The 144179-nt window shown below is 41.4% G+C and overlaps 4 protein-coding genes across 17 annotated transcripts in view; 2 read left to right on the top strand and 2 right to left on the bottom strand.

Moving 5' to 3' along the window:
* The first annotated feature begins 28046 nt into the window (after positions 1 to 28046).
* Positions 28047 to 47687, top strand: mgmt (O-6-methylguanine-DNA methyltransferase). Of its 3 annotated transcripts, none has more exons than XM_062431114.1 (5): positions 28047 to 28123; positions 30364 to 30512; positions 39238 to 39398; positions 43801 to 43940; positions 46961 to 47687. In XM_062431114.1, exons 2-5 carry the CDS (start codon positions 30376 to 30378, stop codon positions 47087 to 47089), a joined length of 567 nt encoding a protein of 188 aa, XP_062287098.1. In that variant the 5' UTR covers positions 28047 to 28123; positions 30364 to 30375; the 3' UTR covers positions 47090 to 47687. The 3 variants fall into 3 exon arrangements, with proteins under 3 accessions (XP_062287098.1, XP_062287099.1, XP_062287097.1); XM_062431115.1 differs by having other exon boundaries at positions 28059 to 28123; positions 30367 to 30512; XM_062431113.1 differs by having other exon boundaries at positions 28080 to 28112.
* A 9849-nt stretch (positions 47688 to 57536) lies between these two features.
* Positions 57537 to 123044, bottom strand: LOC133991506 (transcription factor COE3). Of its 12 annotated transcripts, XM_062429944.1 has the most exons (17): positions 122914 to 123044; positions 122468 to 122624; positions 122104 to 122167; positions 121778 to 121833; positions 119869 to 119942; positions 118054 to 118122; positions 83602 to 83683; positions 81362 to 81503; positions 79063 to 79068; positions 76610 to 76740; positions 76276 to 76402; positions 65487 to 65575; positions 60444 to 60509; positions 60020 to 60191; positions 59419 to 59608; positions 58904 to 59094; positions 57537 to 57568 (listed from the first exon to the last, which is right to left on the bottom strand). In XM_062429944.1, the coding sequence occupies exons 1-17, from the start codon at positions 123042 to 123044 to the stop codon at positions 57537 to 57539; spliced, it is 1779 nt and encodes a 592-aa protein (XP_062285928.1). The 12 variants fall into 12 exon arrangements, with proteins under 12 accessions (XP_062285928.1, XP_062285925.1, XP_062285926.1 ...); XM_062429941.1 differs by lacking the exon at positions 79063 to 79068 and having other exon boundaries at positions 76610 to 76743; XM_062429942.1 differs by lacking the exon at positions 79063 to 79068.
* A 15266-nt stretch (positions 123045 to 138310) lies between these two features.
* Positions 138311 to 142511, top strand: ppp2r2d (protein phosphatase 2, regulatory subunit B, delta). Its single transcript, XM_062430040.1, has 10 exons — positions 138311 to 138486; positions 138657 to 138731; positions 139216 to 139313; positions 139416 to 139581; positions 139679 to 139791; positions 139892 to 140069; positions 140187 to 140351; positions 140680 to 140849; positions 141371 to 141462; positions 141590 to 142511. The coding sequence occupies exons 1-10, from the start codon at positions 138480 to 138482 to the stop codon at positions 141867 to 141869; spliced, it is 1344 nt and encodes a 447-aa protein (XP_062286024.1). The 5' UTR covers positions 138311 to 138479; the 3' UTR covers positions 141870 to 142511.
* An 852-nt stretch (positions 142512 to 143363) lies between these two features.
* The window catches only part of bnip4 (BCL2 interacting protein 4), a 3063-nt gene continuing 2247 nt past the window's right edge, over positions 143364 to 144179 (bottom strand). Inside the window, exon 6 of the mRNA XM_062430041.1 lies at positions 143364 to 143962. Within this exon, the coding sequence (XP_062286025.1) occupies positions 143920 to 143962 (43 nt within the window). The 3' untranslated portion in view covers positions 143364 to 143919. The remainder of the gene's footprint in view (positions 143963 to 144179) is intronic.

Below are 144179 nucleotides of genomic sequence, written 5' to 3'. Positions count from 1 at the left end.
CTCTTCTCCTCTATGCGAATCAACAGACATGGTACCAGTGAGAGTCTGACTGACTTTATCACATGGTACACAGCTTGTTAATAACTTCCTCTGACAATTCCTCCTCATCTTTGCTGATGACCAGAGGGACAGCCGTGATTGTCATGTTTGTAGGGGAAGAAAGACTCTAAACAATGATGTCACGTCAGCCTCTCTATTAAAAGACTTCATATTTTGAGCGGCATAATTAATACTCTTGGGCACGTCGCTTCCAAGTTGGCACTCCAGGCAAAGGGCTGCCACTCACCTGATAATTATTTTTGGAAATGGAGCCCAAATTATAGTGATTGACAAATGCAACAAAGCAGAGACAGCCTCAAGCATTCATGAAGAAAGAAATGAGAAAATAGTTAAGTGGTTAATGCACTTTCACAGTGGATTTAAAGTTTAAATCGCTTGTCCTTTTATGTCTCAAATGTAACTTTAGCTAGGGTCAAACTATTTAGCCCCTGTATCCTCTTAAAGGAACACGCTAAAAGGCCTCAGCAGAAGTAATTAACACATTTATCATTTATTTTTTGCAAGTAACTGTAGTTTAGATGTAAATGTTTTTTATTGCCTTTTTTATAGTAGCCTTATGCTCAGATATATTTAGAGCAACATAATGCAGTTAGTTAACTGTTAGGTGTCAGAAATCACAGTCAGCATTTCATATGAATCGAGGTCTGTCTTCTCTTCACAGGTCTCTGAAAAAAAAAGGCAAACAGTTGTTAGCCCGTCGGGTTGCATCCATTAGATGGTGAATAGAGAAAAGCAGCATGCCTCTATGCTTTTTACACCTCTTGCCATGCGTAAATCAGCCACTCTGTCATTCTATACTCGGAAGAGAGGGGGAGGAATTATGTCAAGTTATTTGTTTTGTACCAAAATGAAATATTTATCGGGAGTGAACACCTACCAGGAACAGACGATAGGCCAGGGTGCTTCATCTTCTCAGACTCATATTTGGCTTCCACCTCCGCAAAGGCCAAACCATGTCCTGAGGGTTTTCAGTGATTCAGGGAAGTCCGCTAGCTTTGAATCCACATTTCAAAGCCTGTGTTGAACTGGAGGACTGTGCTGGAACTGGAGGGAGACATGTGTACACACTCTCTAACCAATTATATGGTGATCTCCTGGATTTCTCCCTCTGTTTGATGGGCATAAGATACATAACTTCATGCTTCCTTATTTTTCCATGTTTCCATATAGGCTCTGAAATAAGATTTAGCATTTCTATAATGAAACGTACAAGAGTGTGGCTGATTTATGCCTTTGCGGTAGGGAAGTTTTCCACTTAAATGTAAGGCTATGAGAGAGATGTTAAGTTACAGTGTAGTCATCAGGGGTTATTTTGTTTTCCTTCACAACACTCTGAACACACATCATTTACCATAATTTAAGCTTGAAATACTGGTTTTAGGGAGGAAAACAGAAAGATTGATGGGAAGCAGTGAAGAAAAAACACGAAGGTGGAAACCTTAAATCCTCCAAGTAAAATCAAATTTTAGGTCTATATAACAGAAACAAACTCTGACAGGAAAACCATGACACAGTTGTGCGGTTTTCAGAGTGAGCACTCAAAACATATTCCTTCAAATCCGACCTCATTGTAGAAAATAGTTTTCACAGTGAAAGGCAGCAGGGTGGTAAAAAGGGAAGTATTATTTGCCTATACTCCAAGTGGACCACTTAAACAGTTGTATTATTGATAGTGGCAATAATGTGGACCTCTGCTCTATGTCCTTCAGTACGTCATTAAATGTGTTTCAACAACAGCTTCCACTCTCCCTCTTTGCTGGGAAATCCATTACAGACGTAGAATGCTAAATGCATTAACAGAGAAATGTCAGAAAGCAAAAAGACAGAATCACTGTACCTTTGTCCAAACCCATTACAACACTGACCCCTCTGACTTCAAAGTAACAATGATTGAGTTGGTGTCATCACAGGCCCAGACTTCCCTGCCAGTAGGCCTACCTGGAAAACTCCTTTTCTGAGAGGGCTCTCGTTTGATCATGCATGCGGGCGACGCATGTCAAGCCGGGTTATTCCCACAGTTAATATTCTTTCATAACCTGCCATGCAAGCTGAACTTGATTATTTTGGCACCTGGGCAAACAGCTACAGCTTTCAGGTGGTGCATACAGTATCAGAGACCCTGGTCACAAGGGTGATCTATTCGCTGAAAAGGCAGGGTTCTGGCAAAAGACTCAGCACCTTGGAGTAATGAAGCCAGCCCTACTCTGTGAGCATGGGCAGAACAGGTTACATTAGAAATGCATGAAGGCCAATAGGTGGTTACCTTAGGTCTGCTCCAACCCATTTATATTCCATCAACTGATATCAAAGCAGGAAAATGTTTTGGAGAGGAGGAAAAGCAGCGAGCGGAGAGGTATATTGAAATGTCTGTGGATCAACAAAACATGCAAAAATGGCTGTCAAATAGCATTGGGCATGTGAAAACGTGCAGTGGTGTCCAAGTTGATGGCTACCACAGAAGGCAAGAGGCGTTTCTTTGGAAGCCTCAACTATGGCTTGGATTAAGCCTGGCTTGGATAATGACTCTTTCCTTTAACAACACTTTAAAAAAGCACCATGATTTTTTACTTTGCTGTCTCATTACCAGTGTCCACTTGGCAGAAACAGGAGACTGAGCTGCCCAGAATTAAGGCCTGAACCTGGGCAACTTTCCTGCTGTCCACCCACCCTCTTTGCTTTTGCTTTCTCTCTCAGAGACTTGGTGCTTACTTAATCATGATTAATCGCTGCCTGGATAATCAGATACAACATCAAAAGGTTGGAGATGACAGTCCAAGGACGCTTGGGAGGAAACAAGGTATACCAGGTATTCATTAGCTTTGGCATAGCAGTCATACATTAGCCCATAACCCTTTATTGTCCTAATTAGGCTAGAAAGGGGCTGCTAGCATTAACACTACCGATATCTACAAATACATACATAGCAATATAGTTTATCTCAACTTTTGGCAACACAGTGTAACGCTCACATAAAAGGCTCTTTATGTTAGGTCTGTTATTATGATTTTCTTTTCTTTCCTTTTTCTGCCCTCGTAGCAGTTTGTCCATTCAGTATATTATGTTAGCTCACATCCAGCCACTAAGCTGGGCAGTGTTTTTGATTTACAATCACTTGCTTGGGACAAACATAAGACAGGCTTTCCTCTATTATTTTACTCATCTCACTTCACACTGTGAGGTGCAACCCATACTGTATATTTCATTTCTTTTTCCCTCCCTCCCTTCCCTGTTTTAAGTCTCCCTGGATGGAGCCTGGCTTGCGGTGCACCATTTTCCCAGCTACAGTAGCAGTGGTGCTGGGCCCTGTTCAACCCCATTATTTCTGGGAGCCAAATTCCCATGGTCCCAGGAACAGGCGTGCCAGCTCTGCCTTCTTGGCTCTCTTCCCTGGTATTGTTTCCTTTGTTACATCCAGAGCTGCATTTCAGCCCGTTAATGTTTGCGCTGGGAGGTCCAAATTCCCAGTGTTCAGCTTTAGAAAAGGTAACTTGAAGTTCAGAATGCAACCACTTTTTTTTTCTTCAGCAAATTATGTTTTTTTCACTTTTATTTTTTCCATTTTTGTTCTTTGTTGTCATACAGTGTATATAGTGATAACAATACTATAAACTTGTTCAAGATTAAATTCTTGCACGCAGAGCAATCATAAAATCCCTCCTGCAAAAGCCTTAGCCAGCTCCTAACCCAGATGTGCTATATTTTTAACTAAGTGTGTACTTTGTTATTAGTTTAGATTAATTAAAACATCTTTTTTCACCACATATGGAATAAACCTCTAGAAAGTCAAAGTCATTTTGCAGTTCATACATTTATATGTACAATTACATTTTTCACATAATGAACTGTGAAATATCTCCACCCCTAATTCTAACAAACTCAGATTATAAAGATTATACAGGGGTGATCACCAAATAGCGAATCACTATTATTAACATTTTGAGTCTGACTCACTATTCATCGTGATGGCATTTCTCCATCTGTAATCCACTTTACAACCTATCATTCCAGCCTTAGCACCCTAACTCCTTTTCTCTGATGTCAACTCATGTAGCCATCATGGCAGCTCACACATGGGATTAAATGCAGGGTTTGTTGGCTCAGCGCAGCATGGAGGGAGCATTTCCGACTGATGTTGGCTGTTCCACTCCGAGCCACAGCACTTGTCTCCCAGAGCGCAGACACGACGGTGTCAGGTAATTCTCTGAGGAAGAGCCACACGCCCCTGCAGAGAGCAGTGGGGGAGCCTGTATCACATCTCAGGAGTTGTAATAGCAGCTTTGAAGACTCCAGTCCACTAATCCCACATCATGTGATCATGTGTCTAATAGACCGGCTCCTAATTCACAGCATTGTGGGGGATTTTTAGCTTGTCACTTGCACCGGCAGAGGTTTACAGTGGGAGAGTCTTACGTTTTGTGAAAATAAATATAAGAAACTCCTGCGCACGGCTACACATGGACACACTTGCGCTCAAACACAGACACACACACACACACAGTCACAACATAAAAGCGAACACTGACATTTTGTCAAATGTTGAACAGTAAAGAGCAAAAGTAAGTACAAATTTATTTTATGTTTCGGAAGTCATCAGAAGTACGGTCCACAGTGAGATAAAATGATCAACAATGAATAATCTTTGTGCAGGACTAAAGCTCTTGCTTAATAAACAGTTAACAGAATTTATATTAGGTTGGCCTATGATCAATAATAGTATCTCTGGTGACTCTGCAGACAGTCTGATCATACATCATAGAAAATATTCCTTGTAAGAAATTTGAATCAAATACCTTGAAGACTAGTTTCATACAGTAGAAATTGTCTACTCCATAGTCATAAGCTGTCAAATCTTAGAAAAGAGAAAAATGCAACAAGACCCTCTGAGTATAGTATGTGATCATTGCAGAAGCCCAGGTCTGTTGAGGTTTGTGTGACATTTTTAAGTCATTTTTGAGTGATTATCTCTAAGGTACTATGCACATTAAATGGCTGAGTTAACCTTAACACATGTAAAACCATTACGCCTATTGACGACAGCACGGTGTAATCCTGCTTTGCAGTTTGATATTGACACTCATGATCAAATGCTAAGCTCTGCTAGCAGATAGGTTGTCCCTCTCTGGGGGACTGAGAGACAGGCAAATGAAGCAGCACCAGATTGATGAGAAATGAGTGCTCAGTAAATTGTGTGTGTGTGTGTGTGTGTGTGTGTGTGTGTGTGTGTGTGTGTGTGTGTGTGTGTGTGTGTGTGTGTGTGTGTGTGTCTGTGTGTGTGTGTGTGTGTGTACTCTTCTCCTGTAAGGGATACTGCAAAGCCAATCAATTAATACTTAAAGTGGAACCAATTCTTGTTTCACTTGGGAACTTACTGAGGGCTTTGCCCCTTCATTTTAATACCGAGGTCTGCATTCCTAATTATGAACAGTGCAAATGGATGTTAAGCCATGCCAAATTAAATCTTAGTTCATTAGATATAAGCTCTTTAAAGATTGAAAGAAAATATTTGAATTTTTAAAAAGTTTCAATGTGCAGTGTCCCATTTTTAATGAGGACGTTGCAATGTGAGGGAGGAAAAAAGGGAAATGTCTTTGTGTGGATGAATAATCTAACCAATATGAAATATTAAGTCACTGTTTTACCCAGTGTTTCTCCTCAGGCTGCAGTGTTAGGCTGGATAATAGAAGATTTTCCTTTGGTGAGGTTCTGCTTTGAATAAAATACAGAGGTGCATGAAGGGGAAGCTCAACTGTCTAGAGGCAACTGGAGTTCTGACTTACATTGTAAATATATTCATTATTCCGCCAAAAAAAAGGCATTGTTGACAGACGTCAGTTTCATCATTAGAAGTGTTCCGAGTCAAGCAGTAAATAAGTAAACTCCTTTTATTTTTCGGCAGGAAAATGCATGAAACTTCAGAATTTCAATTTCAATATTTAACAATGTTTGCTGCCTAGATGAACCTTGTTATCATAATGTTGGCTTAATCTATATTGTATGTGCAAGCTTACAACAATACTGGCTTTGCTGAGGAGCAGTGTATTAGCGCTTACCTGTAACTTTTAATGTGTTCCCTAGCTCGGCTTGTAATGGAGAAAGCAGATGTTCAACGTGGCAGCACCTACTTGCTGCCGTCCTAAGTCTGTTTTCTCACACCACACAAAGAGACTGTAATGAAAATCTATAGAACATTTCACACCAGTGCTATTAAGGGATCATTTCTTCACAGTCACTGCCTTCTGAATAAAGCATCAAAAGAACACAGTGTAACACACTGTTTGCATTATAGATTGCCACCAATTACATTGTCTTGTTCTTCTCTTTGCACTAATATATTTCTGTTATTTGTCTGTCATTAACTGTCTTACAGAGACAGATCTAGTTCTAAAACGGGAAGCTCCGAGGCCCCGGTGTCGTAAGAGGTTTACACAGTGTCCATTGTGTAACAGCTGTAAAACACAGACCAAATTATTATTAACTCCGCATGCTGCTCTGCCTCTGCCTCTGATAAAGTGGAATCCCAGAACAACCTTTGGATTTTGGCCAATAACCTTGGAGGGCTATGGTGATTGAAAACAGTAGTATGAATCCAGGTCAGTCATTATGTCTACACTGCAGAGACAAAGATACAAGACTAAGCTGAGGGTGTGGTGTGGCCGTTTTATGCATTAAAGGAAAAAGAGGGAAAGTGAAAAATATATTCCATTTTATCAAACACTAAAGGCTGCTTAAAAGGAACCCAAAATCTACTTATCCATAAAATTTCAAAGAAAAGACTTGCCACTTTTTAGCCTGATGGATTGTTAAAAGGAAAACTCCTGCATAGAATTTCCAACCTCCTCTATAATTTCACAATCACTTGCTTTTTTGATTCTCACTTTACCTGTTGGGACAGACGGAAATGTCGAATTTGCTCTAGCATCTTTCAGCATGATATGACACCCTAAACCCAAGAGTGACGGTGTCTCTTTCCCCGCAGGAGAAACAAGGAAGATGATTTGTTGAGGGGCCCCGGGGAGCAACTGCGCCTTGAAAACAGGTGGTGCAACATTGCACTGCAGCATGCCTTCAGGGAATATTTGTAGATATTCAGGAAATGCACAAAAACAAAACATTTCCCTCCGACTGAAGTAAACGCCACCTACAATACAACACAGACTGAGGAGGTGATTAACTCTGCTCCTGACATGTTTCCCCAAATGTCATTTTCTCAGGGTTGAAAGATTTTTTTTTTTTAAGTAAGTTAGAGTTTTTCTTGTTGATGAATGCTTTGTTATGACTTTTGCTCTCATATATTCAGCATGAGCCACTGTAAGCATGAGCAGTATGTCGCTCGTCTCGTCAAGTCTCACCAACTGAGTCACTCACTGCTGAGCGAGATAGGTGAGCAAGAACAATTTCTTCATTTTGACAAATCACTCCAAAATGTATTAGCAGAGAGGCCAACTGTCAATCCAGCTGCCCAAAGGTCCTTACAGTGCCTTTTGGTGGGTCTGAAAAATGATGTAATCAGCCCGTCCTTCCTTCTTGCCAGAGCTCCATCCATCCTCTCTAAAGGCCCGGTCCCTTTGGCCTCGCTCTGGATCAAGTCCCCATAAGGCCCCCTGACCCCGTTAGAGGCGCATGATGGGCGGCCCTGTCACTTCAAATGGCTGCCCAGGTCCGGTCTGAGAGTAACCCCTCACTGTGAGTAAACCTCCACGTTATTTCTGTTTTATAGGCTATGGGTGGATAACTGTGTGGAATGGATGTGGACAACTTAGTTATTGTCACTCAGGGCGAGGAAGTGAATGTCGTTACTGGGTTGCGAATGGGAGTCGATTGAAAGGTATGAAAAGTTATGTGGTGTCGTTTCACAGTGTGAGAAAAGTAAGCTACATTTCTTACACCGCGCTCACGATGACAAGGGGTCCGCAGTCACCGAATTGTCTCTGACGAATGTTATACATTGCAGTGCATGCAGACTTACATATTTGGCCACGACTTACCAAAGACAATGTTCAAAGGAGTTATTTAAATTTCAAGGAAGATGAATGACTCATATATGATGTGTATTTTCACTTCTGGAGAGCTGTGCCTTTGATGGCGAGAGGGGAAGACGTGGGTTTGTTATTGAAGTAAAGAATAATAAGGCCACTGCATGTTGGCCGACTCTCCCTGTACAAAGACCTTGATATGAATCCAATGCACTATGTATGCCCCTTAGAACAAGCAGGGATACAGGAAAGCATGTGGCTTTTGATCCTGCTTTCCTTCTGTTGTCTTTCATCTGACCCATCCTCCAAAATTGTCACTAGAACTCATGCAGAAGACAGAGCAGAGATCTACTAAACTAACCCTCAGGGGCTACACTGTTTTTCTTGCTCACTTCCACTTCTTGAATGCTCGTGGACATTTTTAGTCATTTACTTGCATAGGACAGTGCCTCAAGTCTTAAAACATTCCACTCTGTACATTGTGGACCAAGTGGGTATGAAGTGAAGCACAAAAACACAATTCAGTTTTGATTCTAACATTTTTTTTTTGTTGTTTTTACCTTTAAAAAAATCCTCTCCATGAGTAAACTGTGTTGAATCTTTGAAGGGGTGCCAGGTTAGCTACAGTATCAGCTCTGTATCCTTCGCCTCAGAGGTAGAGAAAGAGCATGTTCTCCTTATTCTGCATGGTGAACATGTCAGCGAATTACACGCTGCGAACAACTGATTGAGGCTATGAAGAGGAGGGCATACCAAAAGATAATATGTTTGGTTTGGAGCCGATCCGCTGAACATACATTTTTCTCCCACATAAATTTCCCTGGTCCGCCCTCCACAGCAATGTTTCCCCCCCTAAGACAGTAACAGCTGACTTTAATTCTCTGGATTCAGCATTTCAACTTTATAAAATTTCATCCCTTTCACCTAAGGGTAGCATATATAATCAGAAATGTGAGGTTATATGTACAGTAAATGATGCATTTGAAAGTTTTAATGTTTCCACACCACAAGCCCGTGGTGGCTCAGTTAGTTAGGGAGTCTCCACCTCCGGATAGTTATGGTCAGGGACACAGGCTTAGATTCCAGGTGGTTGCATGGACGAGCTTGTGAAATAAACCGTGACGTTTGGCAGATTGAAAAGCAATACAATTTAATCGGTTAAATTGAACACAGTAATGCTTACAAGTTTGTATCTGAAGTGAAAACTTTTCAGTTGTTGCATCAAATTCTTTTGTTTGTTTTGTCCATCATGGCAATAGCTGAGGACTGAATTTCCAGTGATTTATTTTATACATATAAAAAGGGGCTTTTATTCTCAGATGCAAGAACCTAGAAAGGCTATTATGCCAGTCTTCCACATCGATTTTAAGGCAACCACGCCACTTCCTAGGTAACAACAAGGTATTCATATGATAATAATCATAATATGTCAAGTATCTCCAGCCATCAGAGATGCTAGTCTCAGTTTAATGATTCTGGGAAATTGAGGATTACCCAGGATATGAGAGCAAGCCTACAGTTTTCATATAGTGTGGGAGGTTGCAGGGCTCTGTATTAGTAATCACAGGGGAGAGCCGAGAGGTGGGAGAGAAAATCTGCTTCTTCTCTTCTCTCATTCATCATAGCAGTCCTCTGGTGAGGAAACATGGCAAATGGCCAAATGAATGCACTTCATAAAGCGCAAATGTCTCCTCTGATGTGCCTCTCACTGAGGATCTGGAGAGAGGGGGAAAGATTTCCACAGATATATTATTGTCAAACTCTGCTGCCCCCGCTTCCAAGTGTTATTATGATATTGTAGGAGATTTTACAATAAGATTTGGTGACTTCACTCAAGCAGTTACCATAACAATGTTACAATGATAGCAGCAGTTTTCAATAGCCGCCTAAACTGAATGAAGCATATTGTCAAGCTGGATGATAAGTTTTCTAAAACAGCACTCTTTTTTAATGTTTTATGATGCTGTAGTTTAACAGGGTAATCTTTAAATGGAAAGGAAATTCTCACTAGGTAGATAAAAGTGACTATAAGTGGAAGAGATGCAAGATAAGATATTGAGAGTGGAACCAATTCACACCACACACAATAAGATGGTCAGCACCACAGGGAGGTGCTATGGATCTGTATCCCCTATTACATGCAGCACATGTACTTTAATACATGAATTACCAAATTTGTAACACTCCTTTCAACATCTGCAATATCAGTTTTACCTCTGACATTTCTTTACGCTTATTTTACCAAAACAATCATGTAATTTAGAGCAAAATAATATATTTAGAGACAGGATAAAAAAGAAAAATCTCTAAACATCTGTTTAAAACATGTCCAATTTCAGAAAAAGGAATTTTGAGTGAGATAAAAGTAACAGTGAATTTGTGAAAAAATTATAATAATCAAACTAATTAAATAATAAATAATTTTATTAATTAAAGCATTACAGTGCAGTGACTTTCTTTCTATTTGATAGTACATTGCTGATTGAGTTTATAAGCCGAACAAAATGCCTTTTTTCCACAATATCAATAAATAATACTTTATTTTCTTGAGACTTTAAAAATTCAGTATTGCTGGGAGAAAATAAATGTTTATAAGAAAATGTGGTGAGACAGTTTTTCATGAATAAAAAAAAAAGGCTCAGCTCTCAGCACTGCCCTCAGTTTAAGAAAAATTGTAAAGGATTAGTTTGTAAGGGCTCTTGAGTAAAACCAGTGAAAATTATTTCCTGTTCAAAAATAGATTTAAAGAGATATTAAATATAAGCAAAAAAATGAACGGTAACAGATTAAATCATAGCACTAAATGACCAGGGTGGTGATGGTCTTCAGGAAGTTACCTGGATAATTCCTTGCCTCTTATGCATGTATTTACTGTCTCTGTGTGATTACAGCAATTATGCCTTTTATGTACAGTCCCTCTTTGTATCACTTTATTAATTACAATATTGATTCAACTCAACACCTAATGCCCAAAAAACATAAATCATATTTTCCTCCTAATTGTCTGTTTGAACTAATTAAGAGCAGAGCTGAAGCTGCTGTCTTTGAAAAATAAATATGTAGGATTTGTTATTTATTATTTATTCCCTGGGCTGTCACAATGTAATTCTAATGTGATTAGATTGTTTGTACATATTTAAGTATATGTTGAGATTTTTTTTCCAATTATGAAGACATCAATTATAGCACTGTGTTGTTTAGATAATTTCTGGCAGCAGTTAGGTGATCATTTGTTTACAAAGTGGACAAAGCCTTTCAGTGAGGAAATGATAAATCTGAATACTCTCTAAAATGGATGCCTCTTCAAATTAGATCTTCATTTTACAATTGCCCATTCCTAGCAATACTGTACACTTGCCAATCATGGCATACGTACAGTATTGTACTGCAGCTTTGCTTCATTTATCATGCCAACTTACAGTTACATTTTGGACTCTAAAGTGAGACTGTAAGGAAACGAGTGGCAAGAGAGGGCAAAGGAGGCGGGAGAAAGAGATCCAAGAAGGCTTGGCTTGTATAATTACACTCTCAAGATGGCATATTTACCGTCTCTGCCAGCGAGGTCATGCCTTCTGTCGTAGTAAACGTAGTGAAGTATGAAAGAGCCAATTACAGCACACTGGGTGACCTTTTAACAACTATTACCACATCCCATCAACACATTATCATGATGGAGATTGTGATTCCACAAGAATTACAACATTATCCTGTCACATCGAGCCCAAGACGGGCTTGTTGTCTGATGGCGGTGACAGCACAGCTTTGAAGAATCAACACAATAAAAGAAGACAAGTGAAATGAAAAAAGAGAGTGAGACGGAGAGAGATACGGAGGAAGGATGAGAGGGGGGTTAGAACAATAGCCCTGTACAGTACATTAGCTGTGGATGTCAAGCACCCCAGTCGTTCCCAATGAAAAGCACAACAAATAAGACGTTGGCCTGTTTGTATTCATTATCAGTCAGCACATGCCCCGGCTCCTGCATTAAACATTAGACTGCCTCTGATGTCTGCTTAACAGTTTAATTCCCTCCCCGCCGCTCAGCCTGTCATAATAAACCCAGCGAAGCACACACAAAGTCAAATAAGAGTGTGAGGGGGCCGCCTTTGTGTGTATGTGTGTGTGTTTGTATGGTTGTCCTCATGTTTGTTACTGTGAGAGCGTGTGTGTTGCTGGTTGAGCGACATACAGATCATTCATAATAGCCCATGCCCTCTATTGCCAGGCTTGCCTTTATTGTAGTTTATCTGATCACAGATTAAGTCAATTTTGGAGTGGCAGTCTCGTCTGCCCATGAGTCCATGTGTGTGTATATTTGTGCATGTATTTATATCTATGCATACATGCATGTTTAAGTGCATGTGTGAGTATATATGTGTATTATTGTTTAGTTATGTATGTGTTTAATGTGTCATTTCTGCCTCTGCCACTGTGTGTTTTTTTCTTTTTTTCTGTCCGCTCCCTATCTCCCCGCCACAGCCAGAGGTTGGCACGAACACCACATGGTCATAACAGTCTCCTTGAGAAGGGGACCAGCCTCTTAGGCTGGCAGCCTGGCAGCCTGGCACGAAGACGCCAATCTCAGTCAAAAAGGAGGAGACCAATGGGCACAGAAATCCCCATTCAAAAGAGATGATTGGATTAATTAGATAAATCCACTGTATCCAATGCAATTGTGTGTTGTACAGAAATATGTTCATGTTATTGGTAAAGGTATGGCCTCTGACATGAGCGTTCACACAGTAACACTGGCATAAGGGTGACCATCTGCTCCCTAATCTGACAGCGCTGGAAATATGAAGTCCTTCACTTCCAATGAACATTTATATTATTAGATTTATTCCACTTTGATAATTTAATCCACTTATGAATTTATTCAGTGTAGCTGGCTGTGCTAATCACTGGCTATGAAAACACTGCAACAAAAGCTGTCTTCTAATATTAATAAATCACAAGCAGTGGTGCACTGTAAATATGTTTCAGCAACATTATGAAAGAAGGGGAGGGTTTCTCTTATTTCTCTCTCTCAGGGAAAATATTGTAATTACCCCTTGGCGTTGTAAGAGAGCAAAACAGTTTCGGGTTTTACTTTTTCATGACATTTGAACAAAGATAAAATTTGAAAAAAAAAAAAAAAAAAAAATCAGTGGTTGTCTATTATTCAAATGCTAATGTGTACACTCTGAAAAGGGTGTGATATTAGTAATTCAACACGTTATTGTTGTATTTGGGATCCTCTTTTTTTCCTGGTGGAAAGCCTTTATTTGTCTAGTAAACGAGAGAAGACTAATACAATGCATGTATGTCTTTTAAAAGGCATGTTTAGCCAGCAGAATGTTAACTAAGGTAAGCAGTGTTGTTTTAGCCCCTCAGTAACCACGCCAATTATCTGTAAACTTATTTTTTTCGACTTCCATGCATACTTAATGCATCCCGTTTCCCTCTCGCCATCTGCCCCCCTTCCAGCCCCCACCCCCCCACGCCCTCCCTCCCTCCCTTACTCCCCCCACCCCCCCTTCCCCTCCACCTTCCCCTCCCTCCCCCCTCTCCAACACTCTGGAATTTTTATGAGATAGGACAAAAATGGGCACTTCCCTTATTAACATCTCACAGTGGAAATCAAATATGCAAGGAAAGTAGTGTATCTACTAATTAGTGCTGAATTCATAATTACTGTGCTCATTGATGGAGATACATTTGAATACGTTCATTTCCTTAGGGAGAGAGGCAGGCTGTCCGGGATAGACTGGGAGAAAAAAAAAATCCCCTTCAGCCCCCCTCCCTTTTCTTTTGGAAATTAGGGATCCGTGGCACATGGCGATACTACCAGACTAAGATCCGAAGTGCCCGCAATTTTCTTCAGATATAATTAATCAAGTGAAGCATGTAACCTAATGAATGTGTTTGATATCCGCTCCTATTCAAATATGGGCTTTATCGCGATGTGTGCCGGAATTGCTTAGAGCTATGCATAGACAGTGACATTGCTTGGAAATGTTCTTCAACAGTTTCTCTTTGCGTGTAAACAATATCCATGCTTGTCAAGGCATGAAAAAAAACAGACAGAGAGACACATTTTAATTGCAGTAAATTAATAACAATTAAGCCGCAGGATGCTTGGTATCTTGACAATGCTTTGTTGTTGCCCTGGAGATAATTTCACTGAGTGCCTTGCAAGTCTGACAAGCAGGTGAAAAGGTAGAAAAGAGAAGAAAATTTGACATTTTAACAGATAAGAATATAATAAGAAAACAAGACCATGCCTAGCTCTTTTTACACAGTAGATTAAAGAAATACAGATTTAATTAACAAAAACATTGACTTTGGAAGTTGCTGAATTATTTTAAGCCTTTGACCATGAAAGTTGATGGATGAGTTCAATGTTCAATCGAAGAACTGTCCAACATACACACCAAAAAAGAAAAATGTTAAAGCGGACACACTCACGGTGTAGTGCAAGTGGACAGATAGACAAACGGACGTTGCGGGAGGAAGATCCATAAGTCCTTACTGTGACCTCAGAGTGTCAGACCAGTGGAGTCACGTGATGGACAAAGGCTCTCTAATTAACAGAGAGGACTCTGGAAAGCCGCTCTGTAATGAGGCACCATGCTGGACGGGCCTCCAGTGAGGCACTCGGCCCATATGCAAGGCCAGCATTGCAAGAATTTACATACTGCAGGTCAATTGAACATATGCACACTCAAAACTGACTAATGACTTCCACTAGCGCTCTGATTCTATTTCACAGCCTGCTCTCAGGATGAGCATAGTATAGAACACTAATGAGGATAACATTGGGAGGCGTATGACTACAAACATTAATATATGTATCGAGACAGGGGTTCAATATTAAACCTAGTTGCTGGGTAAATGGGTACAACCACAACATTTCTACGGGCACAACTTAAAAGTGCATGACTGAGCCTACTGCACCAAAGAAGACCAGCATTTCATAGTGTGGTTGATCAGCAGGGAGCAAAAGCCAATGTCCAGTAAAGTGCCCATCCTTGTCTTTTTGCCGCACATTTACTCTCAGACAGCTGATGCCCAATACCTGTAAGGCCACCCATTCACTATTAAAGTCTTCCCCCAGCACCCCACAGTTTGGACAGTTTGGGGACTCGGCAGGGGTGTGTGTCCATCTGTGTGTGGCTGCATGCTTGTGTGCTTGAGTGCTCATGTGTGCGTGCATGCGTGCAGCCTGCTTGCATGTGTATGTATGTGCATGAGAGAAGGGGTTTATGTTGAGGGGGTGGCGGCGAGGAGTTGGAAGGTGTTAAAAGTAGGAGTGCTGGTGGTGGTGGGGGGTGGCTCTTATTTGGCTGGGTGTAAAAAAATGCCCCCAGGTCTCCTGATGGAAGAGACAGGTATTAGCTCTGAGACCTCCATAGTCCCAGCTTGCCATTAGTTTCCTCTCCAGCTGCACCAGGATCCGGACTATGAATCTGCCATGGCTGGTCATTCATCAGTTTCACAGTCCGCACCAGCACACACACACATTCCAATAACAACACTGTGAAATAGTGAGTGAGTGAGTAAGAGACACAGAGAGGGAGAGAGGGATGGAAGGGATGGAGAGAGTAAAAGTGTGAGAAAAATATCTTGTCACACAGAGACTTTTACTTCAGCAAGTGTATATGGCCACTACATACTGTACCTTTGACTGAAATGGGGGTACATTACCAGTCCAGAGAGAGAGAGGGTGTGTGTGTGTGTGAGTGTGTTACACAAGCATGCATGACCAAAAAGCCCCATGCTCAAATGTTTGTCTCTGCCTGATTGTGTACATGTGTGGGTGCAGTCTTCCACAAAAAGGTGATGAGACATGATATAAATTAACTCTCGGTACTGCGCGCTGCCGTTTCGCACAGTTGAGCACTACCCCATGTCCCACAGAGTGATGTGGAACTTCCTGTCAAACAGGAAGCATTTAAATGTTGGCTGGAGAGTTATGGAATTGCCTGTGGAAACATATTGGGGGAGGTCAAACACAGAGGTCAGCACTCCAAGACTTTCCATGTCAAGGTCCTCTCTTGTCAGACCCTTCAAGTTTTTCTAGTTCTGCTGGCTTGTTTTAACTGTAATGATTTGAAATGAAGCTGTGCAAAAAATTCAGTGACATTGTTGTTGAAATTTAAATAACATCTTGTTGACGTGCTACAGTATTTTTTTTCTATAACAAGAACAGTGAAAATATACAAAACAAATCAAATCAATGAAAGTGTTTTGTGTCATCCAGACTACCTTTCATACCAAAAATAATCTTTTTTTTCCTTTTTTTGCTGCCCTGAGTGAGTGAAGGCCACACGCTCTGTCATGTAGTGTATATGCTAACTCAAAAGGAAGGACAGGTCCTAGCGATGCGGTCGCTTGGGTTGATGTGACCAGGACATGGCCATGGCAGCAGTGAAAGCCCGGTTGAGCCATAGTGACACGTCGTCTCCATCCATCTTCAGTCTGAAACATTTTACGCTAACTGACAGAGCGTGGCGCTTGCTTACCCACCTCCCAGAGGAAATAGTCCAGACTGGTGTCTTCTTGACATGCACTAAAGAGTGAGCAGTCCAGAGGTCCAGAGGGGCATTGTGTATTCAGTCCAAGACGAAAGGTTAGATCCTCTGAAAAGAAAGAGTAGTTCAGTATATATTGTTGAAAGTGACAATGACTTTTTTTGGTGTGTTATTCAAGCAAATAAACAATTCAGGCAGTCCTTTCAGATTTTTTTTTCTTGTTGTTGTTGTTATTGTGCATAGCTGTGGGTGTGCAGGTAATGCTTATGTGTATGTCACATGTTTCATTTACTGTAGAAGGCCATTTACTGAGATAATATCGTCTTTGAATATAGCGTACAATTCATGAAGTATGTGTGTTAAAAATACAAATTTACATTTAGTCTAAAGGAGAAGGGAAAAACTCAGTTGTTTCTCTTTTCATGATTAATTTTTCATACATGTTTATTTAATGCAAAGAGGATATTTAAATTTAAAAAAAAAACTATTCCAATTTTCATCTGACATACTGAATTTTGTCTACACTTCTGTTCATATCCTGAATCTCGGTCAGGTACAAAAAAAAAGGGGGGGAGGTAGAAAAGGAGAATTGAGCAGTGGCTGTAGTAATAAATCACAGGATCGCTGGTGACATTCATACAATACGGATACAGTGTTAACTCAATGAGTCGGACAGCCCTAGCCTGTTCCTCCATCCTGACCTTGCCTCCCTGTCGTAATCAATCATGTTGGCACGGCACACACGCTCCTTATTTATTATTACTCTGGACCCGCATGCACAGTAAACAATGAGTAGAATACATTGGAAAGACTGAGAGAGTGGGGTGCTATTATAAGAGAGGAGGTAAAGGTCCGGTGGAATAACCGGGGGGCATATGTGTCCGGCTGGCTGGTTAAAAGACTACTGAACAGGACGGTGAGCAACCACCGTGGCCAATAGTCAGCTATAACCTGCAGAAATGACCAGTACTAAGTGCTCATTGCAGCAAAAAAGGTCACAGTATTGTCACCAGTTAAAATTTACGAGTGCTACTGTTGATGTTGTGAAACATCATGTACTGCACTATATTTGCCCTTTGTATAGAATGGCTACACACGTGGCTATTTGGACTCTATTTAAGGGAAAGTGGTGTTAAAGCTGTTTTCATGTCTCTCCTTACTCCAAGATCACATTAAGAAACCGTCAGACAGATGTCATCGAACTCTATGTCTTTTGACTGTTTTCCTTTAACAAATATTGTAATTTTACTTCTGTTATTCTCAGGTAGCAGGTGTATGTCCAGAGTGACAAACCATTTTCTTTGAAAACTAATAGCTTACAAAGTCAGTGTAAATTAACAATGACCCAATGTGAAGCCTTCATAACACCGCCATAACAATCCATGAAAGGCGGCCAAGCCAGACGTCACACAGGCCCATATGCAGCCTATGCAGGGGGCCTGTCTTGGCAACAAAACAGGGCCCCCATGTACAGCAGAGGGCCCCTGAACTCTTCATGAAGGATGGCTGGCTACAAGGAGGGCCGAGGGGGAGTCAGTTTAAAACACATACCATATGCAGTTAGGAAGAGCCTCATTTATCAGCCCCTGAAATTCCTGGGTTTTTACACCTCAGACCCCCCAGCACTTTCTCTCCTCCCCTAGGGGTTAGCCACCTCCTAACTGTACACCTCAGATGACAGGTCGCTGAGACCTGGCTTTAACTGCGGACGGCAACTCTGATTTGTTTCTCCATTGAAATAACAAGGGATTGATTATGTGAGTATTCTAGTGACAGGCTGTGCAGCAGCAAGTATGCGATAAATATGCCATGAGATGAATTGCACTCGTCTTACCATGATTCATCTACAGTCTATCCAGCATCTTTTTTTGGATTTCAGACTTTGTATTTTTTATTTTTTATTTTATTTTTTTATAGTTTTCTTGTAAAGTCCATCAACCTCTCCTTTCTCTTTTGTCCTTCTCCTACCCTTCCTGTCCAAGCTCTTCTTCGCAGTTGGACATCATCTGGCCCGTCAATGGCACATTGTTATGCTTGTTCCTCAGTGGCCGTGTGAGCAGATGCCATGAGCAGCCGCAACACTGGTCCCTACACAAGGTTGGTAGCTTGCATTCAACACAAGGCCGTAAATTACATCCCGCGAACACACAAACACTCTGCGCTCAACTGAGTTTCGGCAGTTTAGAGCACCATTGAAGGAGCATAGCATATCCTGATTTTGTTTGAGTGAAGACCAGTTTCAGGCAGTGGGGGAAGTGGCCCCGCGGCGCACGACTGTGGCCTAGACGAAGAGATCACGCACGGACAGCTGGGCTTTGAACTTCTTACCCCTGTGTTCCTGGGGTCAACAGCTTGGTGGCCGCAAGGGTCAAACAGCAGTAAGAGGCCGTCTTCTAGTGAACTACTGGACTTGTTTTGACTGGGTCCCTGTGGCGTGATTACCCAATGGTGACTGGAGGTGATACTCTGCGGAGGTATCAGGTGAAGCAAAGTTTAGAAATAATATGTGGATTTTATGCATGCATATTTCTGTGTGTTTGGGAACAGAAAATGCTACAATTATCTTCTAGAACAAAAAAAAAGGTCTGTTTAATTTAAGACTTAAACAATTATAAAAGAGCTGCCAACAATATGAGCCTTCATCTGAACAAAACTTCAAACAAAATCACTGAGTTAAGCTTGCCAGAACTACAGTAAATAACACTATAGATCTACGATGTGACACAATAAAGTATGATTTGTTATGATCTTGGGAAATGGATGGCTCAAAATCCAATCAAACATATCACCAAAGTGTGTTTGAGGAAGAATCATCCTTGTTGCGAATCACTACAGACAATATTTACACACTCAAATCCCACATCTAGTCAATGGATGCATCGTGGCTCGCTAAGATATATGGGTTACTTTATTCATAGCACTTCAATTACAAAATCATGTATTGGGGGAAGAATAAATTAATAATAAAACCCCCTATCTGAACTTCTAATATTTTGCTTGGCGAAGGGAAACGAATTACCCTTTTCAGAACTGATGATGTATTACTAGCGTTTGATCCTTGGAGGTTTCACCATGCTCACATTCATTACTTTCAAGTGCTGAGGTGTATCTGCAATTAGAAGCACCTTGCAGTGGATTTCTGACACTCCCGCAGACTTGAAACACCAGATCATAGAATCATCACAGCATTATACTGCAGGAGAGGGGACAGTGTCTCCTTCGAATGGAGGCAAAGATGGGGGGTGGGGTGGTGGTGGTGCTTAATTTAACCATGTGCCCGTAAGTGAGGGGAGCCGGTAAGCAAATGAGGACCTTTCATTAAATCAAAGGTGATTTTTGTTCTGCTAATGGGTGCCCCAAAAATCTAGTACAGCAGCGAAACATGTGATCATTCTCGGTGGAGCCTGCTATACTGCTACAGACCGGTCAGGGCTATTCTTATTACAGTATGCATAATGTAATGAGCATGCTTGTTTAATTTAATCACACTGAGTGGACTGTGTTAGTATTTCTTTGAAACGACAAAGCCATACAAGCATGTGGTCTGATAAAAAAAGGGAATAAATAATACAATCACTCATCTGGCTTGTACAGTTAATGCACTTGCTATTTCACAAATGGTAGCTATTTACATGGTATAGTGAGTTCATACTATGGAGTAGTCATGTGGCCCTCTGCAGAGTTTTTTTTTCCCACCATAGAGCTCAATTTTTACATTTGAATGCACAACTCGCAAATGTCTTTAGAATTATTGTCCTCAAGAATCGCTATCATCCTCAAGTCCTCCACTGATTGGTCATGACAGGGCCGAAATGGCCACTGTGGTGAAACACCTCAGAGAAGCAAAGGAAGTTTAGCCAAAAAACACGCTGAGCCATTATGTTAAAGTAAACGACAGCACATCCTAATGTCATTTGGCAGTGCTAGCACTCAGCAATTAGGGCCTCTCTTAATGCGACGCTGGGAGCATTTCTCCTCAAGGTTAGCGCCTCATTTCCCCACGATGGGTCTGCGGGGCCGCACCAGATGCATTGTGGGAGCTGGGGGGCGCGAGTTAGGACAGGTGTCCGCCACCTTGGATATCTCCCCTCGCAGCTGGCACCAGCTGGCACCCCCAGTGCCCCATCCGGACGGTCTGCTCTCCCTTCTCCATGGAGGAGAAGGAGGAGGAGGAGTAGGGGGGGGCATGTCAAGGGCAGACCTGGTACAAGCTCACTCACAGGGCACCCATGCCATGACATGACCTGGCCACTAGGGGACATGCCAGTAGTGAGAGGTAGGAGTAATGTGGTGCAGCCGTGCCCGTTTGGAGACCTGCTCCAGCATCCCTAATGGACCGGCAATGATGAGGCCCAGCAGTGCCAGAGGGTCAGAGGCAGCTTCTGTGGAGGACGCTGCTCTTCCCACTAGAGAGCAGAGGATGTCATGTCTGAAGGTGGTCTCTCCGGATGCACAGCAGCCATTTTGCCAAGAGGTAAATGGGAGAAGAATCTTTAAATTACTAAATTACTGAGGTATGTAATGTATATTTGCACATGCACATATATATCAAGATTCAAATAGAAATCTGCAAGAATCATTTATTGTAAAAAAAAAAAAAAAAGGTGCAATTTATAAAAAATGTTATGTGAACATAACATATTTTGTTTTGCATAATTATGGCTAATCTAATACAGATTGGACATAAAATTAAATTTACACTATTTTCGCTGTGTTAAATCATGCTTGTTTAGCACTACTTATGTTTTGTATATTATGTTTTTGTTATATATAAAACATAATACGGATGCCAAATTAACATGTAAAATACAGAACCATCTGAAATATTTAAACAATCACAAAAACATTTCATGTTTATACAGGTCAAATGTTTCACAAACCAGTACAATTTTAGTCTATTAAAAAGGGTCATTTGTTTCCCATAAGCAGTTCAAATACTGTGGTTTTTCTATAGATGCATATATATGCACATATGATTCCTATATATTTTTGTGGACACAAAGATATGTAATATAGTATAATATTAGTAGCATAATATTTAGTCTGCAGTGAAGGGCAGGATGCTGCTGGGTTTAAGCCCCCTGAGGCAAATTTGTGATTTGTGATATTGGGATATACAAATAAAATTGACTCGACTTGAGTTAGAGCAAATTGTTATGAATGTAAACTGGCTGACTTGTCTCCAGTCAGGAGAAATCACTACACATTAGAAGCACATTATGTTCCAAGTAATACCACACAGTGGTTCCCTATTCCTGATGTGAGCTAATTCACTTAATATGTCTTTAATGGGGAAAGGCTTTTCTTTGTATAAAATGGTTTCCACACTGACCATTATCTGAAATCAAGCCTAATGATGGCTCTGGTTTATTATAATGACCATTATCACACAGACCACCATCATGTCTGCCAAATGATCAAATGATCTTGCATTTCTTACTTGCATTCTGAATTCGTTAGTCATGTAAATTTAAGCCCTTGATGAGGCTTACCCCCCGTTTCTCATCACACCCTCCTGTATAATATTAGACATCTGATGCTTTGCTGCTGTTGTTCAGACCTTATATTGAACTAAGGCTCCTTTTGAAGTTGTTAGCAGCATATAGTACATCATCTTTGCCATCATCAACCCTTAATGGGCCAAAAAAAAAAGTGTAGCAATCTCATTGTCTCCTTAGTTAACACAATCATCAGCTTCAGTACTGTATATATAGGTAACTGTAAGGCAATAATTTGTAATAACACACGCTGCTCTTGGTGTCTGATGCCACATGAATCCTTTGAAGTGCAGACTGTTGATTACTGTAAATGAGAGCTGTTTCAGGGTGGATTGTGGGTAATTATATGCAGTGCACCCCAGGGAGCAGTGCTAGGACCCAGGGGACAGCAGTTCCACAGGAGAGTGAAGCACAGACAGAGCAACACATGCTGGGCCACCGATTCCCAGCATGAAACAAGTCAACAGGCCTGTCTTTTATTTCTAATGTCTGTGATTTACATGAAAGAACCACTGTCACCCAACCGCAACAGAGTGTTGTATACCGCAGTTTGATTGACAGAATTTCATATTTCACATGTCCCTGCACCCCCCACTCCCTCCCTGAACAACTTGATGATGATTGCAGCATTATAACATAGAACATACTGTTCGCCGGTTTAGCTACATGTACAATGCAACTCGTCTGTATTGAGCATATGGTAAGGAAGGGAATTTTAAATGTTGATTTTCTCTGTTAAATATAAATGTGTACTGTAATTAGTAAATGTACATCTAAATTGATTATATACAAAATTTAAGAAAAGAGGATGTTTCAGGTTTCTTTTTTCACACACAAAGAGGAAAAGAAATTTAAAAAAGCAAAAAATAAATTATTAGTACATATTTTCTAATTGTCCTTATCTACCACATATACATTGACAATTGAATTCAAATTAGGATGCAATGTGAGGCAAAGTTTCCAATCATGCTGGGAGCCCCGCAATCTCTTTCTCTTCACTTGAGCTCATTTCTCCACTAATGACTTTGCCCTCTGATGCAAGCCAAGGGATCATCAAAGGTCCTTGAAACAAAAAGGGAAATATAGCAATTACTGGGACTTTCATCGGCAAGAAAGAGATTAAAAACCCCCGTTGTTGTATAAGCACCCCGAGAAGCAAACTAAAATCTGTTTCGCTATTAAATGTATATTCAAGCACTTCACTACGATGTTATTCATCATCATCGAGTTCTTCCTTTCACCACCTTCATTCATTTTTTCCTCAGTGCATGATAATAGAATCAAATGTATTATGTATTACTAATCACATGATAAAAGCCTGTGGTGCTAGTAATGCATGTAGATTCCAAAATGCTGTGCATGTACAAGAAAAGTCATTGCCTTTTTAACAGTGGCCTGAGGGAATGGAATTGTCCCTTAGCCTCCATAACCATTGACACAAAAGGTCCCCAAACAATTTCAAATTACTGCTTTATTTCTCTCTCTTATATAATCCACCCACATTATTAAATCTACCACCTTCTGGGACTTTACTGATACAATAATATTACAGTGCTAAGATGTTTACATTCGAGACCGCCAGCTTTCCTTGTTATAAACATGTATGCCCTTAGGACTTGTACAATACGTATGCATACTACTTGGCCTAAATGAGGCCCAGGTCATTTTGTTTTTAAGAGGGGTCAATATTACCTCAAGCAAGGGGCCAAGGCCAACACCAGAACCTGACTGAGCAGAAAATGGCTCATGATACTCACAGATGAGATCTATTATACATTAAACATGCTTGTAAATATTCACTAGTCAGACCATTCAAATGGAAAATATGGTTTAGGTCAAAGGTCTATGAAAATGTTGTCTCCGGAGGAAGTCCCCCTAGAATAGAAGCAATGATGATAACAGGGAGAAACACCCATAGGGGACTGGGGAGAACATTAAGAGTTGTTTTACATGTTTGACTGTGGGACAGCGATGATACCAGGGAGATAAATGATGGGCACTTATCAGACTGGACTGACCTAGAGTTATGTACCATGGCTAATGGAATGTTACACTCCCATCAATTATATACAGCCAGGCTGGATTACAATGAATTAAGATCTAATAAAGTTCTCTAAATTGTTCTGCTCAAGCATTTTATTAGCATGAAAGATAAAAATTATTAGACCACACACGTATTAGGAATGATGCCAGCAGATGTAGGCTTTTTTGGGTGCAACAATGCTTATTGAAACATATGAATAGCGAAGCACAAAAGGTACAGAATAATATGTGGACATCAGTTTTATTAGCGGTTTGTCTCACTGACAGGATCACATGGCTTGAAAATTATTTCATCATGTTCAAGTCCAACTGTGGGACTACGGTGTTATCTTCTATTTTTGTCTCTCTCGGCCGTATATTTCACAGGCTAGGAACAATGTAGTCTGACAGACATATTCTTTATGAGGGGCTCGTGGTCTCTCTAATTTGACACAGTTGTCAGAGATAAAGCTCCTTAGAGAGTGTGGCCATGCTCTGGGTAAGAATGGGGATTAAATTAACACCCCCACCTTCACATCCTCTGACCCCAATACTGGAGAATAAAACATACATGGTGACTCACTTCAATACCCCACATCTCCCTTCCAACTTCATCTCTGAATGTCTGAATTAGATTTTATGGCTAAATAAATCAATAACATACTGTTCAGCCTCTTATTGCTGAAATCTTTATTTTACAAATAATGTTGAATTTTTGGAAAATTAAATTAAATTTTAAAAATCAGTTTTTAATAATTGATATAAAATACATCTATTATATGAAGAAACAATGTTGTTTATCAACAAGCATCTATACTGTAATTGTGGCCAGTGAGAGTGAAATGACACCCCAAACAGCTAAGACAGTATAACAATACACTCCCTCTCCTTGGTAGTTTCGTATCAAATGACCCGAGCACATAAAATCAAATCAACACTGGAATGGATCATATCAAATTCTAATGAAAACATAATGTGCTCTTAAAATGTGTGTTGGCCCGGCAGCCAGTCATCCAGAGAGTCTCCCCCAGATGACGTGATGAATAGGGAACACCGATGGAATATGCATCAAAGTCGAGCTCATGATTTATGTAATAGCAGTCACTTGGACACTGATTAGCTGCTCTGTCAAGCGTGTAATACGAGAGGCACAACCCCTGGTTTATCAGTCATTTATCTGAAGTGCGTCCTGATATTATCACTGGATCCTAATGTCATCATTATGCCGCACAGCATGTGCGGGCCAGTGTGTCAGGGTGCCGGCGACACTACCTGTCAGGAGTTCAAGCCTCTTCATTTGCAAAGTGCTCAGACATTCATAGCACTATGTCAACACTAAAATAGAGAAGCAACATCATATCAGAGATGGAGGGACAGAGGCACATAGGCACACTAAATAAGTGGGCACTAGAGGGTACAGAGAAATTTAGTCACGTCTTTGTGGTCACGGCATTGCTTATGTGATGATCAGGCTAATTCTTTTGAGAGGAGTGGAATAACAAAGTGTCAAAGTAAAAAGAACAAAATAACAGGTTGCTTTTTTCATGCCTGCTTCATGGTTTCATTTAGAGAAACAGACATAACATCTACTGTACACTGGGTATACACAATGAGAACACCAAGACCTCCTCGATGTGCAATGTGAGGCCCACAGAGCCATTTCAACTGATTAAAATGCACACTCACACACACCACTGTGTGAGAGGATGGTGGTTGTTCAGTCTGTCAGGACTTTCCTGCTCTCCTAGAGAATATCTGATATCATAAATGACTTCAACTCCTCCCACGCCAACATGAGAGTGAGATTGCGAACACAGGAAAAGAGAGCAAGACACAGACAGGCAGTGTATGACTGAGCTATGACAATCATACGTTACCGGATGGACAAAACTGCTAATAAACAATTTCTGTCATTAAGACAAAAAGGTTAGGGTTGTTATTCTCACAAACATCTGGTGCTGTACACTAAAAGGAAGCTGTGCAACATATAAATCTATCAACACCTCACACAAACAAAAATAGTGAGGGAAACTGAACAGGAAAAGGAGCTCTTTGAGTCTCAAACAAAAGATATCAGCCCGGCTGCCAACACAGACAGGGCACCACACCTTGGCAATGATGCCGCTCACAATCAAAGGAACAGTCGTCATCAGTGGAGCCGTGTTTTTAAAGGATATCTTTAAAAGATTGAAAATATGTGTCATTATGGAAAACAATTGAGTCTGGAACCTTTGGTATAGCAGCTTGTTATGTCACTCACACGCACTTCGGGCTGTTTATTTCAACACACCATGGCCAAAGAATTTCCTGTTTTTAAAATAAATTATTTGTACTCATCAGTATAAACACATATGACCGTACAAACAAAATGTATAATGTGCAAAACAGCTTTGATGTGCCAGCAGTAATTACATTAATATAAAAAAAATAAATAAATAGGTAAACAAAAAGCAAAAGTTGTCTTGAAATGATTTTTAAATTGCACATTTGATGCCCCCCCCCTCCCCTAAAATGTAATAAAGCAAACACAAAAACATTCACTGTTACTGCCACATATGATAATTGTCTGGCCACTGAATGCAGCATTAAAATGAATTCAAACAGTATGGCTCAGAAGATCCAGCAGAGGGGGCTGCTTACTGCAATCATATGCTGATTAATTGAGCTTGATTCTCCCCATGCTGCGAACATAAGTTGTCCCACACTGTAGGCTACATGTTGGTATGTGGGTAAAGGTTACAAGGCTTTATCGAAGTCACCTTTTACCACAGGTAGCCCTTCACATCATTTTTGATGAACATTAAGAAAACAGTGATTTCCTGATTATCCCTCATCAAGCCTATATCAAACTAGGTTATGTTCATTTTTATTAATTGTGCATGTTGCTCTCTAATTAGCTAATGAGAGACAAAAAGCAGGTTTAGAGCAGAAAAATGCAAATGACTCTTAGAAAATAGCACAAAAAAGTAAATGGCAAGGCTGAGAATCATCCTTCATTGAAATGTCAGAGATAAATGGCTCAAATGTCACATCAATTAAAACGGGGGACAGTTAGTAGTTCATTAAAGAGAGAGCCATATTGCACCGTCGGGTACCGTTGCCAACCCTTACTATCTGGGGCAGACTGGCAGCGGGTCCAGATGGCACGGAAATCCTCACAGATTTCAAAATGGTCTCTGCAGGGGTGGCGTTTTCTCCCCCGCTCCCACCCTCACCGCTGAGATGGGGTGTGGGCCACAGGCCCACGCCGGCCTACACATTCCAAACGGAGGCATGCAGAGAGCTGAAGGCTCCACAGAAATAAAAATAAAGCTGCAGAGGACATGAGACACTTTTAAACAATACATGATTGATGCCACACACTTGGTCATAATGACTGAAATATATGCTTCAGTTAAATCTATGACTGCTCCAGGCAACATAAGGCAACTCCCTCTCCTTTAAACTGCATAAAACTCTAATAAAGGGATTGTGCACTGCCTTGTGTGTTGTTCATAATAATATGCTGACTTTATTAGTTGGTAGCCTAATACATATGATGTTATTGGCTGTTTGAGTCACATAGGTGTTTTTTTTAAAATCCACAAACATTATGTTTGGGACCTTTAAGACCTCACTGAGAAGCTGTCACAGGAGATACAGAACTGGATAAATGTCTCAGCTATGAGTGGAAAGATAACAGTGTTTGAAATTAATGCTGAAAATATGCATTATCATATTTCTCCTCCCGTAAAAATATCAAGCAAATCAAATATCTAAATCACTACTATTACTAGTCTTCTGTGTACTGGGGACCCCCTGAAGGACCCCAAATCCCAATGTGAGACCTATTAGACATGCATGCTGTGTCTGTCCCTGTCAGGGGGAGGAGCAGAGACCTTATACCAGCCAATTAGAGAGCGAGAGCGGACTTTTTCCTCCTTCGATTGGCCGACTCGGCCACGTTGTCTGAAGAAACAGGAAGGGATTTACTTGCACATTTGTTTTGAAGAGGGAAGAGACGCGGTCGTCGGAGAGACACCGTACGGACGCGAAAAGGCTTCACTGCAAGCTGCAGGTGAAAATAAAAGTGTTAAAATACCTTCAACAAAGCCTGGCACAATCTACAGCTAAGAAATAATCCGTATACCTGTATGCAACGGAGGGTATCTTCTGAATATGTAAAAACCCGGTTTATCTTTTCGACATTTTAAGTACGCACTTATTAAAGGTGTGTTTTAAGTAGTTGTAAAGTACTTACACCCTTCATAACTGCGATAATCTTCATCTCTGCTTCGGCATTCATGTTCTTCCTCTAAAAGAGCACAATATGGACACACGTGTTGCATCTCACACCTGCGCAGTTACGGTGCGCTTTCTACCTAATTAATCACGCAGGTTTGACCATGAACTAGTCTAATGAGAAACAAGTCAGATGATTGACGAGCATGAGGTTGCTGCCAGTGATTTTTGACAACACAAGCTGCTTATTTGTTTGTCGTTCCTCACCGTGAAGAGCCGAATAAACACTCAGACATTCAAGTAGTCACCTAAAAGTCCACTGCACCGTAAACAGCACAAAACAAATACATAGCATTATTTTTAATCAGCGGAGGCTATTAGCTAAGGCCATTATTGCTAACGTCCATTATTCTTTCTATGAGTCTATTACCAGCTCGCTAAATGGCAGGCAGTGTGTTCAGCGCTTATCCAAAGTGCACTGTACCATTGTTTGGCTCAGAAATTTCTCGCCTTTATTGTCAGTTCAGGCAAACCCCCGATGAATACAGTGAGAACTGCAGGAGTAGAAACAAGAAAGTTGAAGCAGACGCATTTGTGATCGCGTACCATGACAGATGTGGTGGTGGTGGTGTGTGTGTCTGTGTGTGTGAGAGTTAAAGGAGGGGAGGGGAGGGGGGCACTGAAAGTCTAAATGAAATACTGTATATGCATTCCTACTTTTTCTTAAAATCTCTGATCTTTGTTTTGTTTAATCTCCTATGTGATCCATCCCACATTGTATAATATCTCTCTATATATCTATATATAAATATATACGTATATATACATATTTAGATATGTGTGTGTGTATGTATGCATGTACGTATTTATGTATTCAGGGCTGCATCATATGATTATTTTCATTATTGAGTAACCTGCCAATTATTTTTAGAAAATCGTGACAATTACCTAAAGCTCAAGGTCTTCTTAACATTTTTGTTTATGGTTAATAGTTCAAAGCCCAAAGAGATTCAGTCTACTGTCACATATGACAAAGAAAAGCAACAATTCTGGATGCTGTAATCAGAAAATGTTTGGCATTTTTTGCTACAATATGTGAATAAAATGATTATCAAAAAGTGGATGGTTAATTTTCTATTTATTGATTAATCAGTTAATTGTCTCAGCTTTAGTTTGGTTATTTTAATTTCTTTCTGGAATGTTTTTGTTAACATAGAAGCTATACTGATTAAAAAATAGCTTTATTTTTAGATTTGAAATTTCAAACTGCAGAAGTAATCTCTGTCAGAAACTGCCCTATCTATTACAATTAATATACAAACATATGAGTAGAAATGTATGAATATGGATTGCAAACACTATTAAAAAATAAAATAAAACAAAGGGATGTTGCATTTGAAACCTTTAGACAATTTTCAGATCAAGGCTCAAGGAAGGAAAGGTTTCCTTGGTTGAAACTCTTGCAATCAATGTGACCTTTATTTATTATAACCCCCATCTCTCAAAAACTCACATATAACATAGTCAATCATCTCTCCTTCCCTCAAAGTAAAAATAAAAAAGGAACTGCTGTCTGGTTATTGCCAGTATCCATCTCAGTCGTCAGAAAAGCTGCACGTTTTTGCTGTTGTTAAGGGCTGGAAACCAGAATCCCATCGGAGTTGCACCCTAAGGAACAAATTTAATGCTAGAAAAACATCCCGGCCATCAACCAAAAATGACGGATTGAAAATAATGTCGAGCTATCTTGGGAATCCCCCACCAGACAAGGGAACAGACTGCATTGTTTTTCTCATTTATGTGATATATAGAACAGAAAGAGGGGAAAAAAATGGGCGATTTATTGGTTAGATAGGCGTATTCTTTTCCATGCACAAAAGAAATATTGGATAGTAATGTAGGGATCAAGTCACATCATGACATTGTTTGGAGGCTAGGTGTTCAAATATGTAAGTCATCATCCGTTGGTGGCCTGCTAGGTTTTCAATAGATCATTCAATGCAAATATGTGTGGGAAATTGTTGAAGTTGCCACATGAATATGTCAATGAACGCAGTGTAATTTGTGCTTCCTTAGCAGGGCAGCAAGATGAAGAAGCAGAGGGAGAGCCAGTGCACTCAGAAGACCATCTCATTGCTGAGCCCCCTGGGGAAGATCCAAGTCAGTGGATGTGAGAATGGTGTGCACACCATCCAGATCCTAATGGATGTCGCACCTGCTGAAAGGTACTGTACAACAGCCGGGCTGGTGACGTGATAAACAAAGGTGTGAAATTTACAGGCAGACAGAATCCACTCCTGTGATGGAGTGCCACCATTCCTCATTGGAAGCAGGGCATTTTTGTAGATCCCACAAGAAATATCCGGGAGAAAGTTGGGCAAATATGAGCAGGCACTAGAAATATGAGGGGCACTAGAATACAGTTGGGCTTGAAATTAGATTTCTGATGGCATGTGGTTGTGATTCTTCCTGCAGTATATTTGAAATTTCAGAAAAATAACTTGTTTATTACCCACGAGGGAGTTGATTAGAGCTGATGTTGTAGGGTCACCAAAGGCCATGGGGAGCATGGACTGTTCTTTCCTGTTTATTTATGTTTCCTCCAAGTTGTATGCAGTAGTTTTGAGTGTCAACCAACACTCAGATATGTATTATGTGACTGCATTTCCTGCCCTACCCATCCATCAAAATTGTTAGAAGGTTGACAGTCTTACTGAAGCGATTGAAACTGATTAAACTCAGCGTTAATAAGTACTTATTCCTTATTTTTACAGGTCCACATCCTACATCTCAGATTAGTTTTGATTAGATTGAAATTAAATATCCATGTATCGCAGATTCGCATTTGATAAACTTGAATGGTTTGGGAAATTAAACCATTTTCAAATGCACCCGGATAGGAAGTTATCCTTTTGAAAATGTATGTTCAAATTCTAATTTATGGAAACCCATTAATGACCTTGTATATTATACCTCAACATGTGTTTCCTTCTCGACTGTCTGCTATTTCCTAAAATTCATCAAGCAGTAAAAACATTCCACTTGTTGTTAATGAGTTGAAGTGAGAAAATTAATAATATGGAATTTTGATTATGGAAGATGTCCTGTAACCATGCGCAAGCACCTTTCTCCGTCTCCTTGTGAACAGGGTTTAATTTGTGTGTTCAGGTTCAGTAGGAATATGCAAATGAATTTAATGATTCGCATCACTAGATCATTTCTCAGTTTAATATCATTTGCTATGTCGGTCATAAGTGAAGCTTCTATCATATCGCTGTCTGTATGTTCTCAAAGGTGTGAGCTAGAAATCATTAAACAAAATGTTTAGATTTTATCACGACCAGTTGAATAAGGTGTTATTGTCATAGGACAGGGGAACTAGAGCCACCCCAGATATATGGAGTAACGCAATGTAAACAGGCATTAAGGGAGGCGAGATAAAGTGACAAAATATAGGCTTATCTTGCAACAGGCTTTACATGTAGATCTCACAAAAGCCTGCCTGTAGCAGTAATAGTTCAGATCAGCCATTTCCATTGATTTATTTATGACATACTAAACAAGGCTCTTTCCAGCTTTGGATTTGGTGTGGTACAGGCTTAGGAAGTCAGGGTGATAAATGATCTCTAAGAGCATATTTTGGATAAGGGAAATAGATAATGTCTATGCATAACATAAAGGGAGACCTACAGTAGATATGTCAGCAAGTCAAAGCTTTGAAGGCTTATATGACTGTGTTTGCTCGCTTTTTTTTTTCTCCTTCTCAGATTTCACTATTGGTTGGCAGCCAGAGCAATAACAAAAACATTCATGGCAGTGATAGATAGTTATTGATAAATGCCATTATAGCTACATAAATGCCCTTGAAGTATGGCTTACACACCATGACCGTCAGCTCTTTCTAATAGAAACGTCTCAAGCCCCTTTTGCTTCCTAACTGATCTTAGGAACATTTCCTGAAATCAACCTCCTCTGCCAGTCTAACGACAGCCCTGAAGGCACCATCAGATGAACAAATTCATTACATCTCAACAACCCCTGTTGGGGCCCTATGCACCAGCCTCCCTGTTAACCAGCTTTCCCCCCTTTAGTTTTTAGCATGACTACAACGTTCACAGAAAAATGATACACATTTTGTTTACAGGAGATTACTATTATCTGAAATATGATGCTTCTCGCCTCTTTCACACAGAGCACAGACACAATACAGAGGAAATCATACAGCACTTTTTTATTAGGGTGAAAAATGAAAAAAGGGCTGGACTCCTGCCCCGAGACATTTTGTGAGCATATTATTTTACAATGCTTTGATCAATTTGTCTGTCAAGCTGGCTGAGATGTGGGGGAGCAGGAAAAAAGCAATTTAGCTTGTGAGGTCCTCAATAGAAATGTACTACAGGAGCCTATGTATGACATGTTGCATTAGAACCCGAGTAGCCTTTATTGCCTGATAATGTCGCAAGCAATGCTGATATCAATCACCCTTTAACAGCCAGTATGATGTGTTTTTATGAAAAGAAAAAATAATGCATGAAGCATTTCTCAGAAAATAATTGATTTAATTCTGAGCTGAGGGATTTCTTCTTTTAACAACATAAAAATATTGTGTTGGAAAAAACAGGCACAAAATGTGCTAGAAGCTAAAAATTGTTAAGAACAAGCTCTTTGCATATGCTCCTATAGAAAAATTGTAATTAATTTTACAAGGATAAACATTCTGTCTCATTTGCATATAGATATAAACAATATATTTGTGCATCTGAATTCCCAGCACACTTGGGCCACGTGATCTGCCTAAAATCCTAAGTGGCTAAAACCAAAAATTATCATTATATTTCCCAGTCCATAAATCCGGCTTTTTTCTTTGACACAAAGCCGTATAAATCTGTGTCTGATTTTTCACATTGCACATTGTTTTTAGTTAATGATTTTCATCTGTTTGTTGTTGCTGTGATAGCGGGGAAATGTACCATATGCTCCGGCAAAAGACAAATGATTAGCAAATGAAATTCTGGACAGCTGTCTGACTGAAAGCGTTTGGTTGATAGCATTCTGCTACCATAATTAGCTTAAGCTTTGGGTTAATTAACTTTCTACCTGGATATGCATAATAATAGCATTCTGCAGAAAGCCAAGGAGCTTCCAGTATATCAGCAGCAAAGGCTGGCTTTTTATTTTGTATTTCGGCAGCATATTTCAATTTCAAGAGGCGATTTAGCTCGGGAGCATCGTCAAATATTGTAGATTTTACTCCCCAAGCCAGATAATTCTGAAACAATAGGGGTGTATTATGTGGCAGAAATGCCATTTCTGAATGTAATTAAAGCGGATGAAAGCAATCACCAATTTTTAAACGCTTTTGTCTAGCATGAGGCCTACTTGTAAAAAAAATACCCATCAAGAGGAGAAAAGAGGCAAGAGAACCCCCAAGTCCTTATATAAGAGGCCTTTGAGACTGAAGTGAAGTACAACAGTAATTAGTCTTTTGTATGAATTTGCCGGCCATGGTCATGATTAGTTAAGCATATGAGAGGACTGCAGGACTGCATTGCTCTTAAGGAGGAGGGTGTTAAAGTCTATTTATCACCAGTTATCCTTACAGCTTTCCATTATCACTGACAACACTGGATGGGGCCTGAGAACAGCCTAATTGTTCTGAGGTGGAGTGTTTTTGTGTCAAACCCGTCACCCCAGTCACATTGGCATTCATAAGCAGCCAGACATTTTCCATCTATCTAGCCCTAATACCCAAGCTGTCACAACAGCTTTTACACACTACCAACGCTAGTGTGAAATATCTGAGGTGATGCATTTATCGTTTTTCTCACACTCATGTAGTGTTGTGAATCAATGTCCTGGTTCACACTGAATAGCAGTATGGTAAATGTGTTCCCTGTCTGGGTCCTGTTTACATGATGTGCTCACACACCAGGAACCATATCAACAACCTGTGTTATTTTTCCACTATAATTTCTCTCTCTTTCCTTCTCTTTCTCTCTTTATGGGTCTGTAAAACACAATTCATCAAAACTCAATCATCAGTTTAAATTATTATGTTTCTAGACATATAGACATAACTGTGTGCAAAATAAACTGCTTACATTTGTAACTAAAATGCTTTGTCATACGAACAGTGATCTGCTGAGATATCGAATGAAATCATCAATAAAGCAGGGGGAGACTTCTTGACGTGGTCCCTTTAGAAATTATATGAATTATTCATTGTGTAATGATATTCAGATGATTTTTGTTCTATTTTTTACCGCAGCCTTAGAATATTGTTTTGCATGTTGTGAAGTGTAGTACTCAGCTGCGTATTCATTAAGGTGCTGCTCCCACTGGCCCTTGGACCCATCTGTGCTCTATGTTTATGCCTCCGTCTCTCGGGACAGTCCCAATCAGGCTGCATGTGCCATTTCCTGTGTAAACCAACACCTGTGTAACACACTACCTGTAAACCGCTCCACACAGACGAGACACTGACATTCACTCAGACGAAAATCTGCAAATGTTGTGGTTTCTAAAACAGAACCTCCAGGGTGAGGACGGGACGGGAGCCGAGCGAGTTACCGCTCACTGAAGAGATGCAGTTAAAAGCAGCTCCTGCAGTATTTTTTTCTTTTTCCTTTTTTTTTTTTCCTGTTGTTGGCTGGCAAGTTTTTCCCGACGCAAGGGTTGTGCTAGTTTGTTTTAGAACTTGATTGGATTCTATATCTGCAACATGCAGAAGTGTACAGTGTGTGACATACTAAGGCAATATGCAGAGAGATGATTTCGCTCTGACATCTTGGAGAGGAGTACGAGTCAATTATGCCCAAGTGTTGTTCTTGCTTATCTTCCTGCGGCACCAAACAAGGATTTAGTCAAGGATTTAGGGGTGAGGGGGCGGTGGTGGGGATCATGGTAAGCGGTTCACAACAAAACACTCAAAACTCCTGGGAGCGGGCACTGATTTAAAAATAAATTACAGAAGACGAAGCGCTAACACTCAAGGGCCCTCAGCAGTGCTGGCGTACACAGGTGAAGATTAGCCTCCTCGCTAATCAGAGGAACAAGGCAGTAATTTGCTCTGAACACAGACAGTAATTAGGACTTGGTGACACTGGATTCCCATAATGCCTTTGTGCTTGACGTGGTCAAATTTTGACAGAGGCTATCCATGCAGGGTCACTGTCCCCTCAGTCTCTCGGCCCTCTTCAGTGGAGGCTCTAAAAGGTCCCTGCAGTTACAGGGGATCCCTAATGTACTTTATGCCTCCCTCACTGGCTCCTTAGCATTCGGGTAATTGGAATCTCTTACTGTGGCACTTGAGAATAGAGGCTAAAAACGCTATTTGAAACTGCTCAGTAGTCTGTTGTAGATAAACATTGCTGCGTTGGGGTGTGGATAAACTACATAATGGAGTAAGAGTTAAGGCTCTGGTAATACATGCCTTCACTGACTCCTGTGGCTAGCCAGTTGGGAGAAGACCTAATTGTTGTGTGCTTTGTTGCCTACTCTGCAGTATTTTACCACCACCTTTATGTGTTGGATTGAGTGTTGCAGCCTCTTTGGTGGACATTCGCTAATAAGAGTTGTTGGATATCTAGAGAGCAGTTTATCCGGCCCAGTTGTTTTTATTTTGAAATAGCGGAGCACAAAACGTGCGGCGCAGAACAGAAAAGGAAGCATTCCTTACAGCTTACCACTTGAAAAGCTCCCGACTTTAGTGCTGCAGTCGCTAGATAGGCATCTGAATGATCTTCAAATGGTTGAACGAGCTGCATTGAGCAAGTGGCTTACAATTGTATCACAGCCTTTGGTTCAGAGACCATCAGGATCTTGACATTCATAGAGACATGCTGTATTTTTTTCCCTTTTTAGACAGTCATTTTAGGCTTTTTTCATGCTCTCTTGAGTCTTTGACGTCTCTGAGTTAAGTATCTGCAGCTATAAGGCTGAGGAAAATATTGGACTGCTCTTGGCCTTTTCTATTTCATCCTCTGACCCGCCATGTTACCCATGATCGGTGAAGGAGAACTCTGGCAGGCTGTGTCAAAAGTGACAGCCGATCGAGTCAGGATGAGCGCCATCACGCTTCACAGGATGGAGGCATGAGTTCTGAGTTTTTCCCCTTTTTGTGCAATATACCATTACACCCTTCGCCAGATTCCTTTCAATTAGATCTTGTGGTTAACCTGTTTCATTCTTACGTCTGCAGTTGATAGAAAAAGTCTTACTGAAGACTTGTACAAGTAGAGATACAGAATATGCCAAAGGAAATTGACAAATTTAATGCCAGATATTCTTTTTTTTCTTTTGTCTCCTTTGATTGTTTCTTCCAGGATGAATGAAATAACCTCCAGCATTATATAAATGCTCAATTCATTCTTTATATTAGAGTTAGAAAATAGGTAGAACTCCAAATGACTCCCACTTTACGCAGCAATGATTTATGGTAATTGGAAATTGATTGTGACAGGAGCACAATATTAGAAATGTTCTCAAATCACAATCTTCTATCAAGGGAAATATTCTTTTTAGTGCAGCAGATCCTGGCTAGTTTGGAATTAGTTTCTTATTTCCTTACCTGTGATGAAATACTGAATGCCTGAAGGACATTGAAAAAATTATTATTCCACCTAGTCAAAAGATAATAGATCATATTTTTCTTTATCTAAATATAAATGATGTGGTCAAATTTAAACACACTTGTTCAAGGCAATTATTAAAATTCAGTTCATACTGATGATGTAATTAGTTTTGTTGGTTTTTATCCAGGTGTGGCATTTTAAGACAATATAAAGATCCTATTTCTATTTCTTTGTAATTAGACACATCTCTGATCTCTTATTTGAAGGGCACAGTTTCTAATGTGACAGCCTGGACTCTGTAAAGTTCATATGATGCTGGTTGAATTGTGATTCACTGAAGTGACTGGAAATGTTGCCAGCACAGAGGCTACATCTCCACTGCCCACATGCTCTTTAAAAACAATCCCCCATCGCACCTAGAGGTGACAGACTTCAGCTCGACTGATGTTGTTCCACTTTTATTTATTTATTTTGGTGTTGTTTACCGGCCATAACATGTGCTGCATTGCATTAACTTTTACTACTGTCAATGTTGTATCACTCAAAACACCTTTAAAGCGAGCGCATCCATAACAGGAGGGGGCTGAGGGGAGAGGAAAATTAGCCACGGTGACAAGTCTGAAGTGTGAGCTGGAGGTCAAAGGTGCCAAGCCTTAAGCAAAGGTGCTCTAGCCTTTGTCCGGTAGATTGTAAGGGCCTGCGGGTCCAACAGGAACATTTCCACACACAATATCCCCGAGCTGTCAGTGTGCAGCGGCTGGAACATCCTCTCAGAGAGAAAGAGGGGGTGTGGAGGGGTAGAGGTGGTGGTGGTGGTGGTGGTGGTGGTGGGAGGAGGTGTGTTGGGGGTGTAGGGGAAGTGGGGGTGCAGAGAGGGAACAGTGGCCTGAACATCCTTGCTGAGAGAAGGAGGAGGTGGGGGGATGGTGGGTGGGTGTCGGGGTGTAGGTGGTGGGGAGCCAAAAGAGCTGGAGTGGGAGGATAGAGAAATAGAGAGGGGGAAATGAGGAGAAAGGGGGGAGGAGGGGGGGGATAGAAAGGAGAGACAATGACAAGTAGGGGCTGGCTGGGCACTCACCCATGCCGACAGAGATTGCCATGAGCCATGGCCATTGTTTGAGCGGGTCTCAGCACAGGACCCGCTGGTGGGTTTCTGAGTTTTCACCACTCAACTATAAACTGCTGTATGGTTTATTTAGAAATGAGAGTATTTACACCTTTTACTGTATTTACACCCACTGTTAAACGGCCCCAAGAGATTTTCATCACACAGCCACAAACTAGCACACAGAGTGGTTCTCTGAAAACTGACCTGCTCAGTCATAACACTCCAGTAAACCTCAGCTTCACATGTCCAATATAAAACGTTGCTCAAACTGTGACCTGCAGAAGTGTAAAAACACTTTAGGGCTGTGTTGTTACGGCAGGGAAGAGAGAGATGGTCTGTGTGTTTAACAAAGTAAATGTCTATTATTAATACCATACAGGATAAGCCAATTTTGAAAAGGGGGCACTTAAATGGTGATATTATTTATTTATAAGTCCTGTACACCAGTTAATGGAATTGGCGGCCTGCTTTAGATCCACAACACAGCTTGAAGTCCACTTTGCAGTAATGCACATGCTAAGAGAAGACCTTCCCAGTAGGGTCTTTAAGTGTCAAATATGGGTCAGTCTGCTTGCATTGACCTGGGGGGTGGTCAGCAGCGGAGAGAAATTCAGCTGTTAAGTGATGCCAACTCAACCATCGGCAAATTCCTCCAAGCATCTACTCATGCTAAGATGCACGTCCAAGTGCAGTGCTTTGCTGGCCAGCATCGCTCTGGCCAAAAAATCCATTTATTCTTGTCATGAACTATAAACTAGACCAAAGCAGAGTTGAAACTGTTGTTAACGCTACGCTCTTAACTTTTTTTCTATAACAACTCGAAGACTTTTGAAAACTCTTTTTTTCTTCTTCTCAGAAACTGGTTCTGCTTCCTTAAAATTGTTTGAAATAGACTGTTAGCGCTGCTCCTTATGACCCGACAATGTTTTCTTTCATACTCTATCATGCTGCACCTCATATAAATACATTTGTACTGTAACACATGTCTGGATTACTGTCTCTATATTTTCTTGAACTTCTTTCTTTCACACGTCTGATATTTGTCACAGCCATGTGACAGGAGCTATGCTCAACTTTGGATTTTAAACACGTCTTGATTAACAACTTTAGTTTCACTCAGCAAATTATGTCATCTTGCATCTGTGTCACTCGTGGCATGTTATTACACTCTTGTGACATATTTTAGCACTGCTCAACCAAGAATTCAGTATTATGATTGCTCCTCTGATCCCCACCTCACCTCCCCATCCTGCCTTATATCCCTCACAGGAGCAGCGAGGCCCCCCTGAGCTGTGTGGTCAACGATAGCCCGGCAGAAACGAGCCCCGAGTTGCTGCGCTGCGTTGAATGGCTCCAGGCGTACTTCAGTGAGCCGCAGACCACTGGGAGTCTCCCGCTCCCTGCCTTTCACCACCCCGCCCTGCAAGGAGGTCTGTCATGGATAAATATTTGCAGAGCCATGACTGGGATCAGGCTTTCACTCTTAATTGTCAGTTACATCACTTACACTCACTGGCTCACTGTGTTATAATGAAGTATTTTATGGCTGAGAGAGAGAGAGAGAGCGAGGCCGGGAGAGCGAGTGCAGGGGAGAAGCGAGCGAGTGGGTGAGCGAAGGAGAGAGAACAGAACACAGAGCTGTAACTTGGTTCAGTAATCTGTGGCAGCTCTTACCACGCGTGTTAGTCTTGGCAAGCTTTTCCATGATTCTTGGCACATTCTTTGAAACTGATCGAATTCCACTCTTGACATTTTCAGACAGGAAGCTTTTTTTTAATGAGAACATGTGAATGGTGGTAAAGTTTGAATGAGCTTATTGTTGGCTTGACCAGTCACCTAGGGCGAGTAAAATGAAAGCACCCCAAAAATGGACAATTAGTGTCCTTTCAACTGGTAGTTGAGAGTGACTCCGCAGTGAATGATGGAGAGCACTGAGGAAAAAAATGAGGAATTAATTATCCCTGGCGTTTTTGTTTCGAAGAAACAAACAATACAGGCGCCTGACAACTCACTTTTGAAATCGTGAACTTATTGCGCCGGTGCCGTTTTCAAAACAATTACAGACTATTTCTTTGTCACACTGAGACGCTTATTGCATTTTAACTTAAAGATTTTCAGAAGTGCTCATTTAGACGCAGAAGCACACCTACACAGAAAAAAACCCCAACTCTAATATATGCATTTAACAATTGTGCTTTTCTTCCCCTGCAATCAGGCCTTAGTTGCTCTCTAATTTCATGCAGATCTGCAGTGCTTGAGTGATGGCATTTTCAATGAGCAGGTACTCCATTGAGACCCTGTATACAGCTATGAGTCCCACGCTCCCGCAAAGGCAATGCAGAAATACATCAGGACCGATTACGAAATCAACTTTCAGTGTGATTCCCTTCGCCACCAAGTGCTTGTGTACCAGCCCCAGGCTCTTTCAAATCGCATCTCATCTGAAGTCTTTGGGGTTTTAATTAAATTTCAGGATAGATGGAATTCTTCATTAGTACCTGATCTGAATAGGTGATTGTGCTGTGTAGCACCTCTTTCCCTTGCCTGTTGTTTTGGGGCTCAGTAAATACAGGGTTTAGGGTTGGATTGCTCTCAGTAATCAGAACCATAGGCCATGCCTGTATAAAAATGTTAAATGTTAGCATCAAGAGTATTTGTCTTTTGAGGGAGCAGAATAGGATTTTTTTTGTGGTTTATTCACAAATGTTAAGCATCAGATTTTGCTTTACTGCTGTACACATTCCTACTCAATCTAGTCATGCGGTGGCTGCCTTCCTGGGAAAAAAAAAATACTAGTTTAATCAGGTCATTACAATCTGTGACAACCAACTTTTGTTTGCTCAGTTATCTTGTGGGAGAACCTGAATGCGACAGCGCTCTCGCAGCACTTGTCATGTAATATTGAGTTGTGACCTTCACTTGAAGTGTTGCCATGTTTATTTACACATTTCTGACAAAACAAGCCACTTTTCATATTAGCTGTCACGATATACCTGAGCAACAGAGGTGACATGAAAGGAGATCTGTGGTGCAGTTTTCTATACTGTCTGACTGATTGTCACGCGCAACATCACACACACGTTTGGTCGTCAGAGGTAGAGGAATGGCGAATGCGTGCATGTGTCGTGCTTAGCGAGCATGTGTGTTTGTGTGCGTGTGCACTCATATTCGCCCCCTCAGAAAAACACAGACACCATCGTGGGTTCTTAAAACGATGCATATTCTTATCTCATTAATTATACATCCATATGTAACAGACGAGAGGATCTTAGTCTCGGTAAGCGGCACAGGGAATGTGCAGGGAGGGGGCCAGGCTAAGGGGGGGAAGGGCGCTCTTCAAAGCCCAAATGACTGTGTTCCTGCAGGAGCCTGAACCTCCCCCTGTGCACAGCGCAGGGCGAGATGAGACACTCACCAGGACTCGCCCCTGTGATGTGGAGAGGAATTAGGGAAATGAACGTTTTCAGAATATCGAATAATCAGAGAATCATCAGCACCCCGTCAGCCTTCAAAAGTATGGATCCCTCAAGACTCAAGAGACACTTTGACTGGGAGTCAAAGTCTTCCCTCCCATTAGACACAAAGGATAATGAGGTAGCTGCATTTCCACTATTGTCTTTTTATTCTCACAACCATGTATAAGGTGACTGTCAGCTGGAAGTCATCTCTCTAAATCTATCAGTAGCAGGGCTGATGGAATTCCCTTTTATTGTTTTCTCCTTTTTCCCCCAAATTGCTTTCATATACAAAATAATGAGCAAATCAATCATATATGTCAATATCTTCATAATCACTAGATCTGTTCGATTTTACTCTGGGTCAATTTTTCTCTGCCTCTGCAGTGGCCCTATCACCTGGCCTCATGGTAGGTAATGACCTGTGACATAATTATGGGATGTCTGTAAACATGTAAGTGGTTCCTCTCAACTTTTATTTAAACAATTGACATCACTGCACCCCGATCTAAAGAGGGTCCTGACCTCAGACACACCGTATTAGGCTCTTTATGAAGTATGGGGCTAGGGGACTGCTCTCCAAATCATTGCTGGTCACCTCGACTGACCCGCATGAAGTCTCTGTCACTAACACTGATGAGGGCAAAGTTCTTTAACCTCTGTACCGGCAGATAAAAGCACAGCACTTGTTTTTGTCCTGAACTGTTGGAGATGTGCAGTCCTCCAGGAGAAACAGTTGCTCAGGATTTGTAAAAGGTGTAAACACAGCACCGAAGCTTGTTGCTCAGCCTGTTTGTAGGCAAAAGTGCTCAGCATGTGCTGGCGTGACACTGATTTTGGTTGTTTGTCAATAATATTTGCATCAACAGAGATTTGTCATAGCCATAGTCTGGGCGAGTTGTCATCTACACACCAGTGACAAAAATGATATCAATATGTACCACACACATCATGTGGCCAAATCCGAGCATTATGAGGGAGAATAATGCATAAAAGAAATTTCAGGGGTGTATCTTATCTCCTCATAACATTAAGTCTGTCTGCGTAAGAGCCCGTCATCTCGTTGACAGCGTGATTATTACCTGAAAAATTATTAAACAGTACCTACGGGCCTTGTTCAAGACAAAGAACTCACATGGGTATGCATCAATCAAATGTATCCCCTTTAGGTTTTACACTTATTCCCCCCAGTTTAGGCAAATTGCCTTGTTCGCGTGGCTTTGTGTAGCGGAGAGTGACTATAAGGTAGTGAGGGAGCCTGGGGAGTAAAGGATGTTCACTCTGTAGAAGAGAGACAGGGGTGTGACATGTTTTCACACAATGCCAATTTAGAGGGATTTCACATAGATCACTTGTCATGTGCTCTCTTAGACCATATAAATGAGAGAGAATGGGAGATCACTAATTGAATTTTCATGACTGAGTACATGTATATACTAGAAGAATTTCACCCCCTCTTGATAACGAGACTATTGTTCCCCATCTTGTTCTTTGTGCAGAGTGTTGTTCACTTGCGACACAAGCTCAGTACATCAATGTCTTAAGGTTTCAAGATGCTTCAAATACTTTTTTTCCTCTTTTTTCCTTCCCAATCAGAGCTAGACAAACATGCCTCTCAGTCACTGCCTGGTAATCCAGAAAAAAGATAATGCTACTGCTAAAGTGTTAATGAAATCAAAGCTGTTAATGTGGTCGGTTAAGCTGCGGATGATTTGAAGAATTCCGCCATTTAAGTGAAGATGATATAATGAATCTACTCTGAATAGAAAGCAATTAAAAGGACAAATTGGTCTGATTAACCTCAAAGTCATCCCACTGCCACAAATGGTGTGCAACATTCAAATTATTATTATTAAAAATCTGGAGCAGATTTGCAGTCTTTTTGGCCTCTCTTAATCCTTTTAAATGAAGGAGCGAACTTTTTTAATTTTAGCTGTGACCTTTCAAAGCATAACCTAGATTTTTCTGCTCATAGAAATAATTTTCTCACATCAGCTACTGTAGCATGTTAATACTAGTTCTAAGGTCAAATTGAGGGACTTCTATGTATTTAGTTGTTTAATGAGTATTGTGAAGAAAAAAGGAGTCATACAGAGCACCTCTGATGGAAAATCTGACCTCAAACACCTGATTGGACAATATTAAAAACACTTGATTATGTGGATAAATTGTAGCTGAGTGTTAAACTGTTGATTTTAATTCAAAACACTTTTTTATTTCAAAGTAGTTTAATACATGTTGTACTAAATAATTAATAATACATTTTTCATCAGCTTTTAAGTCAGCTGTCTGAGTTTCATTGATTAAATGAAGAGCTCTCCCTTCCTCTGTTGTCTCCTTCTGTCTCTATCTCTCTGTCCTCTGCTTTGTGGCATAGATGCGTTCACCAGCCACGTGCTGCAGGTACTTCTGAGAGAAGTGAAGTTTGGACAGACGGTCTCTTACAAACGCCTTGCTGAGATGGCGGGAAACCCCAAAGCGGTGCGAGCGGTGGGAGGGGCGATGAGGAGGAACCCGGTGAGTGTGGCTGACACTGATTGACAGGCTTCTCTCTTGCTGACGTTATTTAATCAGATAAAGAACGTGACCTTTTTTTAATTTAATTATTTTGCTTTAATAACTGCATGTTGTGTGTGGATAAACAGTAAAGTCACCTTCAGTTAAAAGTTAAGAAATAATGAATTTGACAATTAGTGCTGGAGACATCGTGACGTTACTTATACTACTAAATATAGACCTGTAATGATTAATTGATTAGTAGTTCAACAGAAGATTTAAAAAAAAAAAAAAAAATGTTATAAATGATCTATCTTTTAAATCGTTTTTAAGCTTGTCAAATGCGAGTATTTTCAGCTTTTCTCTGTTTGATATCTTTGTAAACTGAATATTTTTTGGTTTTGAACTTTTGGTTAAACAACACAAAACATTTGGAAACGTCACCTTGGAATCAGGCAAACTGATGACATTTGTCACGATTTACACACTATTTCATTGATGAATCGAGAAAATATTCAGCAGATTTATTGATAATGAAAATAATTATTTGTTTTGGCTATAATTAAATGTAATTAGGATTATGTGGAACAACCATACAAGTTGCAATAGGTTTTACATCGATAGTTTATACTCCAATTGCAGTTTGCTGTTAAAAAAGTTCAGAAAAAAGTTAAATGATGAATGAATAAATAAAAAAGCCCAGAAGAAAATGAATAAATATATATGATTTGTAATCTATACTATGGGTACATTTATACCTATATGATGAAATAACCACTTAAATATGTAAAATGCATAAAAAAGTGATTATAAAATTATTCTCAGCTTTCATCTCCTTTTTTTCAATCCCTTGAAAATGGACTACCTACAGAAAAGTAGTTTTGGAGTCGAGTTTTCCAATAAAACATTTTTTATAAAGACTTCCCTGATAGAGGATATGTAATCTTAAGCGTAGGTGTATTCGTATCGGCGCAATGGCAAAATAAACGCCTCCCTCGGATAACGGCTGAGAAGTAAAAGTCTACCTACAGCACGATTTTAAGCCCACACCTTTTGTTCCTGTTTTCTCAAGTCTTTACTGTAGATGTTCGCTGCAAATCTCCCATTCTTGTAGGAAACCTGGTCTGCATCATTTTGCCCATGAATTCACTGTGTACAAAATGAAGGGCTAGAGGGCAAGTGGTGTGTCTTCTTTTGATCAAACCCTTTGATCAAAGCCCGTTTAGCTCTGCCCATGTAGTGCTGTGGGCACCACCGGTGTGCTCTGTGAGGCAAAGAACACTTCTACTGAAATGCAGCCAGTGAGATGGTTTCCTTCATACAGTATGTGATGTGAAATAGCTTGTGTACATCCTTATCTCAGCAGTGTGTTTTCCCTCCAATAGTTTTTTTTTTTTTTATAAGTAAGAAAGACAAATAATTTGTAATAAAATAGCTGCAAATAAATGATTTTTTAAAAAGCATTTTAGTATTTTTAGTGCTATGGAGCGGTTTCTCTATACACTTTAAATATTGCATTAGCCAATGGCATTGCTTCTGGATGGCTGCATAATAGTTCTCAGACTCATGTTTTACAGACATTTCCCTCCTTTCGTCAGGGAGGCTGGGAGCCTGAGCCCTCAGCTCCTGATACAGATCCAGAGTCAGATTGTCAGTGTCAATTACTTGTCAGTAGCGCTGCTCCACTCGGGCTTCAGCTGTGAAAAGCTCAGTGTGCTCAATCGATCCTCGCCTCTCTGTGGCACTTCTTCTTCACCAGGATTTGAGTATTGATAAGCCTGGTGTAGTGCTCTTTTCCCCCCTCCCCAAGTGAAGAGGCAGATCCGAAGGCCTTGAGGGTACCCTGCTCTCCCTCCAAACCCGGGGAACAGTATTGATCCGAATACTCGAGCAGTATTTCTCTGTCTGCAAGGTTAATCTGGGGCTCGGAAAGTTTTATTGCTGTTGATATGGGAGCGGGTTTAATGATGGATTTGAACTGAAACACAATGCATGTCCAACTTTCATATGAAAAGCTGGCGGAGCAGCCATCAAGTCAGGATAGCTTGGTTAAACTGGAAAAATAGAGTCACAATGCAGCAGGCGTTGTGATGTTTTTGGTGTAACAAGAACAAAATGAGGGCAACATTAAGAATATTGTAAAAGAAATAATTGCTTTGATTCACTCCAACCATTGCCATTCTCCTTGTTCTGAATTCACAATGATCGAAGTGTTTTAGGCTTGCTTGTTTAATCTTTCTCCAGCCATTTAGTTTACAAAGAACTCGGGACCCCCCTGGCAGTCGTCTGCAACAAGAGTAAACGCTCCACCGACTTCCTCTTTTTAATGATCACAGGGTTATCAGATCTTAATGTTGACACCCTCTCGATTGAATATTCATCCTGCTGGTGTTTTTGCCCATTAATTTTTGATTGCTTCTTTGCTTTACACTATTAAAGAGTAAAAAACATTTATACCCAAAGACTGAGAAATCACCCTGAATGTGGATTTGTGCAGGATCAAACCAGACACTTCTGGTGTGGCACTTTGTTTTCATGCAGTGCATGAACATAAAAAAGCAGCAAGGAGAAAAAAAAGTGCAGATTCATATTTTGTGCACGTTGGTTACTTTTAAGTCACACCGTTTATGTGGTAAATCAGAGATTCTTTCATACATAATACATATCTACTATCAAGACTTCGAACTGTTGTGTTGCTATGACAATAAATGTCAACCTGAGAATAAGAAGGCAGTCGATTTTTAAAGCCTCTATCTGTATTTCTGTTTTATTCAATTATTCGTTTTTTTTAACACATTATAGTTTTGTGGCAACCGTATTGATCCTTTCTGGAGTTATTATTCTTCAAGTTTAAAACTTGTACTCTCCGTACTGAATTTATAAAATGGAAAATGATGGATTAGTTAAGTAAAAGGTAAATATTTTAAAGTGTCCTATGTGTGTAGAAACATGTTTGCATAATATTTTGCAAAAATTGCTTATGTTTTTTTGTGTTTTTTCTCCCTCAAAGTTGAATTCCTCTCTCTCTGTCTGTGTGCCAGGTTCCTCTCCTCATCCCCTGTCACAGAGTCATTTCTAGCAGTGGACAGAGTGGGCCGTACATGAGCGGCAAGGGCGAGCATCTCAAACAATGGCTGCTCACCCATGAGAGGACAAGAGGGGAAGACTAAAGCATGACAGAGCCCAACTGTCCTTCATTCAGTACACAAAACACACACACACACACACAAAGGTTTTTTTTTTTTTTTTAACAAAAAACAGGGCCATAAAGTTTAGCGTGTTTGGCACACACTGTGAAACAACTGCAGCTACTTGTAAATATTCAGTTTATACTCAGTTTTTTAAATCTAAGAATAGAGATGCTGCATAGTTAATGTGATACAGAGTTGTTGCAGAATTAGAATGTACAAAAATAACTTAAACAGAGAACAGTAGGAATTACAAACATATGCTCCCGTGGGTCTCCGTTGCGTTTGCCAGATAGTGCTGGAATGGTTTTTCTAAAGAATTATTATTCCCTTAAAAATATGTCTCTTGCATTGTTGTTGTTGTTGTTGTTTTTTTCCTAAGCAGAATTAGTCTTTGTACCTCTCGTTGGTTTTTTAATTTCCTGCCAAGTGAATGCTTTGTTCAACATCCAGTGATAAAGGCTCTGAATTTTACTGCTACAAAGCTTTGTAGTGAAGCATTTGTTTTGTCTTCATTTAGATCTCATTGTTTGCTCTCGCCTTACAATCCACCTACAGTGGAGGTGTCTTATGCATTATATACTGCACTTTTGTTACATTAGACATGTTTAAATAAATACATCTTAAAATGTCAAACACTACCTTTTCATCATTTTAATTGTATGTAATTTAAAAATTGATTTCATGTAGCGTTCACTCAGTTCAGCTCATAATTAATTATGCTGTGTGTCTTCTCTCTTCGCTGCAGCACTGTATGTCAGAGCTCCTTCTTTTATTTCTGAGTAGTGTTTTCCATTAGAGGGCAGTACAGAACGGGAAACTGAAATCAACATTTCAACCTTGAATTCATCCTGCACATTTAATCTGTAACTTAAATGTTTATATTTTAATTTATTTTCATCGCAACCACATTGAATCCTGTTGGGATGAATTATTCTGTTTTAGAAAGACCATATGGAAGGGCAGCAGAGACGGCGTGAGTTTATAAAACATCCGTTGCTTTAATTGAATATGTCCTGTATTTTCATTTTCTACATTCCCTCACAATGATCTGTTGTAATATTGACAGTTTAGGTTTTTATTTCACAAAATTCTTGATTCCCTTCACTGTCTAGTGCAGTTCCAGAGTGACCCTTACTTTTACCATTGTTATTCCTCTTCTGTTCAGCCCAGGTAGCCTAATAATCCACCCTGCAAAAATAACCTCGGCTCTAACCTTTACAGAGCCAATTCAAGTGGCCCACTCACTGCATACATTTGAACTTTGCTGTATTTTTGAATTTCTTATCCGATCAGCTCCTTGCGGCTGTCTTGCCGTGCTGCTGGACTCACCTACTCTGCCATTGGAGCGCCATCGCAGCATAGATGTTGAGGCAGCAGACAGGCAGATGAAGAATGAGACTCAGTCTGTGGTTTCACAGAAGGCTAATGATGCCTGTGGTGACTACAGGCTACAGTCAGCCCCCTAACGAAGGGAGCTGTGACACAGCCACAAGGGGTCCCATTTAAGCCAGGCGCGCTCTGAAGTGCACTGTAAGCACCCTCCTTTTTGCTTGTGGCTAAGTAAATTCTATGGAATGCTATGAATTTAGCACCCAGAGATACTGATGTATGTAGAGTTGTTCAGTTGATGTTGAAAAGCGAGTCCAGCATCAAAGATTCAGACATGCTGCCAGTAATTGGTCGTGTAATTGCTTAAATATCCAATGAATCCCTTTAAAATAATTCACACCTTTTTTTTCTCTAGTTTTTTGCAATTTCAAGATGTGTTATTATTATTTAGCTCTTTTAGTAGCAGCAATTTTATTATGTCTGTATTATTTTGTGGTTGTATGTTCACCATGTGTACCATTTCCGTATCATGCTGGCTCCGAGATAAAAAGGAATTAGATTAAAAGGGGCTGAGACGATCTCATCATCCGCACTGTTAATCTCTGTGAAACCTTTAATTTTGGCCTCATATCTGCCTCCATTTCAGAGAGAGGGAGAGTACACGAGTGCATGTTCTTGCGTGCGTGCGTGCGTGAGTGTGTGTGAGCATGTGGCCAATGCGTGTTCGTGTGTGCACATGTGTATGTCCATATGTGTGTGGGTGAAGTGGATGATATTGAGTCTGACTTCATAAATCACCCAGACACTGATAAACTCCCCATGCACCCACACACCGCTAATGGGCAACCCTTAAGGAGTGTGAGTGTCTCGTGCGGCGTTTGATTCAACATTTATTAACCCCCTCACACACACACTTGCTCTCACATACGACACACACTCATTTGAGCCATAGAAAGAATATAGTTGGTGGCACTCGTAGCATCAGTGCAAGGTACTGACCTGGCCAGGTTGTATTAATCATGGCCAATAGTAGTAAGATACATTTTAGCTTAAACAGGCACAACAACAACAACAACCTCTGCATTTGCTAATACTAGTTTCCTTCTCATAACTTATATCCTGTCTCCAACTCCCCACTTCCCATCTCATATCCTGGCACCCCTCATTATAGAACAATTTTCTGCCCCCACATCAAATACAAACACACTCTGTGTTTCCATCTCTTGCTCCTCATACATGTCAGCTCATAACTCTAATGTTATCACAACTTTTCACCCCTTGGTAGAAGTCGCAAGTTTAGTGGGGACCCTGCAGAAGTTAATCCTGCAGCTACAGTGATTCATAAATAGCTGCTTTTATTCTTCCTAAGAAGTTTGTGCACTTAAAAAAAAAAATAAAAGAGTGAAACTTTTTTGGAACATATTAACTCAGCTGTAAGCAGTGCACCGCTGCTGGGAAGCCAGAGGAGTATCCGCCATGCAGATAGGCAGTGTCCAACAGTCAGTCAGACAGATAGACACAAGGATAGATAGCTGGATAGACAGACATTAGACTGGGGCTTGGCTGCACTATCAGGTTTCCTCCCCCTCTGTCTGTCTGCCGGGACCGCCTGGCCTCGGAGGCCCTGACACCGAGGCACCACGCAGCCAGCCACGACAGCTGCCACAGCAGCATCTAATACCAACACACTCCACGCTACGCCACAACTACAAAGAGAAATATCATTTGAAACATGGCATACTTTGATGCTCGTGTAATGATCTTTGTGTTTTGAGAGGGGAAAGCGGGAGAATGGAGGATTCGTATGGAGCCTTTTTTTTGTTTTTTTTTGTTGTGTCTTTAGAACAAAGAGAACCCCGCTCCACACAAGCAAGTTTAGGACAGTGGTGGTGAGATAGAGCAGGATTAAATGAGAAAGTAAAATAAATCCTGAGAGGTATCAGCATGCCTGTGTGTGTGTTAGTAACCCTGCCTCAGTGTGTCATTGTAACCTTATGAACTTGAGTGTAGGACTGGGGGTCTCTAATTAGGAACGGCTGATGAGCGGCCATACATTACGTGCCTGTGTGTGTGTATCCCTGCATGTATCAATCTGTGACTATACAGCGCGGTTGTCAGTGTGGTAAGGAGAGTGTCTCAGCCTGGAGAAAGTGCAGGTCTAGCCTTGGTCATGTTGACGGAGGGGCGGCACTTCACAGGCTCCAGGACCCCATGGCACCAGTCTCCCCAGTCCCCCAGACAGACTGGGAGCATCTGGGCTCTGTCAGCGCCTCTGGCCCCCGCAGACTCCGATCTATATGACGGGGGAGAGGAGTGGATTGGATCAGGGAGAGGGAAAATATGAGCCAGATTCCTCAGCCTTGTGCAAAATGCATGCTTTGCCAGTTAGCATGTTAGGTGTGTGTGTGTGTGTGTGTGTGTGTGTGTGTGTGTGTGTGTGTGTGTGTGTGTGTGTGTGTGTGTGTGTGTGTGTGTGTGTGTGTGTGTGTGTGTGTGTGTGTGTGTGTGTGTGTGTGTGTGTGTGTGTGTGTGTGTGTGTGTGTGTGTGTGTGTGTGTGTGTGTGTGTACGCTTGCATTAAGGCCTGATAACAGGTCATAGTGATTAATTTTGTATGATGTGAGATGGAGGCTATTGATTAGCGACTAATGTTGGAAAAGTCCTCTCTATAAATTGTCCAATTAAGCATTAATTAAAAGTGTGCAGCTAAAAATATGCAAAGCCCATTCTGAGCAAAAAAAACATGATGGTTAAAGATTAAACTTACAGATATCATTCCAGAGATTTCCTTATGAAAGCTATGATTTGATCAAGTGGATATAGCTCCTAAGCTCCGCCACATGGAAACTGATACACACACTTGCCAAGACTAATTAATCTATACTCTAAATTAGGAATATAAATTGTCGTCCCAATTTAACAAGGTCAGTTTTAACTTCTCTCTTTACACTTTATTTAACTGTGTAAGAGAAAAAGAAAAAAAAGAAGCCCTATCAATGTGCTTCGCTTATTATGATTGACGATTGATGATTAAGTCCTCCAGCTGACACACACCACCAAAGCCGGTGAGTTGGAATTGGATGTGACACATACACAGTTCTGCGTGTTAGGTAATTCGTTGACGAGGGGCCAAATTCATTTATGGAACAGCGGTATTGGCAGGCATGGACACTCTCTGCAAAAACAACGATAATCACAGAGGTTTGGCGCGGCGTGACAAGGACTCTTCAGGGAAAGGCCCTTACACGCTGCTTTGTTGGCCGTTCCTCCCTAAGATGGAGGGAAACATCCGCCACTGTTCTTAAGATGAGAGTAGCTCAGAGCAGGAGGAGAGAGATTTATGTAAGGTGCCGAGGACGTTTAAAGGGTTTGATTAGCATTTGATGGAATAGCATGTAGTTCATCACAATTTCAGGAATGTATACAGTTTTTTAAATCTACATTTTTCTGCAGCTTTACCTTTTCGGTGGAGGCAATAGGTGATTTTTTGTGGAATTGATGAAATAAAGGCTCTGATAAATCCTCTGTAATGGAACATGAGGGGGACCCTGTCTCAAGCCATTTAATCTCTTTTCGCATTCTCCATTTTTTCTGCTAATGAGCCTTATTGACAATCAAACAGAAGCTGTCATCCCCCAGGATGCAACACTCCCAGCCCCTGCGTGTTTGTCATAGTGTCCTGGCAATCAGAGCTGCCTGCAAGACCAGGCTGGCAGTTAGTGGTTCTCACAGCAGCGCTGCCTGAAAATGGCACACTTCCTGTAGAGTTGCAGCTGCCACCTCTGCTACTTCCATTACTTTCTATAGCATGCAGATGTTGTATCAACATTCCCTGCCAAGGGGACTGCAATAACTGTGAGATTCATGCCATGTTTCAGAGGCACGTCAATTTCTCAAGTGGCACAATTAAAGAGGGAAATACAGTACCAGGTTTTTCACAGGCGCTGAAATCGGAAAAGGGCTTTTTCCACTTTTTTTCCAAGGGGGGCTGTTTCATAAGGGTTCAGAAATCCACCCGATTTTTACTGCCCTTTTCCTGAGTTAAGCTGCTCTGTGAGCCTTTGTGCGGCAGACCTGTCGTGACCCACAGCGGATATGGAAATGGGGCTAAGGTTTTATGGGCCAAACGGATTGGACACAGTCAAGCTCAGGGGGCATGAATATTGGATGTTATTTCTGCTCCCTTTTTATGTAATCCATTGCCAATACATTATTAATAGATGATATCATATCCAGAACTACTGGACAAAGCACTACAGAGGGGTACTATGAAAGGAGCTCTATGTGGTGGAGACTGTGGCAGAAAATACAGTTCAAGTGATGTTATTTTATCACTGTAGCCTAACACTCCCTGACCAGGCAATTCTTACAGTGTAATTTTTGGACTAAGTGAAGTTCATAGAAGGAAAATATGGTGAATACTGTATTTCTACCAGGAGTAAATCCTGCATTTGTGGGTTTGAAATACACTGAAACATTGATGAAGTATCAAATGACACCCAAATACAAGTTTAATGGATTTTGAAGCACTGGGATACTTTGCTCATCCTTCTTGACTGCAGTGAGTGAAGTGGAAATCTTTGCGAGGATCTAGAGTTTTTCCTGCAAAGCTGAATCCCAGTGTACAGTAGCAGGGGAGCAGTGTCTTATCAGATGTGCCGATTCACAGACAGGAGAGTGTGCTAATGTGGGACTATTTTGTAAAAAAAAAAACAAAAGAAAAAAAAAAGGTAAAATTCCCTGTTTGGATTCAAAATGTGGAAATTGTTCAAAAAAAGGTCAGACTCCCGGTTTTTGATTCATTGTCGTCTGAAAGTTATGATCTCAACTCGTGCAGTTTTTATGAGTCACAGCAGCCATATCCCACTCGTGTATAAACTCCCAACTTCACGAGTGTTGCCGACCGCTTTTCCCCCCACACAAAACACATCACTCAGCGGTTACACAAATCCTGTCAGTCCAAGAGCAAATCCTTAAAAAGTATTTCTCAGCACTGCCCATGGAGTAGAGAAGATAAAACTATTGTCCACCTTTTAGTTTTACAGTCTGCCCTGTCTTGATACGGTACACATATTGGTACAAAGGTATTACCACATCAACATCCATTAAAAGTGAACGTATAAGCCCCTCTATAAGAGTTACATAGGGAGTGGATGCGTAAGGTAATATTCTCTTTTTAAGGTCAGTTTGAATTGTTTTTTCTCATGGGAAACGGCAGATTGATAAAGAGCAAACAAAACCTCTTTTCTGAATGCGTGTCCTCCATGGCCTCAATGAAGGTTTCATTCCTTTATATCATCCAGCCCAATTCCCAGCATGCATGGCCATTGTGGCTCTTTCAACTGGAGCTCTCCATTGACTGGCTCATTGTCCGGCCGCCCTTTTGTGTGTGCTATCACCGGAGCACAATCTTTCACCTGAACAGCACAGGACCGAAGCTTGGATATGGTCACGTAAAACGCAACCCACGGAGATGCCAGGCTGCACAATTAACCCACCAGCACTAATGAAGAAATGTTTATTATGCATCAAACTCTTAAAAATCTCTGGTGATGCTGGTTAATAACAGGGTTATTAGTCATGCTCAGGCATCAGACAGAGATGGTCAATATTACCGCTCAGCCTTATATTATTGAGAGGAGTTTTTTTTTTCTTTTCTTTTTCTTTTTTCTTTTTTGAAATATAACAATCCACGAGCAGATGTTTGAAGCGTGGCCCTCGGCAACACAAGGCTAGTTAAGATCGATATTGCTTTCAATATTTCTTTCCTTTGACAGATAACCAGTACTGAGGAAAGTCTTGATAAGAGTGGCAACATATGGATGTGGCGAGCCTCGCTCTCTTTTGATTGCGTGACCCCGTGACCTTTGCCTGTGTTTGAGAGGGAGGCAGCCACATGGTATGGGTGGGGGTCTGTCAGGCTCTGGTTATGGGGCATTATTGACCCAGGATTTATAAATATTTAATGCACACATTAAGATCATGGTGGAGGGTGGCCATTAGAGTTCTCCAATAAAGAGGCTCTCACAATGATTGAGTGGTGTGGCAGAGCGAGTGGCTGGTCGTTGGGTACAGAGAAACCTGCTGAGACAATATACTGTACCTCTAGCCTGCCTGCCAGGCTTCAGAGCGCTTAAAATTGGCAACAACTGAGCAAACCTGTCATTTTTTTGATTGTACTTTTACCCTCACAATTCTTTTTTTTTTTTTTTCTCAATTGGCTGTTGTTACTGGCAGTTCCCTTTTGTTTCATTTAAAGAGCAGTTAAGACAAAATAAATATGCCGTTTTTGCATGTCCCTGCTTAAGCAAGATTTTGTTATTGAATAATAGAGACAGCAGCCAGCAAAGCGAAACATCCAAACTTGTGTATGTGTATTGAAACAGATAATGCAGTGCCAGGAAGCAGATGTGTGGCTATTGTTATCGGACACATTGGATTATCGAGGGAATGATTTGAAGCACGAAGCGATCACAGCTGAAAATTAAATCACTCTTTTTGAGTCTATCTGTCCTTTGCATTATCAGTAGCTCCTGGACTATCTGCCCGTGCCGAGAGGTCCACGCATGGCGGCTGACATAATAAGCTGTGATATGCTGATTGCCACTCAGGTTGCCGCCGTTTAATTGTGCATTAAAGGGAGAGGTGGCCCTGGACAATGTTGCCTTGATGAGAAATTGACATTTTGTGACCTGCTCTCCATGACCACTCTGGGTGCCAGATAAGATGCTCAGTTGTTTTTAAGGAGAACCACTATTCTTCCCTCAAACACTTCTATCCTTCTGTTTGACCCACTTGATGAGTATAGATTTCACAGTGGCCCCCCCCTTTCAGCTCTCAAACTATAAGAGGTTCAAAACGATACCAGCCCTTATAGACAAAGGATAACCTTGCTCTTTCAATGTATTGATTCTTTATTAACTAGGTGGCTTAATGCAATGAAATGAGGGATTTGAATGAGCCCCATTTGGGGTGCTTTGAATAAAAAGCTTGCACTGTTTATGAATGACTACAATGAACCTTTGAAGCACCACAGATGCAGGATATGCTGATACAAAGACCAGTAGGAATATGTCACAATGTCAGAGTGCTTAGCTGAAAGAATATGAGTAAAGAGCAGTTTTCATTTTTATGGTTGTTACACTTTTCCACAGGTTTCAAACAAGTATCTCTATGGCAAAGTCTAAACACTACAACTTACAGACGTGTATCACAGGTTTGTCCTCAGAAGTTATGACTGTCTTTTTTTTTTCCTTTCTTCTGATTGTCAGTTTGTCTGCCAGCCAAACTGTACTTAAAACTGAAGAAGTCCACAGTTGAGGAGCTATTGTGTTTTTACTGAAAATTTTAATAAAACATTTCTGTTTCCATTCCAAATGTTGACATTTTTAAATTTTCTTCCCTGTAAACACATGTAAGCTATGTGGCAGAGTCATAAGTGGTGAGTAAAAATGACTTCTATACATTCTACAAAACAGAAAAAAATACAACCACAAATGGAGTGTTTTTTTATCTCCAAGGTTGTCCCTCATGCACATTAGTCTCTATTGGATCTTAACAACTATCATATGGGTCACAAACAATTTATTTGACAATACAACCAACAAAGTTTTCTCCAAAATGGTCTGTATAGATAATTTAAAATCAATATAAAAATAAACAATGAAGTTTGACTTCCCCTTTAAAAAAATGGACAGAGAGTCTTGACGGAGTAACACAAATTTTTGAGGATACACATGAAATATATGAACATTGCATTTCATCAAATACAAAAAGAAAACAAATGAAGGCAACAGTTCTTGGCTGAATTATCTGTGCTGCATCACTATATTAAGGGCATGACGATTAATACATACATAATGAAAAGCAATATACAAAATTTCAGAGATAAATACATTATTTATAGTTGATATGTTACAAAATTTCCCTCAGTGAGCGCAAGTGTGTGTTTGAACAGAAATATGACAATGAATTACTATACTCCTACATTTTCAATGGATTTTAATTTTGTTTTTTAAATGTTTTTTGTCGATCTAAAAGAACATGAAAAAGACAGATGTATAAATATTTAGCACAAGTTTGGCAATATCACAATAGTCTACAATTTTTAACCACATATAAAACACATAAGGGAGTTGGAGCTAGAAGGGGGAGACTGCTCCTCATCAACAAGAAACAGACTTCACAGTAGCCTAGGAATGCATTAATATACAGTGCTAGCAAAAAAGTTGAAAAACATGGCAAAACACACTTGCTTAAAAGGAAGCTCTAGACATGGAAGTACATCATATTCATCAACAGAGCAGTGTTTTGTGCACGTCAGTGTGCTTGTTGAATCAAAGAGGATTTTTTTTTTTACTTTTGAAGATGATTTCTAGCTACAATAAATTACAAAATTTAAGTTAAAATGCAGGAATGAAACATGATACAACCTTACCCACCCAGCCCCTCCCCTTTTTACTCGTATTTGTTGTACTTTTATGATCAATTTTCTACATTATATATCTCATATATTTTCCAGTTGAAATTCAAACTTTCTTGGCCCCTGTGTATTTTTCTCACACATAAAAATACAAAAAGTCACATTATAAAGACACACAACTGTTGTGAATCTATTAAAAGAGAGTTGAAACAGAAAAAAACAATTTCTGAGGCAAACAAGTTCATTGGCAAATGTGCTGTACATCAGTGTTTTTACTTTACAACCAGATGGTGAGTCCACAGAGTCCCTTCCAGTATTGAATGTGTGGTTGATTGGACATTTCCAAGGCCAAAGCACAACCCAACAGGTATACAAAATAAACCCTTCCATCATCCTGTGTCCTCTTCAAGGGTGATAAAATGGTGGGGGGGAAATTAACAAAAAAAAAAAAAATCCCACAGAGAAAAAAATATTGTTCCTCGTGAAATCCTTTTTTCTGCAGGTTTGCGAGTCATTTAAAAGAAAAAGAAAATCATTTATTTTCTTTTTTTCCCTTCATCTTTAAAAACAGAACAAGCGGTTGACTATACATTACACCAGCATTTTGCTGTGTGCTGATGGGGTGTCCCGTGAAGTGGTAGTGTGTGGACTGGTGCTTGAGATGACGAAAGTGCATTTACATTGGAGGGACAACCAGGCCGGACATGGCTGGAGGAAAAAAGACAGAAAGAGAAAGGAGATTAGTTTATTTGGCTAAAACATATATGGATATTATATTATTAAAATATTGCAATTTAGTATGTGTATGTGCATGTGCGTGTGTGTGTGGGTGTGTGCGTGTGTGTTTGTGTGTGCGCATGTGTCCAGCCATCTGACGGTGCACAAGTGCGTGAATGTATGCCTTAATGTGCCTGTTTGCGTATGTGCCTGTGAGTGTTTGCCGTGTCCGCCAGCCTGCTGCTGCACGTCCTCCTGACGGGGAGAGAGTTTGAAAACCTCCTTCCTGCTCTGACATTTCAGCCCCCAGCACTCCACTCTTGCTATGTGTGATATTTCTCCTGGCGTTGGGGTAATGGCAAACAGTGGCCCAGACTCCCAGGAGACGCGGCCGTGGTGACGGCAGAGCAACAACACGGTCACTTCCCACAATGCCACAACGCTACAGTACGAGACACTCCTCAGACTCCCCTCAGATTCCTTCTATCGCTCCCTTTCCTCCCCTCATCTCTTTATCCTACACTCTCCGACACTGTACAACGTATCAGTCCTACATTTCCACATTCCCCAAATCGTGCCTCTGCGTCATTATCCAAGAGAGATTAGGCAAGATCAAAGGTAGCTTCCGTTATTTTACCAAGACCATCTGCTTAGGATATCATTAGCAACTGTACCTCACCCAGAGAGTTTATATATTCAGTATTTTCACACGTTTTAACAATTAGGCAACTAGTGAAGTGCTGGGATGATATATTATTATATTGCTCTGAGTATATTTGTAGAGTCATGGTTGAAATGCTTTTAAGTTTGCCAGCGCAGATGATGGCAAGGCATTGCTCATTAATTTCTGCACAACATGTATTAATAAGTATGAACGTGTAGCAAGATGAACTTTAATTTCCCACTTCATTAAGCCCAGTGTTATTAATCTTGGGGCACACACTACGGCTAAGCTTGTTTTCAAAGCAATCATGTTGGTCATGACACATGCACAAAACCTAATAAACATAATTACTAAAACAATTCTGGCAAGGTCTTTTCCTGCGACATCAGAAGGGGATCATTTGTATGAAAGGGCAACGAGGATGTACGTTTGTGTATACATTTGCACAGACGAGAGGCGACACTTGCAGTACTCGTACTTGTGTGTGTAAAGACATGCTCTGTGTGAGTGGATGTCTGAGTGTGAACTGAAAGGTGTAAATTGGCCTGTCAAAATGCATATATTTGTAATGATTAATCCCTCACCAAACCGGACAGAGGCCTGAGCAGCGGTATCTGACCAGTAGTCCGTAGGGAAGGGATGAGGGGGTGAGGGGGGCTCACCTTGCAGTCCGTTGCCGTTGGCGCTGGTGCAGGAGGGGGGTGGGGAGGCCTGGGGTCGGACCACAGGGGCGAAGGCGCTCTTTTGTTTAACTGCGGAGACGATAGGGAAGGAAAGGAAAGGAGGGAGGGAGGGTGAGAGTGAGAACGTGCTGTGAGTAGTGCTAGAGAGGGAGAGGGCAGTTAAGGTAAGGCTGGGATAGTATTACTGCCAGGGGGGATACATGATCAGTACTCACAGGCCCCTACCATCAACATCTTGTCCGGTTGAACAAATACAGGTGGCATATGGTGAAATACACATAAAAATGAATATTGCTTCTAGTCTGAGCTACTTGTGTGTTCTCCAAAACACTAAAACCAAGCAAGCCCCTGTGAATGAATAGTAATATATTATCACCATCAATAATGTTATAACCCTGTCAGAAGTGATTCATAGAAGTGAAAACGAATGTGGGAACTGGAATTAAATCAGCAGCAGCTTAGTGCTACTACAGCGTGCGATAGTGGCAAGCTACTCACTTCCATATGGAGAGTTGGCAGAGGATCCGTTGAGGAACCCAGGGGAACTTGGCACTCCCAGGTTCATACCGGCATTGCCGTAGCCATTCATGCTGTTGCTGACGGTGTTGTAGCTCGACTGCTGCGGGGTGCTGCTGGAGATGTAGCCCCGGGGGGACACGCTGCTGGTGTTCCGGCTGTAGCCCACTGAATAACACGGGTGGGAGAAAGGAAGAAAAATCCATTCATTTATTTCCCTCTGTACAGTATTTACCAGGGAAATGTTCACTGATTATAGTAAATAGTAAGAGAAATTTACTGCTGCAATCAAATGTTTTTATATCATCACATACTGTAGATGCCAGTTTAATAAGAAATAAATTTAATTGGACTCTTTAACTGTCTCCATTGTATGTGGGGTTGGGCCTGAAGCTTGTGTTAAAAAAAAGTAATGTCTATATCCATTTTCTCATTTTAATGAGTGACAAATAGAGTGAAATTTAACTATTTCTCATCTCACTCTGCTGCCCCCTGGAATCCCCTCAAGGGCCCCTGCAGGTCCCTGGACCCCACTTTTGAGAACCGCTGAGTTATGGAGCCATGCCCTAAATCACATACCTTGGTCATTCCCTTGTGACTCAGACACATTGACTGCTAGCTGGCTGCTGAAGGAGTTGACTCCCATCATGCCGTGGGAGGCTGTGTTAGCGAGAGAGGGGATCTGGTTGTGGTTGCGGGGAACGCTGTACAGGGCCTCGGCAATGTCAGCTGCCCTCTTCAAAATGATCTCCTGAGAAGCACAGAGAAAGCAGGAGGAGAGAAAGGTTTTGTGATTTATGTTTTTTTTATAGCTGCGCGTTTGCTTTGATGCATGGTTCATGGCTATATGGTTAACTCACATTGCATGTAGCGTACATTGTTCCAGATATAGTGGTGAAAATACCCTTTGGTGATACTATCAGTACATTTTCAATGGTTTCTTATGTATCAGTGGACCGGCGGTATACAGTAAGCATGCCCAAGCAGCTGTGTGAATACAAACCTGGTTGTTGTGGGGCATTCCATACAGGGCTTCAACGAGATCAGCTGCCCTCTTCAGTAACACCTCCTGATGAAGAAAACAGGAAGAGTACATGTTAAGACCCAAACAGATAATGTTTGTGACCCCAGTGGTCCGTACAGTAATAAACAGTATCAAAAACAACATCACACAGTTGGGCTTGGAGAGCTTTAGAATTGTTTACATATTCGCCAGACTAAATAAAAGCCACCCTGATTTAAAAGGCACAAGTGCTACATTTATACCGTGCTACTACTTTGCTCCTTCCAACCATGCAGAGCAGTGAATAATGTTCCCTATCTTAATTAAACTGGCATAGTCCCTTAAAAACAACACCTCACCCCTGATTCTGGGCTCCACGTTTGCTCCAGAGTTCACCGCTGAGTCCCCTCTCTTCAGAACAATAAAGTGAATTAGCTCTGGGTTAATCTAGTTCTGTTGTAATGACATTAAGGAATTTTTCAATTAACCTCTTTGACTGGCTGTTGCAAAGGACTTCACAAATGACTTCCCATCCAGCGCGAGCTGGGTGCTTGTGCCTTGGGGACACGGATGCTCAGGATGTGGTCTTATCCATGTCTGCATGCTTGCCCCCGCTTGACAATGCGGATTAGCTGTGTTGCTTTGGCTCTTAACACCGAAAATGAGTTGGCCCTGGATCCTGTTCCCCCCACTCTGTTTCGGGCTTTCAGCTAGGTGGGGTTTGGCCTGTTTGTGTGTCTTTATCTGCTCTTTGAATTCAGCACTTACAATTAAATCCCTCTCAAGCAACCAGACTGCTCTCTTTGTTTTCTATAATACAGAAGGCAATATGCTCTATGAAAACCCTCTCCTCCTTTTAGAGTGCATTTAATCTGACAAAGGCAAGTTGCAGACATGGCTGTTGCGTGTGTTTTTTCTTTTTTAAATGCTCGCTTGTTGTCACCTGCTGTAGAGCAGAGATTTGTCAACTGTGCTGTTAGAACCCTGGTTAAAAGCAATGCAAATCTGTCACCAGAAACATCTCAGATGGTGCTTGTTTTCTTCCCACATTCGCTGTGTTTTCTTTTGCGGGCCTCAGTAATTTGTCTGAAGTGTTCCATCACTTGGCAATAGCAGTGTGGGATTAAGACGGCAGCTGCCGTAAATGAATGTAAACACAGCCTTCGCGCCTTCAAACAGCGGCCTCCAAGACTTGGCCTGCATTTCCAAGGCACAGCGTACGTAGTGTGTACGGAGTGTGTGTATGGGCCCTTTCATCCTGAGGAGCATATCTACCACAGTCCTTGATTTATCAAGATGAATCACTGTAGAAGCCACTTCCAGCATATGCCATGCTCTCTTATAGAAACATATCGCTTAATCCACCCCAAGTTACCGGATGGGTGGCTCTTAGAATGGGCATTTACCTCTGAAATTGGTGTGTATGCTCAACGTTGCATGCATCTAGTTTGCATACAAATAAAGAATTATGGTTGTCGTGAGGCAGGTAGACTAAATGAGAGGACCAGCTGTCTTGATGTGTTCTCATCAGGCATAACAGATTTCTCTCTCTCTTGCTGAATGAGATAAAGTGGTTTTCTTTCTTTTTGTCTGCAGTTAATAATTACCAATAATCTATTCTATCATATTTCAAGATCTCCTACATGGCTCTCAATTTTAAACAACAATTAAAGCAATTAAGACTGTCACGTTCACAAGCCATGTTTCATTCTCTGTAAAACGTCCTCTCCCTCCTTGTCCATATGGTACTTTGCAGCAGTGACATAAGGACAGCTTGGAAAAAGGAGGAGAGAAAACGATATTGCCTCTCATCCTTAATCTGTCGTTTACCGCGTGGTGTCTTAACTAACCAAGCTGACTCGCAAGGCTATGCTTAAGTGGCAACCTAGTCATATCCGAGGATGATGAGAAGTGCTGCACCCAATCAAGGAAGAAGTTTGTTTTCTTCTGACGAGACGCTTTCATGCGTATCAGCTCACGCTGTGAATACGATTAACACGGAATAGTGTTCTGAGGGCATTTCCATGTAAATCTCAATACTACTCCAGCATAAGTGTAATTGGCTTTCTTGTCATGGAGACATATCAGAACACACCATGTTAAATTGAAACAATTAAAGGCCTCAAATGATTTCTGTTGTTCTGTGACAAATGCGTGACAGATTTCTGCTTTTGTTTGCCATGCTTTGCATAAAGGTCTCGTGCTCAACAACTGTTTAAATGGGGCGGTTCAGATGACAGATCACCTAAGATTTAGAGGCGGTTTTATATTATTGCTGAGAAAAAAAATGAGGGGAGGCCTGAACAAATGACATGTTATAAAAAATATCCAACAATAAGGAGACGTGGTAATTCTTGAAGCAGTAGATTAACATGGATGTTGTATTTATATTATCACAGTTAATAAAATAGGGCCTAGGTTATGTAGCTTGGAGTGCTAATGCCATTATAAAACTGTAAGGCAATTACTCTGTTAGCTCTAGCCTGAGGTAATGAATGCATTTAGAAGCATAGGGCCATTAGATGAAGGTACTTCAAAGAGCACAGGAAGAGAGATTCATTTAAATACATGGGTAATTGCTTGACATGAACACATTTGTAATATTTTCTCCTTGTGGATTACACAAAGAATTGGAAAAGAATGGGCTTATGCTCATTTTGGGAGGAAAGAAAAGAATCCAAAGCAATCAGCTTAATAATAAAACAATATTGAGTTTCCACTTTTAATTTCATAATGAATCTAATTTGTTACAGTAGAGAGAAATTGAGTGTGATATAATGTGATATCCAGTCTATTTGTCCATTACTGCCAGAGGGCACAAAATGGTATTATAAATTGTCTTTTTTATATTATGAATAGAAAATTGTTTTATAACAAGATCTTAAAAAGGAGTGTGAATTCCAAAGTCTCTCTTCACTTAACGCGATGCCCGCAAACCAATCTCCTTTCTCATCACTTGACTGCTCACACTTATTACTTTCATATTCACCCTGGACTTTGCATTGAATTTTTATATCTCCACTCCTCCCACAGGGTCAGACTGTCATCTACGATGTTGTCTTAGAATTACGAGGTAAACTTCAATCAGAGGCAGCTTCCCCCCTTTTTTTCTCTGTGTAGCAACAATATTAGCGTGCATCCCTTGCTATCCATGAGCACTCCCATATTGGCTTTCTGTCTCCTTACAATTACCACGTGTCTTACTGGTCCCAGGGAGAAGGCTGGTGGAAATCAATAGCGCAGTAATATTATCAACTGGAGGGTGAAGTCATGGGGGGGGGGTAGAGGCGGTGAGTAGGCTTGGTGTCGATTTGCCTTTCCGCTAATGCACACCGCGCGTCCTCCAGCTTTATCTTCTTTTTATAGAGTCTCCCTACCTCACCTGCACCCTGTAATGGCTGTTCTCTATATGCTGTTTCTGTTCTCATTCCAAATGTACATGCAAGCCTCAGCCTGCCGCAGGCTGTTTTATTGGGAATGTGCTTTTGACCCCGAGAGCTGACCCTCAGATGGCAAGCTTAACAATGACGAATCACTTGGTGGGATCATTTACATGCCCCCTGAACCCCATATTTGGGTCCATTAGAGAGCAAATCAAATATTTATGTTGTTTATTGGAAGTGCAGGGTTTCATCTCACTCTGTGATTGTTTCATGCAAAGGCTGGGAGAGCGTGCTATATTAAGTATACGCGCACCCAGGAAACTAATCTTGGGTTCGGTGTCAAAATCTGTCTTGCAGCCAACATTGTTTTGTATTCAAGGAAAAGAAGTAAGGTTCTCTATAATAAAGCTGTTTAACAATGTTGCTCCCTTTGTTCAAAAGATGTGGATTTCGCAAAGACACTGTGACTTTATAAAATTGAAACAGCACAACTAGATTGACCGGTGATGCCTGCAGAGATAGAGAAAGTCATGTGGATATTAGAGGTAAGTGTGCTTTACCTTTTGGTCTACGTTTACAGTTGAAATTAGAGTAACATTTCATGTCTAGGTGTTGTTTCCTCTCTCCACAGGGACCAAGTCTAATTGAAACACTTCATATACTGAACCAGGGACTAGCTGTGATGTTCTATTTCTCCGCATCGCCTTGGTCAAACATCGATAGCTACCACACAGTCTGTTCTTTATTAAATTGTCCGTTGGACGTTAATGATATTGCTGTGTTGCATGCTGGGATTTAATAGATAAGGTCTTTAAAGGTTTTACAGTATTATTAAAACTCTGAGGTGGCCACCACTTTACTACATGCCGAGGGGTTTTGAACGCGCTAATCAGTCATATTATTACACTTGACACATCTGTAACGTCAGTCACCAAAATGGTTACTGGCAGGGTGGCAATTAGTGAAAACACACAGTAAGATTGTATCCATAGTAAACAGAAATACTAAGAGAATCAAGGGAAAGGAAAATAATAAAATAATCAAAGAGTTTCTGCAGGGGAGGCAAAGAAAAAAAAATTAAAAAATGTAGTTTTCATGCTCAGCTCTATCAATACGGCAGCCTATTTATGTGCCACACCAGTGTGTCTAAAACTGATGTGGCTTTCAACTCCTTCACCCAGGTACAAAAGAAAACAATAAGAAAGCCAAAGCATAATAACATACAGTCTTTGTCTATTAGCTGCAGTAAGACTAGGGGGTTTACGGCACAGGGTTCTGTAAACAAAAGATTAAACCAAATCGAGCAGCAGAAAATGAAAGGAAAACATGAGTGGGGTAATGAGGGTGCAGACGTCGTTTCTGACCAGATTACCATCTCCACAGACTACTGGAGAGGAAAACGCCTGATTGAGCTATTTTACCACACAGAGAGTTTACGCCTCTCTTCCTCACACAAAACCAATACCATTACCACGCTGGTTAGTGGGTAAGCCGCATATGTGAAGCAAAGCTGTTACAGTTTAGGGTCACAGTGCTCTGCGCTGATGGTAATGTTGTTTTGTTTATTTGTCACATTCAGAGTACTGAGACATTGTAATCCAGACAGCTCAATCTTATTGCCGTTTGGTGATTTTCTACGCAGCAGAGGCACTGTACTGACCTTTGGTAACCTCTCAGGATCGCCGGGGTGTCTGGGGATGACCTTCTGCAGCCTCTGGAAACCATAGTCGATGGTAGGCTCATTCAGGGCTGAAAGAGAGCGAAGAAGAAAATTAAAACCATTTCAGAGCCAATTTTGCCAGAGACAGGAGGAAACTAATTGAGAAATCTGTTAGAGTTTACAGTACAAAAGTCATTTCAGAATGCCTAATTTCAAAGAAACCTCAGGGGTGAGACAATGTTTTATGAAACATCAGCAGCTCCAGGGTTGAGGGGTGGGGGGAGCAAGCGACAGAAAATGACAAGGGTTCCTCTGACACTTGTGTCACCAAGTGTTATTCCATTAACAGCCGTGATGACCTACATCAGTCTGAGAGTCTGAGAGTCTGAGAATCCTTCAGAGGGACCCTCCCCCTTTTTATCTTCTTGAGAATATTGACTACAGCAAACTACATAGCGGGGGTCTTTTAATCTAACAGAGCTTTAATAATCTGTGAAAGGCTGTCCACACATTGATCTAGTGTAAGTTGCTGTCATTTCACCCTTCTGCACCAACTGTACTGCAACACTGGGCCCGTGAAATACGGCAGCAAATCCCATGGAGCCATTAATCTCTCCCACCCCTCAAATAGTAATCTGGGGCATGAGGCATATTGGGCGATGAATCAGAGGCACAAAGTAAATGAATCATAACCCAGACTTTGGTGAGAGCAGGGCGTTTTATGTCTGACAGTCCTAATGGGTAATTGAAGGCTTCCTTACAGCTCCGCCTGATTCTAAACAATCATGTGTACACTCATAGGCAGGACAAGGCAAGGGAGGGAGGGCAGAGGAGAAAAGGAGGGGAGGAAAAGGAGGAGAGTGGTGTAAAGGGGGAAGGAACGACTTAATAGAGAACATCACTTCCCAATGTAGATATCATTTTCAGGAGAGTAACTCCGCCGAGCAAGGCGCTTCATAAATCAATGGCTTTCTATGGAGACTAATAAGAGCTGCCTGCCTCTATTCATTGTTCAGCCTGTAATTTGGCCCATCACTCATTACTCAGCATGTAATTTCAGCATTAACACCGCACAGCTCGCTGAACCTGCTGAACACCAGAGAAAGTGAAAGCAAGAGAACCCCCCCTATCAAACACACACACACACACACACACACACACACACACACACACACACACACACACACACACACACAGCCAGGCAGGGCCACTGAAGCACAAACTAGGGAGTCACGGCAGGAAAACGAACATTTATGTCTCTCACTCTTTCTTTTGTTCCCCTTCATCTAAATACATGTGCAGGCATGCTCACACACAACCTGCAGACACACACACATACTGTACCTACTCACGCATACATACAGTACACGTGTACTTACACACGCATACGCACAATCGAACACATGCACCACTTCTGCAAAAACCTGAATACAGTAATTGCCAGCTCGACCGTGATCAAATGGAGCAATTATGTGTTCAAGCATGGACAATGCAGGGTGCTAATCGATAGAAGGGATCTAGCTTGCAAATACAGTGGTGTTCAGTCCTATTGGCCAGGTACACCTGACTAAACCCCATGCCACAACAACATACACTGCTGGAAATCTGATTTGACATGTCATCATGCGTTCCGAAATGACAAAGGTCTGCTTCGCAATGTGGGGGAACGCCATCTTCTCCTTAATAAAGGATTGATCTGCCGTATTGATCGTACATGACAAGGCTGTAGCAAGGAATTTGCCCCCTTTCTTTTGTTATTTCCACCCCCTGTCTTATCTATGCACTCTGGCTGTCCCATACATGTGTACATGTGTACGCACATGAGCATGCATATGTGTGTTTGTGAGTGTGCATGTTTGTGTGTGCGCACGTGCCCGGCTGAGAGAGCGAATGTGCACGGCAGCCCTGCCAGACCCCGCTGCTCAGTGTGATGTAAATTGTGTATGTGTAAAAAGCACTCCATAATCAGGCCATCCATCATCAGAGGCTGTCAGTGGGCTCTCTCAGGGTGATACATCACGCTCTCCTGTCCTCTGCCTCAGCTGGGGCCTACACAACCCGCCAGGCATGCTGGGAACACAGTCGGAGAGACGTACAGTACAGGACGAGACCTAGGTTGGGAGAGGTGTTCTGTTTGATCTGCCTCTCCAATGATAATGATGCCCTACTGTAAAAGCAAACCTAAGAATTATGATGAATGTGATTTGGAGGGTAGGATACCATGTACCCTTAAACAGTTTAAAGTGAATTTTACCAGCGGTTTTTACAGTTTATATACAGTGTTAAGTGGGGAATTATATATTATAAAAGTGCTAAGCCTAGGTTTTAAACAAGGCCCAGTCTTGTGCAGTCACAGCCCGAGCGTCAGGCATGATCTCCACATGTCGACATGTCGCCATCTCATCTATCATGGAGATGATCTTTGTAACAACCCCGGCGTAATGAAATTGGTGACACAGACCGCCATCTGCTATTGATTTCATGCAAATGCTTTTGACAGCTGATGGAGACTTGCATTAGCGCTAAACGGTGCTGTCAGTTGATGAGTTGACAGTTTTGTAGTCATAGCATGTACACTGGTGCAGACAGATACAGACAATGTCAATAATCCTGTAAGAGCTGATGATGATATATACTGAGCACTTATATTCAATCCAGACAATAAATGTGTTATGTGTGTATTCATCGCGCTGCTCGGCACATTTTTTCTTCCAAGCAAAGATTTTCTTTCATCTACTGAGCTTTTACAAGAATCATTGGGACTGCTCCTCTTACTTTCTCTTATACCACACACATTGACAGCAGCTTTTCCCCCTCCCCTTTCACTCCCACCCCTTAACCCTGTGTCTTTTTTAATCCTTGGCACATCATTATGTTCTAACTTCACACTCTGTCGTAAACTTTACTCTCTTCCAAAGATATAACAGGCAAATCTAGCTCTGCGTTGCCCTTGCATGACTCCATGCATGCCAAAATTAGTTTGGCCCTCCTCGTCCTTCCAACACAATATGGTGAAAGAAGGGTGGGTGAGAGTGTGGAAGAAGCATGCCCCCCACCCCCCACCCCTTTTACCCCTTCTGTAAGGGTTCTCAGTCGTTGTAAGCAAACCCTCCATACACATCCCATAAATCCTGCACTGGGTGGGGAGTCTAGCCGAGGGGAGGAGGGACACAGGAAGGCGGGGGGAAATGGGTGGGGGGTATGATAGGGGTGCTGTGGGGGGGTCGCTGGCACGTTCCAGTCACGCCCGCTTCCCGGCCCGCGGCCAATCAATACCACTTTCCTGTTTTAGAGGCGGGTAATTATGAGGTGGAGAGATTGTGTGACCTCTCACCCCTGCTGCATTACTCGCCTGATATTAAGATAAATTGCCTGATTTTGGGTAAACATATGCTGCAATTCAAACTGTCAGCACTGGTTTGCTCAGGGATAATTTGTATTGATCTCCTGGCTTCTTCCCCATTTTGCTTACTGACCTCATGGATAATTAGAGAAAAAGAGACACAGGGAGGTAAGGCAGGGCTTGCATTTGAATACTTTGCAGGAGAGATGAAGAGCACATGGGAGGGGGGAGAGGTGCGGCAGCGGGAACATTATGGACTAATAGAATTTTCATTTTCTCTCATCTTCTGTTCAGATTTAGACAGGCAACATGTTTTGTCCAATTACGTCGCTCATGTCTTTTTCCCTGCTTGTGTTACATATAAGGAGATATAATTGTTCATAGATTTCTTTCCACGCTTTAATTTAAAAAATGATTAGAATTTAACAAAAGTAATGAGACAACAAAGTGAAAGCTAATATATTTCAAATTAAACAGCTGATATAACCAAACAGAATATTGAGTAAATTTATCATGGTAACAGATTTTTGGACAAAGAGAAAGACCTGCTCTTTCTTCAAGGAATTTTAATAAATATTGTAGTTTTTTCACTTGAAAGAGTGAAAGATCATGTTTCAGAATATGAAGAAATGGAATGCATGACTTGCTGTGCAGCTGTGACCATATCATTTCCAATTTTGAATATCACGCATGCGTACAAGCATTCATGGCCGGGCTTCAGTGGAATTCCTCTGCCTGGAATGTGCACTTCCCAATCTTATTTTCATCTTGACGCCTTAATCTGCTCGTCCTTTCATGCCACCAGCACATTTTCTTAGAGCTCCTTTATCCGCCTCAGTCTCGCCACTTTACTTAAAATGTAGAGTGGATGGCGTGTACATGGCATCTGAGTGTGGTCTGCTGCTCCTTCTCCATGTTCTCTAGAAATAGGACATGAGTAACCGCTCTACAGAAACAGTGTAACATGGCCGACGTTGGCAGCCAGAAGTGCTTACATGGCAAATCACCGCTATGTGCCCTCAGTCTATATGGAAGTGGATTGAACACATGTATTGGCTTACAGTATCAGGGCATAAACATAGGGAAATGTTTGAGCAAAGCAGTAAATTTAAGGGAAATTGTTCCTTGTTAAGTCTATGAGGCTGAATGGAAGCTTGCACAGAGTACTAGCATTCCTGCCAGCCATTACAGCTTATTACGATAACTCTATCTTTCCAGGAGATAAAAACCTAGCCTTGTTGCCATTTGCCAGCTATTACTTTCGCTAATTATACTTAACTGCTTCGAGCTTATCTCCACTCCTCCTACACCATTGAGCAGTTATTTTTTTCTTTCCCCTTAACACAAATTAGAGGTGGAGTGGGAGTTGGAAAGGGGGAGACAGATAAACAGCACAGGCAGAAGTTCATTCAAGTGTTATTGCATTTGTGACTTGTCAAACAGTCTAACTGAAGCCTTCTAGGCACCTGCAGTCTGTTAGATGGATGCAGGTCAGAACAGCATCGCCACACATAATGACCTCATCTCAGAGTTTACTGGAGACATAGTAAGAATAAATATCCCAGTGTCACTGTGAGGAGTTAAAATTGAATATTGTAAATACAAAGAAGGTAAGATACTCAGAGGTCATGCTGCTGCTTCACAGTAAAGACACAGTATATTCCAGTGTTGAGGGAAGAGGAAACACGCATGCAGATGTAGAGTCCGTCCTTAAAAACCAAACCAAGTCAAATTGGAATTTTCACAGCAAACCCACGCAAAGCAAACCTCATCTGTTTTAACACTGACCATATCATCTCCATCCACTGCAGCCAGTTATCACTGAGTGATTCCATCTCCAGCAGTCTCAAGATGAACAGGAAATTAAAATTTCAAAGATCTGCAGTTAAGATAAATCAATGGAGACAGATCAATGTTCATTGAAATTTCATGAACTTTGAGCCAATACAGATGAAAAAACCTAGACAGTTACAGTCTCCAGCAGATATTGCTCCTGCAACAGATAAAATGTAATTAACACGGTTAAAAGGGAGCAATGTTACAGATTGCACATCCATAATTTCAGACTCCCCTCATATTGGTTGTATTATTAGAAAGGGCCAACGACACCTGTTCAATCCTCTTAGATTACATCTAAAGTATGTGTGCCACTTCTCTAAGGACGTCTGCGGACTTTCACACATTACTGGCCAACAGAAATCAAATGGGTTCCCTTCACAGCTGATTGCAAGCGCAAATTAATATTGTAAAATGAAGATCAATACATGGACGGGGTACAGATCGATGATGGCTAAATTACGGCCGCGTTTTCCCCCTCATTCAAGATGAGTTGTGTTTTCCTCTCAAAGTCAATACCGTGCTGCCTCCCTCATTCATTTCTCAATAAACTTGCCGATGAATTTCAATCAAAATGCGGCAGCGGAGGAGGGATAGAGGAGGGGGTTCTTTTAAAGCCCGTTGGGTGTGGATCATGCTGAAAATGGGGCAAGAAGAGGAGGTAGAGAAAGGAGGAGGAGGGGAAAGATCCTCGTCTATCAAGAGCCCCCCTCCCTGCCTCCTCTGTCTATCTTTCCTGTGGCAGAGGACTGATGCTGTGACTTGGTGAGGACAATCCATTTTAAGAGCCATTACAAAACAGACCTCTAACGACACTGTGGGACAAAAAGTGCGTCCAATTAAAATTAAATCAATGAATACCATCCTTACAGTGGGAGAAAACACACCCATACTTTCATTTTTCTCTTGAAAGACACCCACAGTGTATTTCACAGAGAGATGTAATGGGGGAAAAATACATGTTCAACTGCAAGTACTTATTTCAATCAATTTCATGGAGCTGGATTTCACAGGTCACTTGCTGATAACACGCTGTGGAATAATGCCACAGTGTGCTTCTCAAAGCCTACCTGACAAGCTGCCTGACAGTGGGGGAGTGCAAGCACGTGTCACGTCAGCCCTCTAATTGGACACAAGGACCTTCCTCCGTGGAACCTTGTCGTGCTCCACACAAGCTCACAAGGCCTTCAAACCAAGCCCATCTAACTTGGCAACGAGTGTCTGCTCCACTCCTGTGGAGCTAGTGCTAAATACCAGAGTTGTAATGAGACAGGCAGGTATGGGGACACGGCTAGCGGATAACATGCTTTGACACATGCTAAAACTGTTGTGCCAACTGGTCACAACCCACTTGATTGTTGCGATGACATTTATAAATGCCTATTTCATCTTTTCTCATCCCAGAAGTGTCATAGTGCAAGATGATTTTGAATGTTTTAATCTGCACATAAATTTAAAATAGTCTGTGTATTTGAAATGCTATGTGTGAGAGATTTATAATTTTAAATATACAATGCTTACATGCACTATTTGGTGTTGTGTTGGCCAGTTCTCCTCTAAAGCTGATCTGTTTACATACCTCCTTGAATGCCTTTGATTATAGCATATCTTTGCTGTAGGCCACACCCCAGAACTGACCAGCAACCACTGGCGTACCAAACCCAACCCTTTAGGACAGGAAATGGAAAGGAAGCTTTCCATCTGATCAGCTTCTGAGTCTGGGACTTCAAAGTGACGGCAGGGTGGAGAGGAGACGTAAGGATAGGCCCGATTCACAGACTGAACAGCACAGGGCCCTATCTGATGTGCTCTGATAAAGACGTCTGTGTTTGTTTACCTAATTCTTTTGGAGAGGAGGGTCCAAGAGTCTATAACATTTTGTCCCTCTTTCTAAGAGTGGAACAGGAAGTGTGTTTAAATTGGGCTTTAAGAGCTGGATATCACTATTTATATCTCTTTGCTGCACAAAAAGGTTGCCTGTTTAGTTTGGGTGTGAGTATAGTGTAAAGACATACAAATGGTTGTTTTTAAATGATTAAAGTAAAAGAATTTAGTTGAAGCTTAACTAAAAAGAGGCCTTACTTCTTACTTCAACATCGTCCTTTTCCATCCCTTACAGAGCTGACATTTCTTGCTCTTCACCAGTATTGAGTGAAGCACACATGACCCCTTTGTCCTTATGTTGATGAATGACTGCCTCATACCCATTTTGTCAGATTTTGGTGCAGTGGAGTCGATAGCGTCACCTTGACAAGGAAAGTTTGTGATCCATCAGCCCTCAAGGCTGTCTGGCCTCAACTAAGGCCTGGCAAGAGCAGCTCACTGTATGGGGCATCTGCTCTATCCAAAATCCTTCACCCAGTGTGCTGCGATCATGTGAGGTCGAACGAATGGCTCTTATTACTGCTGCTTTACAGTGAGAAAAAAAAGAAAAGAAAAAGAAGAAGAAAAAACACTTGACTTGTACTAATAGCTGAGAAGCCATGCTGGTCACCAAAGGTCTGAAGACGAAGCACCCTGTCAGTGCCCAGCTTGGGAAATTAGCAAATAATGTTCCCTTCCCCCTGACAAATGTGTGACAGCTCGCCTTCGCCAATCATTCTCTCCTAACGTTATGATGCATGTCCTGGATCCCCACTGGAGGATACAGGCGAAGTTTACTGACCCTCAATTTACCCATGACAAATGGGGTCCCGGTAAATGTGCGTTTTCTGGGGCGCGGAAGGGGTTCATTTTAAGCAATCCTGGTTATGTGGATGTCACTGATTAGGATAAATAGTGGCTGAGTGTGTTAGGACTGCTTGCAGAACCATATTACCAAGGGCCTGTACGTTGCCTCTGGAGGGGAGCTCTCATGGAAACTTGGCCAAGATAGAAAACCAAAAGCTCTGATGCAATTAGGAGCTTAAATTGGATAAATTGTACGTTCAAAGTTTTTATTTATGATTTACTTTTTCACACAGTACTGTAACTATGCAGTAAAAAGGTTACGATACTGCAAATGAGAGAACAATTTAGACTTTTAGTTTGAGAAAATATCTGACAAAACCAGCATGTACTCTTTGCTGTGCTTAATAAAGAGTAAAGTATAATAAAGTATTGACTCAGGCACAGCTAGGACTTTCTCCTTTTGATTTTCTACAACCTTGCTGACAGTTGGTTTTACCAGTCTTGTCCTGACCAATGGATAACCAATACATGGATTAGACAGAGGACAAGCTAGCAAGCTCCAAGGGACAACACTTTGTTAGAAGGTAAAAGGTAGAGACTGTAAAATAGCAACAATTCCTTTCATTCCTGTCATTCCTTTTTAAATTTGTCCATTGAAGTACAGATATAAGCTCATTGAAGCAGTCAGAAAACTACATCCTACTAAAGTTTTATATAGTATGTCTGTTTGTCTCATTAGTGTTTTAAACATTCAATAGTCAATGCCAGCAGGATTATTTGACATACACTACATGGTGCTCTCTTTCTGAGAATGGATTGTGAGTTTTGGAGCCGTTCCAGGGTACTAACCCGAGTGAGGACGTGTCCCTCTGCTGTTCGAATCGACTGCAGTCTCCTCTATGTTGACTCTTGGTAATTTGTGATAATTTCTTAAATTGAGCGACTTAAATCTCCACAATTAGGGTGGTGGTGCAAGAAGAGTCAACATGAAAAAAAAGTCTAAAAAGGCACTCCTCTCAAGCCGTGCTCTCAAGTCACGCTTGAAGCCATATGCTTTGATAACTAGACCTTTGATATGCACATGTTGCTCTCAAATATGACACTGGAACATTTTGCGCCTTTTAGACAGCGCTGTGTCACTACATGCCCTTTTATAGGTCGTGTAATTTGCTATTGTAACTCAAGGTCATTTCGAATCTATTTGCTCATGTCTTGCCATTTGTTCAAGTGCTGTAACGCTGAAAGAAAAGCTATGGTTTGAAATGAGCCGTTTCACTCTTAAATACATGATCCACTCTCTTGCATTCAATTTATTCACATTTTAATGTGTGAGAGGAGTAGCTAACATCCTTTCACCTGGCAATTACTGTACATATGGAATCAGTGATATCTAATTCTAGCGTTATGCTTTCTGCTCTCTTTAACAGTTTCATTCTTTCAAGCGTCAATCCTACAATCGGGGTGAGCCACACAGGGAATAGCAGAGCAGGGAAGCTGGACCTGTCTATTGGTGACTTTCTCTTTTAATTCACCGCACTAATCAATTGTACCACCGTTGCCTCCAGGGGTAATTGTATCTTTATACTAACTGGAAGTGAGTAGGAACCCAGGGAAGACAGAGGAAGAATGGAGGGGAAAAAATCAACAAAGATAGAGAGAAGGGGACACGTTTCCCCAGTAAAACCTGATGGTAATCATCCCAATCCGCTTAGCCTCTGTGACTAATGGGGTCTGTTCTTAAGGGACCTGGCACTTTCACCAGGGTACTATAGAAGCCATTAATGTCTTAACTTATACACCTTCTCTGCGCTGTGCAGTAACACATGTGCACACAGTCACACACTAGCACGTACACACTTTCTTTCTCTTGCTTGCTCTCACAGACTCACACAAACAGACACACATACACTTACGCAGCCACACTACACTCCTGTTTCATTATCCCGGTGCCTTGTTGGCCTCTGCTCCGCTCCTGCTAGGGAGGTTAAATGCAGGAGAGCTGGGCCAGACTGCACGGTTGGAGGAAAAGGGGACGCATGACTGGGGGTGCTAGTGTTGGTGGAGGTTTGGGGAGCGAGAGAGGGGGGACTTGATGAGAAACAGCTGCCCCAGGATGGAGGGGTCTGGATGGAGGGGGGTGTGAGGGGGCAGCCCCCACTTTGCAATTCTGCTGTGCTCAAGGCCAGGGTTGTGCTTGAGGCCTGGGGGTGCTGGGGGAAGTGAGAGTGCTTTGACGCACCCCTGTTTCATTCTGCCCATCAGAGTTAGAACAGACAGAGGCTTCCAGGTCAGACAGGCTCTGACCTCTGCAACCTCTGTCTCCTCACCAATGATGACAGATAAGACCGCCACTTCCTTCTGTTAGCCAAGATAATCAGATCCCTTACTTATAGTGTGACACACACACACCTCTCTCTCGCCTCTTGCACACTTTCTCTCCAGTGAATTCGTACTGAACTCATATGAATACTTACACACACACACACAGACTCAAGAATAACTTCAGACACACTCATGCACTTAACGTAGATATTCCTTCTAATCTAATCTGATTCATAAAAAATGAAACCACATTTTGCCTTACGAAATCAGCAAATTAGCAGAAAGCATTATCTGTCTCGCAACAGGGCAGATAAAGAGAATTGGCAGAATGAGTTATCCTGACAGCTTGAGTTTAACAGAGCTTGGCAGCACTCTTGTATGATGGCAGGTCAGAGAGGGATCGAGTTGCACTTGTAGGAGCCCCTCCACAAAACACCTTTTCCCTAGCAGTGCAGATCTCACACATTTAACATTCAGCAAGCAGGGCCTGGGTTGGTTCATGATTAGCGCCCGGACTCGAGGCTGAGGACTCCATCCAGACAGAGGGAAGAGAGGAAGGGGGACACAGGAGAAGCCTGTAGAAATAAAAGGAAAGAGGAAGAGAAGCTTTTGACTCACCAGTATAGACAAATCTCCCAGGGGCACCTTTGCAGAACTGCTTGGACTTGTAGGACAGCGTGACTTCCACAACACCGGGGATGTGCCGAGGTGGAGTCTGGACGCGGATGGCGTGGGGAGTTATCAGCTGGATTACAGAGGAAAGAAAAGATATAATGAGCCCTCTGCAATAACAAGCTAGAGAGTACAAACTGTTATCACTGCTGGCAAGAAAGTTTGTCTTAACAGTTTTGAATAAAATAGATTTTTCTATATAAAAAGAGCTGAATTTCTAATATTTTCACTGAACTTCAGTCAGATTTCTAAGACAGAAATGTGAAATTCAACATCATACCTCACTCCATACGAGCATGGTGCCGAACACGACTTGTAGGCCATCAAAGAAGTTGTCCCCTATGATGATGACAGTGGCTCCTCCAGTAGTCCATCCCTCACTGGGACTGATAGCCTTAATGCACGGGGTGGCTGCTTATCCAAGACAAAGAGAAGAGCAAATTCAGCACCTAAGCTTCAACATTCGGGCCCATGCATCTTTCCACACAGTCATATTACTGCATCACCTCTACATTCAACCCTCCATGTCTCTCTCACAAAGACATATCATGGAAATTGCCTCCGGAAAAAAAATGATGGATTTGTCCTTTAAGGCATGAGAATCAAAATCATTTATCAGCGCGCTGGAGTGGTGTAGTTAAGCAGACCCTTCAAATGGTCCACTTCACAAAGGCTAAACGCCGGGCTCGCCAGGAAAATGATTTGATGGAGCAAATTATGTGTCAGGGCAAATGTAGCTATCAGAATTGATTAAGCATGCACCCGCATGTACAGTAAAATTTCAAAGTTGAACACATCTTAAATGAGTCAAGAATACAGGCTGTTAAAGTGGAAATGACAAGCTAAAGCTTTGCTGGTTCATGTTATTTCATTACCTTTGTTCTGCATATGAAGTACAGTGCAGGCACACCAAGTGTAGTTTCAGGTTTCATAACGTGAAATGCACTCATGAATTATTCAGATGATGTTTTTTTTCTTGCTTTTTGTGATCGATTCAATCCATTTCATATTGTTTATTACAATGCTTTTCATCTGGCATGACTTCTGTTATATAGCTCTGCCATTCATCAACAGTCTGGGTTGTTATTATAATCTAATTTGAGTGATCTGGTGCTTCACATTCACTGTCATTTGATGCATTACCTTAATATGGTGTTCAGCACAACACCATGTTTACAACAGAAATAGCATGACAGCTAGCCATAAAGTTGCAATATCAAATTTAATCTATTCCCATCAATATCTTTTAATACACTATGAATTGTGCATGTTTTTTTTGTTGTTGTTTTTTTCCGAATGCTCCAAATGTGAGCAACTATTTCAGCAACTTCCTTTCTCTTTACAAGCTCAGTTCTAAACCCTCTATTATCCTTTCTATCCAGTAAGTAAATCACAGTCAGCCATTGTTGTATGGATCACCTCAGACAAGACATCTCCCTTTGTTTGCCTTGCTGTTGGGTCTGTTCAGGTTATGTTTGCGCTCTCTCCCTGCCCATAAAGTGCACACACACACATTGGTACTACAGGGAATCTGACTTTAACAGGCGCTGTTGACTTCATGCTAATCACCTCGTACAGATTTTCATTTGTGAGGCCTGGAGGAGTGACATTTGCTTTCCTTAATTGCGAAGCGGAGCGTCTGAAAGAGGACCAACCCTCTATGGGCATGCTGGGCCCCCTCTAAGGGCCTGACCTTCATCAGTGCGGACGATTACAGCAAATAATTCACCCTTCAAAATTACTGTAAACAAATTGACTTTGGGGATGAGAGAGAGGGGGGCAGGAAAGAGGAGGAGGCAAGGAAAAGGCCTGATGGTGACGGTGACTGTTGGGGGGCAGCTGCAGCCTGAAACCTACGACAGGCATATACAATCACGCACGCACGCACACACACACACACACACAAACACAGACGCACCACCTCGGAAATCCCATTGCCCCCTCCCACACACAGAAGGACCCATGGAGAGGCAGCGACTGAGGCCCTAAGCCGTCCACCCTTCTGCCGAAAAAATTTGCATATGTCTCAATGCACAGACAGAGAGGGGAGCATGTGCTGAATGGGGACCGTGGCGAAGTGGATTACACAGTCAGCGCAGGCTATCTGATGACAGACACGCACAATGCCCCCTCAGCAGATGATAGGCATCATGAGGAGTGGACGGATGAGGATGCAAAGAGCCAGTCTGCCAGTCTGAGCTAACTTTGGTTTTTCAGTACAGCAGATTCCCTCAATTTGAATTTGTATGTCATGATTTATTTATTCATTCATTTTTGGGTTTTTTATCTTTTTAACTGTTTGCCTGTCCATTTTGTTTGTCTGCTTGAAATTATTACAAGATCCCCCACGCTCTGAAATGACCCCAGGCAGTCGATCTGTGATCTGTCCTAATCTTTTCTTCTCTGCTTAGTGTGAGCTGTGGAGGACGTCAAAACTGATCTGAGATCTGAGCAGAGGAGGTTCCAGCTTTAGTATTATGACACTCAAACAGGTCTGATGTGGCCCCGCGAAGCCGTCCTTTGTTCTGCCTGCTGAAATGTGTTGTAATTGTGCTGTGGGATGTCCAGATGGTCGGTTGATAGTGCAGCTGATGGGATTATACCTTTTACCTCTCCCTGGGCCATCTGTTCCCTTTGACTCTCTCACTCTCTCTTTCTTTCTCTCTCTCTCTCTCTCTCTCTCTCTCTCTCTCTCTGCATCTCTTACTCTCTTACTCTCTCTCTCTCTCATACTCTCTCCTTCTCTTTCTCCTTTCCTCTTCTCATTTTCTCTCCTTCTTTTTCTCCCTCTCTTTCTTCCTCTTAGGCCCAGCAGTCTGGATTCACTTGTCTTTATTGCATAAACCCTAACAGCATTACAGCCACTTGGCATGCAAATGAGGCAGGCAATGCAGGCTCTATGCTGAGTCTCCTATATTGTCTGGGGCTCTGTAATGGTGGAACTGAGCTAAGGAACGTGTCAGTGTGTGTGTGCGTGTGTGCATGACTGAGTGAGAGAGAGGGGGTCTGGATGTGTCGGTGCTGTGTTGTTCGTGTGTGTCTGCATGCGTGGGGGGTGATGCTGTGTGTGAAAGGCTCGGCTATTTGTGAGCATGTTTATGCACCTTTGAGCCTGAATCTATACATGTTTGAGTGACAGGCAGCCACAAAGCGCATCCGTGTCTGAATGCATAGGCTTGTTGTGTGACAGTACACACAAGTGAACACAAATGTCACATGGTGAAATTCAGTCTGTCATCCATTGGCTATCCCGCCTCTGTGCCAATAGGGGGCAGCACCTCTTGATCAATGCGAGGTGCAAGTGCAGTGTGAGCTGGGAGAAAGGATGCCTCACTGTTTCAGCCACACAGCCAGCCACATATCTGAGGCTTCTCGCCCAGTGAACTTGCAAGGAAGAATGTGTTGCTAATTTAAAGCATTCTGTCTGTCTGCCCTTAAGTTGTCAGAGCACTATGGAGGACATGGCTGGAATTACATTTTATGACCGGCTCTCCTTTGTCACATCTCTGTTTGTTAAAGGTGACTCAAACAAAGCGAGCAATCGCTGTTGATGCATGTTAAATTAGTTTATTATGGAGCTGAGCCTGAGAGGAAGAGAAAAAAAATAGATCTCAACTTGTGAGAGCGCACGCGGTTAAGCAGAGGGAAGGTTTATTAAAGTTATTAGACAAAGACATGTTCAACTGGGCGGTTGACAATAGCTTCTTTTCTAGCTGTACGGGGCGTCACTCTGCTGCTTTGAAGAGTGTGGTGAAGAGAGGAAAAAAAAGGATGGGTTGGGGGTAACCTGTAAAGAACACAAGCGCACACATACACGCACATACATAGACACACACACACAAAACACAGGGAGTCCCATGGGAGAGGGGGAACATGGAGGCGAGGGCTCAACCTCTTTAATTGCTCTCCTCATTAAGAAACTGGTTGCTAGGCGATCCACACCTATCGTGTCATAAACGTGAAACACACAAACAGAACGTCAGCGAACATAATGACTTTGGTGCTCCGGGCAGGACTTTAATTATTTGATTTTGTTCTCCAGTAGAGGAGTCATTAATAAAGACAAAAACAAATAGATTAGCTTTTTCCCCCACTAGGACTGGAGTGCACTGAGATATATTAATTGTCTAGTCTTTTTTTTTATTAGTCGTTGTTGTATTAAACATTACATTTGCTTTTGGTGATAGAACCATTAATGCCCATTAATGTGTAGAGAAGCTTGTTTTAGTCAGTGGTGTATATAAACTGTTTGCCCAGCCATAATTGGCTCTTGAAATCTGAAGATAAGCAATTTGCACAATTGGCCCAAGTCAGTTCTCTCCTTTTTTTTTCTTACAATTTTTCCGCCGTGTGTGCTCCCATCTGCGAGTGGAGGCCATGAGGGTCATAAGGTTATGTTTAGTGCATTTTACTTTTTGGATTTCCCATGGTTTGGTGGTCCCTCTTCTCTCTCTTTTGGCTGAGCAGGCAATCAGTCTATCATATGGAATCAGTTGGAAGAAAAACAGTAAGTTCTGTTTTTCTCATAGGCAGCCCCCCCCCCCCTCCACACACACACACACACACACACCATCAACCTCCCCTTCCCTCCCCCCTCTTTTTCTCTTTCTCTTTCCTCCCCCTGTTTCAGCTCTCTCACAGCTAAAATCTGCAGAACCCAATGACAGGAAATTGACCTCACAGCCAAATTCTTACGCAATTTGATCATGTTTCATGTAGGTTTTTAGAACAATGTAGGTGCATTAGGAGACTGGAGGTAGTATAACATTTTAAAATCATAAATAAGTCCATCATCTTTAGTGGCACTGAAATGAACAAACTGAGTAATGCGTACTATTTCCATTCATGAAACAATAGGTGTGAGGGAGGCAAAAAAGCAACTTAAAAAAGTGAAAAAATGAAAGTGATGAAGAAATAAAAGATTCTAAAGAACTAGAGGCCATTAGTTCTGTGATCTGTAAAATGGTAGGATGTCTGAAAAAAACTAATAGAAAAAAAGCGTAGCAAATTATAAGATGAAAAATGTGCCTACCATTCTCCAGATAAGGAGGCGTACCTTCTGAAGGGTCGAGTCTGCGAGCCCTTCGCCCATGTTTGGAATTGTTGTGTACAAACATGTTGTCAGAGACAGCCAGGACATGACCGTCCACATTGACGGTCGTCGATACGACAACCTGCAATAGGAATGAAAGTTGAACATGTGATTATTATTATTATTCATGCACGTACAAATACAGACTGAAAAATATACTTTTCCCCACATTATTGCTGATGTTGTGGAATATAGGCAAAGCATTTCTGCTGTGTCCAGGAACATGCCTTTGTGCTATTGATTACTATTGTCAAACCATTTTAAGCGGTTGTTGTCTTTGGACATATCGCATTACAGTTACCCTGCTTCTCAGCCATTTTGTTCTTGCTTTTTAGTGTCTTGCATTTGTGTAGAGCTAATTGACTTTTCAATCACTAAAATACCATTTCCGTTTACCCACTCCACTACCAACTGTCATCATAGCTGAAGCTCAGAATTATTGATCAGCTTGTCCATCTATTTGAGGATGGAAGGCCTCCCTTTTAAAATATTACTGGAGTCATTAGCAGCTGAACCGTACGCCATCCCATCACTCAACAAACATTTTACTAGGATCCGATTCCAAGCCACACTCCATATTTCATAATGCTTATTTTTGTTGTTGTTTTTTGGCTACCACATCTCCAAACAGTGAGCCACATGTGAATGGCCAAAGTGTTTTTGAGCCGGAAACAGAGAGCCCCTCTCAGGTTTGCTTCGCCGGTAAGTGACCTCGCTGTAGCAGTGGAATTTAGGGGGGCGCTTTTTTTTGGTTGGTTTTGGAAAGGGTGGGGGTGCAGGGGGAGGAGGGGAGAGAAGGGGAAGTGAAAGAGCTCCATTCTTGTGAGCAGGTTCAGAGCTGGGCCAAGCTGAGGATGATGGATTGGGCCCTCTCTGGCCTCCAGCTGGTTTTTGGGGGTAATAAGTGGAGTGGAAGGCATGCAGAATACACAACTTTGGCCAGAGAAACACCTATCGTGAAGCATCTGGGAAATCTATTTGGGGGAAAATAGCATACTAAATGTTGAAAGAAGACAAGGAATGATCACTAACAAAAAAAATCTGTAAATCTCATTGTTTTTTATGTAACGTATACATTTTAGTTTCACAAAAAGAATGATGCAGCAACTTAGTTCTTGCATTCCTTCTGACACACAGAAGTGAGAGGAGAAAGCCTTTGGTGGCTGTCATGCATCAGTCCACATTCAGCCTTAGGGGAAGATTTGAGGAGGCAGGGGAGGTCTGGTGGTGGTGACATCAGGAGGGGACACCCTGTCTTGTCTGTTTCATGTCTGGGCTTCCTCCTGGAGGATTCTGGCCTTTGTGTCTATCACAGAGCACTGCTGTCAGTGACAGACGCCCTCCTGTAGTTTGTCGTTATCCTGATAGGACAAATCACACTAAACTCTCACTCTCTCACCTTGACCTAGTGGGCTGCTTGTGGTGAAAATGTCTGGGTAGGATGGATGGATAGTTGGATAAATGGATCAGCAGGGGGGGTCGATAATTTCAAGGCTCAACTACTTGACACATTAGAAGCGAGAGGGTTAAAGAAGCAGTAAAAGTGCTCAGTGGTCGTGTCCTTTTATTGTAAATCACAGCTTTTTGTCAGGCTACAATAATGATGGTTTTCAGATGCCTTAAAGTGGTTTTCATTGGCTAGGCAGAGAACTGCATATGTGTATGTTTAAGTGTATGCATATGTGAGTAAGAATGAGCGAGGCATACAGAAAGCAAACATATGCACTCCCAGCCTGTATGTGCATGCATCCATATGTGTGTATGTCTGCGTGCTTGCGCATATGTGTGTATAAGAAGGTATGCGTTTCCGCTGCCAGACAGATCCTGAGTTAACACTGTTGTTACATGTGGTTGGAACGTCCTCCCCTCTGTGCTGAGGCTCAGAAAGCTGTCAGGAACACAATTGATGACACTCTTAAATCCTATATCCTTATTTGTGTCAGATGGTATTCCCTAATAAATATTCCGTCCAGAGCGCACAGGACACAAAATCCCCCACTCTCTTTTTCCCTGGTTTTTGCCTCCTCCAGTGCCAATAATAGAATTGTATTCATATGTGAATGTGTGTTTATGCATTTGTACACCTGTGTGTGTTTATGTGTGAGACAAAAAGAGAAGCAGACAGTGAGACACAGAAATAGAGAGAACATATGTGTGATAGATAGATATATTTCAGTCACCTGGAATCTGCGCATGTCTCGTGGATTCCCTGCATTCTTCAGACAGTTCTGATTGCACTTGAGAAAGAACTTTAGGAAGAATCTGAAAGAGAGCACAGAACAGAAAGCAGAAACTGTGAATTATACCTCTAAATTGTTAAATAGCGAAGTCATAGAATATTTAAATACGATTTCTCAAACACATCCGGCCCATTCATTCAGTCGGAAACAAAAGCTACACAACACTGTTTCGATTTGGAAAGTTGCAGTATTTAATATTCCCTCACAATCAAGACCATCAGTCTCTTTTTCATCTCATCCGCTCACCTGAGTTCATGGGTCTTTCCAAACACCCATCTGCCACTAACATACAGGAAGTCACTTGATATTCCACCCACCTCTTTAATCCCAGGACACCCCCTGTGCAATTAAAGTTCTCCTGTTCAATAGGGAAGCAAATGAGGCCCACCTGTGACCAGGTCTTGTTTGAAGAGCATCAGGGATAAAGGACCTAACAAGGTGAGAGCGCGCCACAAAACTTATAGTCCTGTCAGGCAATTAGGCGGACACTCCTGGGACCACCGTATGCCACACACACAGACACACGCATAACGCATACACACACCCATGCACTTGTGGGTGGGTGAGGCAATTATGCCACAAATTACAACCTGGCTAATCGTCTCTGAACAAATGTCACGTCTGAGTGAGATCTGGGCTTGGTTAGTTTGTAAGCTGCCTTCCTCTGCTGCTTTCTCACAGGTCTCGCAGAATGTATTGATAAAGCCACGTATTGAAAGCTGTATTTCAGATGTGACCTCACAGACATAAAATAGCGAGCAGGGAATATTAACAAAAAGGCCAATAACAAAAATTGTCTCAGATGTTCTCTATTGCGTAAAATCTTACACAACCACACAGAAAAAAACAATGAAATTGACTTGTTGTTTTTGCAAATTCTCCCCACAGAATCATGACTGATTGTGCCTTTGCTTTCTCCGATCCATTATAAATACTGTGCTGTGATATTTATTTTTCATCGCATTGCACTAGCATTACTATATGCAATACTGTGGTTTCTATTGTAATACTAACTTGGCTCACAGAATCACAGCAACTCATTGGATTACCATAGATTGCACCATAGATTGCATGGCCATTTCATTCAGCTAAATACAGTGGCTTGTGTGGCCTGTGAGGACGCTTTCACAACACTTAAGACTTTGCGTTCGCCCAGTGGGATCCTGGCCAGGCCATAAATCAGAGTCTGAAATGACCCTTCTAACCCTAGCCACATTAACACATGCACTGGTCATTTAGAAGCGTTCTTCGATAGACTCCTATACTTGGGCTTCACTGAGGGCCCAGGAGGGAGAGGAGAGGTGAGAAAATATTTTCACTCCACATCCAAGGAGCTTTGGCTTGGACATCAATAAAAGACGTTTTAACCCATGCCAGAATGCTGATTGCCTGTCGGTGTGTGGTGAGGCCATAAAAAACCTGACTTGTCATTAGTGCATTTCGCTTGATTGTGTTCACTATGTTTTCGGGTTGCATCTGTTGGCTGATCATCAAAATGACCATTATGTACTCTAATTCCCTGACCCTGTTTTTATTTCCCCAAAGAGTCATAATGTAGAGCAGCAGACATCTGCGGAAAGCAGACCTGAAATACGACTTTTATTTGTCTGTCGCCTCTCATACAGATTGGGTACGGCCAGAGTGTGTGTGTTTGTGTGAGTGTGTGAATGCGTACATGTGCACATCTACACGCATATGTGTGTGTGAGCATGTGCATGTACATGCATCACCCGTTGGTAGACAATTTATGTCGGAGCAAGAGATAGAATACATTTGCTAGGCAATGCACTGACTTCATAAAAGAAACACATTACTTTCAGAGTTAGTCTTGTCTCTTTTCTTGGATACTTTAATGCTTTTACATACTGTTTCTACTACAGCAAAACCAAAAGTTAAGAAACAATAAACACAAGAAATTGAGTGCCCACGCTATCATAAAGAAGCTCTTTATGTTTACTCTTATGAAGGCAATTAAGTACAATTTCTCTGCTAAAAAGATAAGCTTAATTTTCATAGTCCACAGAAGTGGCAGTGCGATAGCATCCATTACATTTGAGTTGGTTAAGATTCTCCATGAGCACAGCGCAAATTGGTCCTTGGTGAAAAGGAGAGCAATTAAGACAAGGCCCCTCTCTCTCTCTTTTACTTCTTAAATATCTACAGAAGTTTGTGCTGGTGTTTTGGCACGCACAGAGACAAAAGGAGGTTGTTTAATTGTTTTTTAATGGGATATCAAGTCGTCGCTGCCATTAGATGTTGGCAATGGAGGGCAAAGGGGGATAGAGAGAAAGAATGAACTGCAATTAGGTTTGATTAAAGCTATCCTTCTCAATAATCAGCTGTTCTGACAGGACAGGGGGACCCTGGTGGCCGCTGAGATGGAGGAAGGTGTTGAGTGATATTAAGGCCAATGAAGGGGATATTAACATGGCTAATTAAAGCTCTTCCAAAGCCGGGAGAGGAGGCTCTCAGTGGACCACACTGGATGAAATAATCGGCCAAGGCAGCTATCAGTTGGAGGAGAGAGAGAAAGGGAGTGCGGGAAGGGGTGGGGTGTAGTCCATCTGGGGGGGGGGGGGGGGGGGGTGTAGAGGGAGTGATAGTGGGAGGCGTAAAGGAAAACTATGAAGTGTGAAGAAAGACAAAGAGGAAGACATCGACAGGCATATAGAGAAAGACTTCCAGGGCTGCCACGGAAGTTCATTTTGACATCAACCCTCTCTGTGTGCGTGCCCGAAGTCTGCCAGTATAACTAAGACCTGACATCAGCTTTTATCTCTGACAGCTAGTCATACAGGTCCACAAATCAACGTTAAAACAATCCTGCTCATGACTTGGTCTAAGGCAATTAATACGATTCTCCTGTAGTACCTCCATGCTCGCCCACTGCCGAAGCTACTAATCATGCCATAATGATTTCTTTCCCTCTGGTCAAAGGGGAAATAGATTGTCTCTTTAGTAATGCAGCAGGCTCTGCGCCTTCCACTCCCTGGCTTCACAGACCCGGTAATTGAGGAGAAAAAGGCCGACTTTGGCACTTTGACTGATTTGAGGGCTGCTAGACCCTCTTATCTTTACTCTGATCATTTTAGGCTGACACTCAAAGGAAGACCCGTCGCCCTAATTCTAGCTCACCCTCTACCATCATCAAACAGAGGGGGAATAGAGGGAAAAAAAAGAAGAGAGAGGGAAAAAAAAACAAACAGACGAGGTGAAGAAGGCCTTCTCTCATTTAAATGGCAAACTTAATTGCTGGGTTGATGTCATTCATGCATAAATGTCCATCCCTTTGATTTGAGTGAAGAGGGCAAATAAGGATAATGTTATATTATTAAGGAGGCTCCATCGTCAGTGGAGTAGCTGTACTGTCAATTTCATTCATCTTTTTAACCATTCATTTTCAGATTTTTATTATATTTAATGACTTGTAAAAAATTAAAAGTTCAGTCAGAGCTATTTCAAATTATCTTCACTCACAGGACTCTTAAATTAGATATTTGACAGATTGTTTTCTTTCCTTCTAATTGTACACCTTGTTCTTATTGTACAAAAGAGCTCCCTCGTATTTGTTTAGGCCGTTACACAATACACTGACAGATGGCCATAGTATCTGTAAGAGTCAGGTATTGACAACTCTAAGCTCCTGATTGGTGCCCCGGCACTAATGACTAGCATGCAGTGTCCACAGCCGGCAGCCATGACAGTGAGGTCATCCGTTGCAGTGCGGTGAGTATCGATCACCACCCAGCTCCAGCCCATCAGGCCCCAGCTGCCTCCCAGACTCAATGGGCCCCTGTTACGGGAGTCCTGTAAGAAACGGCTCCCAACACCAGACTACAATCTGCTGACACCAGATCTCTACGCTGAGATAGTAGTATACGGGTCAATAGCGTATCGGATTTCCAAAACGCCGGGGTCTTAATGTCAAGCCTCCTGCCTTCCCTACCTACTGCTCCAGTTATTAGGCACTCCACTGAACTGCATTCAGATCCCTGTTGTGACAAGGCGGCGCAAGTAAAACAAGAAATAGAGACACTTATAGATCTTAATCTTCCCGAACACTTATTTATGCAACTGAGTGGGCTTGATATATATGCCTGTTAAGTCCCTGGGAGGCCGAGCAGAGCTGCATGGCCATTTCTGTCGTATTCTGGTTCACTGCTGTCTTCTCTCGTCAAGCAGAGCTGTTTTTCTCGCCTTAGCTGAAGTAAACCACAGCACATTAACAATATTTGCTCTACCCCTGTACAAGCGCCGAGGGACCAGACCCACAGATCCTATCACTTCTTTATCAGGGAACAAGTGCCTCACTATCCAACCTTATTGGGTTTGGGAGATTAACCCTTTCCACTCACGGGCTCTGCCCATCTCCTCAGAGAGCAGCAAGGCAGATGTCACTGTGATTATTATTGTTCAGCATCAAATATCCCAACTACATGTCTTGGAGAATTTATTGGATATTTCCAAGGCCTATTTTTCTTTTTTTTTTTGCAATTGTCAGTTCATTGTGTTGTTTTATATTTCATATTTTTGTTAGTGGTGTGTGTATTGCGGGGGTGTCACAAATAATTTATGTGCTTCCTCTGCACCCTAAGATGTAGCTGTGTTCCTCCATTCATCCCTCTTTATCCTCTCCTCCACCATCCCCCTTTCTCTCTAATGGGCAGAGTGGCATTGACATTATTTCACTTGAGGATCCCTCACTCTGTCAATCCCTCTTCATTTACTCCATGGCTACAGGACTCATTACAGTATCTCTTCCTCCTTCTCTCTCTCCTGTACTCTCACTCATTCTCCATCCTGTATAGCTCACTAGTTTTCACTCTCTCTCTCTCTCTCTCTCTCTCTCTCTCTCTCTCTCTCTCTCTCTCTCTCTCTCTCTCTCTCTCTCTCTCTCTCTCTCTCTCTCTCTCTCTCTCTCTCTCTCTTCTCTTTCTCTGGACACTGTTAGTTTCTTACTTAAGAGAATCGCTCGTCTTCACAAATGGTTGCACGTCAAACCCACTCCTAGCTAGCCCCCACTGATTCCCTTCAGGCTTTGGCACAGGTTTACTGTAACAGATTAGACGAAGACTCGGAGCTCCTGCTAACTATCCATCACTTGCTAACAGTGGACTAAGGCTGTGTACTTTATGCAGCTTTTAGCTCCAGCCCGCCACATACTGCATGTTTAGCCCCAAGCTCTCTCTCTGCCTCTACCATCCCCTCACATCAAGATAGTGCTGAGGCTGTGTACTGTTGCACGCTGTTCTTTGTTTTACTCTGAATATGGCTTTTCTCTACCAGGACTTTGAACACAATATAATAAGACACAAAACATAAATAATTCTGCGTTGTTTTGTCTTCTGCAGCCCTGTTGTAAAAATGAATCAAACACTGGTTGCCGCGATAGAGCCAACATCATCTACATCCGAACTGCAATTCATAAATCATCAGTGGCACCATAAAAACCATATGATGATGATAACTGATAATGACTGTGACTGTCTCAACAATGTTAATCATGAGGTTGCTGACATTACAAAAATAATCACGTACATCAACAATACAGTACTCAGGAATATTTATTCTGTTCACCAGCTGCATGGCTGAGTTGTATCTTCAGGTTATGTTTGCGCAGGAGGAGAAATATGGTGCTTTGATTACTGGTCAGCATTGGTGCTTTGGGCCTTGAGGAAATACCAGTCAGCACCTCCCTGCACTAGTGAGATGGAAGATAAGCATATGTTGGAGTAACTGGCCTGGGTGAATAGTAGTATTTAGGGTGTTGGACGTGGGGTCCTGGAAGGCCCCAGAGCCAGTCTACAATGAGAGCCATACACCACCATCTCTCCTGTGAGTGATCATACCCAGGCAAGACGCAGAGGAACGCAGCTGTACAGGGAAGACCAGCAGGGGGGCTTTGACCATTTACCGACAGCCATGCTGGATCCAGAGGGACAGTGGGGGCTTATTTGCATGCGTGTGTGTATGTGTGTGTGTGCTACATATACTGTAGGTCTGTGAGTCAGTGGTTTTGCTGTCTGTCCATGCATGCAAGTGTATTTCTACATCATATTATTACTAATGTATAATACATACATCTAAAGTGGCTGTCAGGACTGGTCAGTCATCATAAAACATGAGGCAGCCACTCTGACATCGCCACCACATTAACGTGAAGAAGAAAAAAACACCCACTGTGGACTGTCATGTAGGCAGGGGGGATAGAGACAGAAAGACAGAGAGCGGGTCGGTGCTTAAAGCTAACAGGTAACCTTTCTGTGCACCTAGGACAAAGGCAGGGGGAAAAAGAAAATGTCAAATTAAGAGAGGCCAGGCAGAGAGACGTGGCTGCCATATTTGTGTGAAAGCCCAGTGCTGTTGGCAGCAGAGATGGCTGCTTTCTGATTCATCTGGGGCCGTATGGCAAAGCTTTGTCAGTCTGTGCGAGGTATAAATAATTCAGGGTGAGAGATGGCAATTACAGGGCCCTGCACAACCAAAATGAATATTTTATAAGGACTAAAACTGCCCTGGAATGAATCACACACATGGAGTCACACACACATACACACTAACACACACACACACACACACACACACACACACACACACACACACACACACACACAAGTATAAGTGAATGTGTACACATACACACGCAAACACACATGCATACAAATGCACACACAAAGGTAGCACATGAACCCATAGCATAGCTGTTGTATTGTTGACAATATAACTATTATATTATATAAACCCCCTGCATTGTAGGTTAATAATTCTTAATATGCTTGCACATGGGATTTCTTACAATATTTGGTTATGGGTATAAGAGTGTGTTAGATGTGTTGTTATTTTGTTCAGTTTTGTTTCTCTGTTGTGAAGAAAATGTATTAACCACCACAAGCAAATAGACCTGTTTCTTATTTCAGTAAAGTAAAGCATCTTTTATCCTTTACAAAATTCATTTACAACAAATGAAAGCAAAAAGTGTTTCCAATATGTAGTAAAGATCTACACAAACAGCAGTCTCCTGAGACTCAGACCCTTTACTTTTGACCCTGTAAATATGGTCTTTGTGTGTGAGCAAGAGGGGGGGGGGGGGCAAAATGCTAATGGGAAAAGATTAAACCCCAAAGCCGCCTGGAGCATTTACCTCTAAAGGGTTTTGTCTGTCAGGTTTCCTGCAAAACTCTGTCTTTATAATTCTGAGACAAAAAATAACATTGTTCACTAGTCCTGAGGAGCGCAGTGGCTTGGTTGAATGGCCATTGTGTGGGCCTAGCTAATGATACCTTAGCTTTTGTGAGAGGGAGGCCAGGTAGGTCTGTGACATCAGCACCACACAAGTGCTTCTCTGTGCGGATGTTTAGGGAAGGATTTCGTCTGTGGTGGGAAAAGGGTATAGAGAATAAACAGGACCTGTTTTTGTGCCCCTCTGACTAAGACAGTTAGTTTTTCTTAAAATGCACTTAAATAACTTATTTTACTTCATTTTAAATCATTAGCATTACTTTTATTTATTTATGTGAATATAATACATCAATCTCTGGAATAAATGCTTCAGCAGAGAATGATGTAATTCCAGGAGTGTCTTTTTTTCCTTTTTTTATTTCAGCGGGAGTGTGGGCGTTTTATTTGTCAGTCCAAAGGGAAGATGGCAACCCTCTGAGGGAGGAGGGACCCCAAGCATGAAGACACAGATCGCATGTGTTGGAAAAAGTGACAGCGAGGCAAATGCTAAGAGAAAGCTGCTTCCTTACCAAACCGCACACTGTTAGCGATATAGCTAGCTGTTGTGAAGGCAGCTGACAAACCCATAGCGTGGCATGTCTCGCCCCGTTTGTGAGTTTTCAAAGAGTGTGATTTGCAAATAACATGAGTCTCTGGGCATAGACTGGGCATGTAAGTACGGTGAATAAAGCCCCCCTGCTCTGCTGAGGGAACCCCTTACTTGTCAGCTCAGTTCTTTGTCAGGAACCTGACAGATAAATAGACAGTGTTTTGCCGCTCACTCCTCCTGCCTTATGTACACAGAGGCGTGTGTCTGCTTCCACATACAGGTTGACTTGCTTTAGGGGAGGAAATTGTTGAAAGACACCCCGCCGCTTCTCAGGGCAATGACTGAAAATATTGTGGGCCACTTCAGACAGCCTCAAACAACAAACAATGGGGGTTGATGTGTAACCAGATAAAACACAGATCGAATAGCTGGGTCTAAGCATCACTACAGGGCTTATTTTTCATGCAAATTACTACTAATGAGCTTCCTGAAATCTGACTAATTATATCAAAGTGATTTCTTTAATTAGTTTGTAATAATTCCTCGCATAAACATCATAGTAAACAGATTAAGCTATATAAAAATATCAATTTGTCACACTTTATATGAGATGCTGTGCAGTTGACGCTAATCTTGCTTCTCCAAAATGCCAGAGCAAACATTTATTAAAGAATTAAATATGTACTTAGAGAATGTTTGGTAACATTAAGGAGGCATATCATTTGCAAATTTGTTATGGTTTCTCCACAATGATCTCTCTAACATATAAGAGGGAAGCCTCAGAAAGAATTTGAAAATATTATGAAATTAATAACTCACATATATGAAACTGGTGAGAAATGCCATGTTAATAATTCATTTCTACAGTAGAGAATAATATATACTTTTCTGTAATTAATATATCATAAAATATTGAAAATTGAGTATGAATATCTTATTAAAACACAGCTAATGTTATTGTAATCCGACATCAGAGATTACAGCACTGAGTGACTGGAAATACTACATGTCAAATCCAAATACTTATTTGAAAAATAACAGATGACTTCAGAGAAGATAAGAAATTGCATTTATCTACCACTTTGCACCTCTTGTTAATCCAACAACATTCCTCAAACCCCTGTAGAGTAAAAATATCTTATATACTACCAGTCACAAGAGAACTCATACGACTACCGATCTTTCTGATACTCTCAATCTGCACTGAGATGGATTAAACATTCAATTTGTTACTCGCCAGACCACCACCTAGGTTCACCACTTACCATACAAATGGAAAACACGCTAGTAATCTATTAGCCTGCCTGGCCTGACACTGTATTATGTTGTATTTGTATTATATTTACTTCAGGGAAATTACGATTCAAGTCATATTTATCTTCATGTGGAAATGTGTGTCTAAATGGAAATCACCTATAGTGCGAGGGTGGATGCAGAGCAATACTAATGTGATCCATGAACCGTGCGATTTAGTCACCCTCTATGGATGCACTATGGGCTGATTCTACATATCAAACATGCTTCCCCCCTGTTAAAGCCCATACCCAGAGCCCCCGATGCTGTTTGATAATTATTACGCTTACATTACAACACAAGACCTTGCCTGTGGAGCTGGAAGAGCCTCCCCCTTCCCCTTCAACACACACACATACGCACACGCACATGCATGCACGCACACTCTTTGTCATATACAGTAGTAAACAGCTTCCCAGTAAGCTGTTTGCACTTCACTGCCCGCTGTAGGAAATAAAAACAAAGAGCAAATTGGGGGTTTGGCGTCTCAGTGAATAAATAAGGTTGTTTTACTCACAGAATCCATTACCTTTTAAAACATGTGCCTAATGCGTTGAGCCTTTTCATTTTACAAACAAAGCCTAAATTAGGAATTAAATACATTCGTATTTAGATAACGGCATTAGCTTTATGACATCAATGTGAAAAAGTTGGACGCCATCCATATCATTCCCATGCTTCCATTGTTACGTTAAATTGCAATATTAATCCTGGTTCAAACCAAGGTACTGTAGCTTTTATGCAGTACACTTGAATTATGCTATTGAAGTAATTGATAGTGATTCAGCCACTGAAGGTACTAATCCCATGATTCAGTTCATCTCTCTCAGTGCCATTTACCTCCAGATGTTTAGAGTTTGGGGTAATCAATAAAGAGGGAATAAAGATTGGCATTCACAATACTCCCCTTGACAAGCTCCAGCCGAATGTTTGTCAAGCAAATTAAACACACTTAGACTTTTCACCTGCTCCTACAACGACACCACATATGGCCGTGAAGTTAAAAATAAGAAACTGTGCATACATTACCATGCATAATGCACAACTCCCTCCATTTAATATGCAAATTTTGTAAAATATTACTGAATACCTTCTGTTCAGAATGAATAAATTTGAATTGCAATTAGAATAATCTTGTATAATTAATGAAAACTGTCAATTTTGGTTCCGAAGTAATTTGATTAGCATGTTGATAGGACACTTATCAAGTTCAGTAAACTGTTAGATTAAGAAGATGAAAAAAAAAAAGATTCTAAGGATATTTTTCTCAACGGCTCTGACATTTTCCCTTGGCATTGTAAACAAAGACAGTAGCTGGCAAACTTCCTGAATCGAGGGGCGAGAAAGGGAGGGTGGAGAAACAGAAAAAGAGAAATAGAGACGAGGACAGAGATAGAGAGCCTCTTGAGATAATCTGTGAATCTCAGTCCACAGATGAAAAGGAGTCTATCGTCAAGGCTCCTGAGTGAGCTACTCATCTCTGCCCTCTGCTCTCCAGCTAAGCCCAAGTTTATGGGATTTATCTCATGGACCATTTGTAGTTTTCACATCACATGATGAGTTAAAAACAGCACACAGCTTTTCTAAATGTTTCGAGGCTATAAATGTAGAGTTCTCAGCTAAAACCCACAGACAACTGATCCCAGTCTGCAATTCATCTGAGAGTAGCTATCTATTAACGATCAACAAATTGATGTACGCCATTGTTGTATTGTATAAAACAGAACCATCTGTACCGTCTACAGATGAACAGAGCTAGTGACCTCCTTTTCCCCTCTCTTTCTCTGCTCATTAGCTATCCTGAACCTCTTTCTCTCCTGCTTTCAGTTTTCAAACCCCCAAATGAGACCTAAATCGCTTGCAATACAGGTTAGCTTGAGGAAGGGGGGGGGAAACATCTGTCGCGCTAGGTACCCGCACGCAGCTCGGGGTATCTCCTGCGAGGAACTTTGGGGATGTTTAATTCATAAACGCTGTCATCCATGTAAACCTCCTGATTTCATAATGACTAACTCTTGGTGGTTTAATTAATTTAATAATGCCTTTCAGAAGCCATAAATGAAAGGGTCTCTGAAGTGGTGCATTAATTAGCCAGCGTCGATGCTAGCCCTGTCAGACTGGTGGCTGTCAAAAGCAGGGCAAAGCGGAGGATGGGCACAGCTGACATCCTGAGGTCAGAGGTCATGCCAATCATGTTCCTCACCACACTTAATGAGTCATAATTTGTGTCTAGTATACACATGTATTCGGGTCAACCTGTGGTCATGTCCATAATTCTCTCTCCTTGCTAGACTACATGAAAATAACTGGCGGGGCAACAAGGTAGTTACATTCTCTGTAATAAGCTGTGGCACGGCCACATTATGTTGTTACTTGTATTTACATAGTAACCCCCATCTGAAAGTTCAATCTTTCAGTGCTTCGCCTTTACCTTACATAAGGTGGATGCTGTTGCTGTTGCATATCTTTTGCTTAAATTATAATGTTATAGCTTACTCACGCAAGGTTATAACATAGAATAAATCAAACTTCATTAAAAGTCTCAGCAACTCAACGCATGAGCACACAAAATCATCACAGAACCAACCAGATTATATTCCAAACTAACTCCATGCATCTCATAAGGAGGTTGTTTTCCTTTTTCATATTTCATAAATATGAACCAGGGAGGTTTGTGTCTGTGCCTGTCCATTTATTAGCATAAAAATCAGCTGACTGAAGTATCTCACTATCTGTGGAGGCAATTAACTGTTTTGAGAGAATGCGTAATATGGGACTTTGTAATGGTATCATTTGGAGTCAAGGCACAGATGCGCCGTGCAGAGCCATACTGTAATTAGAGAGAAACGCTGTACAGGTTTTCCACTAATTAGCAAATTATGCTGAAAATAGCATCAAGCTAATTAACAGTTATTATGGCATTTTTGAAAGTATGACTTTAATTAGCAAAGTCCTGACGCAGGCAATTTCAAACTCGTCTCCGAGAAGATGAGGAAGAAAAGAAAAAAAAAACACGGGGCATGATCAAGAAGATACTCAGATTATTATGATGCCGTCAAAAACTAAAGGAAGGGGGAAAAAACAGGAGGGGAAAAAGAGAGACTGAGTGAGTGAGGGAGGGAAGGGAGGAGGAGGAGGAGGAAGAGGAAGAGGGCTGTGTGTGTGTGTGTGTGGGGGGGGGGGTAAAGCTTTTGTGTGTTGTGTCTGAATCTCCATCCAAATGAGGGGACATGTGTGCTGTGCCACGTTGCCAAGAGGAGCCCTGAGCCGTGTGCCCAGTGTCAGGTGGCAGCGGCTCACCCCTCAGCTACCAGGCGAAGACGAGAGTGAGCTCAGCTGGTGCCCACAGCCACTCACTTATTCTACTCCGCTGCACATTAAAGGAGCCCTCGAGTGGAGCCAAGCAACGCCAGCCAGCCAACCAGACAACAACACTCCACCTCCTCCTCATTTCCAACAGTTCCTCTTAGCACTTCCAGGGACCTAATGATGGACCTTGGACCTAATGATGGCCGTGACAGCAGATAAACCTGCATCCTCTCAGTTTAAGAAAGAAAACATCTTCTAAGTCGAAATGTGGGAATGCTGTTTGGAATGATTTCTGTTGGAGAAATGTAATTCATTAACATCACAATTGTTGATACAGTTAACAAAAGTGAGTATGTGGGAGGGGTTTTGAGGTAAATGTGTTTTTAAAGGCACCTGTGTAGAAGCTTTTGAAAAGTGTCACCAATGGAAGTGGGGAAAAGAGGGAAAGAGGAGTGGAAGAGATGGAGGAAGAGAGGAGAGAAGGAGAGGGGTGGACTGAAGGGTCTTTGAAGGCCCAGTGTGTGAGAGAGAACAGAAGTGTGCCTAGCCCCAGGCAGCCTACGGCTCAGGCCCATTAGCTAGACTGACCTTGCCCGCGCCTTTGTCTTTGTGCTCTCCTCCCGCTGCTTCCCCTTCTCAAGCATTCCCTTTTTGTTGTCTCCGAGCGAGATTGGGAAGGGGGCCATATCTTTCAGCTTTCTAAACCTCCCAACCCCCCATCTACCACTCCCCCACCACCACCACCACCTCAACACACACCCCACGCCTTGCCTGGAGCTTGTGCCCCAGAGGGCTCAGTACAGTGACACCCCTAGCCGGTGGCCACCTCTGCCCTGACGAGAACTTGGCTGGAGTGGTCAGTGCCCTCAAGACCCAGAGAGAAAATGCAACATATCAGGGGCCCCAAATCATGGCGCTGCAGGCCTCACATACGTGCACCCACTCTGGGCAGCCTGCCTCTTTATTGCCTGCCTCTCATTTGAGAGGATGGAGCCTGGCTGCCAAGTTTTGACACCGCCACATATGGCCTCCTCCATCAATCGGACTAATCAAGCATCAAGGGGAGGCAGGACCAGCTTAATTGCCAGCCAGATATAGCTGCTCTCACTTGACGTGCAACCTGAAATAGAAACAGGTCTGAAGAGACATGACAGGAGATAAATGAATACGGCCATTGTTCTAATAATTATATCAAAATACACTTCTTTACACTTACTCTCATCCCCACACAAGTGATAGCTATTGCAATAGATGCTGTTATTTCAACATGGGAAATCAACACTATTGCAAATATTGCCTTAATATAGCATCATCCACTCATTAAAATGTGGATTATGTTCACATTTGTAATGTTTGGTACCTCAGGTTAGAGAAGTGTACAGTAAGTTGTTAGGGAGTTTTTTTTTTTCCCATGCAGGCTGCAGTGCTATGCTCCTCCTGAGTCCTTGAGGCGTTCTGTCTGCCTCTGCATGCCTCTCTCAACTTCCTGTTTCCCTACACCCCCCACTGGGGTAGCAGCCACGGAATAACTTAGCACATGGAATGAGGAGGAGAGATCAACAGCAGTGATCCATTAATCTTGAGTTTCTCCTGTCACTCTCCCTTTCCGTTTGTAAACACTAAGGGTCTCTGGTCAGAATGGCCTTTTGTCCACTGTGTTTTTCTGCGTCCCTCTCTTATTCACTTCAAAGGTAACAAGTGACAGATGTCTGTCTTCTCAGCGGTTTTAAACACTGTGGCTCCACGATAGCATCTGGGCTGAATGTCAAACTGTGAATCTTCCCTAAGAATGTACTGTGGTTATGCCAAGCTCATTGTTATTAATGTCAGGGACACTGCCTACAGAAGTATTTAAGATACTCCCTGTAGTTCACAGCAGGGTGCACTTGAGGGAGGAAGGAGGGGAGGGGACACATATGTAAAAATGATGGACAACAATTATTAGACAAAATATTAAAATAGGGAAATTACAACAAAGGACACAGTGAATGGTTGAAGGGCTCAATTAAATTGATATCAGGGTTTCCTGGTGGGCATGCAACTTCTCAAAGAATCTGACTGCATGAAGTAATTTAGGGACAAGAGATGGTGAAAAAGTGAAAGACATATATAATAAAGTAGAAGTTTAGCTGGATTAAAAGTGTTCCTTGGAGTTGTAGGAATTTTTTTTTTTAAAGTGGCAAAGGTGGAGATGTTTTGAGCTTGTAATCACAGCACGGTGCTGTGTTGATTTAACTTCCTCATCTCCATCGCTGCCTGCTTTTGGTATTTACATGTTTAATTGAGAAGTGTGCTGCCGGTTTCTTCTGCCCATCTGCCGAGTCCCTTCCTCTTATCAGGCTCATTCCTCAAACTGACAGCTCTCCCTTTCTGCATATCTCTCTTTCACTCCCGTGCCACCACAGCACTAACTTCTCTCTCTCCCTTTACCCTGTTCCTCTTCAGTTTGTCAAGGCCGGATATGAGTAATGACAATGCATTTTCCCTCAAATCAAACCAATAAGTAGAAACATGCACACAAATCCTCACAAGAAAATTCTGTATCGAGGATATCACGTCATAAAACTCTGTTGTGTTCTGGGGTTTTTTGGGGTTTTTTTTAACCCCACGTCTAAATCACTGCCTGTCAGACGCAACATGTGTGTCATTGTATCCCCATCAGCGTGTTTCATTGTACACACTACCACCTCTGAAGAGCTGCCTCTTATCAGTCGAGTGTCAGAAAGCCCCCAGCACCACCACCTCCTCTCTGCTGCCTTTCTAAATGCTTTTCTATTAAGAGCAGTGTTGTGTCCCTCTGATAGCGGCGGCTCCTCCACTTCATCATTCATAATCCCAATGGGCATCAATGGACTCTATAGCCTTGCCATCCACACCAAAGGCTTTGTCACTCGGTGCAAATGAAAACAACCTAAATGAGAGCGAGAATCTGAGGAATTCACCACAAGTGACAAGGAAATGGCCCAATAAGCCAAAGCACTCCAGTCATGAATAGTCCACTCCACAGCAAGGCATTGGCGATACCTCACATGTTTGGATAGCTTTTGGTCCACTTTAATTCTTTCTAGGAGGCATAACACAAACGGAGGGCATTTTACAAAGTGTAGAAACGGTACTACTTAGCTGCTTTGTCTTTTAAATGCTGTTCCATTTTAGCTAAATGCATGGTATGAAAGAGAAAAAAACTATAAATTCCCTGAGGTAGACAAGTGCTCTGCAAATCAAGGAATGAGAGCCATATGAGAAAACAAGGAGGAAAAATATCCACTCTACATTATAGCGATGGCGTAGGCTAACTTTCACCAGCTCAAAAAGTCTAAAATGATGTTCCCACCCTTCCCAGCATGCAGAAGTCCCGCTGGGGGCCTCAATGTGATCAGCAGCATCCCCACCACGTCTCCTCATTATTGAGTAAATAGGTTTGGGCATGTCCTCAGTAAACAAAGCCAAGACTGACAGTTAAGGGAGTGAGGGGAGTGGGAGGCAGCCTCGTTCCCAATTAGAGTCGCCTCAGGCAAAACTTTAAAGAGGAGATCAATCCTACAGATCGCTAAACTGATCCTGTCACAGGCTGGGGATATTTAAACCGTGGCGCAGAGCAGAGCGATGCAGGGCAGTTCTCAGTACAGTTTGACTGTGTGTGCTAATGACTTGGGGGTAGGCTCTCTCACCAGGACACACACCCCACAGCGAGGCGGCCGTGATTGACGGGTGAAATCGGACCTCAGCTGCAGTTCTCGGCACAGTAGGGGCCAGATGGGGAAATAGTGATTTGCGTTTTTTAGTATGCAGCTCCTGCACTTACGGATATTCCCTAATTGTCTCCCTTACTTACCTGTGAGGCTGTTTCCCATCACAGATGCAGAGTACATTTCAAATTAACCCAGGATGTTTTGATTTTTTCCCCCTCACCCTACACCTTTGAAGCAGACTTATTAAAATGTGCCAGTGGGGCTTATTCCTGTCCATCTACTCGAGGTGAAAAGTTAGTTCTCAGTAATGTTGAAGCAAAATAAAGAGACTAACATGAAGTGAATGACGCTGGAGTGGTGGAGGTGACACCTGAGTTTAATCGCATCATCAATTCGTGACATCCTGCTAAAGCAGCAGATACTGTATCTTTGACTACAAGTGAGTGGCTGGCACACTCCAACTCCCAGGCACACATGGGTAATGTGTAATGAGCTACCAGGCTCTCTGCAACTGCAGAGGAACTGAACATTTAAATGAGCGAATGATGCATTATGTATATCACTGAGGTTCCTGTGCAGGAATTAATCATGATCATAAAAGCCAAAGACAAAACAACATACTCAGACCAGTGCTAAATTGTTGTGATCTAATGCAAAACAAATTCATTTTTCATGCTATTAAAGATAAAGAAAATCTTAAAAGGTTTCGTTTTGCTTGTCTGCGTCTCTTATTGAGAGTCATTCACTTTCAACTTTATTTGCGGATTATTGCAAATCCCCGGTACAAATCATATCATGAAATCATGTAGCTGGGACATTGGATGTGTTCTGCTAATGCTCAAGAAAGATCCCCTGAGGGAGCCATAGAGTGGGGGAGAAGGGAAAAGAAAGAGAGAGGAAGGAGAGAGGCAGATAGAGGGAGAGAAATCAAGAGAGAGGTAGAGAGCGAGTTACAGGATGGGGAAGGGAGGGAAGGGCGGGAAAGAAAGACAGAGAGGAGGGGAGGGCGGCAGCAGTCAAGCTGCACTTTATCCTGACAGATCTCCTTTACACACTAATTTCCTTGTTAAAGAAGAGAAAATGGCACTCAATCCGGAGAAATCCTTTTCTCCTGGAGCAGGCCTGTCAGCTGAGGGATGAGTGGATACAAGCAGAGCTTTCCTCCTCAGGCTAGCTCCCCCTGGTACAGAGCAGCTAGGCTACAGCTCACAGCAGAGCTCTCTATCTATAGCCATAATTAATACACCATTGGGATATAATGAACCATACCATGATACATGAATTTCAGTGGGTGCTGTCGACAGCAGTCATTTAACTGCTTGCTGGAAATCAAATGTGAAGTGAATTGATTTTTTGATCATGTCATCTCCATCACAAATGGCAAACAAATCATGTACAAACATTTCATGCTCAGTTGCTGTTTATAAACATCCCCCATGACAAAATCTCAAGTCCCCCTCCCCACCTTTTCACTCCCTTCATTCACACTTCTAAGCAAAGACAATAAAATCCAACAAGGGTTCATCTTTTCCCCGCAACATATTTATCACTGAATTTGTAATTCACCAAAGTGTATTAGCTTGGATTTGAAAAAGGGAGAAAAGAAAAGCCTCTTTTATTTTAAGTCAGGGGTGTTAGCCGTTCAGTCTGGATGTTCTCATCTCCCAAGATTACTATTCGCAGGGTGTGTGTCAAGACTACTTTTCAGAAATCTCGGTAACAATTCAGATGCGATCGATAAGGAGTGACAGTTTATTCTAAGGCTTAGCACAGGCCAAGAAAAGAACGACTGAAGCATCAAGTTTAGAGGAATGAATTTGTTTTGTATTTGATTTTTCCATTAAATTTATCACCACTTTAACTCTCCCCTTTTTTCCCTCTCCTTCTCACTCGTTCCCTCTCACTTTCTCTCCCTCACTCTGTCACTCACATCAACAACAAGGCTGTAAACGGCTGTCAATTTCTCATCTGTGATTTCCATGTCTTCACTTTTCATCCATTTTTGATTGCTTCACACCCTATACCTATGATGCTTTTAGTGTTCATCTGTGACCTTGTGAGATGATGGGGAAAATTATAAAAATAAATGTTCAGTGGCAAAGTGCTCTGCCCTTTATAACACTTCATCATATCTGCTGTAGACAGAAAATAGTTGAGAAACATTTTCTTACAAAACTGCCTAATGCTGGTTTGGCACAAAATCATATGGTAAATCTATTACCACTTTGTCAAGAGAAACCACTTGAGGTTTCCCACAGTGTAGCAGCAGGCAAAGTGGGAAAGTGTAACCCTGAAACTACTGTCCGATTTCTCTTATTAAAGTGTTTTCAAAATCCTCTCCCTTTTTGGATTTAAGGGTCATTGAGAAAGCCAATCAGAGGGACAGGCCAGTCAGAAAGCCAGCGGCGTGAACAGGACAGGAACCAGCTGATGAAATTCATCCATACTTCTCACTTATGATGACATGATTGATTTTCCCTCAGAGTGCTCAAATGTAGGATTGTCTTCCTACCCCCATCTCCTCCTCCATCCCGCCTCAATCTGCCCACCCACCCGCCAAGCCAACAGCTAATGGATAAAGCCTCTGTCTGTCTCAGGCATGGCGGAGAGTTGACGAGTGGAAGAACAACTGCAACGAATGAAGGGTGAAATCTGAGAGTGCAATTTTCCGTCTGTCAATCTCCCTTCAAGAGAACAAGTTGACCACCAATCAGTGGAGTCGATTCGGGGCTGGCGGTTGATGGGAGCATTCTGAGTGACAGCGTCATGTCACTACATTAACACAGCAATGAAAGACATAAAAAGGAATTTTTTGAAGGGTCCGGCCAGTTATTCAATTTCTGGATGTGATTTGGGGGTTGGGACTATACTTTTCTGCCTTAACAAATGAACAAACTGACAGGTTAATGCATAACATATCACTCTATAATTCATGGCTCTGAATTTGGGAGACACCTATCATCCACTAGGTGCTTCAAAATACAACCAATTAAACTTTACTTAATTATTAAAGGTAGAAAGTGAGGGAGAAACATGCCTTAAAAACTCTTGCTTGCAGTCAATTACGATAAAACTTTAATGAGCCTGGATAGAGAGCCATAAAAACTGATAGCCCCTCCGTCATGAATTATATATCCATATCGATTTTGTTTCTTTGCTATAAGAATTGCAGGTAATCGTATGTTACCACATGTAAAGTGCACTTCCCTAGCGAGGATAAATATTAACTATCAAATATATATGAGGTGTGTGTGCATTTATGACCAGGCTCATGTAGAAAATGAAGAGCAGAGATGTCGAGGCAAGGGCCATTGGGAATGGATGAAGGGTGCCATATCTGACAGTAAGAGAGACCCTTAGCGGTGCTGGCTTGATATGTTACCTAGTTAGCGTCACAGAGAGAGGAATAAATAGTTCTTTATTATTTGTGGTTGCCATCATGTCTCTCCTAATAGACAGGCTATACTGAGTTTAAACCACATTATCCTCTGCAAGACCATCGTAATTACTCTTGAGAGCTAGGTCTGATGTGTGGATAAGGCAGGTCGCCCATGTCTTAATGAACACAAACAATGTGAAATGGAGGAAGGAGCAGTGGGGGGAAAGATAATGGCAGGGGAGGGCTTGTTTTAATAGAGACAGCACTAAGTTGTTGGCTATGATCTATGCGAAATCCGAGAATGCTGAAAACCCCCAATGTTAGTTTGTAGAGATCTTTTTTCATGATCCCATTACCCAATCAATCCACACCCTTTTCTCTGCATTTTGCCAGTGAACAGCAGGCACAAATCCTGTTTAGAGGATCTCCATTTGTGGATTTGTGTGTCTTGCTGTCATTGTCACACAGTCCTGCCTTGTTGGACACTCGCAGAGGTTAAAGGGCATCAAACTGGATCACTGTGACACCCAGAGAGAGCGTTATCCCCAGCACAAATGGCTCAGTGCTGGGTTAATTGATAAACTGCCGCTCCACTTCATTAGTCAGACAGACCAGGCTTAACGAACGAACACAGAGAGAGTGTCACTCTGAATATGTTAATCATGACTGGCCATTATTGGGCTCTCCTCTCTACCTTCTTGTCTCAGTGTCTGGTAAACTACAAAGACGAGGGATGTGGACTCACTTCAAACTCTGGGTACGCTTGTATCGAGCAAAGCTATTTACCGGTGACAATAGAAAAAAAACAGGAGACAGACAGACGCAAGAGTGGTCCTTGGTGTTATTGAATATAAATATATAATAACCATGTAAAAAATGCATCATTTGGCCTTTTCACAAAGGCAGTTGTAATATAGCGCTAGGTGAGCACTGTACTTGACGTAGCCTACACAGTGGAGGTGAGGGTGTCAGGGGAGAGCTCGCTGGAGTGAGAGGAGGTTTTATTGTTGCCCAGCCCTTCCGCTTAAGTGCACATGGCTGGGAGGAAGCCGGGACCTCCAGCTCTGACCTCTGCGCATGTATATTTAATAGGCCATCAGTTGGCCGGGGCAGCGCTCTGATCAGGATTCAGAGAGGGGCTTTGAACACCCCTGTGTATTCCTGAGCGTGCAGCCTCAAGCTGCTCTCCCCAGCTGTGTCAATCCGACAGCACTGTTACAGGCACCCAGACAAGGCGCTGGGCACTCCACTGCTACCGCCTAATGACTACAGAAAAAAAAAGAAAAAAAGCAAAACAAACACCAAAACAATAACATTTGGCGTATGGAGCTCTGCTACCATCTAATGAGTAGTTTTAAAAACTGAAATATTACACCATCTGATATTCTGGAGGGTGTGTGGGATGTGTTTGGATTACATCAGCTATACTTTACAATGCTACGTTCCCCTTAATAATGACAAAAAGGCAATCTCACAGTGACTGCACTACACACGCCGGTAACGATTGCAAAAACAAGACAGCAAACAGAGAAGTGCCACTAGTGTGTCTTTTCTTCTAACAAGGTATCACTACTCTTTGAATCAAATCGGCTCTGTGCGTGTACGCGCCTTAGCGTATGAATGCCACAGTGCATGCATGTGTGTGTATATGTGTGTGTGTGTGTGTGTGTGTGCGAGGGCAGCTTAACGAGGGTGGTTCATTTGACAGGCAATTAGTTTGCGGAGCTGCTATTGACAGCCCCTGTGCTTGTGTTTGTTCAACAGCTCTGGGTGAGTTCCACGCTCCCTGGGCTACGTGACAAAGCACCTCCGACAGGGAGCTCCTGATCTCCACCGAGGCTCGGAGGCTCGCACTGTGAGGGGGGTGGATATGTGACAGCCTTGCAGAGAGAAGAGAAGAGCGAGAAGGGGGAGAGATACAAAACCCACAAGGGTCTATTAGGGGGTTGTTGCAAGTTAATGTAGCTACAACACACTTTTTTGTGTCGTATTTTGAAAGGCCTGAGCAATGATGTTGTCATTTGTTGTTTGATTGCGGGGATAGCGGAGGGTAATCTTAGGAGACGCGGGCTCTCACACTACATGCACACACATAAAAATGCAGAAAGAGAGGAGGCAAGGAGGTGGGGGAAAGCTAGAGGGAGATGGAGGAGAGGAAAAATATAACAAGATCCAAACACTCTTTTATCCTCGAAAATCCCATATTCTAATGCAAGGGCCCATCCCTCTTTTAGTTGCAACCGTTTCGTTTGTAGAGCCAAGCTCCAATCAATATCATTATTTTCACAGAGGATCGAAGCGCCTTCACCGAGTTAATGGGGGATTGAGGTGGTAAACGTTTACCCTCTCACTGTCAGCAGAGCAGTGGTCCATAGTGGGCCCAGATGACAGCACTGGCCCCACTGTGGACACACTATGTGGAGATGTCCTGTGGGTAGACAGGCTGCATGGACTGTCAACCGCCTGCCATGCCCTAGATGGCCTAACATATCAGCCACTTGAGTTAGAGCAGCAGCATGGGCTTTGACTTCTGCTAGAGCTAACAGAAACAAACCGGCCAGTGCTGGCAGCAGCATTACTGCACTGCTTGACATTGTTATTGTTGATACAAGTGAAAAAAGGGAAATAGATTTTATTCAGCCTGTATTATTGAAACAAAAATAATTCAGTGTAATGCAGAAGTAATTAAGAAAAATATTAAATAACATGTGGCATTAATGTAAAACATTATTTCAGTCATTGCTAACCATCTTCCACTATGGATCAGCTGCTCTGTTGGATTTTCGAGAAATGAAGACTAATCTGCAGCTGGCAACAGCAAAGCAAATTCTCTCGTATAGCAGCATATGCTAAATAGCTCTTCAAGCACACAGATGCATTGCTGTAAAATACTTCTCCTGTCTGCGTATCTGCATCTCCCAGATGGGTCCCAAGCTGTGCCAAACTGCATCTCATCAACTGCTATGAACTATGGCATCACATGACCGCAGGAGATATGTGGAGTCCTATTCTGTCTTGCCTTGGCACAACATGGTCAAGCGATGCATCATCAGGAAAGCCCACACTTTGTCAAAATGGAGGTAACTAACAGAGAGAGAGAGGCAAGAGACGAGCGCCTTTGCTGCTCAAAGTGTTGAAAGTTCTGTTCAATAAACACGAGAACAGAACAAGACTTTTGTCCAATTTCTTTTTTTTTCACTTTGGAAAAAAGATTCATCAGCAGAGTTCGAGTTGATTTGGGTTTGCATGAGGGTGTAACAGAGCAACGAGAGATTTCATGGGACGTTGCCCCATGATTCATTGAGTTATTGGTTTCCGCCCTGTTTTAATCGCTGGCGGGCCCGAGCCAAAAAATCTCGAAGGATTCCGGAGAGCTCTTTTCTCCACCATTCAGCAGAATGGAATTTGGTCTGCAAGTGCCTCACGTCATTCGAGGCGTCCTTCACAGTTTCAGGGGCCCTAATTCAAACCACATGGAGGCCAGCGTCCGGTTACGGACCTCTGCAAAAAAAGGACACATTCCCATTGGCTGCTTCGGGGTGGGAAATGGGGTGTCTTGATGGAAAAAAGATAACAAACACATTTAAGTAGGAGTCACAACATAGCCAAAGTACACACACATTCACATGCATAAATATACATACACATGTACATACACGGAGACATTTACAAATATACATGCATATACACAAATACACACACAGACTGTCTATACACTTATGGGCCTGCAAACGCCGTTTGCTTGACATGATGGAAGAATGAGCAGCAGGCTCTGTAATATTGCTCCTATTCTTCATTGACAAGCATATATATTTTTTGCTGTTCCCAACTGACTTTGCAGTGCTGAACTCCATTTATGAATTATCTGACATATTTCCTGCTATTTTTTTGACAGGAGTACTCAGAGGAAATTTCAAGGCACCTTTCTCCTGACAAGTAGAAATATCAATATTTGAATAAATTGCAGATTTGGATCTCCTCACATGGATGCTCTCCAGCAAGAGTGTGTTGCATGTATGTGTGTGTGTGTGTTTGTGTGTGTGAGTGAAGGGAATGGGAAGGGGTTTGTTTCATTCTGTTACCACGGTCTTATCCCCCTGAGCCCGCAGGCAGAAATCTGTATGCAGCATTTCATTAGGAGAGAGCTCGACTGAGTGACATGTGAAGCACACCTCGCCGTCGACCTGATGAAGTTTACTTCTCTCAAACGACAAAAAGCCACTTTGTAGACTAGCCCTTTTTTCCACAGAGGAAAAGAGGGGGTGATGGCTGAGCACCAATAAAAGAATCATGAATGTTGTTTCACAGAATGACAGGCCTATCTGTACACAAATATTTCTCTTCGAGAAAAATGTAAGCTTCAGAGCTTTTTTCCTCTTTTCTTTCTAAAGTGGATGTGGCTTGATAGAACTGACAGTGTTCAGAATATGATCACCTAAATTCTAAGCCTTGTAGAAAACAGCTGACAAGAGGCATAAAAAGGAGAATAGAAACAGATAGTTCTTATCTTACAAAAGTGGCAACTGTTATTTGAGGAAAGTAGCATTTCACCCAGTGAACTAAATAATTTACAAACAAATACGCTATTGTCCTACAACCTTGATAAATACACCATCTCTGTATAAGAGGTCAATGTCAAGCATCCATAACACTCAGCGCTGTCTTCTTAAAGCTCCTGGTGTTACGTATGAGAGACTTCTGCCTATCTGTCTCACTCTGTTTAGCTGCAGTAGCTGCCATGCTGTCTGCATGTCTGCTGCTGCCGCTGATAGATCACTCTCCTGCCCACCCCTTCAACCTACCCCCTCCCCTCTACACCCCACCATCATTTCAGGGAGCCTGAGAAATGGCTTAGCCATGTGAGGTTACTCAGGTACCAAAGAGGCTGCGACCCTGTGACCCCCAGAGCCGACCTCCCTGACCTGAACGTCATACTTTCTCCCTCTCCAACACAAAACAAAAACAAATCTTATCATGCGCCTCCGCGGCTCAAGGACGAAAAAAAAAGCCCTTATATCAATGTGGTGCTTTGACAATCATCTATCCACATGACCTGTGATTTCTCCGACAGGGTCTGCTTGACACTTACAACAGAGAGGTGACGGCACGCAGGTTGTCCATCTCTCGCCTCGCCTGCCCTTATCTCCTCTGCTCTCCATCTCTCTCCTCACTCCTCCTTGTGTGCACAACTTAATAAGCAAGCAAGGGGTAGATTCCCATTATGGAAACCCTGGAAAATGGCCCGGACATTTCCCCCCATATCTGGGATCTCCATCTGGAGAAGGCACTCTTGCTCTCACTGCCCCCCTCGTCCAATCTCTGTGTGTGTTCTAGTGAGCCTATGCTGCAGAGATGGCTTTCACTCTCCACTGGCTACAATGAGATTGGCCCACCAGGTTGACTCTATTCGAATCGACAACCCATTTCAATAACATAACAAAACAGAACAGAACAGAGTAGTGATGTTGAATTAAACATGTTTTTGAGGAGTGCTCAGGGGGCAAGATGGGGGTCTTAAATTATCGAAATCTGTGAGATTTTGGAACGCTTTAGCAGAAACATAGACATAACAAAATAATCAGCTGCATTATGATTTAATAAAAGCATGCAATTCTGTAAGTATCCCCCTTTGTGTTGTCATGAACTGCATGTCTGTATCACTGCTCTAACAGTTAAGGCTACTTCATAACTAGAGTATATGGTTAACAGACTAATAAAGATTACACTGAGGTCAGCAAGTCACTAATCCCCGGCGTTATTAGTAAAAACAAAGCCTTCAGCTTGAAGCCATGCACATCATCACATATGAGTGCCTATGCACGTGCATAAGGTCTGAACATAATATGGTGTGACTTAAACCATACAATGAGAAGAGAAAATAAATATGCTAAGAGCAGCAGGGGTGGACTGGGCCAGGCCTCTACGGACCTATGTCATCACTCCCTCTGGTCTCGGCTGTGCTCCCCACCCGAGCGAAAGGTTCAATGATTACGGAGGCTCAGCTTCCCTCTAAGAAAGCAAACCGGAGCTGCAGTCCAAACAAGGCCGAGCCAGCAGCGAGGGAGCACTGCTACACCAGGCAGCTCGGGTTTACCGTCGCCTCCGACCTGGCCGGCCCCCGGGCTTGCATTAGTCCCCTAGCCCAGCCTCTCTAGGACAAACAAACAACCACCACTTACACAGTCAGGGACGAGCAGTGAGGCAGGGAGAGCTGGTGCCACCAGCACTGTGTAGAGGGGAACCTGACCCAATTGGATTTGCTTTATCACCCCATATAATGACTCCCAGACTGGCCTGTTCCAGTGGTAGAAAATAAAAGATTACAAAAAAAAAATCTGCCTGCCTGCCATTCTGAGTTTGGCCCAAAATGGGCAGCTCCCCCAAAACAGATGGGGAGGCATCTCAAAAATGTTCTCTGCCTCTGGGGACATGTGGTTTTCCCCATCATTATATAACTGTAAACTCCTGGATGTCAGAGATTGGGGATAATAACTTTCAGATGTTGGCAGCCCAGGCCAATGCTGGGACCTGCTGGATGGGAATGGTTATTTGGCAGGGAGGAGGAAGTCCGAGAGATTAGGACTAAGATGTGACAGGGAGAAAAGTGGATCTGGACTAGAGCTGAATGGGTTGCTTTAGTCTGTTCCAGTGTGTTCAGAATTGTATCGGGCGCTAATTATGACCGTGTGGGAGGCAGAGACCCGGCAAATATGTGTGTGTGTGTGAGTGTGTGTGCGTGTGTGTGCAGGCGGGAGAGAAAATGAGACACAAATTAATATCAAAACCACAGGAAATCATGTCATCGTGTTAACACGCCAAAATCAAGCTAAAGTGCTCGGGCTTGATCCACCACTTTTAGCATTCCATTTCAATTTTCTGATAGATTTGATATGACAGTTTTAGCACTCCCCATTGCAGTGCAGATGTGCCACTAATTCAGAAACAGACACACCTCCTTCAATAAATGAGTCCTTATAGAAGTGTCATCCTGTTAAACCATTTTTATTGGTTTGTCTCACATGGCGGGAGAGGATCATTGTTCAGTGCAGTTGTTGTTGCTGGTTGCCAGTGTGGTCAAGGTTTGGTCACTTTAACTTATACTCCTTTAATGAAATGAAACATCTCCTCACATTTTTATATTTTCCTGCTGGTCACTGCATGGTAAAAAAGCACAATCCTGTTTTTCTTCTTTTAATTTTTTTTCCCTCCTTTTGCTTTAAAGTATCGATCGCACTGCTGAACAAGCAGAGGAGTGTTTTTTATTGTAAATCAATACTGATCGATCGGCAGCCTGGGTGTTGAATATGGATCAATATCACACCAGGCTGTGGAGGAGATCTGATTTCAATTGGCAAGAGAAGCCCGCAGCAGGTTTCCATCAAGCGGTAATTCAAGACATGGGAACATAAGTCAGATGGATTGATATAGACTAGCCAGGACCTTTCTTGCCACTGAACCAGCACAAGGAAATTTCTGTCATATATCATTAACGCAGTTGGGGCAGGCAATAAAAAAAAGAGGGGGAGCAAAGTACCTCGCTGACCCTCAATGAAGCGCATTGGTCAAACATTAAATAAATACTCCATTATTAGCATGAATTTTATGTTATTTTATATAGAAACTCCAGATTGAAAAGAAAGTCCAAACAACTCAAACACTAAAATAGAAGCTGATCTCTGCTCTCTGTGCACACATCCACCGTAGTGTGGTCATGTTCTGTGGAACTTCTGGTACTGATTATGTGAAGGTCAGCCTGAGATTCATACTGTAAGCTGTTATTCATTTACTGAACAAATGTTCTGGGGAAAACTGGTGAATGGTGAAATATTTTTATTGCACTTATCACACGGTTGATCTTTATTAAACTAGCACATTTGTTTAATGTAAGTGCCACAACAAAATACATAATATAATTTAACAGTACACATATGTCGCCAAAGTGCATCGAACATGTGCATATGTTAAAAAAGCGGGTCACCACGTTCATTCATCACATGTTTGTGATTCCTGAACAGAGGGGCACTGTTCCAAATGACAGCATTGTAAAACAATAAAAACAGAGCTATAGTTAGAAATAACTTGTCACTTTTAATAAATGACACTGGTTCAGGGCTCTTTCTCTGGGGCTTCTCCTCCGATACATCCCAGGCACCCCTGGGGCCAACAGAGCAGCCAGCAGACCAGCTCGTTTCCCCGAGGTAACTGATGACCCTATCCCTGAATTCCCCCATTTTTGTCCTGTGACCTCACACCAGCGGGAGCAGGACCATGTCCGATGAAATCTTCAGACTGCTTCCCATCCTAATCTTGCCTGTGTCACACTACAAATTGCTACATTCAGAAAATGGAAATAGATTGAGGTGGAGATGGAGAGAGGGACTGACAGAGGCAGGGAAAAGGGGAAGGATAGGAGGGGAGGGGGTGGGGGTGGGGGTGTGGGGGAGTGTGCATCGACAACCAGTCCCCTAAGAAAAATACTTGAGGAAAGAACGACTCGGGAGATCCCGACAAGGAATCACATCTCAGCGAACATATTGATCTGATTTACAAAACCTCCACTCTAATGCGAAACAAATGGCGTGGGCGTGAACTGGTACTTAACCATAAAACCCCAGCATTACTCCGTCTCCGATGAAATACCACATATATCCCTCACCAGGGCCTAATGTGCTGTTTTACGGCCAGATACGACTGAGGTTGACCCAACAGTTTGTTTGACAATTAGGGGAAACCTAATAAGGATTGAATGGGAGTGAGAACATGCCAAAAGAAAGAAAGGAGACTCTTTTTCAAAAGAAAAAATGGCTAAAAAAAACACTGGTCTGAGTGACCTATATGTGATTCACAGAATCAGGAGCTGTTTGACAAAGCTCTTGCGTCATTAATGCTTTAAGAAACCAAACAACATCTTCAAAACAGCTACAAAGTTTAATTATAAAGGAGAGCTGCTAAATATTTGAAAAAGAGTGGCATGTTTTATTTACTTCAGATTTAATTTCAATAATGTAAGATTTTCACCATGGCGGCTTATTGCAGCTGTGTGTCAGGGAAAAGTGAATAAATCTTAATACATTGTTTTCTTTCATAATATCAAAATAAATCACTTACATTGCTCCACAGCTGAGTTTAAATCACATTAACGGAGTGCTATACCAAGTCAGTGAATTCAACTGAAGGCTGTAAACTTAAGCAGCGTATAACAAAAATCTTTGATAACCTTTTCTTATTTCTCTTCAACATGTGTGTGTGTGTATCTTTGTGTATATACAAGGTCCAGTGTTGCTCTTGGCCCAGCATTCATCCCATCACCCCAGCTCTGGCCTTGTTTCTGTCAGCAGTGAACCAGGGGAGTAAAGAGTGGGGGGAGAGGAGAGGGAGAGCAAGAGAAGGAGAGGAGGAGAAGGAAAGAGGGAAAGAGTAGGGGGTGGTGAAGGGGGGAGGGGTTGTCTCCATGGACAGATGGACTGCTCTTTCTCAACACATGTGGAACCATGTTTCGTCTTTCACTGCCGTCAAGCTGGAGCCGAATCCGTCGCTCTGTTGGCCCGCGCCACTCTTTCGTACTGCACACCTCGCTCTTTAGCAAAGCGCGCACACACACACACACACTCACACACACACACACACACACTTACACACACACACAAGTTCACAAACACACACGTACATACAAATGTGTGCGCACACAGAAACACACACACACACACACACACACACACACACAAGACACACGCACACATACCACACAAACATCTCCGTCTTTCTCTGCACACATGTTAAAGTCATCACCCCTGCTCAGCGCTAGTAAAACACAACACCCCCAGCTTCTCTGCTGTTGTCAAGTCTTGCCATTAGCTGATGCCACTGGGGAATCCTACCCTAGTGAGGTGGGTCTCCCTTGGGAACGTCAGGCACCACGTTACGTTCAGCCGCCACTCATGTGAACCCAAACATGTGAGCATAATTTGGAAAATATCATTTATACTGTGCGTCTTTGTACGTGTCTTGACATTTACAAACTGCGATAAAACTGACATGAGGGAGGAGGGAATAGAAAACAGGGCGAGAATAATTTGAGGTAATGTTTTGCTTAGTGAACAGTATTACCCAATCCTGGATGTTGGAGCACTGGGAAGGAGGTTCTGGCTCTGGGGCTGCAGTGAGGGTCTGGGTTTCATTTTTCGGCAAGTGCAAGCCAAAAGAAAGCTGCCAAGTACAGCTTTCGCTCTCAACACTTCCTGCTCTTCCTACTCTGGCTCGGGAGGAGACAGGCTTCACTCAAACATCACGTCGACTTAGGCAGTGCTGGCCAGTTTATTCTTCCATTTCTCAACGGGCGTCAAAAAACCCACATCTGCCACATGAATTACACCGAACACTGCCATAAATAAAGCACTGAGATGGATATATTGTTAAGCCACATATAAAAGGTGTGTGCAGGTGTTTGTGTGCATGTGTGTAAATATAGAAAGCGAGCATTTCCCATACAAGTTAACAGCTTTAATGACTCACAAAAAAAACATTGCAGTGCAGGTCCCACAGCTCACTGGTATAAAGCAAAATATCCAGAAGGAACACCTGCAGCAATCAACTCTCAATCACAACAACAGTGACCCTTTCACGGCGTGATTTTCATTATGGATGGTGAGAGCACAATACTAGATTAACACTACCTACTGAGTGCCATCTTAATTGCCCCTCTGCAGATGCAGTGAAAAAATGTCATTTAGGTACTTCATAAACAGACTTCTCTTTGCAGGTTATCAAGACAGCCGCTCAGTGAAAACACACCCTCTTTTCCAATGCTGATGTGCAATTAAAATGGTTTTAGAAATCCTCTTTGACAGTCCAGGGCTTAGCCAAAAATGTAAATGACATTAAAGGAGACAATGAATTTAATTTTGTTTAATGTCCCCTTTCGCTGATTCTCATTTACATCACATTTCCACATAAAGGGCTGACCTTATAAATACTGGCATTTGTTCAGCTTTTGGAGGTAATCACAGTTTTGCAAAAACCAGATGGGAGCACGCAAATTTTCCGATTTGTTTCTTAGAAGGCCGAGGGAACCACATGTGAGACGTTCTAAGGCTGTGGTCTTTTGTTTCTGGTAAACAACTTGACAACAAGTCAAGTGCACTCTGGGAAATGACCTCGTAGGTGTTCCACAAATGAACGATAACGCAAAGTCATTTAGAAAATACAGGCTCACTAATGAGGGACATAACAGAAAGCTAAGCAAAATTTACATTAGGCCAAAATTTAATTGCATTAACACACAAACAGGTGCGGTGAGGCCTTTATAAATGAGCTAAATGAATAAAAGCCTCCCACAGCACAACCATGTGTGCTGACCAAAAAAAGAGACAAGGGGAAAAATAAGGGGAAAAACAAGTCAATGTCATGAATTATTCAGTGGCTGGGCTGCACTCCAAAGGTCATTGCTCTTTGACCTTTGTGACAGGAAGTGAAAGGGAGTGCCATAGCTGCTGGAATAAATGAAGCTGACATGTTTAGATCTGGTCCGGAATCCGTTTCTGAATGGCAGCGTAAATTGACACAGGATGTTAAGTTGTATGAACATGCATCAAATTGAAAATTCATACACGGCTAGAATCCACATTGATAGCACACTCTTCTCTCTGTCTAGTCCACTTGCATAAATTTCTGCAGCTTCTTCTCAGAGTAAAATGCGACCTTTGAACCCTGACACGCAGAATGAGTCATTTTCTCTCCTCTTTCAACAACATGTGCCATCTTATTACAAAATCCATGTGTAAGCCTGAACAATGTATCTAATCTTTCACACAAGAGAAGACAAAGTCAATATACAAGAGAGTGAAGACAGATACCAGACCAGGAGAGTCATCGCAAATTGAGTTATGTTTGGCTATACACTACATGCACTGTAAATGGGTAAACCATCTAATCAGATATTGGGTAGCTCATCACTATAATTCTAAAGACTCAAATTACTGACTGAATAAACCTACACCCCCACTTACTTTAAGGCACCATTAACTTATAAATGTGACATCTGTAGCACTGCTGGATTTATAAGAGGGAGAGATAATTATACCAAACTGCAAAGTGCTGCGGTCATAGCAACAGTACCACAGTTTGTCACTACATAAAATTACTGTTTCTTTTATTTTATGTAAGCGCAGACTGTGTTTGAGATTTTTATCTTCTAGATCTGATGTGGAAAGCAAAACAGAAAAGTGCGCTCTCGCAATTGAAAACAATACACTTTTTATTCTGCGGAGCATAATATGTACTGACTTTCCTGAAAGATATTGAAATTTGAGTCACAACACATATAAACACACCCAAATTCAACAAAAATAGGACCTTTCTTCATCCAAAAATTACTATGAATAATGTAAGGGCATCAAATGTAAGTGTTGAAATATTTAAAGACCAAGCAGTGCTGAAACTATGTGGCAGCTGTTGGGCCTATATCTAACCAACTTTCTTTTTTTTTTTTAAAGAGAATCCTTCCTCTTCAAAAATCTGAGTGAAAATCTGTATCAAAACTCTGAGAGAAAATAGGGTAAACAGATGTCTGGCTTGACCGCAGGAAAATAGGACACATTTGGAATGATAAGTTTCCCAAACTCCACTGGATATGCCAGATCCATGGGAACGCCAGTTAATGTCTTGCTAGATGCCAGCTAGCTGTGTGCGCTTTCCCCTCTTACCATCTGGGAAAATGTTACAGCGAATGAACGCCATCAATGATTCATTCCGAATCTGTTTCTTAAGGTTCGGCCATGCTACTGTTTCTCTAGGAAATGTGGCAGTGCTAGCCCGTTTTCATACTGTAATTGTAGACAGATGAGACATGCCTGATACAACAATCAAACCTCTCCTCTAGGTTTATGTCACTCAACTATGTTCTACTCAATTGGAAATAATCAGTTTCTGCCAGGAGCAACCGCAGCACAGGTGCCTGTAATGATGTGCATGAGAAAATGACAGATGTAACAGAAATGGCTGTAAAACATGGGTTAGGCTTTAACTAAAACCTCAACCATATGCACCGCAGGACTTGTCAAGTAATTGCAGTAAATAATGTTATGTAGCGAGCCTACACTCTGCTCTGGTCATGTCCGTAACTCTTGCTAAACCCTGCAACCTTTCACAAGCACCCCTCTCTGCAAGCCTCCTTCAGTCACTGGGAACCTGTGTGGGTCTGTTAGGGTGAGCTGACGGGCTCATAGTTACGACATGGAGACAATGGGAGGGTCTAATGAGGAACATATGCTTTTGTGTTTCAACAGAGCCGCTCATTGTGCAAGGAAAGGGATACTCTACTCCTATTCAGACTCGTCACAATGAAAATCCGAGCCCTCCCTGAGCCAGTTGAGCTTACAATATCCATCCGCTTCTTTTTTCCCTGTTCTTTTTTCCCACCCCTCTTCTTGACTTTAATTCTCCATGCATTCATTTTGCTTATTGTACTTATGTTACATGTTTTGTCCCGCAGATTGAAGAACAATGGTGTGCGAAACTCTAAGCAGTAAAAGGCAGCGAAGCGACACAAAGCAAACATGAAAGCAGCGGAAATTAGGCAAAGTAGATGTCTCAAGTTATATGTTAATGTTTGCACTATAGTCCCTATGCTAACAAATGCACCTGACGAATAAATTAAGCAATCCACTTGGTACCAGATACGGGGGGAGCTCAATCCTTACATTGTCCTAAACACATCAGTACTTTTCTTGTGTATGGTGCACTGTAACTGTCAAAAAGAACATAAAACATTCATCCAAACATGAGCAACAGCATAAACAACATACAGGCAGCATGTGTGCGCATGAAGATGTGCATGCATGTGTGTAGGTGTCTGTCCGTCTGCGTGTTTTTGTCCTCGTCTGTGTGTGCATCTGCGTTTATCTACGTGTGTGTCTGTGTGAGTTTGAGTTCAGACAGCAGTAGCTCTGGTAATCCATCCAGGCTCCCAGGGCAGCCAGCTCCTACTTCCTGATGCATGAGAAGCCGCTGGAGTGGAGTGGCAGCAACAACTGCTCAGCCCTATTTGATTACTAATAAGAGAGTTGTCCCCTCTGTCAGATACCAGGCATTCTCCACTAAGCAAACAGTGATTCCGGCTAGTCAAACATTAGCATTGCTGTCTCTCCCTACTACGTGGTGAGAGTTACATTGAGATTGACGCTCAAACTACACCCCCTACCTCACCCTTATATCCACCACACACACACACGCACGCACGCACACACACACACACACACACACACGCGCGCGCGCACGCGCAGCTACCTAAACATATTCAGATTGACCACGACATATACTTTCACAGTGTGAAAAAATGTCAATGCCTGAAAGAAGACCATTTATTCTACCTCTTTAGAAAGTGAAGAAGGTAATATAAATGTGGCAGATGTAACTTCGCTGAAGGTGTAGAACAAAACAGCCGACATAAAATGTTTATCCCTTCTAAAACAAAACTTTAATGGCATCTAGCTCACAGCTAACTTGAGAGAAGGAAACAGTCAATGAAAAACAACTATTGACAGTGTAAGCATCACTGTCGTAAACAAAGAGGGGAAGCCAGCCAAATAAATATGAAGTTGCCTAAGCTAATTAGGTGTATTCCCAGCATGATCCTCTAGTGATTGAACCACCTGTGATTGAACAAACCCTATCCAGGTGGTGACCGCCCCTCAGTGCACAGGTACCTGGGAAAGACGCCCCTCAGACACTCACACAGAATCACCCACAGTTCCCACACTGTGAGCTATAAGATGCAAGTCAGCCCAACTGGGCTGTCTGGCACACCGGGAGGGAACTCATTTGTTCACTATCTCATCCATGCTCTTGCTCATCCACTCAGTCACTCATCCATTTAGTCACTCAGACACACACTCATTCACTTAGTCATTCCCCGTTCACAAAACACAGAAAAGCTGCAAGCAGAGCAAGCCTACCTGTCAATGATCACTGGGTCTGATGGAGTCTCGTTCCTGTTTCCACAGCTTTTCTTGTCACAGCATCGGCTGTAGGAACATAGACGATATGTTTCAGAGCAGGCAATACTTTGCTGAATAAATAAAAATAAGTAAATAATGCACACAAAACCACATACATTTATTGAGTGGGTTGGAATGGTTCTGATATTGTGAAAAAAAATGCCATGACATTTCCTTCACTCAATCTATCCATTCAATTGATGCTGATGGCTGATAAAAAATGGTGAAAACAACATGTTGTGTTGTTTGGCTTAGTGTTGGAGGGGAGGGGAGTGGGGATTGGGCCAGGAGGCAGGGGAGTCACTTTTCACAGCTTCAGCTTTTGTTTACCTCTAATTGCCAAGCTGCTATTTCTGAGGGAGATGCAAGGTGCCACCCTCAACCAATATTTCTGCGGGGCATTTATCAATTATGGCCTCAAAAGCACTAATCTATCTTCCACCACATGTTTCAGCCATCTTCTCCCTAAGCCTATATAGCTAGCTGCCTTTCAGTTCTTTGATTGGGACTTGAATCAAAACTGCAAAAATAAACAAATACATCATCCCAGCTTGCATTTGAAATGAAAACATATAAACATATGTGAATTAGATTGATTTATGCCATATGGTGCTGAAGGAAAAACAAAGATTTTGTGCAAAGCTACTGTCAGTCAACCACACACTATTTAAATATGTCTGATTTACATGACTTTACAGCAGCAATAATAATGATGTGTTTTATAGCTAAGGCGCTGCAAGGTATAAGCAAAAATATAATTCAAAAAGTAGTGTATTACAGGACTAAAAAAAGATATAATAAGACAAGATATTAAAGGATTATTCTGATTAAAACAGTTCCTATACTATATATCTTCTTATCTGATAATAGGCAGCAGTTAGAGCTGTTCTTTATTCAGCAGCAAAACACACTTCCTCATAACAAAAAAAATATTACCTCTAGAGCAGGAGCATATTCAGTGTGTCACAAATAAGTGATGGATGCATGTATAAATTGAGCGTGAGTGATGAGTTTATGCATGGAAAAAGACAAATCATTCTCAGCTCTCATGCTGCACTTGCTCTCAACCAGTAACTTGAACAATGCCCCGATGTAACAAAGGAGAGGTTAACCGACAGTATCCAAATTCAATGTTCACAAAGCTCATGCTGAGCTCAACAATAACAACAAAAGGCGTTTTTCCTTTTAGTATCAATGACACCGCTGAATAGCAGCGGAATATGAGAAGTGGAGATTTATGTGGTTAAATGACGCTAAAAGGCTCGCTGATCATTGTTGACAGGTGGGATCAACCGAGAACTGACTCAAAAGAGAGAGAGAAAAAAAACTGATGCATGGCATGCAGTGTGTATGCATAACTTAACAGAAAACACATTGTCTCTGGCAGGCTTATATAGGATTCTTAGAACAGAAAAATAAATACATTAAATATTTAAAAAATAAAAAATAAAAAAAACATATCCACTGTGTCAATGACTGTTTATTATACATTCACTCTCCCTTCACTAAAAAAGACTGTCAGTAAATTTTCACTGTCATATTCATATCAAAGTTGAATCACATCATATCAAAGTTAGAAATGACAGCAGCTCTCTGTGGTTGCTGAACGACCACAGGACAGTCTGGATTGCTGCATCACATCATGAGTGTCAAAACTTATTGAGAGGAGGGAATTACTTTTTGCCTATATCTGCAAAATGGACAGAGCAAAAAAACAACAACAAACAAAAATACAACAACAACATAATAATAATAATAATAGTTTTAGCTTACCTGCACATAATTTCATGAGTAAGAAGAACTCTGCACATTTCTGGATTCTTGTCTTGGCCCTCATAAATTATGGCCTTTGAAAGGAAATGAGATGGAAATAAGTCATCCCTAAAGCACACATCATTCTCACAAATTCACAAATAATTACACTGATGTGTCTGCCACTTTTGCACTTAATAAAATAAATCAGGGCATGAATACACATGATGTTAGGACAACAGAATATATTAGAGGAGTGCAAAGGTTAGGTAAGAAACATGGTTAAAATAATCAAAGCAATCCCCCAGTATAAATTATATGAATTAATATCAATATCAAAGACATCTACACAAATAAACATTTACAAAAAGAACTATTGCTAATAATAATTGCAACAATATTTTTTTGTGGCAGCTAATGAAAAAATATAATGAAAAAATTACTGGTAATGATAATATAATAACAATAATGAATTGTATTTTATGTATTAATCTAGATAATATCCTGGGGCTCAGACAGATAGACACAGAAAGAGATTTTCATAAGGAGAGATCCAATAGAAGTGTCATCAATATGCTTATAATCTGGGGATATTTGGGGGAAAGTGTTAATGGGCAATCTGTTGTTTATTTTGAGCCGCTAACAATGATCTTTCTGTGGATAAAAAGCGGTGTCTGGCGGTACGGTTGGGTAATTTTTGAGCATTGGCTGAAACAGATGGCGTGGAGCTATCAGTTCTGCCGCTCTTCTCTCCCTCCCTCGATCCCTCCCTCCTTCTTCCATTTCTAAGGATAGACACTTTACTCCCTCATACTGAACCGGCACCAAGTGCAAACGCAAGCAAAGCACAACATTATTGACTCATTTTTTTAAGAACAAAAACAACAACAATAACAATAAAATACAATAAAAAAATTAGAATTATATGTATTTTCTGCCATCAATAATTCCAATCTTGTTTTTTTTTCCTGGCACGCTTCAGGCCATGACAGTGTGACTTTGAAAAAGTGACATATCTGAACCAGGTCACATCACTCTCTCGCTTTTTGAAAGCTGTCCTACTTGACCTGATGTTTTTTTTTCTTCTTTTTCTTTTTTTTCTGGGAAGCCGGCGATTATCTATATTGGTTTGATTTATGTCGCTATTTGCAGCTGTAGAAACAGAAATCCATAAATTGCTTGTTCTGCGTCATTGACTCGGATCATTCGCACAGGAATGTTGTCTGTGACCAGTGGCCCAGGCTTCACGGCTCTATTCAGAAGGCTCCACCTAAATCCTCCGTTTAATAACAAAACATGAGGTGGAGAGCTGAAATAACGGTGCCTGGTTTTATTTCCCTAATTATAATTAAGTTTATAAACCTGTGCGTTTGGGTAAAATGTTCTTGAAGATTTAATCATTTTGCGCCCTGGGCTCCATAGGTTAAAAGTCACTCAAAATATATGTGAGGAAGATGAATGAACCGCACCTCTGCAAAAATATTAATATTGATGTTTATTAATATAATACTTAATGCAAATTTTTAAAAATGTGTTTCACCTCTGACTCTTTGCAGGAGAGTCAAATCAGATCATATGGAGCAGATGGCGTGTTTAAATTTTAATGCTGGACAAACTGAGCCTGCAAAAAAGCTCAACTCTGGCTGAGTAAAATTGACTTTAGAGTCTTGCAATATGATATGGCCAAACGTAAACAGTCAAGATGGAAGCTGTCTCTTCTTGTTATACTGGTAATATGATTTTATTTTGTGCCACAACTGCATTTTGTGAGCAGATTTTTTTTTCTTTTTGGTGCATATCTCATGGGTGACAATTTGCACGGCGTGTTAAGGTTTTTTCTTTTCTTTTTTCTTTTCTTTTCTTTTTTTTTTTGTTATGAGATATGAGCAGAGTTAGACTGTGCGTAAAAACAAGTGTAACAGCAGCTTACCTGCTTCGTCATGGAATCGATTAACCGTATGTAAAGATCCTGTTCTGTTCTGACACCTGGGGAGAGAGAAAGAGGAGCACTTGTGAAATTTAAGGAACTGTTGGCTTTAAATTTTTTTTAAAGAAATCCAGCAAAATAAAATATATAGAAAAAAAGTTAAGTGACATGCCATGAAAATATAAAGAGTTCAGACTCTGATTGCATTTATAAAATTACAATATTGGATATTTATTAATATTGTTATCATTAGTTTTATGCATGCAGATCAACTTGTGTTTGATATATTTGCACGTGTCTGCAGAATAAAAATGAATAGTTGAACTCACCATTGCTGTACAATAACTGTAGTTTGTAATGTATCCCATTGTTAGTTTTTTCACTGGTTGGTTCCTGCAGGAGACAACAGTTATAGTATAAAAAAAAATCAGCATTAACAAAACACACACCTATCATTGCCACATGTCTCTGTGTTGGAAATATATATATATGTGCATTTATATAGTTTATGTGCAAAAGAAGAGAAACAGCTTTAGTTCTTAAAAACGACTGTCTGTCATCAACGAATTGAGTTTTTCCAAAAATCAATATTACACGTGGCTTCCCCTTAGTAACCCATTGCCATTTAACAGAACATAATTTCGATGCTGATTATGTACAGGGGTGCGTGTATTTCTAAAATACGCTGCTTACTTTTTCTTTCTCCACAAAGTCCACAAAAGCTGTCCTTTCGATCTCCACGGGCTGACCCTGTCTGTCATACAGCGCCAGGACGAAATGGAAAAAATTGGATTTTCTGAGGTTGGAAGGGGGCTGCTTTTCATAATGTGCCCGTGCCAAGCCGACACCGCTGCGGGGAGAAAACAAGAGACCATCTCGGTTAAGCACCGGACACCGGGGATACTAGATGATGGAGAAGCTGATGGAAAACATTGGAGATGCAGAAGCACGCCTGAGTACGGGGGAGATTTCTTGATTTGTCACAATAATGGGTAATCTGATGTAATGAAAGAAGGGAAAGCCGAAGGGGGGGCATTTATTGGGAGACCGTAATTGATACAGAGTATTCAGGGGATTGAGGGGTCGATATGATGAGGAGGGAATGCGTGAGAAAAATCAGATGCTTTTGGCATGCGTACCTTTGGGCGGCTGTGTTTGCATCCACCACCCCAGCTGTGTGCATCCAGGAGCGGACCGAGTTCAGTCCACCCAGCGGTTCCTCCTTCATCGTCGTCCCACCCCGCGGTATAGTTTCCTGAATCCCAAACATTTAGAACAATTTGCGTGAAAAAGAGCCTCCTGTGAAATTAGGGAAATAAACGTCCAAGCGTGTTATCCTTCAGGGTTGTTTTTTTTTTTTCACGGGATAAGTAGCGACAGCCGATTCAGGCTTGTGAGGGAAAACCCGGTCCACAGGTCTTGCCTCCCTCTTCAGTCCGTCCGATGTGAACAATTCTCAAAGTGCTGTACTTAGTTAGAGCGGTATCCACAGACTGGAAAAGTGAATTGTTCAATAGACAAGATTTTTTTGTGTTGCTATTGTTCCTCTTTGTTTTTTCTTTTTTTCTCTCTCTTTTTTTGTGTGCTATTCACAGAAAAATCGATGGCAGTTGTTTGTGTTTGTGGGTGATGCTGCTCTCAAAGTGCCCACATCCCTGAAGCACCGCATCCAAAACCTTCAGGACTTCTTGTTGAATAAAAAACCCACTCCTGTAAAAAGGTGCTGCTGCTTCTCCACAAGACAAACACCGGCAAAGGCTGATCACCAGTGGAGGTGTTCCTAGTACACAGGAGAGGTGGATAAGGGGCCCTTTCGCGTCGTGCAGGATGGATGGGAACATGCAAAACTAAGCCCTCTTTCCCCGAGGACTGAAATCTTTCCCGGGAGCCAAAACTCTAAACCCACGGGAGAGGCGCTGTCAGAATATGACGCTGAATGGGCGTGGTTATGACCATATATGGAGCTCTGACGGTTCCTGTCGAGCAGTGGCGCTCCACTGTACGGCTGCAGCCCTGTAGTGCATCAGCCTGAGAACACTCACTCGCTCCACTTTTCCTCTTGCTTAGGCCCCTATATGTGGTGAGTTTGATTTTTTTAATGATATGGAAAATTCATCTGGGTGTAACCATCACACATAATGAGGAGAAAAAAATAAATAAATAATAATAATACATACTTATAATAATAACTCAGAGTTCAGCTTTTTCTCGGAGCTTATTAATTTTAGCCGGCCTAATGATGCAATTTCCGTGAAAGGTTTAATTATATAAGTTTAGAATGAATAGTATTTGATATTGTTATTCGTTTAAATTTCATTATGATTATTACAAATTGACTTGATGAGATGGTTAGTTCAGTAATGCAGCGATCGAAAGCATCTCTATATGAATACAGGCCATAAATCATATTTCACTAATGGCAGATCATGTGTCTTCATATAACTGGCATATAGTTAGATTGTGATTTTTTCTTTTAACTCTACGGCTGCGGGTTATTTTTATTGTAATTACAATGTAATTAATATAACAGATTTCAGAGAATCAGACACGATTATGAATGTATTCATTTAAATGAAGTTTTATTGAATTTTTTTTGGAAAATGTTTTTTTCTGCTTGGCTGTGTGTCGTAAAGCAGATCATTTATTTTCTTTATCACGGTAAACATAAAGTATGAGCAAAGTTTAAAAATCAGACATAGTTGTTCAGCTTCCATATCATTTATGTCATAAAAAATCACATCGTTGTGCCATTTGCGGAAGATAAAGTCAGATCTTGTGACCTCTTTCAATGGGCTAAAATAATCAGAGCCACACTGTCTCATGACATTAAAACAAACTTCAGGAAATCCATGGTCCTGTGTCTTCTTTATTTCACGCACATCCCGTAAAAATCAGTAATAATCAGAAACATCTTAATCATTTTTTAAAGAGACAACTGCCTACATGTCCGACTCTGTCCGAGAGGGGCAAGCATGCAATTCGGTTCATTAGTGGTGAAAAGGAGGAGAGGATGGAGGGAGAGAGGGGAGGGTGCGAGGAAGAGAGATGTGTGCTATATCCTGAGCAATCTATCTAGCTGGTGCTGAGGGTTAATAGCTGCTGCCAAAGATAAGTGAATTATAAGCTGTTGCTTTCACCTCTACACAATCTATTGCCAAATTGCCCAGTCACAAAATGAGGGTGTGGATTTTTTACCTTTTATATTATTTAAGAGGAATCAAAGTTTCAATTTGTGGGGAAAAATATCAAGGAGAACTCAAAGGAGAACTCTTTGTTAAAATGTTATCTTTTTTTCTCTTACATGAAACAAACCGAGACGCATTGTGTATAAATGTTTTGTCTGTTCTACTGAGATTGCAAATATCTTTTTTGCACAGAACTCACTGTGCTTTTTTTGCACAGTTTCAAGTCGCTTATTAGAACTTAACCCCTGATTACACGCACCAAGGCGATTTAAATCTGATTATCAAATTAGGAGACTTTGAGACAAATCCTCTTAGATCTGATACTGTTGACTGGAGAGGGAAAATGGATCTCCACACCCGTCACGTAGGTAACGATGCTGTCCTGAAAGGGAGTTTTAAACCGTATTTGACAACAAATGCAGCTGCCCCGCTATTTCAGAAGATATTAGAGGAAAATGAATGCAAATCTGTGTGCAGGAGCCATCTGGACGTGGAGAGAGGGAGTCAGCTGCTCCACACACTGAGGCGCGGAGCCTGAATCCGTCTCAGCTCATTCTGTGGGATCATCTGCGTGGTGGGCTTACACCGTGGAAAATGCGCTCTCCATCATTAGGTGAAAATGTTAGTAATGATCAAAAATGAATATCATATACAGCACACATCAAAATAAAAGTGACTGCATGTGTGCAAACTTTGCACCAGCGCAGAATTAGAGGATCTTAGTCACATTTTCTTATATCTCAACCCCCCCCCCCCCCCCCCCAAAAAAAAAAAAAAGCCTGTTTCTCAACAGCACACATGAGGTAAGTGATGGGTGACAAGTAGAGAAACAAGTGCAGCATCTTGGCCGCATTGAGCCAGGCTGAATGCTCGTCTAAATGACCAGTTGATGACACGGGGGCCTGATATCTCATTCTTCCATTCAGTGATCTCAATGAATGAACCCCCAAAGATTTGGATCCTGACCATTGATATAAAACCAAACTCCTCGGGACGCGTGGCCCCCAATAAAATTGTACACGGTGACTTCGAAGACCTCCCGTCTCGACGGGACGAGCCTCCTCCGTATTGAGGGTGACGTCTTCTTTTTTGTGTGTGAATTTACGGGGCGAGGCCCTCATGATCTCCTTAAATTTGCATGTAAATGGCGACATCAGCCTATACGCGTGCCAGGGGCCAGCGGGCCTCCCAGATGTCAAGGCAAAGTCAATCAGCCGGCCGCTGCCCAGCTGTCCATCGATGCACTTTATTGGGACAACACTTTTCACTGTGCTCACCTGCATTGTTTCCTAATGGATTGATTGGCAAAAGGAGAAAAAAATAAATCGTATTAGCACCCACCAGGCAAGTTTGCTCACGGCTTTAACACAGGGGTCGTTTTGAAGTGGTCTTTTTTCGATTAAATATTAATCACGCCTACAGTTACGCACTAGTCCAAATTCTATATGAGCCACAAATAAGCAATCAGCCCACATGATGTTTGTTTACAGCAACGCATCTCACATTGTTTATTCATTCTTTCTATTGTTTAGACCCATACTATTTTGTGTAACATAGTGGAACTTTAAAATATGTTGGAATATGCATGATTTATTCATGTTCTTGGGACATGTGCAAGCTTTTGCGCAAAACAAATGTAGTTTGGAGATGTAGGCCTGTAGCCCTTATTTCAACATTTCTGTCACTTGTAGATTTATTTTTTTTAACAGCTTAAATCTAAATTTATGTACAGACATTTTCTTCTCATTAGTGATAAAATGAAACATGAATAGATTTTTTTTTTATTTGGAGAATTAAATTATAAAAATTCATGAATCGACATTATCTTTTAATTTACAATGAACGCTTCCGTGCAAACTTTGTTTCCAGAAGATATTTAATGTTTGTCATAATAAACGCACGTCGGAAATTTGATGTGACATATCCAAACATCATATTAAAATGCAGTTTACGCGTTATTTTTAATTATAGGGGTAAAAACAAATTGTCAAGAGTGGCGAGATCAATCATGTAGGCTGTTCGTGTCAAGTAGTTATGGCTGATAGACGGACAGCGCCCCTCGTTGGTTACACTTGAGATCATTGTGTCGATATGAGGCAGCTGTGTTCTTCTGTGACAAGATAGCTAAATCTCAACATAGGTTTATCTAACACCCCCCTCCCCTCCCTCGTAAACCCCCGGGGGTACAAAAATTGTTGTTTTTGTGCAGGCCAAATTATTTCCCAATCATTCTCAAAATAACATTTGGTGAGAAAACTCTAAAATATTTGCTACCCATTGTCCAGAATAAGATCAAATAAAATAAAACAAAATGCATAATTGTGGAGCTGAGGGGTAATGGAGAGCAGAGCGCGTCATTGTTTTCCATTTGAATTTGATTTAATTTACCGCACAAGATGGAATTTTATTATTGTTATTATTATTCATTATTGGACAGTCCACTATCTTTTTGATGCGTTTCATGTAGGATTGTCTGACAATCAACACAACCATATTAGTGTCAGACACACAGCTGGTGTGACCTCACATTTCGTCACTAACTTCTGTCAGCGCGCTCATGTTAATTGTGTGCAGTGGTGAGTTCTGTCAAGGGCATTGCCCGTGCGCACAATTTGCATTTCCATTCTGCTGTGGAAATGATGAGAGAGTTTCTGCGCGGTTTAGAGCCTCGCGGCGCAGTCTGTGGGCGAATTACATTTAAAGAAGGCGAGAGAAATTAAATAAGAAACCGAGACCACTTCAGGGCTATTAACATCTAAAATATCCCCTGGAAATTTAGACCAAAATACACATGACCAAATACCCAGGATACCATCGCTCTCATGCAGCAACGGCTTCATTGTGTCCATCACTGTTTTGTGGACCTATCTGAAATTCTTTATTAAAAAAAAAAAAAAAAAGTTATCACGCCGACACACATTTCTTAGTGGCGTTGATGGCAGTGAGGAAAATTTGATTATTCAGCTCTAAATCGGAACATATTAACTTTTAATTTAATGCCAAACGGACTGTGCCACTCAGGGAAAAAAAGTAAAAATCTGACTTTAAAAGGCCATTTAAAAATCTCATCAGTAACTATGATAAGGGCACATGTTGCATCGGGCAATGTGGCCTCCAAAACGGGAGGCATCAGCTTTAACCTTGTGTGTGTCTCTGTGTGTGTTTTTTAGAGCGCAAGTGCTGTGTGCATGACCAAACAAGCTGCAGCCTTTGCCTCAGCACTCATGAGAACTTTAATTTGCCCGCTGACCTCTGGAATGAAGCTATTGCCAGCCTTTAGTGATACTGGCCCACACCTGCAGGAGCCAAATAATTCTACAGTCACTCACATCCAAATATATATTTTCTACATGTTGCAGCAATACCTCCAATTTGACTTCTACATGAAGGATACCATCATTACAGAGATGCTGATTAGCAATATGTTTCACACTGTATATCAGCAATGCTGAACAATTCATTACCACTCCACTACTGAATTGTGATTTTAGTCAGAGATCCTTATTAATATTGAACTATGTTACTATTAACAGAAATGTTAATTATGATGTCAAGACAGAGAGAGTCAAGGTGAAAGCTGCACAGCAATAGCTAAAAATAATCCATGCCAGCCAGAGTACAGTATGATCCTGCAGAGGAGTGTTACTGGCAGGGGACCTTTTTGCTGCAACAAAGAGGTGGAAAAGAGAGGAAGTAAATGAATTAGAGTACAAGCCAGATTTTGTCTTTGTTTCATCCGCACTTGTCCTGTCCCTATTTTCCAACCTCTCCCCTCTTCCTTGCTATTGGAAGTGCTGCAAATTGTATAATGCTGGTCTTTGTTCTACAGAGTCAAGCCACATGAATAGCCGTCCTGAGCACACACAAAAACACACTGACAAACTGATCATCTTAAAAAAGCAACGCCCTGGTGCTCACTTGGCCTACTTTCCACGGCAGCGCTGGGACGTGGGAAGAGGAATAGAATTCAGGGGAGGATGTTCTTGCACTCTGGGAAACATTCAGTATAGCAAGTGTGATGCACATAAACATAGCCTTTGCATTGTCAACCTTAGACCGCATTTGCTCCAGATAACTAGTCCCCATGTGCTAGACTATTCTCTTTGACTTTGCAATTGAAATCCTGAGAAGATTATGCCAAAGCTAAAAGAGGCAAACTCCAGGGTGGGATTTCAATTGTCAATTCCTGTTGGATTTTAGAGCATTATGACATATAGTACACCATCTGTTACGCTTCCTGTGACTAGGTCTGCGTCTGCACAAGTGGGGCCTATTGATGTGAACATCATTACAACTACAGGACCTATGGTTTTTGAAAGGACAGCAATATTCAATCACCAATAATTTAATTTTACTCACTCTTTAACACAGATGTATGACTAAGAGCTGGGGTCCCCAGGTTACAAAACACAAGGGCACATTAGGAAGGTGCAGGAAAGTAACCACTCCTAACTTTAGCTAAACAGACTTCCTGAAGCGCTAGATAATCTGGGGCTTCTATGTACACCGCCTAACCAAATGTCGACATCTGTGAGGGTGTGCATAAAGAAAAGCTCCACAGAGAAATGGGGGATAATAATCTTAGTTCCCCTCACCTTCAGCTTGCCCATAGGGGTTTAAAAAGGAGATGAAGAAATCCTATGTAAACATGCCAAGTCAAATTTTCACTTGAAATGTGACATGGAGGCAAAGGGCAACCTTGGTGCATCACTAATGTGGTTCCACACTTGAGTTTTCAGTGCCCCTGGATGTAAACAATTGATGTATTCAGTCCATGGTTTGAGGACTGACTCACTATGCACACACTGTATGTTTGAACATCTTTTTATCCACGACTGTACGTTTAGTGCATAGGTGAGGAGCCTAAAGAAGTCAACATGAGGCTTATACACAATAAGAATCTCTGTACCCAATAGCTTCCATTAAAGTGAGTTTTGCTCTCCCGAGAAACATACAAAGTTTGAGCATCTGTTCCATCATGTAGTCTTTGTTGAGAAATTAAAAATTGAACTGATCTAGTGTACCATGAATGTTTCACTCACATAGTGATTAGACAGACTGGAGAGGCAAGACATTGCACCACTCTACACTCTACTTTAATATACTGTATTTGTTGTTCTTGCCTGTAAGTGTTTTACACACCAAATTATATTGTTGTTGTAGAAAACAGTTTTTTTAATGTTACTTCAATTAGATTTAACATGCAGGCAAATTAACATGCAAATAAGCACTTCATGCACAAACACAATCATCCACTGTACACAATGAGTGTTACAAGTGTAGTCCAGTTGATTGTGCACATCTATATAATTGGAGAAAAAAAACAGAAATTATAATTCTGTTTTTTTGATTCAATTATCAACCTGGTAACATATGTTCTTACACTTTTATCTTATTATGCACCATATAGGAAAAGTCACAAGTCTGTATGAGAACTGATTTAAATTAGTTTTTGTGTTTGCAGTTAAACTGCAGTTCAAGATAAAATATGTCTCATCATCTTTTGCTCCAAATCAACAATTGTCTCAAGAGAGAACCTTTAATTATGTTTTTTTGACGGTAACATTTTGGACAAGATGAGCAGACCGAGGTAACATGCCAGCAGGAGAAGGAAACGGTATCATCACAAAGATCATAAAATGGTGTCGTGAGTAGTCTTTTGTCCGGGACCATAGGAGAGTTCTGTTGCTAAAGGGAAGGACAAAAGCAGAAGGCGCCACGGGTATAAGGTTCCCCTGAGCAACAATGCTGAAAGTTTCAACTTGCAGCACATGGGTGTAACTTTAACTGGAATACTGTGGATCAAAGACTCACAAACAAAGTGGGTGGAAATGCTGGAGGAGTGTCCATGCTCAAGTGAAGGACAGGTTCACTAGAGAGAAAGCGGGAGAGACCATTTATGAAACACAGACCAAGCAATCAAGGCTAATTACTGAGACTGTGTTTTGTGAACTCAAAGGGCAGCATGATTCAATTAACAACACTGAAGTATATCATAAATTCAGCTCATTTTGAAAAATAAAATTACTGTTGCAAAGTATGTGGCAAAACAAGCTTATCAGATATAAAACAAAATCAAAATCAAATTAAATTTGAGGGAGAGATTTACATTTTCTCACTGTTTTATGCACACTCAATAGAAAAGAGGATACACAGTAGTTTTTTTTATATTGCATCTAAAACATTCATTCCACACTCTTGTCTTTGCCTGTCATCTTTTGGAGAGTTGAAGAATTATTCAGTTCTGCTTCTTTAAATAAGAAACACAGCCTTGAAATTTGTGGGGCTTAAGGCAACTCATAGTACAATGTGGATGTGTAACCTTTACACTGCAGTTGAACCTGCACATACAAGTGTTATGAAAGGTCCCTGTGGCACTCTGCTCTTCTGACATGGATTTGAAGACTTGCCACTTTATTAGCTGCTAAGCCCCCAATACTTGTTCTATATAGTGGAGGCCTATGTTATGAGCTGGGATCTCATTGTCTAGCGTTATTAGAGGAAGAGTCTGCAGCACTCTCTTGTCCCCCCGAGAGAATAGCCTGACTGTTTGAAGGGAAGCTACAAGTGCAATTTAACCCATCTTATTTACAATATGATCTGTTACAAGGACATCATTGCTGCAAGGATTCACGTATAATATTTCTCCTCCATGTGATTCTTTTCTGCTTTCATTGATTTGAGAGAGTATATTTTGTTTGATGTTCACTTGAGCCTTTAAAAAATCTCCAGTCAAAGTATACTTGGAGAAAACGTAAGTGATCTGCACTATTCCAATTCAGTATTTTCATATAGACTTCACTTGTGGCAGTCCAAGTCAGAAAAGTGCTTTTTGATTAAAAGTCAAAACAGTCATTTAATTCATGAATATAACTGAATATTGAATTCTTGATACTTATAACATGGTTTCAGCATGGGGAAAACAAGCATTTTGTGATAATCACTTGTGTCAGCAGCTCACACTTATTCTCCAAACTGGAAATCATCTATTGGCCTTGAATAATAAGTGCCATAGTGCCATCTAGTGCACAAATTTGCACACTGAAGAATGATGGTCCCTGTATGTAAAATATACACTACATGCTATGTATGTGTTGGTGTGGAGCCTTGACAAAGAGGTACAACTGAAAAATAAATAGTAAATAAGTAAATGCAAGTGTACTATTACACATCTTGCGTGTGTCTCAGTGTGAGGTTTAACTCTGAATGACCACACTGAAAATTTCCACTCATGGGGGAAATAATGGAAGAGACAAAGGCATGTCTTTGCAAGCCAGGTCTGTGACGACCCTCAGTTGTGAAGAGCCGCAAGGATAATCTTTTTCAGACAATGAGACAATGTTGAAGGCTGTGCATGCAAATTATACGGTGCCATCTAAATTACAAAGACATACACTGTGAGACCTGAAGTCATCAGGCCTCATATCTCACTCATCGGGCCTCCAAGCTGTTAGCTTGCCAGAGGACGCTATAGAAACAACAGAACAGAAATAATAAGAAAAAAAAAAACACATGAGCCAAAACAAGAGTCTTGAATAATTGATTGTGTTTGTCTTTGCTGTTTGTGTGTGAGGGTCTGTGAGGGTCTGTGAGGGTGAGGGTCTGTGTGTGTGTGTGTGTGTGTGTGTGTGTGTGTGTGTGTGTGTGTGTGTGTGTGTGTGTGTGTGTGTGTGTGTGTGTGTGTGTGTGTGTGAGAGAGAGAGAGGGAGAGAGAGGGAGAGAGAGAGAGAGAGAGAGAGAGAGTGAGAGAGAGAGTAAAGACTGAGGGTCTGGACAGAGCTTATGCCCCTGAGCAGAACAGACACATCCACTGGCCAATGGTTTGTGTTAAAAACTGTCTGATGGACCAAATATGGGGGAAGGGTATGTTTGTGTGTGCGGTGCGCAAATGCATGTGTATGGGTATTTACGTGCATGCCTCTGTGTATAAACTGAAATAGATGAAGACAATAGGAGTGTTTGTTTTTGTCAGAAGAAACTTGAACATTATGAGCTCATGTTAAAATCAGATGTGTTTTTGTATTCAGTTACATGACAATACAATGAAGTAAAGATTTCCAGGATAGCGCAAACACATGTTGTTAAATGGCTCAGGAATAGGTATGTTGTAAGATGTTAAAAAGTCAATATACCTTCATTTTGTCTGTGCTGGTAATGAGCCATATTTTCTGGGGAAAATGGCTGCTTCTCCGGAGGCACCATGTCTACTGAATGTGGCCCTGATCCTGGATAAAACAGAAGGCTCACCAATCAATCTCTCCACGTTGCCCACAGCCAGAGAAAGCAGCTGCACCACATGTTTGCCTTGCGCGATAGCGACAAGTTAACATACGGGCAGCACAGTAACCATCCACAAGCAGCCTCTAGCTGTCTTATAATGAATTCCCACAGGGATGGGGAACTATCAGAGTCAGTGGTGTTACTGGAGGCTCGGAATAAAGTCAACACCTCTCCTTATACCTGATGAAGCTACGGCACGGCAGCACACACACACACACGCACGCACGCGCACACACACACACACACACACACACACACACACACACACACACACACACACACACAAACAGTCACTGCCACAACACTGAACTTGTAAAAATGTGAAACATACAATGTACATAGCAATTAAGCTGTGCTGTTTATTAAATCACAAATTAGGCTTGAGTCAAATGTTTCTCCTTCACACTGTGGTGAATACAAAGAGTTTCTTTTGTTTTTAATATGTGCACTATTAGTCAAGGCAGCAAATTTCTTCACTCTAATTTATAAGTATAATGTTCAGTATAAGACAGCTTTAATTAGGCTTTTACAAAAGATGCATTTCAGAATGCATGTTAAATTCAAAACCAGAAGTTTTAATGGTGTATTTCATATTTTTTACTCTGATTAGCCCATTACTATAGTATACACTACACATGCCTGCACAACAAGTCGTATTTAATACGCTGAAATCAAGTGTTTGTACTTGCTGTATCCTGCAAATAATACAAATACTGCCTCATTAGACTCCGACACAAGCTATCAAAGTAAACATTGCAAACCCATTTGGTGCTGTGTGTAACTACGCAGGGCTCCTCATATACAGGTCATGGATGTTTAGAGGTTCAAGTGGTTCCTAAAATAATAATGGCTTTACAACAACACTGGTGCACCATATACTTTTTATTAATATGGTATATATATATGTATGTATATGTATGTGTGTGTATATATATATATATATGTTTTTGTGTGTGTGTGTGTGTGTGTGTGTGTGTGTGTGTGTGTGTATATATATATATATGTATGTACACACACACACACACACACACACACACACACACACATACACACACACACACACACACACACACATACACACACACACACACACAATACTAACCTCGAGGCCTTTGCTCAACTTCTTCCCAAGGGATGCTGTGTGAGTGATGAGAGGGATGTGCAGGTTGGGAATACTGTGGAGAAGGTTTTGGTGAGATTTGGTCCAGGTCTTTCAGGTGCGTCCCTGTTAATTCACTTGCCACCTTCAGGACAGTCTGCAGATACAGAAAACAAATAAAGCTCAAAAGCACTGTGGGCACAATATTATCACCACTCCTTACTACTAGGTACAGTAGTAGGTACAGTATATGTTCACAGTTCATCGGAGTCAGTGCAGGTGATTAACTGTCATCAAAACACTTACGACCAATAACATTTGGTTAAGAAACAAACATTTTGATGATTTTTTGTCCATTCTAAGATAAAGAGTAAAATATGAATTGACGGCATCTCTCTTGGTATCTTATTTTTTCCACTGAAATGTGGCCCAGATATCACATATTCCCACACTTCATCAGCATTTGCCATTTTTTTCTTATTTTTTGGAATGTGACTTTTTTATTGCACAATCAGCCCCTATGGGCTATCTTTCTCCTCCCAATTTTTGACAACTCCTCCCCATCAGAGAGTGCTGTTTACAGAAAAATAAGCCTAAAATAAAAAGAACCACCACAGCGCTGACATAAAATTGTATATATATATTTAGTCCTGTGATTTTGAGCATATGCTCACGAAAACAGAGATATATCATACTTTTTGACTGATTCTGAGAAGAACATATGAGAAGTTTGTTCCCTAATGAAATATCTATTTGAAGAAAACAATATCGCCTTGGGCAAAAATTACTGATAGTCTAGCATGATATTGACTGGTTGACGGTCTGAATTTTCCATAGATTCCTTTCAGACGTGTTTTAAGACATATAAAAATACTTTGCCTGAATAATCATTTGTGTCTGACTCAATTTTTCGAGAAAAACATTCAATTACCTAGCAAGACATTTTTCATATGACATCTACGCTTTTAAAATCACAGAATCTTATATTTTATTTTAACTTCTGTGGACTCAAGTTTCCAAATCACAGATATTAAACCATGATTGGCTTCTAAATGAGTTTCACAAATCCTTCCTTTAACTCAGATTTAAGGAGAGCACAGAGAAACTCCCTCTTCAGCAGATTAATGTGAATGTGAGGCTTCTCGCATCCAACTCATGCACAAATCCTTCTGTGCAGTGAAGATCCAACATCCAACTGAAGGAATGAGAATAAAAACAGTTTAAGTAATAATGAAAGGTGAACCACAATGAATATATAGTTTGCATTCTGAAAATTAAAATAAAATCTAATCAAAGAACTGCTTTAGTACTGAAATTAATTTGGGGCTCTTAAACCAAGTAAAAGATGCTCGAAAGTGCTATTTAGACATGTAATGTAATGTAACCAACATCTGCATTGGGAGCAACAGTGTGCTGACTTTTTTTTCTCTTTTACGACATTGTGCGATGCAGAAATTGATTATTTGTTCCTACGACACATATACACAGGTCAGTCGGGAAGCTGATACAGGCAGGTGGGGAGAGCTTTTTAAACAGCACTTGGGCAACTAAGACACATTAAGGAATCAAAACTATGGCCACCATGATACCTTCAAAATGTGTTGTTGATAAACACCCATGGGGTTTAGGGCTCACCAAAACTACATTTTACAAAATCACACAAATCTTATCATAGTTATTAAATTGTTATTCATATGCAAGACATCTGTGTGTCAGCTATAGGCTGTAGGACTACAGGAATTAAGTGCTGAAGAGATCAGGGTTACAAATACCATGACCTGTTCAGCAATTGATTTCTGATTGTTACAGCTCAAAAATATATAAAAAACTCTGATGCTGTAATGTTGCATTTTAATTGTACTCTTGTGTTTGTTTGAATGGATTAATTAGTCAGGCAGCTACAAACCAAGAAGTTATGAAGGTCTGAAAAATAAAAAGGCCTTGTTTTGTGGTTTGTGAAATAGGGCTGAAAATTACTAAAGTATTTCAATTAATATTTTTTATTATTATTACTGGAGGTGCAACAAACTGTACAGTGTGGTACCCAACACAAATCAATTGAATTTACATCATTTCTCCACTAGATGTCACCCACTGACCATGCTATACAAGCAAGAGAACTTGTAAAGTGTCAATTTTGAGTTAGGAATATCTAACATCGACTAAACAAACAAGAAAAACGTTTTTATCATAAATAGTATGATTTGTAAATAACCCTCTATTTGTCTTACTTGTATCTCTGCAAGAACGTTGGCAATTACTTATTAAAATTACAATTGTAACATAAACCCAAGAAAAGGAAAGAATGTTGATGCTGCACGGCTGTTTTTTGTTTAGTCTATTTGAATCATTTTGCTACAATTTAAATCAACATTGCATATCCTGGTGTGAAAATGTAATTTGTCCCAGCTGAATTCAAAGTCCCCCTCCACTCAATGATGTGCTTTTCCTCATATTCCTACAGTTGGATGTTTGAGCTTCACTATGTAGAATGATGAATGATATATGTGCAGAGTTTAACACTAGAAAGATGCTTCCCACATTCATCTGCTGAAAGTGGAAAGTTTCTCTGTGCTCATTGAAAACCCAATTTTAGGGGTGGGCTACCGAGCATAATTTGTGACATCACAAATTATGTTCATAAACCAATCCTGGTCTAATATTTAGCTTGCACAATTGATATGAGGAAATATGAAGCCTCCAATGCACAAACAATAAGAATGGATTGGGAGACATATTGTGTCCAGCAGTTAAACTTTTAAAATAAAAATAGGCTTTAGCAAATTCATAGATTCTGCATTTTTCAAAGAGGGAAAGGGATTGGATGCCATTTGAGGAATTTCTTACTAGGTAATTGAACATTTTGTGGAAAAAGCATATCAGCCAAAATTATTATTAAGATCAATGTATTTTTATATATGTTAAAAACAGTGTTGGGGAGTAACTAGTTACATGTAACAGCGTCAAGTAATTTAATTATAAAATCAATGTAACTGTAATCCGTTACAGTTACTGAGAAACAATGTGTAAATAAATTACAGTTACTTATGAAAATGTTGATAATTACAAAGGGGGTTACATCTGAAGTCAGACCTTAAAGATGTTGCTCAGGAGGGTTTTTTCCTCATTTGTTTATATTTAACATGTTACCGGATACATGTATTGCTGTTTTTAATTCTTTAAAAAAATATTTTATATTTTGTAAATAAATCATGACGTGGGCTTAAATGGTGTCACAGTACAAATTAAGCCCATGCCATACTTTTGACTTTATTCATAGAATATCTTTATTTTATATTCCACAGTCTACATGAACAAATGAATACATTTTCAAATGAGAGATAAATCTTGCTTTATAAGAAATGATTTCCCTTACAAATCATGTCAGTATCTATGAAATACACCTGAACTTAGATTTTGGTGGGCTTAGTGGGTACACTTACCCTAACAGTGGAAATTATTTGTTAGAACATTAGAAAAGTAATCAAACAGTAATCAATTGTAATAAGTTATATTACTTTGATTAAGTAATTGAAATAGTTGCATAACTTATTACATTTTAAATAGGGTAACTTGTAATCTGTTTTCAAAGTAACCTTCCCAACCCTGCTTAAAACATGTCTGAAGGGTAACTTCAGTATTTGCACATTTATTGTGTGTGTAATCTTTAATTAGGAAGAAGAACCAGAAGTAATTGTAAGGATTTTAACAAGATAATGTAACTTTTTTATGTGGAATAAAGACACAAATGTATTATCCAATGCAGAACATTTTGTATGCATTTTAAAGCATGGCAGGAAGTGGATCTTAAATCTTCTTTTATAATGTCATGAAATACAGTTGAGTGCATGGAAAATACATTTAAAAAACACATACTAATTGCACATTTACCTACATGATGCTCGGGGAGGATGGATGGATGGAGCCAGGATGTGGCATGTGTGCATGACGTCATTTCTCCATGTACTGTGCGCCATTTTGCAAGAAAAAAAAAATCACGGATAATTTCCGTTTGTCTTGACAGATCTGGAGCCCGAGTCTTCACACTGATTGTGGATGCTATCTCTTTCTCTGAGCGAGCCGCGTTTGGGTTGATTAGGCATTGGAAGCTGTGTACAGCAAAGAGCTGCTAAATGAAGCAATGGCGGGTAAGCTGCTTGTGAAGGGAGGAGAAGGATCCACCTCACTTGCTGTGTATGATGGCCTGAATCTGCGAGCTAAGATGCTAGTTGTCAAACTGTCGGGTCATTTATTATCGCCACGAGATAAGCCTATGAGTCACAAACTAACGCTGTGTTGTGTTTTTTCTATTTGACAGGAGTTGCAGGAGGAAATGATTTTCAGTGGTGTTTCTCTCAAGTGAAAGGAGCGATAGATGAAGATGTTGCGGAAGGTATGTGGCTAACATTAGCTGCTAGGCGGCTAGGCTAAAACGGTGTAATGATGCTGCTCTGTGGGCTTCGTATAAGATGCACGGTAGCTAGGTGCTCGCACTGGTCTCAATGTGTAGGGCAGCTATCGTGATTTATGCAAGCCTGTTTGTGGAACCGCACCTCAAACGTCCTTTCCCCACCAATTAATGACTGCATGTTGCTAGCTAGCTACATGCTAGGTGGTGGCTAAGCTATTAAAGGGGAGCGACCGTGTCCATGACGTCAATGTGCTGCGTCCATAAATTGTCGGGTGACATCATGCTTGTTTTCATTCATTCATATATAAATGGGTTGTACGTGCTTGGCTGTTACCGTGTCTGATGCCTCAGCCTCAGATTGAGTCTGCAGTGTAACACAGCCGGCACTGCTTCTAGCTGTCATCTAAACTATCAATGTGAGAGCTGAGCTATTGGGACTGATTCACTGATGGTTGTCTATTTTCAGCTGACATAATCTCAACAGTTGAATTCAACTATTCTGGAGAACTGCTTGCAACTGGAGATAAAGGAGGCAGAGTAGTGATATTTCAACATGAACAGGAGGTAAGGTTCATATGGAGCGATGGACAAGCATCTTCGTCAACAGTGCACCAACAGATGTTTTATTTGTTTTGTCTTAACATTTTCACACTTCTTTTTTTTCAGTCTAAGAATCGTCCACACCTGCGCGGGGAGTACAACGTCTATAGCACTTTTCAGAGTCACGAGCCAGAATTTGACTATTTGAAAAGTTTAGAAATCGAGGAAAAAATAAATAAAATAAGATGGCTACCCCAACAAAATGCTGCTCACTTTCTACTTTCGACAAATGGTAAGACCTTACTCCTTTTTTTTAATGTCTTTTTTTAATTTATTTTTTTATACATTTACAACATTACATTAGAACCTTTTTATTTGTCTTTGGTCAGATAAAACTATCAAATTGTGGAAGATAAGTGAAAGAGATAAACGAGCAGAAGGTTACAACCTGAAAGATGAAGATGGACGACTCAGAGACCCCTTTAGAATCACCTCTTTACGGGTATGTTTAATTTTATGTAGGACCGCTCTCATTTTTGATCGTGGCTTTTGAAGATGTCTTTTAAAATCGTATCTAAAAAGATGCATGTTGTGGGTTTCAGGTACCAGTACTGATGCCAATGGATCTCATGGTAGAAGCAAGCCCACGGAGGATCTTTGCAAATGCACACACCTATCACATTAATTCCATTTCTGTAAATAGTGATCACGAAACGTACCTCTCCGCAGATGACCTAAGAATAAATCTATGGCACTTGGAAATCACAGACAGAAGTTTTAGTATCCTTTTTCTTCAACAGCAAGCAGATATTAGAAATGTGGCTTAAAGGCTAATTGTCTCTGTATTGTATCATCATGAAACATTAGACTGCTAGTTCCTTAACAGTGTGTTCCCAGATATTGTAGACATCAAGCCCGCCAACATGGAGGAACTGACAGAAGTAATCACAGCTGCTGAGTGCCATCCACACCAATGCAATGTATTTGTGTACAGCAGTAGCAAAGGCACCATCCGCCTGTGTGACATGCGAGCAGCGGCACTCTGCGATAGGCACTCAAAGTGTAAGTACCTCTAGTGTGGCGCCGCAATGTTAATTCAATTAATTAGTCTATTAGTGGAGAATTAATCGGTCATTATTTTGGTAGACTGTAATTTATAGGGGAAAAAATAAACGTTTACATTTCCTGATTTTTCTCTTTCATATTGCCACAAATTAAATACTTTAAGGGTTTTTGGCATTTGTGACACTTTTTGACCTGATACATTTTGCACAGTATTGTTCTTGTTAAAGATTCAATACATACAAAGATTTTGTTATTCTAAATTATTATAGTTCAACAAACTCCTGATTTGAGAATTAACAATTGTGAGAATTTTTTCTTTTGTCAGTCTTTGAGGAGCCTGAGGATCCAAGCAGCCGATCCTTTTTCTCTGAGATCATCTCCTCCATCTCGGACGTGAAGTTCAGTCACAGCGGACGCTATATGATGACACGTGACTACCTCTCCGTCAAAGTTTGGGACCTCAACATGGAGAACAGGCCAGTGGAGACGTATCAGGTGCATAAACACACTTCTGTTATGTAATTACTTCAATTATTAACCATGTGTTTGTCTTTGGGATCTTTACAGTGCACAATTTCCACCAATTCAGGATTTTCCATAAAGAATAGTCATAATGAGAACTTACGCTGATCTATATCTTGTGCAGAGGTCTACGCCTCACCTGCAGATGTATATTTGTCTTCCTATTTTCCAATTTAGTTTCAATTCATAATATTCACATCAGTCTTATATGAACATTTCCTTGAAGCTAGTGGTGAATTAGTAATGAAATACAAAATACACAGATTAGATCCTTGTAATTAATGTTTAAACAAACTCCCTGTGACCCACACATAGCAGTCTCATTGGTCGTGACGGGCCCGCAATTCACTGTAATAAAAATACTGCATACAAGTGAAATATTCAGGCCAAGTGTTGTTAGCTTTTACAGTTTTTTGCCTTTTTATGATACAAATAGAGATGAAAAAATTAGGCTCACGTGAATATTTGTGTAACATAATACTTTTTTGTTTCAGGTCCATGAATACCTGCGCAGCAAACTGTGCTCCCTGTATGAAAATGACTGCATCTTTGACAAGTTCGAGTGCTGCTGGAATGGCAGTGACAGGTAAGGATCTTTGCTCCAGCATAGGATTGCATTTCACATGCTACGGGCTACATCAATCACTGGTGACATTGTGGGTTTTATGGCAAGTACGTGTTGACAGTCTATTTCATTTTCCTTTCTCCGTTAGTGCCATCATGACCGGCTCCTACAACAACTTCTTCCGAATGTTTGACCGCAACACCAGGCGGGACATCACACTGGAGGCATCCCGGGAGAGCAGCAAACCACGGGCTACCCTCAAACCCCGCAAAGTGTCCACCGGTGGCAAAAGGAAGAAAGATGAAATCAGTGTGGACAGCCTAGACTTCAACAAGAAGATCCTCCACACTGCCTGGCACCCCAAAGATAACGTGATAGCTGTGGCAGCCACCAACAACTTGTACATTTTCCAGGACAAAATCAACTAGAAGATTTGGGGCTCCAGAGGATAGGGCTTTTACCGTACCTGTGTAGTTAAGCCTACTACTTGTCTATCTGTATAAGAAGAAACAGCCTCGTTGTCCTCCTGGTGAAGAATTCGAAAGCACGTGTCTACTTTTTTTGCCACAGGAGGTTGATCCATAGGCCTGTTTTATTTTGAGTCTGAGCTTAGGTTGTTTTTGCCTTTGGCATCAGGGCAATCAACATGCCCCCCTGACCCAGAAAGCCCAATTTGGGTCTATTTGACGGTATGGCACTCCCTAGAGGTCAAACTCTTGAACGTTGGTGTTTGTGTTGACATTTTAAGCCTTCATTTCATGATTTAACGACAGAACTCTTGGAAGCCCTAAAAATGACGTCTTGTCAAAGTTGTTAACACCATTTGAAAGATTTTGGGCCCTCTGAAGCACGGATTAATGGCCAATAAGCCTAACTGTAACATTCCCCCATTGGCCATGTATTCAGGCCAAACTACTGGTGGGTGAGGCCATGAATTTGGAAAGTGGACTTGTTTCTTTTCTTCCCCTCCCTCCTATTACTTTATCCCAGTCAATACGGTGACATAATTTCACTGACTGTATCTACTCAAGTACACCTTGTCATCCACATAATAAAAGAAACTAAAACTACAGATGTGTTTTTAAATTTAGAAGTATGTATTAAAACATGTTTATTGCTTTGCATGTTTTTATGTTGTAGAGAGGTGGAAAATGTCCAGTCACACCACTGTCTTTTGAGCAGATCTCAAGCAAACTTGTTTATGGAAATACTATTTGGGGCTACCAGTTCCTGAACCACTGTTGGAGACAACCGATAATGTGTTTGTGTCAAGACATTAACTTCTAGTTTTTGACCATGTTTTAGAATGCAGACTGGAAACCACATGGCACAAGATGGGGCCCATGACAAAGGGAATCTGCAGCCTTAATACCTACTTCTATCAGTGACAGCTACAAGTTATGTCCCCAAACGTTTTACAAACCTCATGTGCATTATTTGTAAATCCTATTTTATAGAGTTATGTCCTCATATACTGCTGCTATATGTGGCTGTCTATGAAAACACATTAAGGAGGAAAAATTGCACACATACAGTTTATGTGATAGAGTGCCTCCAAATCATGTAGTAAGTAGGAAATTCAGACAGGCCTCATACATGTGCCCTTACTCATTTATTAGGGATGTCACCCAAATTTGAACCGCGTATTGCAAATGTGGACCTTATCTCCGTAGTTGTGAATGCAGAAATGAAGGTTGACTACACAAAACGTATACTGATGACATTAAAACACATAATAATGCATTGTCTTTGTCCATTGATTCCTAACATGGTGGCAATGTATTCACTTGTTTATTATTTTGACCAAAGTTCAATAAAATTTGAATTGTGTTCATCTGCATGTTGTCTTTTCCTTTGATAAATTGTCAGTTCTATATTTTTGCATGCTCTTTACTGGTTTGTGAATCCATCAAGGCCACACACGTGCTTCAAACTTTATTTTGTTCAGGATGAATAAAATGGACCACAACTGTGAAAGCTAACATTTGATTTTCACATAATCACAATTTACAATGGTACACACTGAGCAATTGGTAACAGAGCAGTCACTAAGATAATGATCCCTTGAGCATAAAATTAAAAAGACAAGTCAAAAGAATTACCTGATCTAAAAAAAGGAAAAACATCAACTGAAAATATCTCATTTAAAATCAAAAGTGATTTCTCATTGCAAAAAGAAAAAGGCAACAAAAATACCAGTTCCCAAACGTGCAGATTTAAGGAGCCAGGAAGCAGCGAACAGTCATCTCCAAACTAGGGTGGGGACGACAGCATGGAGCAGAGGACAGGTCACTGTTGTGTTCAAGAGTAGGCGCTATGAACCAACAGTGACTGATAATGCTCTGTGCTGATGTGGGTGAGTCCAGTCAAACTGGACTGTGTGGCATCGCAACATCTCCCTTGATATACAGAATGTCACATTTTAAGGCATGCCAAGATGGTGAATGTAAGATGGTGTCACAGCACATCACCATCCTACTAGTAGGTGTTGTGGGAGGTTAGGCGCTTCCCGATATATATCCTAAAGGGAGAGACAAACGTGTACAGTAAAATGTTGCAGGAATCAAGATAAACAACAAAAGCTGTAAATTAGAGAATTCTTCAATACTAATATTTAATAATGAAGCTGGGCTTTGATACCTCTAAGTCACATTCATAGGTTATTTAGTGGAAATAACAATCACAGATAAAAATACATGGTGTTGGAGTAGTGCTCTGGAGATATTTCTGGTATTAAA

This window comes from Scomber scombrus, chromosome 12 (genome assembly GCF_963691925.1).
Source record: "Scomber scombrus chromosome 12, fScoSco1.1, whole genome shotgun sequence".
Taxonomy (NCBI): Eukaryota; Metazoa; Chordata; class Actinopteri; order Scombriformes; family Scombridae; genus Scomber; species Scomber scombrus.
This window is presented reverse-complemented; position numbering and strand designations above follow the sequence as displayed.

Bases quoted from the DNA above. Each gene is read 5' to 3' on its own strand.
- mgmt (XM_062431114.1), top strand. From the start codon at position 30,376: ATGAAGAAGCAGAGGGAGAGCCAGTGCACTCAGAAGACCATCTCATTG. The intron at 30,513-39,237 runs GTACTGTACAAC...TATCCCTCACAG, and splicing joins GATGTCGCACCTGCTGAAAG to GAGCAGCGAGGCCCCCCTGA. The intron at 39,399-43,800 runs GTCTGTCATGGA...TTTGTGGCATAG, and splicing joins CCACCCCGCCCTGCAAGGAG to ATGCGTTCACCAGCCACGTG.
- LOC133991506 (XM_062429944.1), bottom strand. From the start codon at position 123,044: ATGTTTGGGATTCAGGAAACTATACCGCGGGGTGGGACGACGATGAAG. The intron at 81,504-83,601 runs GTGACTGAAATA...TTCCTATTGCAG, and splicing joins GAGACATGCGCAGATTCCAG to GTTGTCGTATCGACGACCGT. The intron at 65,576-76,275 runs GTGAGTCAAAAG...GCTCTCTTTCAG, and splicing joins TGGGAGATTTGTCTATACTG to CCCTGAATGAGCCTACCATC.
- ppp2r2d (XM_062430040.1), top strand. The intron at 139,792-139,891 runs GTATGTTTAATT...TGTGGGTTTCAG, and splicing joins TTAGAATCACCTCTTTACGG to GTACCAGTACTGATGCCAAT. The intron at 140,850-141,370 runs GTGCATAAACAC...TTTTTGTTTCAG, and splicing joins GGCCAGTGGAGACGTATCAG to GTCCATGAATACCTGCGCAG.